General features: G+C 34.9%; 6 protein-coding genes across 7 annotated transcripts; 3 read left to right on the top strand and 3 right to left on the bottom strand.

The window, feature by feature from the left end:
- Positions 1-3351: 3351 nt before the first annotated feature.
- Positions 3352-12228, top strand: LOC138319194 (uncharacterized). The gene is made up of 2 exons (XM_069262169.1): positions 3352-4018; positions 11876-12228. The coding sequence occupies exons 1-2, from the start codon at positions 3427-3429 to the stop codon at positions 12064-12066; spliced, it is 783 nt and encodes a 260-aa protein (XP_069118270.1). The 5' UTR covers positions 3352-3426; the 3' UTR covers positions 12067-12228.
- Positions 12229-19341: 7113 nt separating this feature from the next.
- LOC138320098 (uncharacterized) lies at positions 19342-21275 on the bottom strand. The gene has a single exon (XM_069263172.1). The coding sequence runs from the start codon at positions 20839-20841 to the stop codon at positions 19342-19344; it is 1500 nt and encodes a 499-aa protein (XP_069119273.1). The 5' UTR covers positions 20842-21275.
- Positions 21276-31877: 10602 nt separating this feature from the next.
- On the bottom strand, positions 31878-35248 carry LOC138320097 (perlucin-like). Its single transcript, XM_069263171.1, has 5 exons — positions 35140-35248; positions 34945-35036; positions 34346-34442; positions 32986-33217; positions 31878-31975 (listed from the first exon to the last, which is right to left on the bottom strand). The coding sequence occupies exons 1-5, from the start codon at positions 35180-35182 to the stop codon at positions 31936-31938; spliced, it is 504 nt and encodes a 167-aa protein (XP_069119272.1). The 5' UTR covers positions 35183-35248; the 3' UTR covers positions 31878-31935.
- Positions 35249-37047: 1799 nt separating this feature from the next.
- On the top strand, positions 37048-43365 carry LOC138319193 (perlucin-like). The gene is made up of 5 exons (XM_069262168.1): positions 37048-37480; positions 38417-38505; positions 39477-39573; positions 41136-41364; positions 43251-43365. Exons 1-5 carry the CDS (start codon positions 37432-37434, stop codon positions 43288-43290), a joined length of 504 nt encoding a protein of 167 aa, XP_069118269.1. The 5' UTR covers positions 37048-37431; the 3' UTR covers positions 43291-43365.
- Positions 43366-43774: 409 nt separating this feature from the next.
- Positions 43775-57849, bottom strand: LOC138319190 (cytochrome P450 2J2-like). Its single transcript, XM_069262165.1, has 8 exons — positions 56573-57849; positions 55789-56014; positions 47934-48060; positions 46801-46957; positions 46372-46508; positions 46034-46127; positions 45502-45708; positions 43775-44415 (listed from the first exon to the last, which is right to left on the bottom strand). The coding sequence occupies exons 1-8, from the start codon at positions 56952-56954 to the stop codon at positions 44237-44239; spliced, it is 1509 nt and encodes a 502-aa protein (XP_069118266.1). The 5' UTR covers positions 56955-57849; the 3' UTR covers positions 43775-44236.
- Positions 57850-61627: 3778 nt separating this feature from the next.
- Positions 61628-76414, top strand: LOC138319191 (regucalcin-like). 2 transcript variants are annotated; one of them, XM_069262167.1, is made up of 6 exons: positions 61628-61869; positions 63867-64042; positions 64490-64639; positions 70569-70787; positions 71147-71287; positions 75653-76414. In XM_069262167.1, the coding sequence occupies exons 2-6, from the start codon at positions 63886-63888 to the stop codon at positions 75874-75876; spliced, it is 891 nt and encodes a 296-aa protein (XP_069118268.1). In that variant the 5' UTR covers positions 61628-61869; positions 63867-63885; the 3' UTR covers positions 75877-76414. The 2 variants fall into 2 exon arrangements, with proteins under 2 accessions (XP_069118268.1, XP_069118267.1); XM_069262166.1 differs by having other exon boundaries at positions 61634-61869; positions 64490-64672; positions 75653-76393.
- The last annotated feature ends 38192 nt before the right edge of the window (positions 76415-114606 follow it).

The following is a 114606-nucleotide window of genomic DNA, read 5'->3' as shown; positions in this document are numbered from 1 at the left end:
GCTTAACATGTAAATCCATCCTCAATAAATAAAGTTTATTATTATTATTATTATTATTATAGGACTAAACCGAAATCAAAATGAGCGATAACGATAACCGAAGTTATCCGACATTGTAACGTCGTTGCCGATAACGTAATGTGACTACCGTAACTACGTAACGTTTGTCCGAACTCTTCCGAGAACGGTTCATGAACTTTCCGACTTCCGTTCGGCAATAATCGTAACTTCTATGGCGAGTATTGACTTTCAACAACTGCTGTACCAAAGTTTTTTTCTTTAAAATTTACTTTTTTATTCAGGTTTTTAATCAATACATGTACAATATACAATGTATGAAAATGCTTGCACTCATCTTTCATACATTTGCAGCCACTTAAAGATATTCATTTTTTATATTCTTTCAAAAAGTATTTTACATGGTAATCAAATACATTACTAACACACATAAACACACATATATATATATCTACTATTTATTCCTCACAGGTTGCATATTGCGTTTAGTTTATATTAGCATATATTAGTTTAAAGTTATTGAAGATTATGTATTTTATTATGATTTCAAAGTGTGAAAACTATAATACATACAATTATTACAAATAATTTAAATAAAATACCAAATACAAGCATTTATAATTAAGTAAATTTGATGTTACCAATATAATGTATTGACTTTATGGAAAGAAAGAGGTTGGTAGAAAGAGAAAAGGAAGACAGAAAAAGAGAGAGAGAGCAGCTGGTAGAAGAGAGACAGTAGATTAGTTAAGTGTGTTTATTTGAAGTGCGATGGCAGAGCTATGAATACTTGCAAATATAAGTTTTTTTTCTAATAGTATTTCAAAATATATATGGCTTTGCGAAGGGCTATCAGCTGTATCACAGGATTTAAGGGAGATAATTCTTCTGGAAAATATAATCCAGGGTATCTCAAATGACACTAGATAAGTCAAATTTGTTTGCTCAACATGAGATTTTGCATGTCTACATACAATGTATGCATAAATTGCCAATGTAATTATAATAATGATGAAACACTTTTTTTTTAAAATTAACTATAGCTGAATCAGTTTGTCCCATTTCTTCCATTCAATTTCAAACTTCTTTATAGTATTTGCATCTCTACCATTAGGTATGTATTTCTGTATCTTGTAGTTATCTTTTATTATGTTAATTAGAGAGTAAATATTCAGTGAACTATGTAAACATCTCATTCTATAGATGTATTGTTTGATAATGATAATAATTTCATTATCAACTCTATTACTTGGCAAACTATTCTGATGAACGAATCCAAAAAGAAATGTTCTTTTATTAATCGAGAGTGGAATATACAGTGCCGTTAATAACGTTTCGAGACTGTCTAGAAGTTTTTGAGTTTCTTGACAATCCCAAAAAATGAGGGTTATAGTTTCTGGTTCAGAGTTACACAAAATGCATAAAGGGGAGGTAACTACTCCAATTTTGTATAAAAATGAGTTTGTAGTAAGAATATGATGAACCACTCTATACTGGAACCACTGAAATTTTGTGTTTTTTGTTACATGGAAAGGAATTTTATAAATGTTGCTCCAAGTTGTTTTATCGATAGTCTCAAAGATATCATTCCACTTTCTGGTACCTGATGGTGTCACATCTGATCTTATTACAATATTATAGAAGATTTTCGACCCTTTTTCATGTTTAAGAATAAAATGAAGATTTAGTGGTATATATGGGTAGGAAATCTTACAGACAGATGTATCATATGCTGAAATATAGTGTTTCACTGCAGATATAAGGCCTTGGTATTGTAAGAAATTAGTATTTACCTCATATTTATGAATAAAATCTTCAAAGGAATAGAATTCACATGCGCCTTCTTTTATTATATCATTCAAAATGCAAACATTTTTCTGGTAAAATGCCTTATAGAAAACAGCTTTTTCACCAATCTTTATTTTACTATTGTACCAAATTGGGACTTTAAGTATATTTTTTTTAATAAATTTATCGTGGTATTTAGCAATCAGATCATACCAAGAGTTAAAGACATCTATCCAGAATCTATTTGTACACTTATTGATGCATACTTTTATATATTCCAAACCACAATTGGCAAGACGGTCTTCATCTACATAAGTTTTTACTATATGTTGCCACTTCTCATTAGTTTTGAAAAAGCCTTCTTATCCATGTCAGCTTCAGAGAATTTATAAAGGCAGTAATATTAACCATTTTCAAACCACCATTACAGTAACTTTGAATAATTACCTCCCTTTTAATTTTGTCTGGTTTTCCGTTCCACAGAAAATCATATATCAAAGAGTTTAGTTTCTTAACAAATTTGTGGTCTGGGTTTGGAAGAGATATAAATAGATGATTAAATTGAGATATAAGTAACGATTTTATGATATGAATTTTACCAATAGGTGTTGAAGACCTCCTTTTCCAAATCTTAATTAGTGATTTGAGTTTTATTAGTTTTTTGTCATAATTAAGTCTAGGAATCTCATGAAGATTTACACTAAATTCTATTCCTAATAGTGTGAATTTCTCCTTCCCCACTGTAAATTTAGCTCCGGTAAATAATAGTCTTGACTTTACTTTTTGCTCTCAATCCAAACTACCTGAGTTTTTTCTACATTCATCTTTAATCCAGAAATTATTGCGAATTCTTTCAGTTCACGAACTGATTCCTTAAGTGACCTCTAATTTCCATCTAGTATAAGTGATGTATCATCAGCGTATTGTGATAATAAAATAGGACAGTTTTCAATATTCATACCCTTTATATTTTCATTATTTCTTAATTTTGTGGCTAGTACTTCTGCACAGAGAATAAATAGGTATGGTGCCAATGGGTCCCCATGTCTACAGCCCCTCTTAATGTCAAAAAATGAAGATAAGTTACCCCCTGATTTATTGTAGAGTGTACATTTTTGTGTAAAGTTTTAAACCAATGAATAATACTTTTGCTAAAACCAAAGAGAACAAGAGGTTTTTTTTCAATAAATAGCCAAGAAACTGAATCAAACGCTTTTTCAAAATCAATCATCAGTAGCATACCCGGTATATCATTTTCTTCAGAATATTGCATATCATATATCAATCTTGTATTCAGTTGCTGTACCAAAGTTATTAAGAAATCGTTATAAATATTGTTTGATATAACTTAATTTCAACTACATCTACAATATCGGGGTCGAGTCTAATCTGATTTTTTGTTGATAGATACGTATAGTGTGGCTTTAAATCTCAAAGCCTCTGTATTTTCTCAACCATGTTGCGTGCACGGCGAACAAATCTACCGTGACCTGCTAAGTAAAAGTGATGCAATATAATATGACGTCATAAACAATTAAACAATTGGTCAACATGTTACGTCATCATGGTTTCTAACGACGACACGGCAGTACAACCTCTCCCAATCGTCAGACCAGGAATATGGGTACAATAACTAGCAGTGAGCGACTCCCGATATCTCTATTCAACCCAAATCAATCGTCGTTTCCTTGCTTTGATAGGAAAGATCCGTCATTTAAACTATTAGGGGAGCAGACTGATAACGTAAAAAGCTCAGCAGATATCGGTGACACAGATGGCTTCCTCCGAAACCCGTGTGGAAAAGATGCTGACAGAGATTATTTAGCCCACCACATACACGATTCCACGGATGTCGCAACATTACCACCAAACCGCTTCCCCGTCCCAGCGGACGTGGAACTTCCCTCGGAGTACCCGTTCTGGCTGGCAAACTTTATAAACAGGAAAGAAGGGATGCGACTAAAGTTGGAAGTGTTGTCTATGTCCATGCCACAGGAATATATGTCTAAGATCGCTGAGGCCACTTATCTTTTGAAAACACTCCACTACCTCTCGTTTATTTACCTGCATGAAATGAACGCGCCACGCCCCCGATTTATCCTGTCTGAGGTCCACAAAGGAAAGCGGGAACGATGCGTCCGAGTCCATCGGCGGCGTCGCCTCTACCCCAGAATCGTCATTATGAAGAAGTCAGAATCATTCAATATCGTAGGTAAGTCTAACTTTAATTTTCCATATGTGAACTTGTATGGTCTATAACTTTCACTCGTTTTGTTATAGTGAAAACTGTTTAAAGTGTTATACACATTTTTCTCCGTCTGTATAAGGTTTAAACTTTTAATTATTTTATCATTTTTTTATAAAGTTGCAGCACTGGAAGTATTTTGAAATTAAGACTTCAAAAAAATTATCGTGTATATGAGAAAAATAAGTTCGAAAGATGCAGAATCATTTCGAACTCTTCCAAACATCTTCGCGACAATCTCGAAGTAACACGAGAGTTGTGAAACCAAGAACAAATGTCAACGGTAGAAAATGTGGTCGACCTCAGCAGACTGGATCAACAAAGAAGAAATGCTCGCACACTACAATATTTGATACACACAATATTTCAAATTCACACTCTGTGGGCATATACATGTACCAACACGATTTGCTCAAATTAACCAGAAGGAAAACGCAAAAAAAACGCATGTGCCTGTGTAGGTCGTTTCGACGGTAGTCACATGATATACGTTTCGGAATTCTGACAAAACTCGAAAGTAGTGAACATTGCGGTAATTGATGGCGCTTTATTCAAAACCAGCAATATATAATTTCTAGATTTCGGCTCCCTTATAGGCCGACATATACTTTTAGGGAGCTAAATCATCAAGTTACATGTCCATGTTCAAATATCAAATATTTAAACGACAACTTGTTATAGTGAGATTCGCATGAATTATAACTCTAAGGATTTAATGCGATAATTATTTGGTCAATATAGATATTACAATGAAAACGGAGGCGCATTATGATAAAAAATAAGACTAATTAACTTATAGAAAAAGACAAAAGGACAAAAAATACTTCCTGAAATTCACGAAAACTGATCGAAAATGTATATATTGATAATGAATTTAAAAATGCGTAACAGCCAGAGTTAGATTATGAGCCAATTTACATTGGTTAGTGCGGGAGTTGTCGCTCTTGGTACATTACTATAAAAGTACTTCGACATCTAACATCATGTGTCACCTAAAGGAGAAAAAAATAACATTAATTACTTTAAATGGACCTAACATTGACCAACCTCCTTTTTATGACGAAATATTTGACATCATAGACGACTTTGGAAATGACAAATATGTAATATGTGGAGACTTTAACATGATATTTGATCCTAAATTAGATTGTGATAACTATAAAAACATAAACAACCCAAATGCAAGAAAGAAAGTTTTGGAATATATAGACACTTTTGGACTAATAGACACATTTAGAGAAAAGAACCCTGAGACTAAAATATATACTTGGCGTAGAAAAAATCCACACAAACAGGCCAGATTAGATTATATACTGATTTCAGATGGTCTTTTACCAAGTTTGACTTCTTCAATAATTGAACCAGGTTACCATTCAGATCATTCTTTCTCAAAAATCAACTTGTCTTTTATTAACTTTAAACGTGGAAAAGGTTTATGAAAATTTGATAATTCTCTTTTATTCGATAATGAATTTTTAAACCTTATTAAATCTACAATAGAAGATATCAAATCTCAATATGCAGTACCCGTATATAATATTAATAATGTAAAAGCCATATCGTCAGATCTTATAGTTTTTACAATAAATGACCAACTCTTTTTAGAAACGCTAATGATGGAAATTCGGGGCAAAACTATATCCTACTTAAGTTATATAAAAAAACATCTATTGAAAGGGAAAAAATCTAATTAATGAAATTAGGGCTTTGAAAAAACAGGGCCAAATAATACATTAGTAAACAAGTTGGAAGATAAAAAGAAGGAATTAGAAGAAATAAGAAAGCAAAAAATAAATGGTAGCATAATAAGATCTAAAGCGAAATGGATAAGGGAAGGGGAAAAACCAACTAAATATTTCTGCAACTTAGAGTCTCGCAACTACACTAGTAAAATTATTCCTTACATAACTAAAGAAGATGGAACGGTAATCTCGGATCAAAAAGAAATTTTCGATGAATCTGAAATTACTATAATAACTTATATAAAGAAAATACCACACTAAGTAATGTCAATCTTGAACAACTTCTAGAATTTATACTGTTCCTAAATTATCAGAGCAAGAATCTTTAAATATTGAAGGACCCCTTACAATAAATGAATTAAACAACACACTGCTAAAAATGAAAAATGATAAAAGTCCTGGCTCTGACGGTTTTGCAGTGGAATTTTTGAAAATATTTTGGAAGCAATTGGGACCATTTGTTTTAAGATCACTTTATTATAGTTTTAGCACATCAGAACTTTCAATAACTCAAAAACAAGGGATAATTACATGCATTCCAAAAGGCAATAAACCCGCGATAAATTAAGTAATTGGAGGCCGATAACGCTTTTAAATAATATATATAAATTAGCATCAGGCGCAATAGCAGAACGATTCAAAAAGGTAAACAGTAAATTAATTAGCAATAACCAAACTAGATTTATCCCTGGAAGATATATTGGCGAAAACACACGGTTAATATATGATGTTATGCAATATACAGAGGAAAATAATATACCGGGGCTTTTACTTTTAATAGACTTTGAAAAAGCTTTCGACTCTGTATCCTGGAACTTTATTGGTAAAACTCTAAAATACTTTAATTTTGGTCCTACAATAATCAAGTGGATAAAACTCTTTAGAAATGATATACAGCCAGCAGTAAATATTGGGGGAAATCTGTCCAACTTTTTCCATATAGAGCGAGGCTGTCGTCAAGGTGACCCCGTCTCTTCATATATTTTTATTTCATAAGCAGAAATTTTATCCATACTACTAAGAAATAATGAAAATATTAAAGGCATACTATTACATGAAGATGGAATTCTATTATCTATGCTAATATATATGGTTTAAAAATGAATTTCTCCAAGACCCAGGTAATTTGGATTGGCAGAATGAAGTACAGTAATAATACATTTAATTCTAATCTTAACTTAAAATGGGGAACCACGCGCTTTATCTATTGGGTATTGAATATGATGTAGATCTAAGCAGAATAATCCAACTGAATTTCGACAAAAAAACTTGCAAAACTAAAATCACTAATTTCAATTTGGAACAAAAGAATTCTTACGCCAATTGGCAAAATAGCTGTAATGAAAACCTTACTAATATCCCAATTCAACCACTTATTTATATCGCTTCCAAATCCTGATAACTTGTATATAAAACAAATTAATTGTCTGTCTGTGCTATGATTTTTTTTATGGAATGGTAAACAGGATCAAATTAAAAGAAATGTAATTATTAAAAAATATGAGGAAGGGGGGCTTAAAATGATTCATCTAAAATCTTTTATAACTGCTCTAAAAGTATCTTGGATAAGAAGATTTTATTGTAAAGAAGGAAACTGGGATATTATTCTAAGATCTCTATTTGACAAACAAAAATTAGCGAATACTGGAATTGAACACTTAAAAAGCAATCTAAAAATTGCAAAAATTTATTTTGGAGAGATGTTCTAGAGGCTTGGTGTACGACTTTAAGTTCAAGTAATATTTACAAAACAGATATTTTAGAAAACCCTATTTGGTTTAATAGTGAAATCAGAATAAATCATAAAGTTATTTTTAAGAAGTTATGGTATGAAAAGGGTGTTCTATTTATCTATAACATTTTGAAAACAGACAAATCCATATATAGTCTAGAAGAATTTCGTGAAACGTATAATATTCAGACCAATTTTCTAGAATATCAGGGTATAAAAAATGCCATTAATCATGTCATCTGAAACATTTAAGTTGTAAAAAAGGTGTTCAAAATATATAATGTTTTAATTGAAAATGAAGTTATACCTACTGCTCAAAATAAATGGAATCAAAATTTTGAAATTGATCGGGATGGATGGGGAAATATTTATAAACAACCTTTTAATGATACTACTAGCTCTAAGCTTCAATGGTTACAATTCCGAATAAATCACAGAATACTAACTACAAAAACATTTCTTTTAAGGATTGGTAAATCAAACAACAATCTATGTACATTTTGTAAAACGCATCCAGAAACGATTACTCATATATTTTGGGACTGTGAGAATGTATCAAATTTGATTGAACAATTACGAATTTCTATAATTACTAATAATTTAAGTCTTAGATTTGAAAAAACAGGATTTTATCTTCGGCAAATAAGATAGTACAAATACTAATTTCCATATTGAAAATTTGATACTGCTCCTAGTAAAACAAAACATTTACAACTGCAAATGTCTAGAAAAAGAACTCAATTTAAACAGTCTAAAAAATCATATTAAATTTGTACTAAAAGCTCACAGGATTATAATATCCAATAGTAATTTAAAGCGGAAACCACAAGCACTTGCAGAATTACAAAATTGGTTAAATGTATAAACAGTAATATTTTAAAAATTATTGGTGTATATTTTTTTTTAGAAAAATGTGTCACCTAAATCGATACATACATGTAGCTGTACAAATAAGAAACACTGATTAACCATGCAAGTTCTTTTATTCCATATCGACGGATATTTCCAAATATTATGACGCACCCTGTGTGTGACACAGGGCGCTTTGCCTGGGGCACGTACTTAATACACTTGTATGTGCCGATACCATATATACAATCACAGGGACTTGTAACGTAAGTTGTGAGAAAGTCTGCTGTGTATACATGTGTACTATATACTATATAAAAGGACAAGGGAACCAACGGCTCGCTTGGAAGAGGTACACCTGCCTCTACAAAAATAGCCCGAATTCCGTCAAACATTGATAAATATGTACATATTTAATACCAATATATTCTTAAATAAATTTTCGACATGGAAAACACAACTTCAAACACGAAATAATATATTAACATACCTTTATTTCACTATATTTCCATTCTACTTTCAGTTTCCCGTTTGATCTATGTTAAACCAGATGGGCAATATCACGCTATGAACTCCAATCTGGTCAAGCGTATGAATAGTTAACGTTTCCGCCGCGTCACGGACAGTGTATACAATATATACTTACGCCTATACATAACGGTCAAATAATTTAAAACGTGGTTTTAAAGTTGTGTGGTCTATGAAATCTAATAGTATTATCATGTTTACAAAGTAGCATGTATTAAAAAATATCATTGCATAATTTTCATTTGTTCGCTTGTTTCAAACCGTTTTGTGTTGAACTATATTCAGAAGCTGATGATATGGCTGTTCCGTTTATTAAACTTGGTGACGTCAACACTAGCGCAAGCGGGAAAATTCAAAGGATATACATGTATAGTGTTGAATTTTAATAATCGTAATGGAAATATAAGTAATAAACTGTTACCAGATTGGACATACAGTTGATATGAAGCCCATCCGTCCGAAAGATAAATATTCATGGCGCCCTAACGGGCGCCATTCTATTTATCTTCCTTCCGGATGGGCTTCATATCAACTGTATGTCCAATCTGGTAACAGTTTATTGCTTAAATGAACGTGGAAAATGCAGTCAGATATCACCGATGTCGTTTTGCCTGTCCAGTAAAATCTAGATCAAAAGCACTCATATTCCCTTGTAACAGATTTTGTATGCATTCATTTCACTTTCTGGTGATATTTTTCCATTGCAAATACAAATAGGCTATCTCTGATTACTCTTTCATTAATCCAATCCAACAGCTAAGCGAGGAATCACACTTTTTTTATCCAGCACTCGACTCTTGTTCGTATAATCCGCCATATTGTAATTGATGATGGATACCTTTTTGGTGTACTCGCCCTTACCCGATACTACACTGAAATTCTGTACTCAGACTCTGTATAAATTAAGTTTCATGGTTTAGGTTCTTAGAAGAACCTTTATTTGCGATATATATATCATTAATTGAAGAATCTTACTTAAATGGAGACTCTAATGTTGTACTTGACCGTTACCACATTGATATTGTAGCGTTTAGTGTACAGACACCGGGTATATGGTGTTTCCAGTCCGGGTCCGGGTATGGGGTACATAATATCCACACAAACGTGTTTAACCTAGATTTCAGTGGACAGGCAAAACGACATCGGTGATATCTGACTGCATTTTCCACGTTCATAGTGAAATAAAGGTATGTTAATATATTATTTCGTGTTTGAAGTTGTGTTTTCCATGTCGAAAATTTATTTAAGAATATAATGGTATTAAATATGTACATATTTATCAATGTTTGACGGAATACGGGCGACTTTTGTAGAGGCAGGTGTACCTCTTTCAAGCGAGCCGTTGGTTCCCTTGTCCTTTTATATAGTATATAGTACACATGTATACACAGCAGACTTTCTCACAACCTACGTTACAAGTCCCTGTGTATACAATGTTGGTTCGAATAGATATGCAGGCTTCTAAAAGATGCTAATGGCTAGTTCGAGTCTGTTTGTTTAATTTAAAAAATGTCTGTTGTATCGCGCGCAGAATCGGTCAGCTGTCACGTGTCTAAGTGACCAGTGTGACGTCAAAGAGGCACAGATAAAGGGTGTTAGTAAATCGTATAATACATAACTAAAATACTATTATATATTCTTAATTAAAACTATGAATACAAGCATGTGACTATCCAGGACGTACACTCTGGAAATGAAATATATTATTATACAATGTATAAATACATTGTAACTATACTAAGATAAAGTTTATCCAATATTAATAAATATAATATTGACGTCATAAAAATGACTCTGCTACATGTACAACGGCTTGTTAATTTTTACTAGCAAACAACGTGCGTGCTTAGAACTATGAAACAAAACTTGCAGAGTTATCACGCGGTACAATCAATATTTATTGTGGATAATTTTAGAACCGCAATTCAACTTGTACTTTATATGTTACATGCATGATGCACAGGATGATGTCCTAATAAGGTGATAATAAGAGACATTGTGATAGCAATTGTAATTGTTATAGTCACAGCGTGGTCAGAGGGGCGACTAGCCAACTGTTTCTAAGACAGGTTAAACATCCATGTTATTCGAATCCAAGACACGCATACATCCAGCTGTCCTCCTACCAACTCTCGTTGCGTCTATTACAGGAAAAAATGCATTCATCTGTCTAAACCATCTGTCTTCCTACCAACTCTGTTTCTCTGTTACAGGAAAAGCATGCATGCATCTGTCTTACCAACTCTCTTTCTCTATTACAGGAAAAGCATGCATGCATCTGTTTTCCTACCAACTCTCTTTCTGTGTTACAGGAAAAGCATGCATTCATCTGTTTTCCTACCAACTCTCTTTCTGTGTTACAGGAAAAGCATGCATTCATCTGTCCTACCAACTCTCTTTCTGTGTTACAGGAATAGCATGCATGCATCTGTTTTCCTACCAACTCTCTTTCTCTATGACAGGAAAAGCATGCATGCATTTGTTTTCCTACCAACTCTCTTTCTCTATTACAGGAAAAGCATGCATGCATCTGTCTCACCCATCTGTCATACATACAACTCACTTTCTCTGTTATAGGAAAAGCATGCCTGCATCTGTTTTCCTACCAACTCTGTTTCTCTGTTACAGGAAAAGCATGCATGCATCTGTCTTACCAACTCTCTTTCTCTATTACAGGAAAAACATGCATGCATCTGTTTTCCTACCAACTCTCTTTCTGTGTTACAGGAAAAGCATGCATTCATCTGTCCTACCAACTCTCTTTCTGTGTTACAGGAATAGCATGCCTGCATCTGTTTTCCTACCAACTCTGTTTCTCTGTTACAGGAAAAGCATGCATGCATCTGTCTTACCAACTCTCTTTCTCTATTACAGGAAAAGCATGCATGCATCTGTTTTCCTACCAACTCTCTTTCTGAGTTACAGACAAAGCATGCATCCATCTGTCCCACCAACTTTCTTTCTCTGTTACAGGAAAAGGTTTCATGTTGAGGTTGCTTCCCGTACCGGAAATAGCAGACCTTGACCAATTCTGTGCTGACCAGAACAATGGGGAGTTACCGATATCTTTAGGGACATATACCCGTATGCTGGATAGCGAGCCTACTGTATCCATAGAATGGAGCGTGCGCCTTTGGGCGTGGGAGAATAACATCCAACCATAACCAAGTCACGAGTACATCACCTTTTCAACGAGTGCTTGACAAAGAAAATTTGGAATGACCTAGATTGATAGTGTGAACCAATCTGTCCACGGGAGCGGTGTTATTGAGTCACTATGCTAATAAAATATCCTCTTGTAGAAAACAAGAATGTGTATGTTACTACAGTTATATTTGGCAACCTTTTTTGTCCTGTGTTTATCGAACCAAAGACGCATCACATCTGCCCTTAGCAGAATGCATTAATTTTGTACGAAACTAGCGTAATCTGACCTGCATAGATCTGTGTACGGTGGTTAGGAAAATACCTTGTATCGATGATGGTAGAGCGAAGTAACGTGATATAAAATACATATCCGCATTAGGTTACCATGGTAGTAGAATCTCGTTTTTTGTTTTGACGATATGTATATAGTGTTATTGTTCTTTGATCCTACTGTTATCAGCAACAAGAGTGCGACCCAGACAACACTCACACAAAATGTAAATAAAACATGTGAAAGTTGGCGTTGAAGACACTACAGAAAGTAATGAGAAATCGACATGAACTATTAACTAAAAAAATAGACCAATCAGAATCCCAGATTTAGTAAGAAAACAAAGAAAAAATAATTATAGTGAATTAAGATCATGTGTTTCTGTTTGGTATCTGAAGTCTAGATCAAGGTGAACTACACAGATTATACATCATACATTTTGGAGCTGTGCACAAGCTATTTGTTTTTCTGTTATAAGTTTAGCTGCGAATGCTTCTATGTAGTATATAAAGCAGATTACCTCACTTGTTTAATTACCTCGGTCTAGTGAGCATCACTATTATTCCGCGCTGCATGTTTACGATAAAAAGAAGAAGAAAAAAACCCAAGACAATGATCGATTTGTGCACAGTTTCCAGACACTAGTATGAATTATTTTACGGTCTGCTGAGAGACGTGTTATTATGTGCCTCAGATCGATGTCTGCATCCAACAGTATAAAGAACTGCCATAATGTGCACCGTTGCTACCAGCAACCGGGTAATTATTGATCCGTCGACAAAAAGTACACATGGGCGAACTTCTAGCGTTCTTGTTTTAACAGACAAAAAGTACACATGGGGCGAACTTCTAACGTTCTTGTATCAACATGAACGCTAATATGTAATAAAGTTATATAACACTACAATACATTATAACACAATTAATTTTATTAAAGTGTCACATGTCAATTTACATAAAACAACAAAGTACTGTACAAAATATTCAAATTTAAAATTGACACCCAGCCTATAACATAAAGGCTTACGAGACACTGACAGACAGACAGACAGACAGACATTCTTTATTTCCTCCTTCTAGGAGATTCTGTGTCATTTTACATAATAATGGTAACATAATATAAGAGTGAGAAACTATAACATACAATATTATAATATACAATGTATTTTCCAAATGCATCTCATATTAAGCCTATCCATTATTTAACTAGAATAATTCACATAATTAAACAATATATGTTTATCATTGATAGAATACATATATAAATAATAATAATATACAAATACACGTTACTTCTTTGTTTACACAAATTACAACACTTGTATAAAGTATTATAATATAGTTTCCAAATGCATCTCATATTCAGCTAATTCATTATTTAACTATAATAATTCACTTATTTAAACAATAGTTGTTTAACATTGATAGACTATGTATATAAATAAAAATAAATACATGTTACTTGTTATTTTATACAAATTACAAGTAATACAATATAAACAATATGATAATTTTAAGATGTTAAATTTATAATTATTTATTAATAAGTAATTTCTCCATCTCGCATAGCATTTCTTAAGTATTACTCGCCACATTTATCATCGATCATAACCTCCCATTGTTCGTCTGGCAAGTATAAATTTGAACGATCACCAAGTAAAAATCTGCATTGATTTTCAATATTCATGTTTGAAAAGATTATGTAAAATGTTGTATCTATCGCATTCACAACACCATCCAGAAGTTTGTCACGACTCAAATATAGAGATGGACATTCTAGTATAAAATGTAATATAATATCACTACTTGTTTTACTACAAAGTTTACATTGTAACATATCATTCTCACATGATAGGGAGTACTTAAATAAATCTACTATATCCCACACTTGGTGTCGAGATATATGCTTTGTACTTAGTTGTAAAATAGGATTTGTACCTGGATTACTGTGAATAGCGGAGTACCTCTCAAGCTCTTCACGATTATTAAGATTTTCTTTCCATCTTATGTAATAAAAAGCATACAAAAATCTGTTTATGAAACGCTTCCAGCACATTGCTGGTGGCACAAAGACATTTAGAATATAGTCATTTATAAAGGATTGTATATTAAATTTAACCATTATATTGTATATATATGTATAAATCCTGTTTGAGTACAAATATTACATACATCGTCATACAAAAATGACATAGTCGAGTAATAAAAAGTGTTTTCCATATAGATTTAGCTTTACCTAAGCACGATTTATTCCAAAATAATAACTTCCGTCTTTCTACTTCGCCCCATATATCAAACGATCCTAAACTTTGGACTGTTACAGCTGATGAGGACGTTTTTGGGAGACCAATACAACGTCTACAGGCATACTTTTGTGTTCGTTCTAATTCAGCAACCGCACTTTTGGTATACAAATTCCAGAGTTCACAACCATACAACATACTGGAGTAAACAACACTTTTAACAATATTAAATCCTGAAATGGGGTTTAGCCCATTTGGATGAATACCAATTGTTAGAAGTGAATTTAAAATAGTCCTCCCTTTAACACATGCATCTGTAATATCGCTGCTTGATTGCAGATTACTGGTGAACAGTATCCCTGCTTATGTTTTTTGAGATGATACTGGAATCCTATCTGTGCCAATTTTACACTGTACATTATTAGTATCCGTCTTTCCACGTCGACGACTTGACTAAAATATTACCACAGAACTATTTTCAGAGTTATAGTTTAGTCGCCAACGGGTAGAATATGAAGAAGCCCTTTGAAAGCTGATAGTACTAACGTATCGTCAGCTAACAACACACATGGGATGTGTGATTCTGTTATAATAAGGCCAAGACCTCGATTATCTAAATCCTTTGCGAGTCCATCAATCATGACAAGGAAGCACCATGCTGAGAGGACTCGGCCTTGACCTACTCACTGCTCAACATTGTAGGGCATGCTTTTCTTGCCATCAAAGAGGACAGACGCCTTTACATCAGTAAACGAATCATAAACCCCAGTTTATATATTTTATACATTAATCCTTTAACCCATACTGTATTGAACGCCTTCTTATTATCAAGAAAAGTCACATAGACCTTTGATTTCTTTTCAATATAAAAAGCAATGGATTCTGTAACAATGAAAGCTGCTGTAATGCTTCCACAATGTTCTCTAAACCCTTGCTGTAATGGATGTGGGAAATCTATATAAGTACATTTTTTTGTTACTCTAGAGTATAAAATCTTTTTCTAAAATCTTCTGCAATACCGGTGTTAATGTAATATCCCGCCACCTTTAAATAATGTTATTAATACCATATTCAAAATGGTCTGGGTACTTCTCATGTTCCACTAAGTTGTTAAATATGTTAACAGTAATATCGATCATAGTAATACTAGCAAACTTTATATGTTCTAATACCAATCCGTCATGACCCCCTGCTTTTCCACAATTCATATTAGATATGGCACGTTTTACTTCCGGTTTAGATATCGGCTTATCACATATGTCATCATAATTGTTAAAGCTTTCTAAATACATGTCGAACACAGCCTTTTGAATATTATCTTTAAATTCGTCGTCAAAGTGGGGTTGATTTACTGGACATGCAAGCTTGCTAAAATGTCCACGCCATGCTTCTCTAAGCGCTTCCGGGTCACGCGTTATTGTACCGTTTACTAGCAGCTCATTAGGATGCAGATTTTTTCCTATGGACCTTTTCCGCCGAACGGCTTGATAGAAAGTACCGAAATCTATCTCTGTCAACGATTCCAACTCCGCAAACTGTTTGCGTTCATATTCTTCGCGCGCTTTATGTAATTCCCGCCTGAATTGTCTTTTTGCACTCTTGTAGTTTGAATAAGAATCAAACTGAGAGCCTCTAGGTCGACCTTCACTCAGCCATATCAGCCTTAATGACCTCATGTTTGTGTGAAAGGCTCGAACTTCACGAGAGTTCCAGTACGGTTTCAGGAAGTGAGGAGGAATGAGACTTCCAGGTCCACCAAGGCCTTATGGTAAGTTTTAGTTATTGTCTTAGTTTCATTAACCTGATTTTTTTATAGGCAGAGTTAATTTTGCTGCGGTATGAAATAACTTTGATATTTGTTCAATGTCATTTAATTTTATCGACGAACTTCTGATTAATTTATCCAGTGACTGTTTATAATTAGTAATGTGAATCTCGGTAACTTTTTTCCAATTCACAGAATAATCGTTTGTCGCCATTTGACCCTTAAATAGTCGTACGTAAACTGTTAGTTGTATAGGTCTATAATCAGACACGTTAAGAAAGTGGTCATCGCATATACGTCACATGTCAATAAGGTCGACTTTAGACGAATGTATCAAGACATGATCAATCATTGACATTCTTTCACCATTACCAGATAAATAAGTGTAGTTCGACCCCGAACACCAATCTTGCGAATTAGAAGATATAAGATACCGATCTTGCATAAATTGTTGAATAATTTTTCCTCTCTCATTGGCATCTGCAATATCCCCCCCCCCCCCCCCAAAAAAAAAAAAAAAAAAAAAAATTGTGCGTCAAAATCCTCAATTACAATTATATTTCGATTTTCTACATATTTGTCATACATATCACATAAACATTGTATGGTATCTCTATAATTACAAAGAGGTAAATTGGTGGATGGCATCAATACACCAATAACATAATAAGATAAATTACTAACTTTAACATGTAGACCAATAACTCTGTCATTACCATCCTGTAAAAGAAGAGTCACTTTCAGGTTTTTACGCCATAAAATGCTACTCCTCCAAAACCACGCCCCTTCCTATTTTCAGGTTCTGTATCCAACCTGTCATCACATCTACCAAAATATTTGAATTGTGTGTCAATACTATTAAAAACGAAAACATAATGAGACTGCAAGTGAATCATATCAGGCATGTAGCCAGTTTACTCTGCTTTGTAATCATAAAACTGATATCTGTGATTTTAAGTGAATCATATAAGTAAGGTGTGCCAAACATTACACCGCGAATATTCCAGCTTTGTAGCCTCATATAACGAAAACATAATGGGACTTTAAGTGAATCATATAAGTAAGGTGTGCCAAACATTACACCGCGAATATTCCAGCTTTGTAGCCTCATATAACGAAACCATAATGAGACTTTAAGTGAATCATATAAGTAAGGTGTGCCAAACATTACACCGCGAATATTCCAGCTTTGTAGCCTCATATAACGAAAACATAATGGGACTTTAAGTGAATCATATAAGTAAGGTGTGCCAAACATTACACCGCGAATATTCCAGCTTTGTAGCCTCATATAACGAAAACATAATGGGACTTTAAGTGAATCATATAAGTAAGGTGTGAACATGAACTGCAATATAAATAAGTAAGGTGTGCCAAACATTACACCGCGAATATTCCAGCTTTGTAGCCTCATATAACGAAAACATAATGGGACTTTAAGTGAATCATATAAGTAAGGTGTGCCAAACATTACACCGCGAATATTCCAGCTTTGTAGCCTCATATAACGAAAACATAATGGGACTTTAAGTGAATCATATAAGTAAGGTGTGCCAAACATTACACCGCGAATATTCCAGCTTTGTAGCCTCATATAACGAAAACATAATGGGACTTTAAGTGAATCATATAAGTAAGGTGTGCCAAACATTACACCGCGAATATCCCAGCTTTGTAGCCTCATATAACGAAAACATAATGGGACTTTAAGTGAATCATATAAGTAAGGTGTGCCAAACATTACACCGCGAATATCCCAGCTTTGTAGCCTCATATAACGAAAACATAATGGGACTTTAAGACTTATTAGATCAGTTTAGTATAGCCATGACGTGATTTATGAGGATCGCCAACCAATGTGCTGACGCTAGTTCTGTTTATCTACAATTATTTGGGGTAAATAAAAAGAATGATGATCATGATACTAGTAATCTACACTATCTGATTTTATTGAAATATTAATATAGATACATTTTAAGTTACATAATGGTAATACTGATTTAAAATACTATTAACACCAATTAAATTTGGCGTTTGCGACCTAAGCAAGTAATATTACTAAGGTGGTCTTAATTAAAGGAATGATTTTATACAGATATTTTAAATAACGCGCGTTGGCGCGTCATGTTGAAAATCTTCACACAAAAATGCAGTTTACACACCAGTAAACAACAAAAATATTAAAAATAATTCCTTATATTTACTTTTCGACCGACCATTTCATTTAAATTAATTGTTCAAATAAAATAAAGCTATGTTTTTTCAATGTTATACATGTACGATTGTTGAAACAGGCGACCGATTGATGGAATCCCGGAACAGATGGCTTTCATAAAGTATTGTTTACAATTTGGATTAATATCGTTGAAATAGCTATACGAACAAGCGGTGCAATATGTGCGCTGTACCCATACGGGAGTCAGATTTCCGTGAGGTATGCGAGAACAACAAAGAACCTCCTTTACAAAATAATGTTACTTTCTGATATAAGGTCATGTAATATGTTACATTATAGATATAGTGATCTGAGTAGTTCTATGATGAAGTGATTAACTTGTGTGAGTTCCTGGTTCGGGCTTCAAGACGTAGTTACTCATCAAATTACAAAGTAATTATTATCCTAATTGCACACGCACTGATCTCAGTAGGAGCGGACAGGTCACATTGAAACCAACTACTACAAGTGTCATTAGATCTATATTACTGTATAAATACAACTCCAATGTACTTTCAAAATGGCAAACTTTAAAGAGTGTACTAAAGTTTTGATATTCGATCAGTTTCGATATTTCGATATTTTTTGTATCGACCATATCAACAAAATGCCCAGTGTACTGTATACTTGGTATTCTTCATACATTGACTCACATCTCACTAACTGGTCACTGCTGGACGGTAACAAACAACATAGCTTGTGATATAGATCTACTTTGGTGTTAAGTCATAAATTCAATGTTTGTTATTTAAATATCCAAATAAAAAATCATTTTAATGCAGTTCTTAATTAACTTCCTCAATGCATAAACTCGAACCATTTACACGGGCTCCCGCCATGTCTACACGTGCCCTCCGCGTGGTTTATCTTGCCCTTGTAGTACCGACTAGAGCTATGGACTTCGAACTGGACATCTGTTCTCAGTTTGCAGCTGTCGAATGACACCATGCCGTCATTAGGATCTTTTAGGTTGCCGAAAAACTGTAAGCCCGATAATGCAAAGCTGTCGAAAACGGCATGTAGCTGTAAATGACCTTCACCGATACTGCTTGTTCCACAGAGCAATCCGGATATATACCTCCTTCCGATGGTTAGCATGTCCGTGAATCGAACTCCAGTAGGTGATACGTAATCTGTTAGAAGTGTTCTGTAGACTTCATATAGAGCGCTTTCTTTCGGTTTACAATACCCATTCCATCGTAAAATACCTCGAACTGGGTTGTTAGGAAGAATATCATTTCTGCAAATACGTGAAGCAGTATTAGTTGCAACGCTTCCTTTCCATGGCGTTTGCGAAGAGAACCAGCGACTTGTTGTCGGATCAAAAAAACACTTTTTACGATGCAGCGCGGCTGCGATTACAAGGCCGCCCATAGAATGTGAAAATAACACTGTGTTGCGTATAGTTCCATTGACAGCAGCAGCATCACACAGAAACTGCTGGACACTGTCCTCGTCCCAACCATAAGACTTACTGTTGTAATGGACAAATTTGTGAGACATACAATTGTAAGTATAGCTTTTAACTTTACCCCAATATCCTGGCAGGTCTTGAAGGACGGTATTCACAGAAGGAGTCTGGCCAGTCCCGTGTACAAAAACGCACGTTACCCGAGAGGAAGCGGGTTTCGGTGGTTCGTCATCCTTGCTGTAGTCAAGGTCGATTATGGCAACTTTTGAACACGGACCATTCATTTCATGGGTTTCTGCAATACTTATGCCATTCTTAAACGTTTTTGTCCAACTAGAAACTGTAGCATGGCTATTCTGGTACGAAACATACCGTATTTTGTCGTCAGAAGTACATATGTCAATGGTATCGTGGTTAAGTTCGGTGGACCACACTTCCCCAGGACAGTCATCCGACTCCGATCCAGCTAGCCAATGATCCTCTCTCACAATTACATAAAATACGCCATACCACTGCGATACAGTTATGGTTTCCAAACATTGGTTCAAAGAAGAAAAGTTGTTTACATTGAAAACACCAACAGTAGCTCTATCATCAGCAACAATAAATTCTTGTTGGAAATCGAGACCGAAACTTGGTGAAATAACATCTGTTTGCTTAAAATTAAGATGAGATGAGTCCGGATTCCATTCGACCTCCAGGTAGACCTTTTTAGTACCAAGATTTTGTTTTGCGACTGTTGCCGTTTCCAAAGATATACTGAATGGACTGCGAAATATTTGTTCGGGGCCTGTGTCAGTTTTTAGTCCAAAATAAAGTCCCAACACAAGCGCGAGAATACAAGCAACTATAGTCACGATTACACAACCTACGATTATTCTATTCATACTGTTAATACCGAGGTATTACAGCATAAATACCGAGGTATTACAGCATAAATACCGAGGTATTACAGCATAAATACCGAGTTCTGCAGGTTGGTCCCTCTGGAATGGAAACACGGTGTGAATTACATTGCGATTGGACGTTTTAAGGCTTAAATTAGTGATATTTTGGTTGCCTATATATATCACGTCTTAGCATGACAATGTCAAAAAGGAAGGATTCGATGTCTTTGCTTTTGTCGAATTCGGTCAAACAGTGGTTCCTTGTTTCTGCTGCAGACACTAGTAAACATATTGGGATGAATATTTGATGACAGAGATATGTTTCGAACCCTGTCCACTTAATTCCTGAAATGAACATTTTTCGCATATTTTGTCAAAATTGACTGACCACACAGCAATTTACGAGCGATATTAATAGGTAATGTTAGTCCTGTTGCATGAACACTTACAAAATGTAGTTATGTTCAAGTACACCTAAGAAGCGATATACAGACATGGGAAATACCACTAACTTTAACAGGGCCTAGTGACAGTAATACTAATATAAGGAGAACACAATATGCTAAGATAGACATTGGAAAGTGTTTTACCTGATTTGGGGACGAGGTAAAATATCCCTTTCTCTCATATCTTCCTGTGTTAGACTACAGAAAGGAATATTCCACACGGAACCACAAAAAGTTTTACAGTATTTTGTAATCCCGAGGGTAAAATAGTCATTACTTCATATTCGTATATGTATTTTTCTCTTATACTTAAACGTTTTTTTATTAAAATTCCACAATGATGATATCCCGCCTTTTTGAAATAAAAAAGAGTCCGGCGAGTACAAGCCAATTCTCTATACATGAAAAATGCGTGATATTTCCAACATAAATCCCATTATTTGCGTCCTTTGTAGTAACACAGCACAGTTTTTAGAAATAACGTTGAAATTTTACTGAGAAAATAGTAAGTTTGTTGACGAAGTGATGTCAAGAGGTTGTATTGCATGGGTAGCCATGCGATACGGCCACGGACAACACGAGTGTTATTGCATGGGTAGCCATGTGATACAGCCACGGACAACACGAGTGTTATTGCATGAGTAGCCATGTGATACAGCCCCAGACAACACGAGTGTTATTGCATGGGTAGCCATGTGATACAGCCCCAGACAACACGAGTGTTGTTGCATGAGTAGCCATGTGATACAGCCCCAGACAACACGAGTGTTATTGCATGAGTAGCCATGTGATACAGCCCCGGACAACACGAGTGTTATTGCATGGGTAGCCATGTGATACAGCCCCAGACAACACGAGTGTTGTTGCATGAGTATCCATGTGATACAGCCCCGGGCGACACGGGTGTTATTGCATGAGTAGCCATATGATACAGCCCCAGACAACACGAGTGTTATTGCATGAGTAGCCATGTGATACAGCCCCGGGCGACATGAGTGTTGTTGCATGGGTAGCCATGTGAGACAGCCCCAGACAACACGAGTGTTGTTGCATGGGTAGCCATGTGAGACAGCCCCGGACAACACGAGTGTTGTTGCATGGGTAGCCATGTGAGACAGCCCCTGGCGACACGGGTATTATTGCATGGGTAGCCATGTGATACAGCTCCGGACAACACGATTGTTGTTGCATGGGTAGCCATGTGATACAGCCCCGGGCGACACGAGTGTTATTGCATGGGTAGCCATGTGATACAGCCCCAGACAACACGAGTGTTATTGCATGAGTAGCCATGTGATACAGCCCCAGACAACACGAGTGTTATTGCATGAGTAGCCATGTGATACAGCCACGGACAACACGAGTGTTATTGCATGAGTAGCCATGCGATACAGCCCCAGACAACACGAGTGTTATTGCATGAGTAGCCATGTGATACAGCCCCGGACAACACGAGTGTTATTGCATGAGTAGCCATGTGATACAGCCCCAGACAACACGAGTGTTATTGCATGGGTAGCCATGTGATACAGCCCCAGACAACACGAGTGTTGTTGCATGAGTCCATGTGATACAGCCCCAGACAACACGAGTGTTATTGCATGAGTAGCCATGTGATACAGCCCCGGACAACACGAGTGTTATTGCATGGGTAGCCATGTGATACAGCCCCAGACAACACGAGTGTTTTTGCATGAGTATCCATGTGATACAGCCCCGGACAACACGAGTGTTATTGCATGAGTAGCCATTGATACAGCCCCAGACAACACGAGTGTTTTGCATGAGTACCATGTGATACAGCCCCGGACGACACGAGTGTTATTGCATGGTAGCCATATGATACAGCCCCAGACAACACGAGTGTTATTGCATGAGTAGCCATGTGATACAGCCCCGGACAACACGAGTGTTATTGAATGGGTAGCCATGTGAGACAGCCCCAGACAACACGAGTGTTGTTGCATGGGTAGCCATGTGATACAGCCCCGGGCGACACGAGTGTTATTGCATGGGTAGCCATGTGATACAGCCCCAGACAACACGAGTGTTGTTGCATGGGTAGCCATGTGATACAGCCCCGGGCGACACGAGTGTTATTGCATGGGTAGCCATGTGATACAGCCCCAGACAACACGAGTGTTGTTGCATGAGTAGCCATGTGATACAGCCCCAGACAACACGAGTGTTATTGCATGAGTAGCCATGTGATACAGCCCCGGACAACACGAGTGTTATTGCATGAGTAGCCATGTGATAAAGCCCCAGACAACACGAGTGTTATTGCATGGGTAGCCATGTGATACAGCCCCAGACAACACGAGTGTTGTTGCATGAGTATCCATGTGATACAGCCCCGGGCGACACGGGTATTATTGCATGAGTAGCCATATGATACAGCCCCAGACAACACGAGTGTTATTGCATGGGTAGCCATGTGATACAGCCCCGGGCGACATGAGTGTTATTGCATGGGTAGCCATGTGATATAGCCCCAGACAACACGAGTGTTATTGCATGGGAGGCCATATGATACAGCCCCAGACAACACGAGTGATATTACATGAGTATCCATATGATACAGCCCCGGACAACACGGGTGTTATTGCATGAGTATCCATGTGATACAGCCCCATACAACACGGGTGTTATTGCATGTGATACAGCCCCGGGCGACACGAGTGTTATTGCATGAGTAGCCATGTGATACAGCCCCAGACAACACGGGTGTTATTGCATGAGTAGCCATGTGATACAGCCCCGGACGACACGAGTGTTAATGCATGGGTAGCCATGTGATACAGCCCCAGACAACACGGGTGTTATTGCATGAGTAGCCATGTGATACAGCCCCGGGCGACATGAGTGTTGTTGCATGGGTAGCCATGTGAGACAGCCCCAGACAACACGAGTGTTGTTGCATGGGTAGCCATGTGAGACAGCCCCGGACAACACGAGTGTTGTTGCATGGGTAGCCATGTGATACAGCCCCGGGCGACACGAGTGTTATTGCATGGGTAGCTATGTGATACAGCCCCGGGCGACACGAGTGTTATTGCATGAGTAGCCATGTGATACAGCCCCAGACAACTCGGATGTTATTGCATGAGTAGCCATGTGATACAGCCATGGACTACACGAGTGTTGTTGCATGGGTAACCATGTGATACAGTCCCGGGCGACACGAGTGTTGTTGCATGGGTAGCCATGTGATACAGCCCCGGGCGACACGAGTGTTGTTGCATGGGTAGCCATGTGATACAGCCCCGGGCGACATGGGTGTTATTGCATGGGAACCACTATTATAACACCTACAGATATGGAAGAAAATGATAAGTTTAAATGTGCTTAATTATGTTTATGTTTAAAAGCTGGTAAAAACGGTATTTATATAATAAAATTGAAGTAGCTAAAATAAAAAGTTATAAAATTAATTTCCGGCAAATGATAATACAATAAACAAAAATAATGGATTCAATTTAGATAATTTCAATTCAGGAAATCTTACTCGATCACACAATGAGAGAATTATTAAGGTGCATCCAATCAGCTTTTCGTCTTTGATTCACGCTATTAAAATTAAGCATTTGTTGCCTGTTTCCGTGTAGCACCTTATGATAATGCCAATGTTGGGTAATGTATATATTCTAATGAAGCTTACCTCTCGGGGTAAAAGAGGAATCCTCTTGTATCACCTGTTTATCTGGTGCACTGACAAGACTAAATCAATGCTATATACTGGTATCGGAGCACTGGGGATACTTTCATAGTGAAAAATAGTGTGTTATTTTGTTTTATTTTTAACTATGATTGATTTCATTTGTTCAAATAGTTTTTAATTCAAACTTGTCTTATTACAATTATTGAAACTTTCAAAATTGAAATGAAACAAGTTTGAATTAAAAACTATTTGAACAAATGGAATCAATCATAGTTAAAAATAAAACAAAATAACACACTATTTTTCACTATGAAATATCAAACTGTATCCGAATATAACTCACAATCCGTATTGATACAACAGTGTAATGGTGGGCTCAGAATACTACTGTCGATCCGAGTAGACACCTCCATATATCGTGGTCTAATACAAATGCCCCACCTGATTATATGCCAGCGATATCCAATCAAATAAAGAGCTTTATTACATACTGCTGACTCATACACTCGTGTTACGGCTGAGAATGTTTTACATGGCTACCCATGCATGCAACCTGTCTGTTTTTCTTGGAAAACGATGTCCTTCGATTCTCGTAAAACATGTCCTTTGATTCCCGGGAAAACCACACAGGTTTAATAGTAATAAAGGCACACCGCAGGATTGGTTTTAAAATTAACCCATATTTATCATGAATTAACTTGCAGGCGCGCAATTTTTTATTTTGTTTTATTATTGCATAATTATCAAAATGCGGGATATGTTTATTGTAAAATAGTAATCAAAAATATATATAAATATGATAGAGATATTTACCCTCGGATCACAACATATTTCAAACCCCTCGGTAAGATTAAAGATACAAGGATTTTCATTTAGCGTCGCATATATGAACATAGAAAACATGTACCAGTTAAAATGTCTTATATATATATATATATATATATATATATATAATATATATATAATATATCTAACGATTTTTCGCGACTTCCATTAAATGTCAGAAAGATTAACACTGTTGTTTATGTTTTGACTAAAGGAGGCCTCTCATTGTGATTTTGTAATATGTAGCTTAACTTTTCAGGATAAGTTTGTTTTGAAAAAACGAAATCCGAATAATACGGCCCATCTCAGTAAAGAAATTTATAGAAAATAAACCACTTGATATAAAATAATTATGGGTGTTAAATAACTGACTCACGTACAATTATGAAGAGAAAGTATCCCTTTTTAGAATATAGCGAAAACCGTATAAAATTCATCAAGTGTATACGAAGTGAAAAACAGATGTTTTCTGCGGACACCCTATAACTTTCTTCACCTTTTCTTGGACATGTAACTTGATGATTTAGCTCCAAAAAAACCATATGTCAGTCTATAAAGAGCCGAAATCTAGAGATCACATATTCATGGTTTTGAATAAAACGCCTTCAATCTCCGCCATATTCAGTACCTTCGTGTTTTGTCGGAATTCCGAATCGTATCACGTGACTGACGTCCACACATTCTGTACGTGGTGATCCAGGTAACTAGCGTAAGCGCACATGTTTGTTTTTTTACGTTTTCCTTCTGGCTAATATGAGCAAATTGCGCTGGTTTATGTCCACAGAGCGAGTATTTGAAACATCTAATTCACACATTGCCGTAATTCAATATTGTGTGTATCAAAAATTGTAATGTGCGAGCATTAATTTCTTTGTAGATCCAGTCTGCTGAGGTCGACCACATGTTTTGTTCACGAAAAATTGTTGACATTTCTCTTGGTTTCACAACTCTCGTGTTACTTCGAGATTGTCGCGACGATGTTCGGAAGAGTTCGGAATGATTCGGCATCTTTAGAGCCTATTTTTTACTTGTACACGTTAAAAAGATTTTTTCACTTTTATAATTTAAATACTTTCAGTGCTGCAACTTAATAAAAAGTGGTAGAAGTAGAAAGATTAAACCTCGGACATACGGAAAAAATGTGTATAGCACCCATACAGTTTTTACTATGTTTGGTTTGTTTAGTTTTACGACCTATTAACAGCCAGGGTCATGTAAGGACGTGCCAGGTTTGTTGGTGGAGAAAAGCCGGAGTACCCGGAGAAAAACCACCGGCCAGCGGTCAGTACCTGGCAACTGCCCCACATGGGATTCGAACCCGCATCCCAGAGGTGGAGGGCTTGTGGTAATATGTCGGGACATCTTAACCACTCGGCCACCGCGGCCCCATTTTTACTATGACAAAAAGAGCGAAAGTAATAGATCATACAACTTTTTAGGTAAGTAATTCGTGCTGGTGATATCAATTCTAGCCATGGAATAAACTTCACCCACTGTTGAAAATCAACTAGTAAAATAATAAGTAATAACAAAATTTGTTAGAAATATTTATTCGGAATAGTACTATAATAAACGATATGGGGCTGAATTGACCATAAAAGATAGGAGAACAAAGGCAAAACAAAACATGTTAATGGTAAATCAGAACTTTATCTTCCAGTGTATTACTGATAAAACTACAAAGATAAGTGCCCCAGAGGTGCAACAGCCTGTGAAGCTCAAGATGTGATTCACATTTCCTGTAATGGTATGGATAGAGGGTGCAATAGCCTGTGAAGCTCAAGATGTGATTCACATTTCCTGTAATGGTATGGATAGAGGGTGCAACAGCCTGTGAAGCTCAAGATGTGATTCACATTTCCTGTAATGGTATGGGATAGAGGGTGCAACAGCCTGTGAAGCTCAAGATGTGATTCACATTTCCTGTAATGGTATGGGATAGAGGGTGCAACAGCCTGTGAAGCTCAAGATGTGATTCACATGTCCTGTAATGGTATGGGATAGAGGGTGCAACAGCCTGTGAAGCTCAAGATGTGATTCACATTTCCTGTAATGGTATGGGATAGAGGGTGCAACAGCCTGTGAAGCTCAAGATGTGATTCACATTTCCTGTAATGGTATGGGATAGAGGGTGCAACAGCCTGTGAAACTCAATATGTGATTCACATTTCCTGTAATGGTATGGGATAGAGGGTGCAACAGCCTGTGAAACTCAAGATGTGATTCACATTTCCTGTAATGGTATGGGATAGAGGGTGCAGGGTGTCCCATAATTGTACACTTTCAAACTGTTCTTACTTTTGACTTACATAAGCAACAAAAAAGCTCTGTTGGTATGTGAAGACATACAGTTAAAACATGTTCTAGGACTGATATTAATGTAAAATCTGATTCTTCTGAAAAGTGTTGACGTCATCATGACGTCATCGTCCACTTTTAAGATAGGCAATGTGAAATGTTCCATACTTTGTAAATCACAATGGTTTGGACCATATAATGTTCCAGTTCTCAACAAATCCAATCATTTTTGTGTATCATCAGAATTACAGACGGCAACCATCAACACCAAATAACGTCTCATTTATCAATGAAACATGAGAAAATAAAAATCAATCTTCAATGATAGTGTGCAGGGGTCGCTCAAATATCAAGGATAACTGTAGGAATTCTAAGTCTGTGTGTCTTTAAACTGGTGTGGTGTATTGTTGAGTAAAGTTGAGTTGCTGTAGAGTCAAACGCTGAATTGTGGTTTCAGTACTTTATTCCCCGTGACTACGTATGGCCCAGTGCTCACTGGGAGCTGGATCACTGGCGGACGTGACTGCTATGCTATTATTCCTATAGCTATAAGGCATATACACAATCCTATATCTGTTCTGTTAAATAACTGTCTGGTCAATGCGACCTGATGCCTAAGGCTACATGCATAACTTCGTGTGTATTCTTGAATATCCATTTTCTAAATTTGTACATAAAGTTAGGATCAATTTCTAAATTTTAACATTTCCATAATATGCTACATACGTGTTCATGTTATAAACCATAACAATTTAGTAATAAATTGGTATAATATATTATAAGATTTCTAAATTTGAACATATCTCTATGTTATTGTCATAATTAATCATGACCATCAAATCCTATATTAACGTAATTTAGAACCTACTGCATATGTTTGTAAATAACATACCATGACAATAAGATTCAACATGAGAATAAGAATATCTTTCCAAATCATTTCCAATATTTTGAAAATATATACATAATAAAACATAATGGATAATGATAACATTGTGAAAGGGAACTTCATATTAGCAACAAACATTATAGTATGTAAAACGCAGTAAACATATGGAATGTGAAAACACAGTACTCAAATATAAAAACAGCTTTAAAATGTCAAACGTAGATATAGAAATGTTTATCAATATGTTGTCACGTGATGAAAGTTAATGAATTTGAACCCGATGTAATAAGCATCTTGAATTCAACATGAATTCTCGCACAGAAAAGGCTGAAAAATATATATATAATGAATTTCAGAATTTCGTGTAAAAGATATTAAAATAAATATAGAATGCATTGTAGTGTCCCCTTCGGAAATGGAAATCTATCACATCTGTTTCCTTGGCATTGAACTGCATCAGGTATTCCGAAATCCATCAAAATGATGAATGTTGATGTGTTGAGATGCATCCTCGGATAAGGATATTTAAACAATTTTCGTGGCATTGAGCTGCATCGGTTCCTCCCTATCCGTTGAAACATGTGGTGTAGATGTTGAGGTGGTGAGTTGGATGTTTTATGTCTTCGAGTACAGAAATATAATATGAAATGTGCGTGAAATTTGCATAATATGGAAATGTTTAAATTTAGAAATTTTATAATATATTATGCTACATAACGTAATTTTGCAAAAATGTGTCTTTTTGCGATAAATCATTGCTAAGACTATCTATTTATTATATTTTTGTTAATTTGTTTTTATTCAAAATATGAAATTAGTTATGTTCTGTATTTAATTAAATATTGAACTTTGAAAATGCTACATTATTTATAGGCAACCTTTTCAATATCATTTGAACTAAACGGTGTCGGTTTTCAATTCCTTGGTTCAACTCTTCCCTCCTCTGTATATAGTGAAAAGTATTACATGTAATACGCTATGCAAGAAGCAAAGTGAAGTTATTCGTTATGCAGGAAGGGAAGTAACTCGTATAATTCTTCTACAAGGTTTCAAGGGTACGAATAATTTACGACACTTGTACAATATATTGGGAATATTTAAAGTTTTATAAACACCAAAGAAAGCTATTTGTATAGGTTCAGAAAGTCAGTGGTTTTATGAAAATATTGTATTCGGAACACTATACCATCAATTGATCTAATAGTTGGTAAAGGCATTCAAATAATGTTGTTTACGGTCGTCTCCCGATATTGATTTCTTATCGTTTTACCATTTATGGACCTTTAGTATTAATGTTAAACATGTATAATATGTTAATGAACCTTTAGGTAGATAATCTGTCTTAATAATCTGTAAAATGGATAAGTTAATAAACTTATTCATTTACTGAATATTATAAGTTTATCTTTATCGTGTTTACCATGTTTTAAATCACTTGCGATGCTAACCCGTTTAACATTAAACTACTTTCCCTTTTTTGTGATTTGAGAATAATGGTGCTTTTTTAACAGGTCATATTTTTTTGTTGTCTTGTTTGAAATTCCGCGTTACTACCACTGCACCTCGATTTGACCCGAATTGAACCTAAATTTGATCTAGATTTTCCTCGTTGTGAACTGAATATGTTCAACAGCACTTACTCTAATGGTGTCATTATCCATGTACTTTTTACATTGAGTTCAATTCTATCTTTATGCAATGATATTTAATGAGTATAGATTATAGTTTTTCTTTCTGTTATTGTAAATGTTAAAGGGATTTTAAATTTTCAGGGACTTCAGTACTGATATCATTACTAATTATACTTAAAAGGACAGAAAAGCTTGACAATACAAATCATTTTCATAGTGTAAATCACTGTATACCATCGAGAGCCCGAAGTTCATGAATAAAACAATAAAAAGAAGTATTTGGTGAATTATTACTTCGGATAATTGGAAATATCATACATATCAGATGAAGTCTTTCTTCTCTTCAAACCATTATTGAAACTGTGTTGACATATGTCTTTTTACTTCCAAAAGCAGAAAAAATGTTTACTACAAACCAAAATGGCGGCAACGACAGGGTCCCAAATTTTTAAAAATATGTATAACTTACCAAACCCATGATTGATTATGCATTGTATTTCTAGCATTGAACATAGATGCCTTTTATGACACATAAAGAAACACTGATTGGAGGAAATGAAAATACAAAAAGAGCATGAAAACTAACCTTATTAACAATTATAATTGCTGTAATTGACGTCAGTCTTACTCTCCCTTCTAGACGCTTAGATACTACGCATTCAAGGGTTTTGTGAAACGGTACATGCATGTTGTCAAATTATTACCAATTTAGAATGTCGCTGTTCTACTTTCAGTTCAGATTGTAAACAATACGTTGTCAAGACGGATTCGGAAACAATATGTGTGAGTCCATTAATTTGTTTTACACTATATAGAAGCAGACACGTTGAAAAGGCTATACATATAAACAAATAACCAATCAAAAGTTTTATCAGATTATATTTTTAGCCTCGCTGTGGCTTCACTAAATGATATGAAGAATTTGCCAGACTCTGTTTGGTGTCGAATACGTGTAGTCGACAAGCGTTTGGTTGAACAAGACTACGTCATTTCGATCCAGTGAACGAGTTCAACATTCACAACACATAAACACGGCTTTGTGAAAGACCAGAAACTGCTGTTTTATATTTCTACTTTAGATTTTCGGTAAACATTCGTTCCAGAAGGACGAAGCAGAAGTGCATTTAGATATTTCAAAAATTCATATTCACTGCTGTAAAATAATGTTGTCGTGTTTAATTGAGTTATCAGTAGGTATGTTGTTGGTAGTGCTTTCCCTCGAATATCAAAAACCATGAAGGTTAAGGTCATCTGGCCATAAACAAATGAGAACCAGAACGCTAATGTAAGATTTATTGTCAAAATCTTTATTTATTTATTGTTTATGTTCCCATCTGGGGGTATTTATTTGCCGATGATGAGACCTCCTTGATTGCTTTCCTCTCTAAAATGTAAAGGAAAACGCCATTAATACAAAATTAATCATAAATAATTAATATCTAGCTATTTTTGTAATGAGCTTATTATCTTTCCTGTTTATATAATCCTTTAACATGCCGATGACAAATGTGAAAGGTACTTTGTCGTATAGATAATCTGTGCAATGTAGTTTACGGCAAATTCCTTCCATTTATAAACTATAATGTGGTTACCAGGACACGCCATGGGGTTAGATTTAATCTAATTTTATTTGTAATATGATCGACCTTGATAAACTACGAAAGTTTCGCGTAATAAAGCCAAATGTTTCGCGTAATAACGCGATTTTTTCTTCTTCTACCAAAACGTAATAAACAGTATTTACCCCCAAATTAAAATGATAAGAACATCTGCTTTCATTCTTTATTGTCTTTGTCAAACTAAGGGGAATACACTAGCAAGTCTTAGTTCGGACTAATTTTAATGAGTGCATTTTCTTTCTTTCATATTCTAGAATTTAAGTCAATGGGTCATATATATTTATTGTTGAATGTACATATCTTACTGTACTTTAAACAAGGGTGTATTATAAAGTTTTGACATTTTATTCATTTAAAGATGGACTAGATTTTACTTATATGAACTACATTGTAAATTTTACCTTAAAGCTAGTTTCATCATTTTCACTAATATTTGTGGTCATATGTATATATTATCAATATTTTTTACGGGAGAAGACGGATTATAAGTTTGCAAATTGTGCAAAATTACAAAAGTGTTCAGAAACCTTTTATGAACGTTACATACTTATATGAACGACACATGACTCATAAGAACGGTGCGTGGTTTCTATATATGCTACATACTAAGAATGAACGGTGGTGCCTCCAATGAACAGTTTCTGCTTTCTATAAACGATACATACTTCATTTCTATGAATGGTCCATAATGTGAAATGAATGAATGGTGAAGCAACCGCAGAAATCTTACTTACTCAGTACTCAGACCATACTACTAATAGCATTAATTACTTACTCTATTTCACAAAGGAAGTTATGTTTTTCCTCGCAGTCATCGTCATTCCATTGGTAAGATTCATGATGCAGAAGATTCAAACAATCTTCTCCAACCTTTCCTAAACTGTTAGGCTCGCCAGGAAACCATTTAGTGAAATTCTGGGCACTGATGGGTGTCCCATCGTCCGCCCAAACCCAATCTCCTTCAACCAACAGGTCTGTCCCATCAAGCCACACGCCGTCCGACAACCCTACATATTTACATGTAGGTAAACTCATTGTTTTTGTTATAGTATCACATGATATCAAAATAATTTTGTTTAGATTTAAAATAACTGAATGAATGATATTAACTATACTTATTATGCTTAGTTACAGTTTATTTCTTTAAATTGATCTACGAGTATTTTTATAGAGAAAACATATGACTTCGAGCAAAAGTAATGTGATATCAGTAATGTATCTATAATTCGTACCATTAGTTGCTCTAGCCGACATTCAACATAGCCTCTGAAATGGTATATTCTGCTCCAGGCCTGTTTAGTGGCCATGTTATATGTTGTATGTTGTATGTCAATTGGAAGTATACTGTGAGCGGATTGAGTCTGATTGATGTAGCATTATTGTTCAGTAAGATAACAATATAGATAGACACCTGCTTCTTTATTACCAACCACGAACTTACTGTATATTCTAAAACACATATCACAGCGTACAGAGGTTTGCCCTAAAATGACTGTATATACAAAATGTGGTTGTTAAATAAGAATAAAACGGGGATTTTGAGATTCATTATGTCATAATCACAGGAAGGTGTGACTAATCGACCGTGAATTGTACCAATATCTCCCATGGCTCATGGCGGTCCCCATATTCACCTCTGTCAACGGCTCACGAACTGACCGTCTGTTGACCTCGGGTCACAGAATATTTCGTCTTGATGATTGTTTAATACATTGCGCCCCTTTTTATATGACGTCACAGTGATTGTTTTTGAAACGGCAGACGTCGTATGTAAATTGTGACAAGTAAATCTAGTGTATCCGCAAAAGAATCCATTATTGTTTGTTTTGATATGGAATGATCAAATTGTGTAATGTCTGAACTGACAGCCGTTTACAGGGAATGATATAGATGGACACATACGATATGTATTAAAGAGTTTAGTATGCGTCCTAAATACACTTTTCAAGAATCTTGAAATTTCACTGGGCCGTTTACAGAGGTAAAATCGTGGGAACCGCAATACACCCTGGGACAGATTGAAATTGTACTTTACCCACATCATTTTGGGATCTCAAAACTCCCGTATTATATCGATATTCACGTTATGAAGGTGTTTGATATTCCATTTTTGCAGTTTTAGATAAATACACTACCGCTTTTCCATTCTCTTCGGAGTAGGCCCTCGATAAAGGTCTGTTCCCTCGCTGTCTCGATTACTGTAAGCTTGCTCTCAAACAGTTGACAGTAAGTCTGGAAATTCCAATGAAAGGCAATAACATCATACAAAACACAAGTTGTACACATTTTGGGTGCTGATGTATGTCTATTTTAAAACGAAGATCACGTAAAAAGACAATATAATAGTGGCATATCGTTAGAAGAGAATCTTACATAAGTGGCTAAGTGATATATAATCTATAAAACGAGTTGAATAATTTGATATGCCACGAGTTCTATTTATCACATAACTTTTATTAATAAAAATATAAGTAAATCATTTAATTTCGTCTCTATATAAAACAGTAGAAATCCGCCTAGGATGTTATGTCTCCGTCTAGCTGAGGCAATCATGCGACGTTATTTATATAACTTGTGACGTCAAAACTACATGTGACGTCATAATAGTAAGATATATGTCTTACGATATTTATGACATGACCGTATGACATATATATATGAACGTTTATAGGTCTAATAAGACACTATGTCTAATGGTTTAACCAACAGTAGTATATATCGCTAGTGATATTACCAAAGCCTCTGCCCAGGTAGCCTGTACGCTGGAGAAGAACTTGTAGCAGGAACTGTCATGTCGGACATATCCATTGGGACATTCTGCATAAACTGTAAAGACATTGTATATTAAAACTATCGTGTGTGAACTTTCTATTAACATATTTCCATATGAGTGGAGACGGATATCAAATGCAACTGGTAAAGAACAAACCTGAAGCTAAGAAAATAAGCAACAATCCAGCGATGTTCGCCATTATGTCTGTGGAGTGACTGTATACTAATCACTGACATGTAGGCGGTGGTATGGAAGCCGTCTCGTGGAAGATACACGTGTCATCCACGTAACGTTATCTATCTTTGTTCGCTACTTAATGTTTCTGAAATTGTTTGAGTTGATATGTCAAATGAACATAATTATAACAGTTTTAACCACAAAAATGTAATTGTTTAAATTCGAAAACTAGAATTTACCTCGAACCAGCAGGTGGTTCAGCAATGTTGAATAGCAAATATATGGACGGTGTCATAAAATATCATCTGTATCTTATTTTGTAGAGAATACACGGTTAGTATCTTACAATACAAGGTTTATTTTGGTGCGAGACTTAGAAAAGCCGAGGTGAGGAGTACATTATCAATGTAATCCAAATGAAAATTACATTATCAATGTAATCGAGTTGAAACATAAAACATTTACAATAGATTAGAAGTGATTGCAAAAATGGTCCGCCGAAGATGCGGAAGGTTAATGTCTAGACTGTGATACGGTTGTCTCCCGCTTCGATTCAAAATGGAGTCACCGTAACGTGATGGGAGCGGAAAGGTTCTAGTGGTTTATGTAGCCTTTAGCCTTGATTCAAGTTAAACAACTGATTAAAGGTAAATCAACACTCATTGACTTTTCTATAGTATTTCTTATCGCCGTTTAGGCTTCATCATTTGTTTGTAACTGATACGTTCTAACGTAGATTCGACACACGTCACACAGAGACATGGCACATTTTATTTTTCTTCGGTAGGCAATGTTGCTGACTCGAACGATACACAAGAGTCAGTAAAACAAGAGTTCATAAAAATGGTTTTAAAATTGTAGAAATCTGTGCGTAATATTTACACTTAAAAAAACCCACCGCTACATGTACGCCTTCTTAGGCAAAAGTAGGTCTAGATATAATATTTTCTTGCTCGGAAACCGATGTTAAGATACACAAGTTCATACCCAAGGTCATGAGCAAATGAAACTGGATTTTTTAAGTAGTTTCATTGAGTCCAACTTCAGTGAAGATTGATATATATATATATATGTATCATTCATTTATTCGCTAAATACTTATTTTCACATTTGAGCTCTCTCGCGCAATACCAGGAAAATGTGAATATCGTGAAAAGAAAGTTTTTTTATTCAGTCAAAATCATGTTTAAACGATGTCAACAATGTTACAAATAGGGTTGTCCTAAACTCGTTAGCAGATTAATGGTACACAAGTGCTGAAACTACAAAAAACAGCCAAGGTATATGTAGAAGGTGTGTTCCGACAGTCACAGGATAAAACAGTCCATAGCTTTATAATGTTAATAGTCAACAACGCATAACATATCCAGTATTAATTAGGTCATAACAAATCTAAGAGATAAAAACTCATTCACAGAAAAGTCCACACAGAAATGGAACAAATACATGGTTCGAACAGGTGGTATTGTTGATAAGCTCAATAGAGTTTGTTTATGTATACCGTCCTCATTGACACCATGAGTACAAGATAAGCTAGAAAACTTAACCTGTTTTAAGGACATCAAACGTCATTTTGTGATGAACCAATAGACCTACAGCCTACAACTCAAAATACATAGATATGAACACGAATATCGATAGTATATTGACAGCTTATAGCCGTAATTAAAATTTAATATATTTTAAAATGTTTGGCTCCATTAAATCGAGTACGATTTTGTTTGCATATAAATCATGTTTTTGTGCAGTTGAACAGAACATACTGACTTAAAATTTCATATGCATTATAACTAAACATAAAACTTATTGTCGATGCGTAACTTCTTATTGATCAATATTTTGACAATGTATGCGATTTTTTTAGGTTTCAGGAAAAGATGCAGAAAGTTCAGATCAAATGTCTCTCACCAAATGACATGGTGTCTAAAGCAGACACTCGCACAATAACAATTGAATGCTGTTTGACCTTTGCAATGAACAAACATCAAGGACACGGATTCAGTCGGGAGGTAAATTGTTTGACCCATTGGTGAACGTGTCACACTGTATGTGATGAGAATAAGGTAGTGTGATGGACATATCTCCTACACCGTTATGTGATATAAGACTCGTCCCAGTTGTTAAAGAATAGACGTTTGTAAAGTGGTGTCTCTAGCTGGCGATTCGTGTGGTTTTATTAAGACAACGTTAGCACTTGTTCGTTACCGTAAATTGTTGTCGGATAAGAGATAAGAATATCGAGACAATGTCAGTTAAAAAGATATTCTAACAATGCACGTCTCGGGAGTGGCGGTATTCCTGGTACTTATTATCGGGCAAGGTAAGAACGATATTTATACAGTAAGTGTGGAAAATCCTGGAAAACTTTATGTTCATGAAATCAAAATGATTGGTATGAGATTTATATGACAACAATATGTTAACATAAGGGAAGTGATAAGCCATAATGGAAGCCATATATATGGACGCTAACATTAGCCGCATACTACTGTATAAGCTCTTTAAGTAATATCTTTTCATTGCATTTTTTCATAAACAATATTTTCATGAGAATGCTTAAATTGATGACTTCCATAAATCAACAAAATATCATCAAATGTTATATCAAATATGAAAATACCATGACCTTAGTTACTTAACTACTAAGGTAGATATACATTGTATAATTCAATAAAAGGAATGAAAACAGTCAATGTTTTCATATCAGTTCAACTTTAACTTTTTATACCTAAAACGACTATACGTACCCGGCCTACTATATTTTTCGGTCGGTCACGAAATCATCCCTATGTATGGTAGTGGAGCACTGCCGCAGTGAATCACTCGGGCAAAATATTCTGTGTAATTATAGCTTTCCAAATATTTCATACCTAAAGATGCATGCATATATAATTTCCCATAAAACCAAAATAATAATCATCAATGATATCTATATAACTGCTCGCAACAGGACGTCAACTTCACAATCTGTAGTATTGTGGTTCATTTGCCTAACCGCCATATATATGTGTAACGCAAATAATATCTACGGGTGACTTAGATCTTGTACGCGTTGTATAGTAGGTAATGGACGTTTTCAGAGATTTTACTTTGCTCCACTAGCAGTATTAGGCACCGATTGTAGCTCTAAAAACGACACCACTATCTGTCTTTTGACCTACACTATGGCAGCTACTGTATACCAGGCTATAACACTGATAACATTGACTATTTGATTTATTGTATTAACGTATTACAATTTCTCCTTCGGTTTCAGGGACAGCAGACTGTCCAGATGGTTTCGTCAAACATGACACATCGTGCTATCTTTTTTCTATCCTTCGGGTCTCATGGATTCAGGCTATGGTACAATATTTTAATTTCATATCTTACACTCATTTCTATTGGCTAGATCTTAAGGTTATTTTTTTACATGGACCGAAAGAATTATACATCACGTATTATGACGTCACAAATACAGAACATTTTCGTGGGGAATTTTATAAGCGGCACAGTCATTGGCCAAACTGAATTATCGGATAAGATATCAATGCGCCACAACTCAATTTGTATTATTGTAAAAGCAAGTAAAATTTCGGAAATGTGTTCTTTATGAGTACCTGAATTAAATTATAAGTATTATTCTCAATATCTTTTGGGGTTTGTCATAGACAAAAATCGGACGGACATTCTTTTTCATAGACGCGAAGAATGTTCTTCCGTTTTTTGTCTATGACTTCATAATCCCAAAAGATATTGAGAATAATGCTTAAATGTATCCCAATTCTTCTAATGTATCACACACAAAAAAAATTGCTCTGATATAAGAGAACTCCATACAAATTTCAATATTCATATTGAAATGGTTATGTGTACTGCTGGCCCCGATTTCTTGACACACAAAACACCAATGTAAGTCAAAACAATTAATTTATTTATAAAAACAACCTTTATTCAGGATTTTGACTGAAATCCGTTTTGAGAAATCAGGACATGTTTTCCTTTTAAAACAGTAGACCACAGGAGAACATCACATTGTAGGCGTTGTAGGTCATGGAGGAACAATAGGTCGTTTTTCTTCAATACACAACTTGCATTTGTCAATATCCGGGTATCGTGTCTAAATCACATGTCGAATCACTCAGAAAGGAACATTTTCTGAAATTTTGTTTTAAGTGGCGAAATTGATTATCATAACAACATTATCATTAACAAAGCTACGTATGTTAATCATGTAATAACATTTGATAATTAGAGATTTCGATTTAAGTCGAGACATTGATCATCATCAATATCAAAGCTACATTACAAAGTCTTGTAACACATATGGTTGCTAGAAACTTTGCTCGGTATACGGAGGAGAGCTGGCGACGATCGAATCTAGAGAGGAGGAGGCATTTCTGGAGACCTATCTACACCATACCTGGACTACTTGTGAGTATTTGGCGCCGCCGAGAAGTCATGTAAGGACTGTTAATTAAATGTATGAATATGTGACTGTCGAACAAGTGTTATGCTAGTTATCAGGTGGTAGTTAATGCTGATGTAGAGGTTTACTGTTACTTTCTATCACTGTTAAACGGTCCAGTTTACGATGTACATTTACATGGCATGTCACATTTTCCAAAATAGGTTATGAAAGTTATGATATCAGTTTTCCAAATGCCATATTGATAAGCCATTAGCTTTATTGGTCCGTACAGTTGGCAGCTTGGTGTTTTTTGGGTATGTTTTAGTCATCTCATTCTAATAATATTTTGATAAATGGCATCAATGACGAATACCAGAACGAAAGTAAAAGAGAAATAGTTTAGTTTATACATATATCCAACAATGTTTCCCGATCTGTATATTGTTCCAATGATCATAACTATACTCTTGACTGTTTGCTGCTTATTATTTAGTTTCGTATCATATCTCTATAAACTTCACACTTTACTTCTCTCTTCTATAAACTTCACACTTTACTTCTCTCTTCTATAAACTTTACATTTTACTTCTATTTTATATAAACTTCACATTTAACTTCTCTCTTCTATAAACTTCACACTTTACTTCTCTTTTCTGTAAAATTCACACTTTACTTCTCTCTTCTATAAAATTCACACTTTACTTCTCTCTTCTATAAAATTCACACTTTACTTCTCTCTTCTATAAACTTCACACTTTACTTATCTCTTCTGTAAACTTCACACTTTACTTCTCTTTTCTGTAAAATTCACACTTTACTTCTCTCTTCTATAAAATTCACACTTTACTTCTCTCTTCTATAAAATTCACACTTTACTTCCCTCTTCTATAAACTTCACACTTTACTTATCTCTTCTGTAAACTTCACATTTTACTTCTCTCTTCTATAAACTTCACAATTTACTTCTCTCTTTTGTAAATTTACACTTGACTTCTCTCTTCTATAAACTTCACACTTGACTTCTCTCTTCTATAAACTTCACACTTTACTTCTCTCTTCTGTAAACTTCACACTTTACTTCTCTCTTCTATAAACTTCACACTTTACTTCTCTCTTCTGTAAACTTCACACTTTACTTCTCTCTTCTGTAAACTTCACACTTTACTTCTCTCTTCTATAAACTTCACACTTTACTTCTCTCTTTTATAAACTTCACAATGTACTTCTCTTTTCTCTTTGAAAAACATTATTTAAAAGTATGTATTAGATGTATTAATATTTATTTGTACAGTTTCATCCACACTGAAAGTCTCCTATCCCTGATGATACCGGGGGATACATGAATATGAATACGATCACTTTGAAAAAAAAATAAAATAGAATACTTATATTACATAAGTTAAACCTTCAAATGAATCCTCTTTATCAACTATTTGTTAGCTTTTTAGTTGTGTTTACTATCTCTCAAGTTGTAGTGGATGCAGATCACACATTTGTTTAATTGAAACTTGTAGAACATATGTTTTTACAGGAAACAATTTGGCCAATATAACACTTGTCATGATAATGATATTGTTTCCCTTAGATAATCAGACGGATGGGATCTGGTTGGGCGGAACCGACCTGTTGGTGGAAAATGAATGGATATGGGCGGTATCTAAGGAACCAATCACAGAATATATACGATGGGCCCCTGGGGAACCCAACTCTATTAACAATCCAGGGGAGGACTGTCTCGATTTCCTTCCCCATAAGAATTTCCTTTGGAACGATGAGAACTGTGGAAAGCTTCTTAACTTCGTTTGCGAACGCAGGTAAAGTCGCCATTGATTAATACAACTTGTATACACTTGTACCGTCTCATCAATTATATCATGTGGGTATTCATGGAGTAATTCTAATCTGTTTATTTCGTATTAAATACATACGAAATACACATGTACGCCCCTTTTCTCTCTCTGGCTATTTTGATTCAGAGTGTCATTAAATGTTAATATTTACATTTTCACTTCGCTCCGCCTCAATGAAACTAGTAAACTCCGATCACTTCATTTCCCAATGAAGATGCTTGGTCACGCGCTGACCTCTGACCGGCGTGAGAATACATTTTGACATTGTTTACATTTTAACCTAGTTTTACGCCGCTTCAGTTTTGAATGAACTTTCTGGGATGTGGCCTATCGCTGTACATTTAGAAACACAGACAGAAATGTTTGATAAAGTGATATTAGAAATTGTTAGTAATATGATATTACAGATATTTTACACGTATTTTGAAGAAACGATGACTTAGGCTCAAGCCCCGGAAAATGCTGAACATAGGCTACTGAGCGCAGCGATGTTCATCACTCATCGAAGTAGGCATAATCGAACGCAAATAGTTAGGATAATATGTACAATATATAGATCTATATGTGAAACGGTGACATACATGTAAGCTTAGAAACGATAGATTCCATAAAAATACGCTCAAATACCAAACAGGCTGATTTCAGTGACATAAGCCTAACGAAACGATTCTGAGAGTGTCAAAACCCACGGCATTCGAGGGTCGTTGGAAACCACCAACATTTCAAATAAATGTTTCTCTACTTACTTTATACAGAATTTTAATCCTAAAACTCCAGTTGACAGAGAAGTTATCACATTTCAAGAATAACACACAAGTCTTCCAGTGATCTGCGACTAAATCCCACATTTTAACACGTTTTATTGAGCCCCTGAAGCATGGTTCTTGGACTGCATCGCATACCATAGACACAGGGGTTGGATTTCACAACAGGTTTAGTTAATAAACATTTAACTGCCAGCTACAAACAATTACCAGACGGAAATACAACATTCAGGTACTTCCACAACAATCGCAATTGATTTTTAAAAGATTTGATTATGTTTAGATACCAACTATTCAGCATTTTCACCACAAACGTCATTTTCTTCAAAACCGGACCCCTGCTAAATCGAGCAACCGGATTACACGTTGACTGCACTGCTAGTACTGCGCAGTATTTTTTTTATTTGAAGCTACATGATCATGTTTTTATGATACAATTTAAGCCATTAATTCTTGTACATAAAAACAATATTTCAAAATCGCCGTTTTTAATTGTAACAACGCGCAAAGAATGAAGTTATTTTCGGAACTACATTTTTTGTGTTGCCTTGGTGACGAAAAGAACTGACTGGCGGCTGTTCCGTAGCTGTACATACATGTACGATAACTGCTACAATGTTGCAAATTGTATAATAATCTTATACCGAATACATATAATTTGACTTTTTTCAAAAGCGGGATATTTAGATTGGTTAACGTAAATATAAGGATTGATTATCAATTTTGTTGCTTGCATTGACTGATGAAGAAAGTTAATCTCGTGCAAATGTTACATGAACTGCTTCGCAGTTCACTTCATTTGCACGAGATTAACTTTCTTCATCAGTCAATGCAAGCAACAAAATTGACAATCAATCCTTAAATATAAGCGTACATTATAAACTCGATTCTTTATTGTATGAGCTCAGAATTTAATTGTGAAAAAAAAAACGAACAGACAATCGATCAAGAAAATGTGTCACATACACAGATGTAACCCATTGAAACAAACATGTTAATTTGTCCTTTATTTCATTATTGCATATCTATAGAATTGTAAGTTTAGCGACCTTGTGATTGTAAGCTTTGTCCACATTTCTATTTCAGCTTGTTGGAAGGTTACGTCCCACCCAGCATATTGGGATAATTGCAGAACTAACCATACAACACTCATGGCTTCTGTATGAAAAAGTAAACTAATTACACATTGCTCACCCACAAAGTTCTCTCTGTTGTTTTGTTGACTTTGAAATGCTTACGTGCACGGGACGGCGTGCAATGATAAATCGGACACTCTCTGAATAGGCACAAATGGTACTAGAACGTAAGTCACATATATGCCACTCCATCTGTAGATACATGACCTTTCATCGCTCTTCTCATCTTTAAGTCATTAAGGACAAAATATCGACAACTTAAGATATTTAAAAAAGTTTGTATTAATATATTTTGTATAAGTTCTTTGGTTGTATAAATCTTGTTTACTTTTCAGATTTCAAATGTTATGTGAAGCAGACGTGCAAGTTACTGTAAAAATGCTTTAATATTGAATTTGTAATCAGCGATTAAACCATCTCTGCATAGAGACAACAAATTCTGAAATCAAGAACATATTCAAAAAAACCAACGCATTTTAAACAGTTCAGCATCGAATATGTATTTCTATTAGACATCCAATATCATTACAATTTAATATAGTCTTATATGTTTACAAAGACAATATTGGAAAAATAGAAAAACATTTTTTCCCTGTATCTCACCAATTCCGTATATAGAAATAAATAACAAAAGTATACCTACTACATATCTGTCAATCAAATCAAAACAAAAGTCGCATTAAATGTAATATTCAAAGTACTAAAATTACTTTGAGCGTCTAAATGAAACACCGTATTTAAACACAAATCTGAAATCACCCTGCTTACTACTTCTGATTTCACCTCCGTCGACGTAACACTTTTTAATATTCTTTGGGTGAAACTTTATTATTTTTAATTCTGTCATCAAGTAGAACTATACATTATCGGCTTGATGCTATCGTTTCACAACAATGTCACTATTCTCCATACTGTTGTATCGGGTAGTTTAGACTTCTAATCCAGAGGAACACAGACCAGCGTATACGGACGAGGACAGCGATACGCATCATCTTCCGCTTCAGTTGATGGTACTCTGTTCACTTCCGGATTTAGTTTAAATTTCCTCAGTATGCTGGTAAAGAATACGTATATCATTTTGTCCGCCTGTGACGTAAAAGGACAACTTCTGGTTCCTATAAAAGACGAATCAAAACATGTTACACTTTTATGTCAAGACCGATTTGAAATCATGCTTTTCCCTCCAAAAATATTCAATTTGGTTTGATAAATGTTGTCGCAATATTCCCGACGTATATTCGTATACCACATACAGTATAGTTGACCATTACTTTTTATTTTAAAGATGTGCTCCTACAAATTTGCTCTTTCAAAATTTTAGTTTTCCTGAAGCTTATATCATATAGTTTATATCTTTCAATGGTTGTATATTGTGTTGATATTGAATTTTGCAGTAGAAGTCATCAAAATATAAAAAAATCATTTTGTATCTGTTCGTGTTATAGAATTAAAATAATTAAGATATTATAGATATTCAAGTACCAATTCGCATAATCAATTTTTGCAGACTAATTGACATATTCAAATACGTTGATTCCGTTAAAGTATCATGGAATGTGTTTTTCCATATCAGTACGCAACGCCAATGTATTAATTGTGACGTCATACTAACGCTGGTTTTATCACGCCATTCTCGGATTGTTTTTAGAGGCATTAAAGAAAATAATCGTCCAATCGTTTAGTATTAAAACAAAGTCTCACACTACGCAGGAAAAATTCAAAAGATAAAATATTTAAGTTGGGAATGAAAATTTTGTGCAAATACGCGGTACTCGTCTTTGAAAACGTCGCATGATCACCAATTAAAAGCAATAACTAATACTATCGCTTCTCTATTCGTGTTTAACAAACTTGAAACGTGCTCCATCGAAATCGTAAAACTACATTTGAAAAATAACAACTAATTTAGTAAAACGCCATAGGTTTTCAACATTGCAAGTAACCCAACGATGGTAATACAAAACAATTCTTGTTAAAATGTGAAAATGATTGTCAGTATAAATATATAAAAAGTAATGTCGGAATTGTTTATGTCTGCGATATGAAATGAATAAGCTATTGTAATGTATAATCATATATATATATAAATCAATATCTTATGTTTGTGTGAATTTTATAAGGTACATGTAAAGGTACATGTACTTGTGTAGAACCAATTATTGAATTACACATGTAGACTGGAATACGCTATTCTATGTTACCTAGACCATAAGGAAAGAAAGTGTCATGATTTGTCAGCTGGCTATTAGAATCCAGGAAATGTTCCGGTCGGAATTCCGTGGGTCGTTTCCAATAGGACGTATCCATATGTGACGAATACAGATGGAATAGGACCATGTACCCACTCGGGATCTTGTACCCACCGAGTTCTACGTCATCATTTGTTGTGTGAGGCACACCCAGGGGTACTGCAAAACAACAATTATGAATGGCCTTAAGTAGAGCATCAGCATCATGTTAATTATGGAAAAATAAATGATACCAAATAAAAAAAACAATCAGAATATATTACATTACGAATAAATGTGTTGTTATCCGATATTATACTGTGTTGAGTATCATATTAAGTACAGCATTAATGTCCGAAATGTTGGTTACCAATCCAATGTACATATACTGTAATGAATGTGTTTTTTTGAACAAGTACTGAATTCACTAGATTTATCTGTATAGTGTTAGATTTCAGATGGACAGATAATGCCAAATCATTATTCTGTAACATGTATAACATACAGACGTTGCTGATTCGCTGGACCTCTCTGAGAGTGGCCATTACAAATGGAACCAGGTCACGATCCTCCCATGTCAAGTCACGTGTTTTAGAAACCTGGGTAAGAGGTACAGACGAGAGTAATCAAATATCCTCATTGTCATTACACACAAAGTAAAATGGCTTGCTTATCAGACACCTAAACACAAATCAAATATGCACAAAATTGTCCTTCTCGAATAAGCCTTTCTACTATAATTACATGTATTGGTGTTGTAAGTTACATTATTGGAATGTGTAAATGAAGCTCATAGCGCTACTATATAATTTCGAATATCTCATTATGAAACAGTCCGAATACCTTGTGAATATCATGCCTGCACATTGTCTGCACTTCCGGGTACCGCACCATGTACAGGAGTGACCATAGTAGAGTGTTGACTGTTGGTTCCAATCCTCCGACCATTACGTCCACCAGAGTCTGGATCAGGATGTCGTCTGTTCAACACAGTGCAACCACTATATACATTGACCATGTTAGATTCAATTACATATATACGTATTGATTTTTTCCAGTTTTTCCTTTTTTGCAGTGTATACATTCATTTCAATATAGCAGATAATGGATCGCACAGCCAATAAAAAAACTATCTTACAAACAGACAAGCAAACCTACATTTTGCCAATGACTGACAAGTAATTACCAAGAATTATACTTTATAACTAATGTCAAAATTAATTATCTCAGAACTTGATCTCAATACAGAAATTAGGAATGTTGTGTGTTTACCAGATAGGTCTGGATTTCCTTTCCTGTCAATGTTAGACTTCAGCCATAAGTCAACAAAGTGGCGAAGGTCAGTCGCCATGAAGGTGTCCTTCTCCTTGACCAGCGCTTTGGCCAGAAAATTCTTTAGTTGGTCAGTGGAGGACGACATAGTGTGCAACTGTTATGGGATTACAGAAACATGTTGTTAGCAGAAGGATGATAAATGTAATAAAATAGTTATTATTTGTTTAAATAATATCTAATTCAGCATTGGTTGTAATTTTTATATGCAGTGGTAAGTAACAAACATTGGGTGGTCAAAATGTTATTCCTATTAAAAACAGTAAAAGATGAAAAAAGATGGAAATAAGACGTATACATCTGCATAAAGAAAATGTCATTTGATAGAACAGCCAATAATTTGGCGGAAATTCAAATAGTTTTTGTTTGATGCCATGGGCGACCAACTAAACAGTAACATTAAAGCAAATAGTGTCACTGACAATCGGATATACATAGATAAATACAACTCCTTCACTACTTTCATAGCGATATACAGAGAATTCATGGTCAGTGTTCTAAACTACAAGCTGAATTTTGGCGAAGAAAGACAAAATTGGCGAGCCTTCTTTGACCGTGTATTCTTTTTTTACCATGCAATATTACAAAAATGCATAATATGATTTAAGCAGTGTTACATTTATTAACATATTCGTGTCACAATGTTCAACAAACATGTCCAACTTTCAAACAATAGATCAACCAATAGGAGGCCGATGGAATCGGCGCACGTGCTAAAATACAGCTATTTTCCGACAGTGCTGTATACAGCAAAAATATATGTGGTAGGTGTATTCCGACAATGTAAATGCTGGTTGTAGAATAAATTATCATATTGATGAAATTTAAGACAATATTATTTAAATATTACAATGCGTGAACCCTGTTGAACCCCGTGAAATCCGATGAAGGCATATGCCTAACTGCCAAATAAAATACTGGTATTGTCATTAATTGTAGTATAAAGGTAATATGTAAAAGTTCGTCTCTAACATGTCCTACATAAACCTTTTGATTTGGTATGCTTATAACGAAAATGGTACATCACATTCATCACAAAAAGAAAATGACGTTAATTTACATATTATACTCACGTTTGAAGATGATGTAAATAAGCCAGCCAATGGAATGTAATTGTGTGGTATCTTTAAAGGCGAAATGTTACACACTGGCTTCAAAGCGTTGAGTAACCCTCTTCCCTCTTCTTTATCAGGGTTGTACCTGAAACACACCAAAATACCCGCCATACTGTCCTTCTGTCTTCTTACTTATAAGGGTTATATAAAGTTATATACAAAACACATCAAAATACCCGCCATACTGTCCTTCTGTCTTCTTATTTATAAGGGTTATATAAAGTTATATACAAAACACATCAAAATACCCGCCTTACTGTCCTTCTGTCTTCTTACTTATAAGGGTTATATACAGTTATATACAAAACACATCAAAATACCCGCCTTACTGTCCTTCTGTCTTCTTACTTATAAGGGTTATATACAGTAATATACAAAACACATCAAAATATCCGCCTTACTGTCCCTCTGTCTTCTTACTTATAAGGGTTATATAAAGTTATATACAAAACACATCAAAATACCCGCCATACTGTCCTTCTGTCTTCTTACTTATTAAGGGTTATATAAAGTTATATACAAAACACATCAAAATACCCGCCATACTGTCCTTCTGTCTTCTTACTTATAAGGGTTATATAAGTTATATACAAAACACATCAAAATACCCGCCTACTGTCCTTCTGTCTTCTTACTTATAAGGGTTATATACAGTAATATACAAAACACATCAAAATACCCGCCATACTGTCCTTCTGTCTTCTTATTTATAAGGGTTATATACAGTAATATACAAAACACATCAAAATACCCGCCATACTGTCCTTCTGTCTTCTTACTTATAAGGGTTATATAAAGTTATATACAAAACACATCAAAATACCCGCCATACTGTCCTTCTGTCTTCTTACTTATAAGGGTTATATACAGTAATATACAAAACACATCAAAATACCCGCCTTACTGTCCTTCTGTCTTCTTACTTATAAGGGTTATATACAGTTAATATACAAAACACATCAAAATACCCGCCTTACTGTCCCTCTGTCTTCTTACTTATAAGGGTTATATAAAAGTTATATACAAAACACATCAAAATACCCGCCATACTGTCCTTCTGTCTTCTTATTTATAAGGGTTATATACAGTTATATACAAAACACATCAAAATACCCGCCATACTGTCCCTCTGTCTTCTTACTTATAAGGGTTATATAAAGTTATATACAAAACACACATCAAAATACCCGCCTTACTGTCCCTCTGTCTTCTTACTTATAAGGGTTATATACAGTAATATACAAAACACATCAAAATATCCGCCTTACTGTCCCTCTGTCTTCTTACTTATAAGGGTTATATACAGTAATATACAAAACACATCAAAATACCCGCCATACTGTCCTTCTGTCTTCTTACTTATAAGGGTTATATACAGTAATATACAAAACACATCAAAATACCCGCCATACTGTCCTTCTGTCTTCTTACTTATAAGGGTTATATAAAGTTATATATACAAAACACATCAAAATACCCGCCATACTGTCCTTCTGTCTTCTTACTTATAAGGGTTATATAAAGTTATATACAAAACACATCAAAATACCCGCCTTACTGTCCCTCTGTCTTCTTACTTATAAGGGTTATATAAAGTTATATACAAAACACATCAAAATACCCGCCTTACTGTCCCTCTGTCTTCTTACTTATAAGGGTTATATACAGTAATATACAAAACACATCAAAATACCCGCCATACTGTCCTTCTGTCTTCTTACTTATAAGGGTTATATACAGTAATATACAAAACACATCAAAATACCCGCCTTACTGTCCCTCTGTCTTCTTACTTATAAGGGTTATATACAGTAATATACAAAACACATCAAAATACCCGCCTTACTGTCCCTCTGTCTTCTTACTTATAAGGGTTATATAAAGTTATATACAAAACACATCAAAATACCCGCCTTACTGTCCCTCTGTCTTCTTACTTATAAGGGTTATATACAGTAATATACAAAACACATCAAAATACCCGCCTTACTACTGTCCTTCTGTCTTCTTATTTATAAGGGTTATATACAGTAATATACAAAACACATCAAAATATCCCGCCATACTGTCCCTCTGTCTTCTTACTTATAAGGGTTATATACAGTAATATACAAAACACATCAAAATACCCGCCTTACTGTCCCTCTGTCTTCTTACTTATAAGGGTTATATAAAGTTATATACAAAACACATCAAAATACCCGCCATACTGTCCTTCTGTCTTCTTACTTATAAGGGTTATATAAAGTTATATACAAAACACATCAAAATACCCGCCTTACTGTCCCTCTGTCTTCTTACTTATAAGGGTTATATACAAGTAATATACAAAACACATCAAAATACCCGCCATACTGTCCTTCTGTCTTCTTACTTATAAGGGTTATATACAGTAATATACAAAACACATCAAAATACCCGCCTTACTGTCCCTCTGTCTTCTTACTTATAAGGGTTATATACAGTAATATACAAAACACATCAAAATACCCGCCATACTGTCCTTCTGTCTTCTTACTTATAAGGGTTATATAAAGTTATATACAAAACACAATCAAAATACCCGCCATACTGTCCTTCTGTCTTCTTACTTATAAGGGTTATATACAGTAATATACAAAACACATCAAAATACCCGCCATACTGTCCCTTCTGTCTTCTTACTTATAAGGGTTATATAAAGTTATATACAAAACACATCAAAATACCCGCCTTACTGTCCCTCTGTCTTCTTACTTATAAGGGTTATATACAGTAATATACAAAACACATCAAAATACCCGCCATACTGTCCTTCTGTCTTCTTACTTATAAGGGTTATATAAAGTTATATACAAAACACATCAAAATACCCGCCTTACTGTCCCTCTGTCTTCTTACTTATAAGGGTTATATAAAGTTATATACAAAACACATCAAAATACCCGCCATACTGTCCTTCTGTCTTCTTACTTATAAGGGTTATATACAGTAATATACAAAACACATCAAAATACCCGCCTTACTGTCCCTCTGTCTTCTTACTTATAAGGGTTATATACAGTAATATACAAAACACATCAAAATACCCGCCATACTGTCCTTCTGTCTTCTTACTTATAAGGGTTATATACAGTAATATACAAAACACATCAAAATACCCGCCATACTGTCCTTCTGTCTTCTTACTTATAAGGGTTATATACAGTTATATACAAAACACATCAAAATACCCGCCATACTGTCCTTCTGTCTTCTTACTTATAAGGGTTATATAAAGTTATATACAAAACACATCAAAATACCCGCCATACTGTCCTTCTGTCTTCTTACTTATAAGGGTTATATACAGTTATATACAAAACACATCAAAATACCCGCCATACTGTCCTTCTGTCTTCTTACTTATAAGGGTTATATACAGTTATATACAAAACACATCAAAATACCCGCCATACTGTCCTTCTGTCTTCTTACTTATAAGGGTTATATAAAGTTATATACAAAACACATCAAAATACCCGCCATACTGTCCTTCTGTCTTCTTACTTATAAGGGTTATATAAAGTTATATACAAAACACATCAAAATACCCGCCATACTGTCCTTCTGTCTTCTTACTTATAAGGGTTATATACAGTAATATACAAAACACATCAAAATACCCGCCTTACTGTCCTTCTGTCTTCTTACTTATAAAGGGTTATATACAGTAATATACAAAACACATCAAAATACCCGCCATACTGTCCCTCTGTCTTCTTACTTATAAGGGTTATATAAAGTTATATACAAAACACATCAAAATACCCGCCATACTGTCCTTCTGTCTTCTTACTTATAAGGGTTATATAAAGTAATATACAAAACACATCAAAATACCCGCCATACTGTCCTTCTGTCTTCTTACTTATAAGGGTTATATACAGTAATATACAAAACACATCAAAATACCCGCCTTACTGTCCCTCTGTCTTCTTACTTATAAGGGTTATATACAGTAATATACAAAACACATCAAAATACCCGCCATACTGTCCTTCTGTCTTCTTACTTATAAGGGTTATATACAGTAATATACAAAACACATCAAAATACCCGCCTTACTGTCCTTCTGTCTTCTTACTTATAAGGGTTATATAAAGTTATATACAAAACACATCAAAATACCCGCCATACTGTCCTTCTGTCTTCTTACTTATAAGGGTTATATAAAGTTATATACAAAACACATCAAAATACCCGCCTTACTATCCCTCTGTCTTCTTACTTATAAAGGTTATAAACAGATAAATTAATTTCATATGTTACACTCATTTCTCTTGGTTAGATCTTTGAGGTTATTTTTCCATGGACCGAAAGAATTGAACGTCAAGTATCATGACGTCATACATACAGAACGGTTTCGCGGAGAATTTTAAAAGCGGCACAGTCATTGGCCAAACTGAATTATTGGAAAAGATATCAATGCGCATCAACTCCATTTGTTTTATTGTAAAAGTAAATAAAATCACGAAGATTTATGCGTAATTGGTACCTGATTGAGTTATCTGAATTAAATTATAAGCATTATTCTCAATATCTTTTGGAGATATGATGTCATAGACAAAAAACGGACGGACATTCTTAGCAGACTGGATCTACAAAGAAAATAATGCTCGCACATTACGCTATTTGATACACACAATATTTTACGGCAATGTGTGGATTGTATGTTTCAAATACTCATTCTGTGGATATAAACCAGCATGATTTGCCCATATAAACAGAAGGAAAACGTAAACAAACACATGTGCGCTTACGCTAGCTACCTGGCTCGCCACGTGCAGGTCGTGTCGAACGTTTGTCACGTGATACGATTCAGAATACGACAAAACCCGAAGTCACTGAACATGGCGGTGATTGAAGGTGCTTTATTCAAAACCAGGAATATATGATCCCTAGATTTCGGCTCTCTTATAGGCGACATATGTATTTGAGGAGCTAAATCATCAAGTTACATGTCAATGTTAAAATATCAAATGTTTAAGTGACATCTCGTTACAGTGAAATTAACATTTAATTCAACTTTAGATACAAAAATATTTATATCTACAAAATTCAAATCTTATGTTTATATATTATCTCTTATATTTTGGTAGTTCGATGTCATTGCTGACAAAAAATGCTGACAATGCAAGTTTAAAATGTGTCATTTTATTTGTTTAACTTAACACGAAAGGGGTTTTAAGCTGTATTGTCATCTTTAAGTGTACATAGTACGTGTATAAATTTTCTCATAGTCATTGCCTCAGGAATATCCGCCTTATCGTACGTCTCACGTGCACAATTACATACCGAGTTGTGTTATCATTTCCTTGTATACCAAAGTCAAATAGTGCATGTTATTAGTGAAGACAATGAGCAGAGACAGATAGACAGATACAATTAAGATAAGTGGAGCTTAGGAGTACACTGGTTGTTGTGTTACATACTGACAGTAATAGCACTCCGATATCCGAAATAGCATGCTGTATTGTAAGCTGGTTTCATCTAAACTATAATCTTACAGTCTCTAGTTTGATACGAAAACAAATGCTACAGTGAACTTTTTACACTTGAAACCATTTAGTAGCGTCAGAATATAACACGTATATTGAATTAAAAAGGAAGGTTTTGATATTTTTATGATCTACTTTTAATTTATTAATCATACACACAAACATAAAATGATTACATAACTTTTCAAACTTATAAAATTGTACATAAGATTGTGATTTTTATAGCATGATGATATTTCAATGTTTACGAACGAAAATTCCCAATCATACACCCGATTTGTACTACTTTTCCAACCAAGCTTCTTTTACATTCCGACAAGATATGTGCCATGTGTTTATCTGAGGAGCTTGGCTGTGTTGGTGTGTTGGCTATCTTTATCGCTTGTTCTTTTCCTGGCATGTGTCAACCTGTTTGCTTACAAAAGACTTTTTTATCTATGCATTCAGTTTATATACATACAAATCTGGTTTATCTCCGAATGGTTGGAGAAACTGTTAATCAATTAATGTAATACAATTATTCGCAGCAACTGGTATACATGTTTCGTTCATCTATTACCTTTGGGAACCCTAGAATCTGTCTATGACTCTGTCTTGTTGTCCGTCTGTCGTCCGTTAATAGCGTCCAGATCACTTCTCTGCTATATTTCAACGACCTTTTATTTCTAAAATGTAGTATGTCATTCTGTCGGTCACGAAACAAAGGTCTTGTAAAATGTCCAACAACTCAACAACTCCTGGATTACATGGCATTACTTACTATATGAAACACATATTTGCCTATAATACACATAAACACACATAGAATGCTATAAAGTGCAATAAAAATCATAGAAACTAATTGAGGCTTATCTGAACCCTTCAAAATAGAGAATGTTGCATCTTTCTAAATACATCTTGTGGCAGTTTATGCATGGGGTGCTTGTTGTCGATTTTAACCATGAATTCAAAAGTGGGTTTTGGTGGTTGAAATCAGTAATTGACAATTTTCTTCTGACGTTATTCCAAATAAAGCAGCACAACACTATGGTAACGATAAAGCGTTGTAAAGAGATTATTTTTATTTTTATTTGTATTGCTATTTTAGAATAAGAACATAATGTTATGTTTTTTCTGCAATATCGATGTTTTGATAATCCCATAGAGGATTGCTATTGAATTGTAAGTCTCAATTATGGTAAAAGGAATTGATACTTTTCATAATTTTCTACAATGCTTATTAATTAAAACATGATGAGTCAGGGATGATATTGTGGAGTAAACGAAAAATGATTACACATGACATTATACATGTATAAACATAACGGCATAACAGCATTGTCTAAGCATTTTTGTCGTTTTCTTAAAGATAGTATACAAATTACATGTAATTTACTTTGATTATTATTTCCTCATTTCTATCGCTTTTTTCATTAATAGGCAAAAAGTCTATTTTAAATATCACATTTTAATAAAGTTTGATATAGAAATCAAGAATCACTTTACAATTGTATCATATGCTTTTCAATTTTTGTGATTGAATAATATTTCATCAATATATTTATGCACGGGTCCAATATCATTCATAATATAAAGAACTGACTTTCAAAAATCAAGTATGTATTAAGTCAAAAATACCCCGACATTTGAAATAAGTATTTCTATATCTTTTTTGCATGAAAAATCTTTTTGCATAGTTGTTACTATGCCTTATTAATATTGATTGTACTTCTATATCACTATTTTGGTGTCGACATTTCACAGCACCGGTCGTTTGCCCCTGCTATTCGATTCGTATAAAATGGACAGATTTGGTAACGTTACAACCCAGGAAAGTACGCTTAAATTCAAATGACATTTATACTTCAGACATATACATTCAATTGATATAGAAATGGTTTTCAGCTTAAATTGGGTAGGTTAATTAGATAAACGTCATATAAACAGTCGGAGTTAAATAATGACGATCTGTAGCATATGCGGTGTGTTGTGAATTGTCGCGGAGACTACGGTATGTTCGAGTTGTGACACTTTGTAATAGCGAGACCCTAGCTCTATTGATAACGCAGTCACACTGAAGTATGCTGTCAGCTTTAACATATAAACATCACATATGTAAAGAGTTCCTTTTTTTATTTGCAACATGTAAACAATGGTACGGTCAAAACGGATTACATACAAGCACATTATTTATTACGAATCACTGGAATTCTTCACAAACCTTTGTTAATGAATGGTTTTCTATAAATACAGCTACATTTCTTATTACTGTAAGTATTTTTCCAAAATTGCTTGAACATCTCGTTGTACTTTACCTCTGACCCAAGAGAAAGCCACAGAGTACGTTGAGGACCGCTTTAGTGAGAACCTTCCTGGGGTCTAGAGGAATGCACTTCTCCGCGTATATATCATCAAACAGGGATTGAGCTTCATCATGGAGTGTATCCTCGAATCCGCCTCGTCCCAGCCACGGATGTCTTACCGACATGTCGATAAAGTTATGGACTTTGGTCCAATGGTCACCATCACTCCACAGTAATCCTAAACATAGTTGTCATAGAAAAACAGGAATAACGAAGGAAAAAATGTACGGCAATTATTTCACTATGTCATTTAGAAATAACATTATCGATATAAATATTACGAAGTTTTCAAAGTGATAAATGCGATGATTAATATCCGATTTTTTTTCTTATATCACATGATACATTTTCGATTAACTTTTTGTTAAGGTCAACGTTAGGAAGATCAGAGTTTGAAAGAACATAGCTTTTTTCACTTTTCAATAAATAAGTGTTTTTTTTTCATTACAAAAACACATCCTGTATTTTTAATATCATTCTTTATCATAATACTATATGAAAACATTAAGATGCCAAATAAATCTCTTACTAAATTGTGCTTTGTTGCATCAACGCGGTAATACATAATTGATGTTTATATCTTTGATTTTAAGGTAATACATTTTATAAAAGTCAGAAAAAGGGGTTCATTTAAGCTTGTCCAATGTTTGACCCGTTCGCTTTTTATTCAATAATCATTTGGATAATGTATTAATTTCCTAAATAATGTAATATTTGGGCTCCTGCGTTACCTTACCTTTGTGACTAGCACACCGCCGTATCCCTAATAACCAGTTAGGCCGAGTTGTGAATTTATCTCCCTTTTGTACAAGGGCCTCTTGGATCAGGTCGTGTCCCATAACAACTACAGCATTAGAGGTTCCGAACGATATACGGAAAATATTTCCATATTTTTTCCGAAGAAGGAACAACTTCCGATAAAGAAAGCTTCCGTTACCAATCATATGTAGATTTCCGAGAAAAGGGATCGGAAGTGGCCCTGGCGGTAGGTAGCGCCGTGATAGAATTAGATACACCAGGGAACCAACCAACAGCAAAATTACACCAATATTAAATGGTGTAAAAATCTCAGAAAAATCCGTACCGGCTACTGCATCTTTTAAAAACTTTCGAGGCATTGTTTACTAGTTTTCCAAAAAGTTCTTAGAGTGCCGTATCTAATTTTTGATGTTCATTTTTCTTTTCTCAGTATGCTTGCGAAAACGAAACAGCTCGCTGACCGAGGTGCAACAGGAAAGTGTTTCTGGTGCTGGGCTTCTAGAGGAACTGTTAACTGTTATTTCTAACAATGACGTAACGCTTGTCTATAACAGTATCCGGGAAACACATGCCAATGTTTCACAGACCAAAACGCCAGCTCATTAAACATCGGACACAGATCGCCATGTCTGCTGGTAGCCAAAAATACTAGCAGTGTATATAGAACCTTGATAATAAAATCGCCATGTGCTCTCTGTTGTATGTAACTTGTAAGGAATCGGTTACGAAGGCACGCTGGTTTGTTTACGTGATATTCGATAATGTTCTGTTCAATAAAACTGAGTGCAGATGGTAAACACTTGTATAAAATAAACAAAGCTCTTATTTGTGTCGTATTTCTGAATGACATAACCATATATTTACATTCTGAGTTTTTCGTCACTATATGAATCAACCAACTGACGAAAACAAATATTTGCCTATGAATACACTATGACATACACTATGAATAGAACGATTCTCGTGCATCGGTCAGCTGATTTCAAATATCACGCCAGTTTCATATCAATAAAAAATAGCCCCCAACAATATTTTAATGAATAATCTTTAATGCGTTGTTTCTTGATATAGAATCAACTAAAGTTTACTGTAATAAGCCAATCAAATCTTATTTTAACTATATTTATTGTTTATCGTTTGACATTTGCAAAAAAAGGTCGACTGGAAGGCGGAAGCTTGAAAACAAGACGTTGTGGAACGACTTTGTCATCCAGCTTTTCCATTAATCTCGTTTCTCGTCGTATATGGGTGTCATAATTTTAAATATAATATAATAACCTTTCAATAATTTTTATTTTCATAAATTATTCTAACGTAAATATATGGATTCTGCTATTCATAGCCGCTATGAAAATTAGAAAAATACATTCAATCCATATAGGAGTACATGTATATAATATTGACAGAAGAATGTCAATATTATCACTTTGTTGAGAAACAAATAAAATTTGACATTGGGATATGATTTAATCCTATTCAGTATCAAATATTTATTTTATCTATATTTATCAATATGTAAGTTAAAATTTAATATGGTTTTAGAAATATGAGTAGAATGACCTTTGTTTTCTTGAGGCGAATTCGGATTTATATCGCTTTGCCGTTTATATTACTTAATACACACCAAAATCTTTGTTAATATCTTGTTTATTTCATATTTGTGGAATTATTGCTAGTTTGGGAACAAAACTGAGACTAAAAACTGCGTATGAACAATTTAACTATTGTTTATTATTCTATTTTTCTTGATTTTACACTTATGACATATATCATTGTGACAGCCCGTGTCCGATGTCTCTTGTTGAAATACGAATTACCTCCCTTTTACCGTTCTGAACAATTCAGATACAGCGCTAGCAGCAGTCCTATAGTAAAGACATAAGCTTTATACATATCACAGTTTACCACATAAGCCGCCGTATAGCCAAAGACTTCGCTAATGTAATATGCATGCACATATCACTAGTTTAATATAACATGGCTACTTTTTCATTATTTGGAAATCCATTTTGATGTCATGGAATAACGCCAGGAAACAATGTTGCCGGTGATGTCAAGATTCGAGGAAATCGTGATAAAATTAATTCTCATTTTTGCAAGACATTTTAACGCTAGAATTCTTTGAAATGTATGTTGTTCCAGTTATGTGATAAGAAGTATCTCGTCTTGAAATTTTCAGTTTTACTGGCCAAGACCGCACAAAAAACAACTTTTTAGACTAGTTTCATAAAATCTCATGAAATTTATACTCATTTAAGATATATAAACTCGATGTTATCAGACTCCACCCAAAGATTTACTTGCATATGTGACATGCCAAGAATTTTTTTAGGAATGTATTGCAGAATGGTATCAGCTTTCCTTCATCGACACAAGCGATCTTGACACAATTTCCAGACACTTGTAAACACCACATCATAATAAGATATGTAAGCTATGAACTAAAATTATCATCATTATTACCTCCCATTCCTTTGTGGATTTCACTTAGGATTTGCATTAAATCTCTTTTGATTTTATTGTTATAAAACTCTTGAAATAAAGCATATATAGAATTAGCCATTACATCCACATGTTGGTGACTTCAATAAACTATAATACTTTAAATTTCATGAAAATGTGTAGACCTGTACAAATTCAGTCTTAAACTTAATCAATGTTCATCATCACTAGTTCTTTTGATGCTAGGGGTCCTAACGCTAGCAATGTCCTAGTTAGCAAGAGCAATGAACTGACCGAAATAAATCAGTTGGCAGACTGAACTTCAAGTGAGAGCAGAATGCACTATATACGACATACAATCGTGGTTAGGGGAGCGAAATAATTACGATTAGATATCACAAGACACAAATCAGCATTAAATGACATACCGAGTAAAGATAAAATTAATTTAAACGATTTTTACATCAACAAAAACATAAAACATCGATGTTTACGTTTTTATTGCTGATTAGAATGCATATGGTAGCTGTTTCCTGTCATCGAAAGCGCAGTCTCCATTTAAAAAACCGCAATTTTTTTTCTAATTAATTGGAGAAAACTTACCTATTACATCAAATCTCAGTAATTTGACTCCAGTACAAAATCAATTATAAACATATATTTACATTTTGCCACAGCGACTCTAATGATAATCGTTATCTGTATTATGAGCCAATAATATCTACATAAATGGACGTGAGTCTTGTTTACTGATACAATGTTAGTCCGCGCGGGAAAATTGACATTGTAGTTGAATGAACCAGTTTGGTTATGAAACTTATAAAAAAATCTTTAAAATGTCTGGATAATTGAAAGTTAACTGAATAGCTATTGAAAAAACATTGAAATTTTGTTATCTTTTCAATTTTTTATAGGGACTATATTTTATCACATTGAACTTGGCTGTTGAGGTTAAATGGCTGAAGCGAGAGATTCAAATTTTTACTTGCATTTAAATTATATTTTACTTTGAACTAGAAAGTAAAATGTAAATATAACAATTAAAGGATTATTAGATTGCATTTATTGGAGATATAAATGCAATCTGGTTGGCATATAAATTTTTAACGGGCGCTATTCTATTTATCTGCCACCGAGATTGCACTTATATCTCCAATAAATGCAATCTAACAATTCTTTAATTGTTAATTACAAAACGTGGGTGGTAGTAATTTTGACCAGGTTAAAGCTAGTATGTAACAGGGACATATAACACAAATGCATGATACAAATGATTTCACAGTGGGTTTCCCAGGAAGTTGTAACGTTATCATTTGTTTATAAGTTTTATCATTTTATGGTGAATGTTCGTGGTGATAGATATTTCAAAGATTTCAAGTAGTATAGACAAAGAAATAGATAACTGTCGAGTGAGAGAAAAACTGTGAGCATGGTAGAATACCCTATGCCTTTCTTACCACTTCATCAAAGGAAACTGCCAAAATTATCGTTACTTTATGTTGTCCACCAGTCATGTACATCCAGAGCCTGATGATGTTAACTCATCATTGGTAACCCACGTAACGTTACAAACTAAAGACAATACTGCTAAGTGGCCCTCATCAATATAAGGACTACTGTAAAATGCTGGCCTCGTCATTCAATAGTTCAATGCTTAAATATTATCGTCAGTTCTGAGCCTTACAACACGGCAACATCCCCTGTTGTATGAGTGGATTGTAAGTAAGTAGTCAATATTGATTACTTGTACTTCCTTATGACGAACATTCAGCTGACAGGGCAATAGTTATCGTCGTACTAATTACACAATTGATAAACGATAGATAAATATAGATTCAGCAAATATTTATGTATGAATTACTACGCGCCATAATACTGGTAGTGAGAACTATATCGTATATATTAACCGAGAGATTACTGTGTTACGTTTGTGAAGTGTTAGCTTATTGATGACAATATATAAAACAGCACATCGAACCCGGTCGCATAGTACTCACAACGGTTAAACCAGTCGTTCCACTCTATTAAGCCAATTAACTAGCGAGTATTAGAAATAGACGAAACATAAGACGCACACAAAATATTCGAAATGAGTGATATCACTTTGGGTCGTTTTACAGCCACTCATTTTGCATGCAAATATTTTAGGGTCACCTGAATATGCAGGTTGAATAATAGAATAGGGACTGGCATACACAAAATAAAATAAAATTGTGAAGAAAGGGATGTTTCTTTCATTTGTTTGTTTAAATGTTCGGCAAATTCAACGATGTGTGATCACAAATGTTTGTATAATTATATTTTCGATATCATTATTTACAAAATGTAGATTGGAATATGAGGTACAGTCATTTAGCTTATCATGTTTGTAATGTCTGACGAGCAACCACATTTATGTCGTGTAAATATCATACTAGTTGAAACAGTAGGACTGACAATGTAAACAATATGTACCCGGTGTCATGTTGAAATAGTAGGATTGACAATGTAAACAATATGTACCCGGTGTCATGTTGAAATAGTAGGACTGACAATGTAAACAATATGTACCCGATGTCATGTTGAAATAGTAGGACTGACAATGTAAACAATATGTACCCGGTGTCATGTTGAAATAGTAGGACTGACAATGTAAACAATATGTACCCGGTGTCATGTTTGTACACATTGCCGATAAGACTATATGATATATATATCAAATTCCAGTTTCTATTTTTGGATAACTTTACTAGGGGATGATTTATTCGAGCTTGTTGACATTTTGGGGACACGACCCAACACGATCTTATACCTTTCTATTTAGATAACTAAGGACAGGGTTACCAACCGGTGGTGAGTACATTTCTTTCCTTATTCTCCGTGACTGACAACGAAACAAATGTTCCTGTAATAACTTCATACAAGAGTAACAAAACCAGACTTACAAAATAGGCATCATGACAATATGACGTAAGCAGTTAATTGTCATATGTAGATGAATGTTTGACACTTTAACACTGACCTTGGTTGAAGGACTGCTAAAACTGCTAAACCTGCAGGGTTCATATGTCTCTGCATATAAAACACGTGAGTAGTGGGCATTTGGTGGCTTCAACACGGTCGGTAAGATCATGCATTATTATATCATTGTTATGACCTTATAGGATTAATCTTATCTACTTAGATAAAGTTTACTGGTTTAAGTAGTTCGATGATACATTAAACAAAAAAGATTATATACTTATATTCATCAATTTGAAAAAAAAGCAAACCTCTCGCTGTAACGTCCATCTATTTACGCTTGAATCAGATAGGGTGTTGACAAATTTCGTCAGTCTCGAATCTATCAACAGCCAGTTTCCACGTGTTTACATTTACATTACTGACTTTGACTGTATGTCATGACCTATATTCAGATGTTACTTTCCAATAGTCCCTGGTAGGTATGCGTCATGTTATCAGTGACCATGTAGTTTCACGTGTAACATTAAATGTTATTGTACAGTGCTTATTATACAAGAAAGTGTGTCAAATATAATCTGATTGTGGCAAGTTATATTGTTTAAGTACTCTACTCATTTAAGTGAACATTTTAAATGATATACAATATTGAATTAACTCGTTCATATGAGTTATATACGTGTATGTGTATTGTTAATGAGACAGACGTCTAAGGCAGAGCCCGAGTTTTTACCATGGTATAAAATATGTCTAATGCAGAAGTCGAGTTTTTACCATGGTATATTATATATGTAAGGCAGAAGCCCGAGTTTTTACCATGGTATAATATATATGTAAGGCAGAAGCCGAGTTTTTACCATGGTATAAATTATGTGTAAGGTATAAATTATGTGTAAGGCAGAAGCCCGAGGTTTTACCATGGTATAAAATATGTCTAATGCAGAAGCCGAGTTTTTACCATGGTATAATATATGTCTAAGGCAGAAGCCGAGTTTTTACCATGGTATAATATATGTCTAAGGCAGAAGCCTGAGTTTTTACCATGGTATAATATATGATGTAAGGCAGAAGCCGAGTTTTTACCATGGTATAATACATCGTTAAACTCATCTCGGCGCTCGCACGTCAATGTAGCCAATTTATGTACTCATTATATGTAATGATATATTAAAACGGCAGGCTGAAGTTGGTTTCGAGTTCCGAGTTCCGTTTTACTTAAACGGAACTCGGAACTCGGGAACCAACTTCAGCCTGCCTTTTCAACATACTTGAATATATACTTTGTATAAAGTCTGATCTTGTCAGGTGTATTGCATGGGTATAGGGAAACTAATTATCACAAAACTGGCCGGCCAGTCATGTCACACGGCAATATTTACAAATTTTCTGCAGTTCTACTCGATCACGAAAAACGGCTGTTCAAATGGCTGGTCCATCCTTGACGATAATGAATGATTAATTCATTATAGATGCAAAATCCCTTGGTACTATTATGACGTCATATGTAGTTTTGACGTCATGATCTATATATGCCGTTGCATGATTATCTCAGTAGACGGAAGCGTCACTTCCGAACTTGATTTTCTCTGTTTGATATAGAGACGAAATTAAAAGTTTGACTTATATTTCTATTAATACAAGTTATTTGATAAATAAAATCTTACACTTTTAAATACGTAATATGAAATTTATTAAACTCGTTAAACAATTTGATATACCACTCGCCTAAAGGCTCGTGGCATATCAAATTTTTGAACTTAATTGATAAATTTCATATTACATAGCCACTCATGTAAGAATCTCTATTTACATCTTATATGAACAAAAACTGCATTTTGTTGACAGGATTTGGCTGTCACTAGTGAGCGCATAAATATATTTTGTTTCAGGTGAAAGTGCAATCGTATAATGTCTGTAACTATAGAGATTCCTAATGTGACTCGCCAACTCGGGGAGGGGCCTCACTGGGAGGATAGCACGGGCACACTTGTGTTTATTGACAGCTTGGAGAAACAGTTGTTCAAATGGAACCCAGTCATCAATGATATTTCCTCTGTAAAACTCGGTAAGATCAGGGAGATGAAACAGTGTTAGATTGAACCATTCTACATTCGTAAACCACTTTATGAAAGTATTGGGAAGCGCCAGAGAAAAAAAACTACAAAGAATGATATAAAATAAATTACATGTAGGTGGACGATCATCAACACTCACATTGTCTGAAAACTTTTCCTTGTCTCATTATTTACTACTTAGGCGCACTGAACAACGACCATAAAATAGTATTTAATACTTAGACAGATAAAGAAACTTACCACTTGAATAAAAAACTTCTTCTTTAACTTGCATATCTTTTAAAATCATGTGCATCAGAAGACAATTGTGGCTAGATGTCAATTGGTTTTTAATGTTTCAGTTTAATGTGTTTTTAGGAATTATTTTCATTCGACATGTGGCACTATCTAAAATGAACACGCGGAGCTAATATATTGTTGAATGTGTTTCCATGCAGACGGGACGATTGGTTCAGTTGTTCCATGTCGTAATGGTGGTTACCTGGTCGGCTTGGGCCGCACCATTTCACACTTTGACTGGGAAACAGGAACAACAACAAAATTACATGAGGTGGATTCTAATGGATTTGACGACAGATTCAATGATGGTAAATGTGACCCAGCTGGCAGGTTCTGGACAGGTATATAGCGCACTGTATTAATAAACAGGTATATCGCATTGCATTAATAAACAGGTATAGCGTACGGTATACATAAATAGGTATATCGTTCTGTATTAATAAATAGGTTTAGTACATCGCATGATACTTACTAGGAATGCGATTGGATAACAGTCATGATTTATTTTGCGACAGTTCCCTGTCCTTCTCGACTACGGGAGACTATACCAAAGTATAGTCCCCCCGGGAAATGAGCACGCGACCAAATATATGACTCCATAATGAATGTCATGTGACGTTCTAAATCTATTGAGACCCTTCCTTCGGAACAGTTCTCCTATAGTGTTGTCTGGCGAGGTATAGTTCCCTCGTCTTTGACTCGGGGTCTATACCTCGCCAGACAACATTATAGGAGAACAGTTCCCTCTGTGGAAAGGGCCATAATAGAATAATAGCATACTGGTTAACAAACAGGTATAGCGTACTGTATTAAATAATAAACAGGTATAGCGTACTGTGTTAAATAATAAACAGGTATAGCGTACTGTATTAAATAATAAACAGGTATAGCGTACTGTGTTAAATAATAAACAGGTATAGCGTACTGTATTAAATGATAAACAGGTAAAGCGTACTGTATTAATAAACAGGTATAGCGTACTGTAGTAATAAACATGTATAGCGTATTAATAAACATATAGCGTACGGTATTGATAAACAGGTATAGCGTACTGTATTGATAAACAGGTATAGCGTACTGTATTAATAAACAGGTATAGCGTACTGTATTAATAAACAGGTATAACGTACTGTGTTAAATAATAAGCAGGTATAGCGTACTGTATTAAATAATAAGCAGGTATAGCGTACTGTATTAAATAATAAACAGGTATAGCGTACTGTATTAAATAATAAACAGGTATAAATAATAAACAGCGTACTGTATTAAATAATAAGCAGGTATAGCGTACTGTATTAAATAATAAACAGGTATATCGTACTGTTTTAATAAGCAGTTATATCTTACTGTATTAATAAGCAGGTATAGCGTACTGTACTAAATAATAAGCAGGTATAGCGTACTGTATTAAATAATAAACAGGTATAGCGTACTGTATTAAATAATAAGCAGGTATAGCGTACTGTATTAAATAATAAGCAGGTATAGCGTACTGTATTAAATAATAAACAGGTATAGCGTACTGTATTAAATAATAAACAGGTATAGCGTACTGTATTAATAAGCAGGTATAGCGTACTGTATTGATACACAGGTATAGCGTACTGTATTAAATAACAGGTATAGCGTACTGTATAATAAGCAGGTATAGCTACTGTATTAAATAATATAGCAGGTATAGCGTACTGTATTAAATAATAAACAGGTATAGCGTACTGTATTATAATAATAAACAGGTATAGCGTACTGTATTAAATAATAAAACAGGTATAGCGTACTGTTTAAATAATAAACAGGTATAGCGTACTGTATTAATAAGCAGGTATAGCGTACTGTAGTAATAAGCAGGTATAGCGTACTGTATTAATAAGCAGGTATAGCGTACTGTAGTAATAAGCAGGTATAGCGTACTGTATTAATAAGCAGGTATAGCGTACTGTAGTAATAAGCAGGTATAGCGTACTGTAGTAATAAGCAGGTATAGCGTACTGTATTAAATAATAAGCAGGTATAGCGTACTGTATTAATAAGCAGGTATAGCGTACTGTATTAATAAGCAGGTATAGCGTACTGTATTAATAAGCAGGTATAGCGTACTGTATTAATAAGCAGGTATAGCGTACTGTAGTAATAAGCAGGTATAGCGTACTGTATTAAATAATAAACAGGTATAGCGTACTGTGTTAAATAATAAACAGGTATAGCGTACTGTAAGCAGGTATAGCGTACTGTATTAAATAATAAACAGGTATAGCGTACTGTGTTAAATAATAAACAGGTATAGCGTACTGTATTAATAATAAACAGGTATAGCGTACTGTGTTAAATAATAAACAGGTATAGCGTACTGTATTAATAAGCAGGTATAGCGTACTGTATTAATAAGCAGGTATAGCATACTGTAAACAAACAGGTATAGCGTACTGTATTAATAAGCAGGTATAGCATACTGGTTAACAAACAGGTATAGCGTACTGTATTAATAAGCAGGTATAGCATACTGGTTAACAAACAGGTATAGCGTACTGTATTAATAAGCAGGTATAGCATACTGGTTAACAAACAGGTATAGCGTACTGTATTAAATAATAAACAGGTATAGCGTACTGTATTAAATAATAAACAGGTATAGCGTACTGTATTAAATAATAAACAGGTATAGCGTACTGTGTTAAATAATAAACAGGTATAGCGTACTGTATTAATAATACAGGTATAGCGTACTGTGTTAAATAATAAACAGGTATAGCGTACTGTATTAATAATACAGGTATAGCGTACTGTATTAATAAACAGGTATATCGTACTGTATTAATAAACAGGTATATCGTACTGTATTAATAAACAGGTATAGCGTACTGTATTGATAAACAGGTATAGCGTACTGTATTAATAAAACAGGTTATAGCGTACTGTATTAATAAACAGGTATAGCGTACTGTATTAATAAAACAGGTATAGCGTACTGTATTAAATAATAAGCAGGTATAGCGTACTGTACTAAATAATAAGCAGGTATAGCGTACTGTATTAAATAATAAAAACAGGTATAGCGTACTGTATTAAATAATAACAGGTATAGCGTACTGTATTAATAATAAAAAGGTATAGCGTACTGTATTAAATAATAAACAGGTATAGCGTACTGTATTTAAATAATAATAAACAGGTATAGCGTACTGTATTGATAAGCAGGTGTAGCGTACTGTATAATAAAGCAGGTATAGCGTACTGTTTATCAGGTATACGTACTGTAATAACAGGTATAGGTCTGTATTAATAAATAAGCAGGTATAGCGTACTGTACTAAATAATAAGCAGGTATAGCGTACTGTATTAATAATAAGCAGGTATAGCGTACTGTATTAAATAATAAACAGGTATAGCGTACTGTATTAAATAATAAACAGGTATAGCGTACTGTATTAAATATAAACAGGTATAGCGTAACTGTATTATAACAGGTATAGCGTACTGTATTAATAATAAACAGGTATAGCGTACTGTATTAATAAACAGGTATAGCGTACTGTATTAAATAATAAACAGGTATAGCGTACTGTATTAATAAGCAGGTATAGCGTACTGTATTAAATAATAAACAGTATAGCGTACTGTATTAAATAATAACAGGTATAGCGTACTGTATTAAATAATAACAGGTATAGCGTACTGTATTAAATAATAAACAGGTATAGCGTACTGTATTAGAAATAATAACAGGTATAGCGTACTGTATTAATTAATAAGCAGGTATAGCGTACTGTATTAATAAGCAGGTATAGCGTACTGTAGTAATAAGCAGGTATAGCGTACTGTATTAATAAGCAGGTATAGCGTACTGTATTAAATAATAAACAGGTATAGCGTACTGTATTAAATAATAAACAGGTATAGCGTACTGTGTTAAATAATAAACAGGTATAGCGTACTGTATTAATACACAGGTATAGCGTACTGTATTAAATAATAAACAGGTATAGCGTACTGTTTAAATAATAAACAGGTATAGCGTACTGTAAATAAACAGGTATAGCGTACTGTTTAAATAATAAACAGGTATAGCGTACTGTATTAATAAAACAGGTATAGCGTACTGTATTAATAATAACAGGTATAGCGTACGTTTAAATAATAAACAGGTATAGCGTACTGTATTAAATAATAAACAGGTATAGCGTACTGTATTAAATAATAAACAGGTATAGCGTACTGTATTAAATAATAAACAGGTAATTAAGCGTACTGTATAATAAACAGTATAGCGTACTGTTAAAAGTATAGCGTACTGTATTAAATAATAAACAGGTATAGCGTACTGTTATTAAATAATAAACAGGTATAGCGTACTGTATTAAATAATAAACAGGTATAGCGTACTGTATTAATAAACAGGTATATCGTACTGTATTAATAAACAGGTATAGCGTACTGTGTTAAATAATAAACAGGTATAGCGTACTGTATTAAATAATAAAAAGGTATAGCGTACTGTATTATTAATAATAAACAGGTATAGTTACTGTATTAATAAACAGTTTATATCGTACTGTATTAATAAACAGGTATAGGTACTGTATTAATAAAACAGGTATAGCGTACTGTATTAATAACAGTATAGCGTACTGTATTAATAATAAACAGGTATAGCGTACTGTAATTGTAAATAAAAAACAGGTATATCGTACTGTATTAATAAAACAGGTATAGCGTACTGTATAATAAACAGGTATACGTACTGTAATAATAAACAGGTATACGTACTGTAATAAACAGGTATAGTTACTGTATTAATAAACAGGTATAGCGTACTGTATTAATAAACAGATACTTATAAAAACAGGTATAGCGTACTGTATTAATAAACAGGATAGCGTACTGTATTAATAAACAGGATAGCGTACTGTATTAATAAACAGGATAGCGTACTGTATTAATAAACAGGATAGCGTACTGTATTAATAAACAGGATAGCGTACTGTATTAATAAACAGGATAGCGTACTGTATTAATAAACAGGATAGCGTACTGTATTAATAAACAGGATAGCGTACTGTATTAATAAACAGGATAGCGTACTGTATTAATAAACAGGATAGCGTACTGTATTAATAAACAGGTGTATAGCGTACTGTATTAATAAAAGCAGGTATAGCGTACTGTATAAAATAATAAACAGGTATAGCGTACTGTATTAATAAACAGGTATAGCGAACTGTATTAAATAATAAACAAGTATAGCGTACTATGTTAATAAACAGGTATAGCGTACTGTGTTAAATGATAATCAGGTATAGCGTACTGTGTTAAAAAATAAGCAGGTATATCGTACTGCATTAATTAAATAATAAACAGGTATAGCGTACTGTGATAAATAATAAACAGGTATAGCGTACTGTATTAAACAATAAACAGGTATATCGTACTGTAGTAATAAGCAGGTATAGCGTACTGTATTAATTAACAGGATAGCGTACTGTATTATTAAACAGGATAACGTACTGTATTAATAAACAGGTATAGCGTACTGTATTAATTAATAAACAGGTATATCGTACTGTAGTAATAAGCAGGTATAGCGTACTGTATTAATAAACAGGATAACGTACTGTATTAATAAACAGGTATAGCGTACTGTATTAATAAACAGGTATAGCGTACTGTAGTAATTAGCAGGTATAGCGTACTGTATTAATAAACAGGTATAGCGTTCGGTATTAATAAACAGGTGTAGCGTACTGTAGTAATAAACAGGATAGCGTACCGTGTTAAATAATAAGCAGGAATAGCGTACTATATTGATAAACATTATATATAGCGTACTGTATTGATAAACATTATAGCGTACTGTATTGATAAACAGGTATAGCGTACTGTATTAATAAACAGGTATAGCGTACTGTATTAATAAGCAGGTATAACGTACTGTAGTAGTAAACAGGTATAGCGCACTGTAGTAATAAGTTACTAAAGTATTAGTATAAGTTATTTTATCATTTTAAACAACCTGAAATTTATGTTTATTAATAAAAGAATATGGTGAGTATTGATCCTATATTTATTTTATTCTTAAAGGTTTTCTGTATCAGATATGTCCTGCTTATATTTAATATGTCGAAACATATGCTTATATGCCTGTTTAGTTTCTGTGGAATACGTTTACACTACTCATCGCACAATAAATGATACAACTGGCTGCGAGCGACATTAATGTTACATGTTGCCGTTAATTGTTAGGTACCATGGGAGGTCAGATAGACGATACACCTTCGTTTGAGCCTAACGTCGGCAGTCTATATAGCCTCGATACCAATGGGAAACTAGTAAAACATTACAACAATATATCGGTATCCAATGGACTGGCCTGGTCCTCCGACGAGCAAACCATGTTCTACATAGACACTGGAACAAGAAAAGTGCAGGCATTTACATATGACGTCACATCTGGAGAATTAAGTATGTGTCGGTAGCTATGCATATCACAATAATAACAGAATGTAATAAGCTAAGGGTAAACTAATATGATTAAATAAATAAAAAAGAAGATGTGGATTATCAAATTAGGTTTTTTTGTGTTTTTATATAAATTAATAGTGAAAATTATAAGTTTCATAAAAATCCAAATCGGTGATGACAGATGTTATATTATATATAAGACCGTAAAGCACTTCTTGTCTAGACATCTTTCAATCTGTTTTAAGGTTCGATTTTCATTCTTTATATTCTTAATCATTCAGCAGGAAGCAGGACCACCATGATATTGTCCAGAACCTGATGTTTAGCTTGTTTTGTACGTGGTTTTATTTTCCTGGAAGGTGAACGGAGAGATGTTGTAAATTTCCACGATCTGCCCGACGAGATTGGATGGCCAGATGGGATGACCATTGACACGGACGGACATCTCTGGGTAGCCTGCTTCTTCTCCGGAAAGGTCATATGTTTTGATCCCAACACAGGTAATATTACTTCAGTGGTTTGTTCCTCTTTCTCCCACTTTTTCGAGATCAAAGGAATTATACAAACACTGGAGAACAATGGCACACCAATTATAGTCAGTTCTGATAAAGTAGTTTCTTACAGGTAGATTTTTTTCCTGTAATTTTACAAATAGCCACAATTCTATTTAGCTGTGAGTATACCTATTCTGCATTTTATTTCCATTTCAAATGTTTTGTTATATTTTATCACACTATCTTAAAATATAACAAAACATTAGTTAATAAGAGATAATAATTTAAAATTAAAACATTTATATATATAACACCCGAAACTTTAAGCACTACACTTAAAAATTAATAAGAGATAACTCATTAAAATCAAAACATATATTTTTTACTTTAAACTTGAATTTAAACATATTTTGTTGTCATAAATGAACAAATGGATTGGGCACAAGTTATTTCAACTTAAGAAGCCTTCTCCAATCAACATGAAATATTTACAGGTGATGACATTCATACAATAGGTATAGATAATAATTGATTTCATCAAAGTATATAAAAACAAGATAAACTGTATATTATAAAATTATGTAATGTTCAAAATCTTCTGATGGACTTTATGAATGATTGCGCAAGTTCAAATACATGACAATTTACTTCAAAAGCCAAGTTTTCATTTCCGTAATGTAAGGTAAGGTTGGGTAAGGCGGCTGTCGATGGTTCGGAATCGTTTGGCTCTGGGTCTGGTTTGTCCTCCGGCTGCATGTTGGATGCGTGTAATCTCGTTGTTGGCCTGGATTTCCTGGAACAGACGGATGATGCTGTAGATATTTGTGTGGGAATGTTCAACCTTCTTCTTGAGTTTGTTGTGCAATCCTCGGCGTTACATAGGTCAATGAGGTTGCTGGATGTCGCAAAGGCTATGATGCGGGATTGGTCACCATCGTCAAGGAATTCCTTTCCAGTAGTCGTCTGTGTCCACTTTCCCTCGATATTGATGTCATGGATGGTCTTTGGTAGTTGAGGAGTGTGGGTGCGTCTGGCGTTGTAGAGTAATGTCTTGCTAGATTGAAATGTTGGTAGGTGTTGGACAGTGGAGAGTGTATCATTATTCCAGTCGTGAGTTCGCAGTTTGGTAACCTCTTCTTCGGAAATCCTGGGTATGGGACCTCCATGGTATTCAGCGGGTACAGATGTTCTCCATAATCTCAAGGGCCGTGATCTTGGCGTGGTCCTGAGGATGGTTGTGGGAGTGGCGGCCATTTCCTGTAGGGAGGTTGTTGCGGGTACTCAATATGGAGGGGCAGTCGGGTATGGTGCATCTTCAGAGATGCGTTCTCCTCCGTTGTTCTTCACACAGTGGATGTAGCCATTATAAGCAATGTTCTGTCTTCCAAATTTATTTCTAAGAAACTTCACCTGAATCGGTGCGTTTGCCGTTTTGTTGGTTGATGGGGAACTGTGATAGTCAAACCTCTCTTATGTCCTTATTTACTTATAACATACAGCTTGGATGCTGGTCTGAACACTTTTTTTCTTATTATCAAAATCTTAGATGTATTCACTTTTTATCCATTTTATGCCTTGATAATTAAAAAAGTCAGCTTATGTGGCCATTTACAAAGACCTACATATAATGTATGCTAATTATTTGATTACTGATTCTTCACTCAAAAAATTCAAAACTATTAGACATCTCCTTATATTTATCATAACTGTCTTTTATAGACTTAGCTGATGAAAATGGTATATGATATGTAAATGTTGTTTAAATAATGATGAAATTAGATAACTTTAAATATTGTGTAAAAACCAGGTAATGTGGAAGAACACGGGTATAATCCAGGTAATGTGGGAAAACACAGGTAAAATCCAGGTAAGGGATATGTGAAGCAGACTGTAACTGCTGTCACAACATAACTGCCCCTATGTTATTATAAAAAAGTGGGAGAAACAAGAACACACCACTTTCGTCTAGCAGTGTCAAGGAAAAGTCCTGGTGTACAACAAAAAATTAAATACAGATCCATGTAAGGATCAGGCAGGAGGTGATACATGATAGTCACCAAAATTTCTCATTTTTGCATTAAACATCTCACGTAGATAAATGAAAAACACATTAATTTTATAACCTATTTATATCACATACAGGTTGCATTTGAAATATGGACAAATACATATGACCAGGGGTGACGGCTGGCCTAATTGAATAATTAGGTTTACATCAAGAATATCATAAATCTGTGATAAAAGAAAACAAGTGTAAAGTATTAATTAATATTTTTATATAAAAAAGTAATAGAAAAGGCCAACTTATTTAAGTTATATTTGATTACAGATTTTTATTGTTGAAAAGCAAAAAAATTAAGTTTGTTGCCATGGCAACCATCAGTGAGAGTGAATATACAATGTCATGTACTTGAATATTATACTTTTATTTCCGTAAAAATCTCAAATCTTCATTCAGGTAGGAAATACTGTTTTTATAATTAATAAATACTAATACTAAATATATTTTAAGATAATAAACAGTTTTGATAATTTTGACCTGGACCTTAGAGTAGTCATGGAAACTTAAGACCATTTTACATAAAAAATAGCCTTAAAATATCATTTTTAACAAGATTCTTCAAGTTTAACTTTTCGTAATATACTTGATCGTCAAAAAATTACCAAATTTCGTCAAAGATAGATTTGATATCCTTATGGTGGTATTTCTTAATCAAAAATGCCGTATTTAATCCAGATTGAAGCAATTTATGGGGAATACCAGGGGATACCGTTGTTACGCTCTGTTGGTGGCACAGTCCACACGTGAGTAAACATCACACAGGTATGTTTGTCACCTGATAGATGTTGACAGACGACGCTAATGCATTGTAATCTTATTATCGTCTCTTTAATAAACGAATCTCTTTAAACATTAATTAAAATTCTACTTAAAATCTTCAAATCCCTTAAAAACTATTATCGGAGATTGATCATATGAAAACAGCTAGGAAGTTTACAATGGAAAGTCAATTACTTGGAAATGAGCAAGTATCAAGCGAACAAACAATTTTGCACGAGACCATACAATGCCTTCTAAACAGGTAAGAGGGAAGCGGATACTAGCACTCGATTAAGAGGCAACTGAGGGGTAATTTCTACTAAGTAATACTTCGCTCTTCTGTAATTTTTTTCTTTTGCGTACATGTGTGTGTTTCAAGTCGTCAGAATGGAGTATATATTTCTACTGAAGTATTGTGTATTTATTTTTGAAAGAAGAACCACTTTTATAAGGATGAACATTGTAAAACATTGAATAAATCTAAACATGTTCTGAATTTGCCCGTGTTATCGCTAAAATATTTAGCTTGTGGCATTGCATGTAAAATGATAAAGATAAGGTATCAAAAATAAATATGAACTTACCTTATCATTCATTACGCTAACCACACTTTGTGACAGCAAGTAACTAGACGGTAGACTGCAGTGCATTTCAAGTGCTTCCTCCAAATTGGTGCAGCATATGCCTTGAAATGCTTGTAAGATCAAGAAAAAAAGAGACAAGTGCAAATTAACTGTTCAGATCTTACTTTCTCCAAGCTTTGCTGGTGCTTACACTTTTATTGGTTGTACAACTGATGGATAAAGTCATTTAACAGGTTTTTGTTCCCACATCAAATAGCCAAATATTTTGCATATACTCAGTACAGCAATGGTATCAAAAGTTGTAGGAATATCTCTTAAGAAACATTGCATGCTTTAAAACTTTCCAGGGGAGTGAATTCTTCGTCCTGGTGGATAATTTATCTGCATTAGATGGGCGTATCCATCTTGTATAACAGCACCCTCTACAGGGATAAATTTGCAAAAAGGTCAAAGGGAGATAATTCATCCATAAGTTTTGAGATTTTCATCATTTTTACGCCTTTAACCTGGCCATCATTCTAAATTATCAAAACATTTTTATTTTTTAGTTTAAATCTTTGGGACTTTGTCTTTTAAATTATCTAATTTAGAAATTATGATGCAGTTTATAAAAACCCTCATACACAAGTGCTTTACTATAGATTGCTATGGGACATCCCTCTGTAAATCTTGGAATTAACACCGTTTCTTCATGATAAACATATTTTGGACTAAAAACAATTTTTGCCCCCTTTTTTAGTCATATTTCAGATTCTTCATATTGAAAATCCCTAAAAATCGGATTTGGTCGTATAGCATGTATCACCATTTACACACTAATTGCCTGATTCTTACATGTACTTAACAGTATTACTCTTATTTTTTTATAAAGTTATCTGTTCAATTTTTTTTCAGCTAGAGGATTTCAACAACAAAACAATGAAAACTGAGCTACTGTTGTAAATATATATCTTTATTGTTGATTAGGCAAGAAACTTAGAGAGATAACCTTCCCTTCACTACGAACGACGTCGTGTTGTTTTGGTGGAGAAAATTTGGACGAGTTATATGTGACCTCGGCAACAATGGGAGCTAAGGAAGAGGAACTAAAAGGTTATCCCTCAACTGGATCAGTCTTCAAGGTCACTGGACTTGGGGTCAAAGGGCGTCCCGCTAACGTTTACCTTGGTGCTACTACGAGTAAAATATAAACTTTTTTCGCAAACATTTTAAAAATATACAGTTATCGTTAGAATTATTTTATTCTTGTTCGCCAATCTGTTTTCTGAAATCTTAAGCAAACTACGATATCCGTAAGGTGATTTTAGTCATATATCAGTTGTAAATGTCTTAAAAAGACAAAATGCAATGCTGCTCTCTTTCAGCTTCAAGGTTTTTTAAGTTTAATGTATATATCAGTATTCAATAATTATGATTCTTATACTCTATTTATATTATATTTCATATGACGTAATCATTGTCTTACGATATATATTGTTAGTGATCTATCGAATGTATTAGGTTTCTTTTCATTTTTACTGAATTTGAATATGTGTTATCAACAATTACATTTTGGGAGTTCTAAGTAATTGATATATGTAGTCATTATGAAAACTGTACAATAATGAAAGCTTGGAGCAAGAAAATGTTTTGTATGAACATTGGTGTGTATTCACACAAAAGAGCTTAATAAAAACAATGAACGATGAATACCTGTTGTACCAGAATGTTAGTGAGTTAATAGGGAAGTCAGCGTCTTCAGCTTTGTAGTACCAAAAACAAATATAAACATATACATGAACACGCATCTACTAAATGCATTAAAATCCATTATTTCCCTTACTTGTTAATTAAAATATAATATATATATATATATATATATATATGTCTATGTACAGGTTAACGCACTGCCGGCTCGTTTTGGCAACATATTGATTTTCACAATTGGCTCCGTGTTTGAAAGGGTTATGTCAGAGGTTAGTTGATTTTATTTCCAATAATAGGTTTTCTACAGACGGAAATTTGTTTAAAGGTAACTTAAACAATGTAGGTTATTTCTATAAGAAAGAAAGCCAAAAGAGTTGATCAGTGTTGCTAAGAGCATATTGAGACATATTAAAACAATATGTGCCGTAATTTGCATACTTATGAATCAGGAAAAGTTTTTAATATGTTATTCACGACAAAATCTTTTGAGAATTACAATACTAAATGCATAGGTTATAATTTTACAAACTTAGATAAGAGCTCAAAATGAATTTTGCAAGTACTGCCAAAAAATATGATACTACGTCTATAGTGCAGTAAAATGAGTAGACGTGATCAAACTAAAAACTCAAGGTGTGGTTTACCGTTTCATTTTAAATTCTTCATTGATATCATTGATTTTAAAGTGACTTCTTCAGATATGTTTTATCTGAATATTATATAAATCATAAAAACATGAACTATTCAGGTGTATGACTTATATGGTGTAACTAATATAAACTCTAACTTTATCAAGCAGTACACATGTTTGTTCGTGCGTTTGAATGATTTTCACAGCTGACTTAATCAAAACTTATGTTAACATATCAAAAGTTTTGCCCAGTTATGACACATTTACCTTAAAGAGAACCCTAAGTGGTAATGCATTCAAAACGTGATACAGCATACATATCCATACACATATCTTAACGACCCAACGCACACTTACACTCTACTAACGAAAATGTGACATTGTGACATGCGGCCACGGAGATAGCAGGGGCTAGAAATATATAAGTAATTGTGTTTCATGTTCAACATACAAATTATGGTTATATTGCTTTCCACGCATTTTGTTTGGAAAAGGAGGACAACACTTTCCAACGTCATTTTCAATATGTACGCTTCGTTTTATTGCTACAGTATTATATCTGTTCTCCAATTATTATACAAAAACAAGATATGTGCGATTTTAAGCTCCTTCAAAAATAAGTCAACGTTAAAGCTGACGGTGACTTAAATGACCAGTATTATTGACTAAGCATAATGTATTGTTTATCATTTTTACAGTTTATGCCCTTCATGTTACGGTGACACGGGAGCCAAAAATGTTTAGAGACTGTTTAATGTGCATGTGACTATGTGACTGATTCCCATCCATGAAATAGCCAGTTTCATTGTGTTTTCTTGTATTTTGCTATCGATTACATCAGATTTTATATAGTAAAGACCAGTGGATTTAAACAATAGTTGGCTGTTGAAGCAGGAACAAGTAGCTTCCATCTTCAGAATTTTTCACTTGCTCGTCTTCTCTAGATGACCTTTGCAGTTCATATGCCGGGCATGGGTCATTGTTTAAAATGACCATGACTTATATTAGGACATAAAACGAGCGAATCCGCAAAATCCTCCAACGATATAAAGGGATAATTCATAAATAATATAAGCAATTACTCAGCGAAATGATAATAATTCCAGATAGAACACTGCCACGTGTATATGACATGTATCGGAAGTCGGTATTATTGGCAACTATATGAGTTATTGAATGTCTAATTAATAACGAAAGGACAATTTGGACAATTTAAGATGTGCGCTTTTAGGTTATTTTGTGGTTTAGCACAATAACCAATTCATACTGATATTTGACTAAGGTATTAATGCATCTTTTAATACAAAAATCCTCTTATTAGGAATCCAAATTATTGATTAAACCCTTTTAGAATCTCGGAATTTATATTACGGGAACTGTTAAACGTTGAATACCATGTTTAAATTCCTTGTGTTTATAATAAAGATGAACCAGAAAGATGAGCTAGTTAAATCTTGATGATGTTTTAATTGATTAATTTCATGACGATAAACACCCCATGCTGGGATGATAGCTCTCGGGGTCACAGTCCTGTTATAGGCTCATCAGCTATATTGGTATAGAAATTTGTTTCACTGTAAGATGTGAGGACTTTCTAAACTTTATTTTCTTTAATATTTTCCTCACTTTTGTTACAGAAGGAGCTTGTTAACGATTAAGAAATCCATTGGCCGCCTGCCATCACATAGTGTTTCCTCGCTATCCGTTCATGTCAGATTTCATGCATCTATCAGCCGAGTAAAGATAATTCAGTAACTCTCAACAGAGATGGCCATGTCCAGATGCAAATATCCAAACGATATAGTAACTCCTTCAAATTGTTCAATAAATGGAATGAAATCAATGCATTATTGATCTCCTTTCGTTTACAGAACACTAACTCTCACTTTTAATATTCATTTCATTGATAATCGTCCTGGCTTATACGCGTAATTACAGACATATTTTCCCTTAATGTTATCATTATGTGCATATTTACGTACATTTATTAATATATTGTTACTATACACTCCGAATAGTGACGACCAATATGCAATATGTAGAAAGTGTAAAGGATTGACACAGGTAACATAAAAACGGTAATGAGACAAAAAGGTTTTTTTTTCAAAGATGAATTTGCGATAGTTGATAAAAGCAAATTCATATTCATTTCAATTATACTGAAGAATATCCACCTCATAGTCGGCCAGAGATAGCTGGTTGATGGCAATTGTCATATGTGACAGTGTACTAACATGAAAATTATATCCCTGCCCAGAAATCCAATCAAACATATTATGTATTGACAAAATATGTCTTGTGATACAAGGATAATTAAAATTTTGTGTGAAGCACCATCGTAGACATGCGCTATTACCAATATAATCTATCGTCTTTGATGTGTACTGCAAGATTGTCTTCCCAAATTAGATTTATATCTACTAGATCAGACATTACTACTAAGGATAGCAGGTAGGATTAGGACCTTATATGTGTTTTGATGTGCCATTGGTTCGGTCTACCTTACTGGAGTGCAATGTGAAGTGTTACTGGAGAGGATAGTAATAAATCGTTGTAAATTGTCTCCTAGGAATAGCAATGTTGTTATGTACATGGTTATATGGGCTATCGGTGCCTAAAGATGCAAGTTATTTTACTTTAGATAGGCGCACAACAGCAGAGAGTGCACATACAACAGCGCATTATTGACCTTAATGAACTCAACTCCACATAAAATAGCACATTACTGACCTATATGTCCTCAATTCTTTGGCATAAGAAAACACCAAGAATCAAACACGGGCAACAAAAATACAATGATAACTTCTGTGAGATTCGGTTACAAAAATACAGGAGAAGTGGCATACCTTGATATACATGTTGTTAACCCAATATATTAGATATGCTCTGATTTTCAACTTTTTTCATTGGCTAAACATGGTCACGTGACGTTCAATATATATAGCATATTGACTCAGTGTTTCCATTTTAAGAAACATCGAGTCAGTATTTTTTGTGAGCTTCCCTGCACGAACGTTTGCCGTTTTTTGACCGATGTTTTTCTTATAATTAATATGCACATTAGATGTTGTTTTTGAATTTTTTGAAGAAACGACATTTCTAATATAAAATTATATACATTATATATTACGCCCTCGGTCATTATTTATTCTACTATATGGACCTGAACAAAGGTTGATATATATCTTAAATAAAAACACACAAAAAGAGCATTTGATGATCACCTCATAATGTTAAGAAGAACAGCTAATTTGTTACAACACCCCAGGCAGATAATCACTTGTGTATGACATTGTCTTACAGTTTTCCAATACGTTTTGATATATAATCTCCGGCTTTTGGAAGGGTAATCATCACATTGTAGATTATGTACAGGATATTTACTTCTATTTCAGGATCAGTTCTGATATTCGTGTTAGACGCTTTCAATATCAAATGAGAAATAATTATAACAAGTCACGGTGGTTGGTTGATTGTAAAGATCTATTGAAGCATGATGTTAATACTCAAATGTAGATCAGCAATTAACACACACTGAAGCACCTTAGTTGTTATATCTTTATATTCAAGGAATATCAATCTTATACTGCTTTGTCCAACATCGAAACTCAACGTATTTTATAGTTGATTATTATTATCTTTATTTCCCCAAAAATTGAAGATTACATAAAAAATGGCATTTAACAATGGCATGAAAACAATAAACAAAAGAAAGCAAATATATATTTACAAAATATGTACAAATTCAAGTCTAATAATTAGTAGTTAGTTGAGATTTAATAATATTTTATTGTTTTTGATAAGTAAGCAACCAAGCCTTATGGTCTTATTTTATTAAACAAGATGAGTGTTAAAGAATAGGTAGAAATGAGACCAGTATCCGTTTGAGTTATACAGTATATAAACATAATTTTGTACGCCATATCCATATTAGTTATAGCCTCCTGTTTACATTATTTGATATTGGTTTAAGAATTCCAATCAAACCACTAATGCATCCTGGTATTAACTTCATGTCAATCTTGTAATTCCTATTAAACATCTGGAGTATAGGATATCGGCAGTTGATGTTGACGTTATATCACACCCGGTGGCCAGGAAGTCGTTTTGGGTGTTTGAAGTGCCGGTTAATCTGTACATTTCTACACGAATATGAGGTATCGTTTTGACTAGAGGGTATGTTGATATTAAAACCGCTAGAGATGTTGTCAATAAAGTCTCTATGGACTGAGAGTGCTCTGATCCAGCGAGGAATATGTTCAAATCGGACGAAATTTTTTATCAGATTGTTTCTATTTGTGAAGTCAACCTAATATTATTTATATGAAGACATGTTGTTTTAGCAAACATACGGGATTCACATGGAGGAAAATGCGTGGTACGTACGCTAAGGGGCCCACTATTGGCCTATCTCTGCGTTTCCGTCCTTAAGAGTACTGATTATACCGCCCGGACTGGCACCATATCAGGACCTGTACCACATTATTCCATAGTTATTGTGTGTGTCGCATTTAGGGCGATATTGCCTACACCAGACTTCTTTTAGAATCAATTATATGAACAGATTGCCGCTGTGGACCATATACATCCATAATTGGGCACGATGCCTATACTTCTCAATATAGAAAGACTAAATCAATACATCCATTGGCCGAAATTCGTTTATTCTCATCAAAAAGAGGACGAACTTTTGGACTTCATGAAAGATTCTAAAGGAATGCTACTTCTAAGAGTACAGTCACCGTTATTTAATATTATAAGGCACTGGGAAGTTCACTGGGGGTTTTACAAAGCTTAGCGAATCACCATTATAAACGATAAAAGAATTTCAAGCATTATTTGAAATAAACAGATGCCTAAATTGTAGGACAAGAAATGCATATCTACTAAATCTCAGTCCTGATCTTGTATGCCAACTATGTTTGGTTATGAAGTTGGGTATAAATACAGTATCGGGAAAAATCGAGAATCATAGAATGATTTATATCTTTAGAGATTGTCGGTATTACCCAGAATCCACCTCTCATGAAATGAAAAGAAGTGTTTCCATCCATGTCCATTGAGTTTCCGGAACATTGAATACTATAATGCGAACTTCTATTCATGCTTGTTACTTTTATGTATATAATATTATCATATATTATTAAACGTTTGTTATTGCTTTGTAATGTGAATCATGTTATACCAACACCAGGGTCCTATTGTTCAAAAGGCGATTAGTCTAATCAAACTTTAACGACAATTTCCACATAACAGGATGATATGAACATTGAGAAGTCGAAAGTTAAGAAAAGTGGTTTAGAACTTCTGTCGTCTTTATCGGAGGGGTAGATTTTAGATTGTAAAAAAATAGTATATTACGAGTTGAAACTAACACCTTGAGGAGCATACTGGTTATAAAATAGCTCTCTCCCTCCCCCACCTCTCTCTTTCTCGTTCTTCTCTCACTCTCTCCCTCTCTCTCTGTCTCAAATACAACTTTATATATTATGTATACATTCTCTTGTAAATGCCATCTTGTCTGTAATTTGAATGTTTTATTATTTTTTGGAACGGGCTTTATATAAGTTGTATAACTTGTGCCCAATCCCATTGCACATTTTGCAATAAAATATGTTTAAATAAAAAAAATCAAATCAAATCACGATAAATATTTTTCTATCTTAGATAATTTATATGTTGCAATTGTATTTCATCCATTACCTATAATTGTTCATTTTCGAGACGAAATACTCACAGCAACTGAAAAAGGAAAATATCACTAATGATCAGTTTTAGCTAGTATAAACCTGTGCGGGCTCAGGGTCCCATAGTCATTTTTAGGTTTATATAATTTTTTATCAACATTATCAATGGGGACAATCTACGTCACCGGAAGTGATATCGGACACACAGAAACAATGAAAAAACGCCCGCTTCAAGATGAAAATCGGCTGAAATTATGACATAAAAGCAATGCATCTTCTAAACCTATCGTGCTTCAAAGACAGTGTATTGTTTTCTATGAAGCTATTAAATATCGTCAAACTAGCTCAGATAATGCAAACACCTCGACACAATATTTTTCGACAGCAGGGGTATCGGTCACATTTTATTCAATAAAACGTTAAAATTGTAAATATAAATATATAAAATATATATATATATAAAAATAGACTTTCCCCCATTGCTTGTCATCCGTCCGTCTTTTATTTCTGCTATTTCTCTGAAAGTACTAAAGGGGTTTCATATGTAGATCCAGTTATGTATAACATATTTCGGAATCAATCCGAAATCGATTAATTTCGATACCGCTACATGTATTTGCCAGATAGTATTAAGGATCTTTTTTTAAATTTCATGTTTAAAAAGTCTTCTTTCTTGATTCTAATAGATGGACGTGTTGCTATGGTTCAAATTCAACATGTGAGCTTAATACTTAATGAACCTGTCTGGAATTTTATAAGTACTACATGTATCTCTATATTTACTCTTGTCGTGCATAATGCACCAATGGGAAAACGCGGTAGTCGACAACTTGAAGTTCGTTACCATGTAGACATACAGTTATCAAATATTTTGTTCGATATAGATATTTTGATAATCATTTTAACATAGGAATGTATTTATTAATGCTCATTTTTGAGACAGATAAGATTACAAAATAATGAATATTTGGCTATCTTGAAATTATTTAACTACCACGGTGCTTTATAGCATTCATATACATATATTTACTTTTTCACTGCAACCCTAATATATATACTAACCAAGCGCATTTGACATTCAGGGATGCATGATCTGCTATCCGCTTATTTTTATGTGATGTCATAATTTTTGTGCCATCGATCACAGAAAATGGTTGTTTCGTCCTTGACGATATTGATTTTTTTCTTTATAGGTACAAATATCTTGGGATGTTATCATACAAGTGTTATCAAATGAAAATATATTCATTAAATTGCATTCAGTTGACAATTAGGGAAGTGTGAATGCCATCTGGACATCTGTTAATTCAAGATGAAGCGCTAAAGATATTGGACCAACATGTTAAATTGACCTATTTGTAAATCCAATGGTAAACGTCACGATATCTCTTGGCCCCCTTGCTATCAACTGATTTGCTTTTATCATTTGTTTGGATATGATCATTTGTGCTATTGTTGTTAAGATATATTCTAAGTACCTTTTCAATCGTTATTGTGTGTTAAATCTGTGGAGAAATGATTAGTTAACTGACATGTAGAACTGTACTAACACTATCAGCTAAAAACCCTCAGTGATCCTGTCTATCATGCATTCACGTATTTCTGTAGCTTATAGATCAGTTTCCTTTTGTTTACATCGGATGCCTTTACATCTTTAAGTTTTATGTATTTTCTTGTATATTGTCACTGCGAAGTTTTTAAATCATAATTACTTTAACACAGAAATGTACTTCAAAAAAGTATAATGGTACTCCATGGAGATGTAATTTGTCTGCTTGTTAAGGGTTGCCTCAGTTCTACTTTGCTTCAGCAGACATTCCACGCAAAGACAATGCAAGAACAAAGGGTGTGTACAAATACACATATAGACAAAAACGAAACAATATACAGTGTACAAATAACCAAAGTATTCAGCAAAAAATAGTTACGATAATAGATAGTGATGTATCATGTTTTTCGGTAGTATTTCCTCTTTACCTGAATGATTAGTTAGGGAAAACAACGCTGCAATATTTCAGCAATCTTTACGAAGCGACAAACCATTTCAAAAATCTTTGGATGTGACCGTTAACCTGTGAACGACATCCTTTTAAAACAACAAAACACCAACTAGGTTATACAGGTATGTCACTTTTGTAGCAGATAAAATGAGCAATAGCTACTACTTGAAATATAAGGTATTTTATATCAGTAAATAACAGTAAAGTTAAAAAAATTACACTTGACATATTTTCGTGCATATAAATTTGTGACCAATAGCCACGCTGTGGAAAAAAAACCCGGACGGATGACGAGCAATAGACGAAAAGCGATTTCAATAGCTCGTTAACCATTTGCTGATAGGGGGTTCAAAAATCGTCTTTCAACATCAGATAAATTCAATAAAAGTATGTTGTCGTCTTATCGACAGTTTTCGTAACTTTGAATGTGACCGTTACCCTAAAGTTCTAAGTGTGACCGATATCACTTTCATAATTTCTAATTAAGCACCGTATATGATTCTCCACTAGCAGATATAATGAATGAAATATTTTCTTCCAGCAGTCATATATTACATATTAGTAAACGGGACAATTTTGTGTCAGCAAAATTTATTTATTTGCAATTTATAACGTTTTAGTGAATAAAATGTGACCGCTATCCCTGCTGTCGAAAAATATTGTGTCGAGGTGTTTACATGATATGAGCTAGTTTGACGATATCTAATAATTTCACAGAGTCTCTAACAATACACTGTCTTTGACGCACGATAGGTTTAGACGACGCATTGCTTTTATGTCATAATTTCAGCCGATTTTCATCTTGAAGCGGGCGTTTTTTCATTGTTTTTGTGTGTCCGATATCACTTCCGGTGACGTAGGTTGTCCCCATTGATTATTAATAATATATGGAGGATCTTACATGAGCGGCTATGTAATATGAAATGTATCAAACGAGTTGAATAATTTGATATGCCACGAGCCTTTAGGCGAGTTGCATATCGAATTATTTAACGACTTTTATAAATTTCATATTACATAGTCACGAGTGTAAGATTTTATTTATCACAAAACTTTTATTAATCATTAATAGAAATATAAGTGAAACTTTTTAATCATTTGTCTATATAAAACAGTATACATCCGGCTCGGATGTGACTTTTCCGTCTACTGAAACAATCAAGCGACGTCGTATAAATATTATGACGTCAAAACTACATGTGACGTCATAATAGTGTTATTACACATGTGTCTTACGATATTTATGACATGGTCGTATGATCATTGCTAGACGGGCCAGTTATGTGATGAATGATATTTTGTGAGCGGTATCCATAATGGCCTGGCTCGTGAAAAGTATGTAATATTAACTAACCAACTAGCGACATATACAATAATATATAACTTTGAACACGATAAAATGCACAATAAATGCTATATAAATAATTGCTGTTTTGACTGGTATGTCTAAATTTGATACTAAAATCATAATTTGAAGCTGCTATTGAAAACAATGCCATAAAACTTACATAGTCCAGTGACATATAAATGCAGTTGTATAAGAAAGTTGGCATATAATCCTTTGTAAAAACACCAAATATATTATATATATGCACAAGCATTCGAGGGCGTATCTCAAACGATACTATCAAATCAAACATAGATCATATTAAGTCGATGTAGCTAAGATTAGAGTGTGGAAGGTGACAGGGGAACATAAAACATATCAACAAGCAGATATGGTGTATGGGTTTACGAGGATATAAATCATTCTCATCAGAGATGTAGGTGTCATTAAAACCATTACAGTGGTCTATATCCACCTGCACCTCCCTGATAGTAACAAATACAGCATGTAACTTGAATCTGACACAGGTCACCACAACCCAGTTACCACCATCCCTCAGCACTTTAGTACTACAAAAACAGCTTCTTTTTACGTTTTGTGCTATGTATATACACATGTTTGGAATTTAATTAAGTATTATAATATATATTTAAAACATAACAAGTATACGGGATAAACTTATCTGACCACTGACGTTCGGCTGTATAGATTTTTTCTCAATATATCCTACATTGTATGTTAAACTGTGTCAAGATCTATAACTCGGTCGGCCATAGAACTACCCAATTTCAGAAAAAGGTAAGATTATTAACAAACTGCATAAGATGTGACGATGGAAAAACTTTCAATCGACAGACAGAAAATCTATCTTTAATTTTAATTTGGTATATAACACAATTCAGCATTGCCTTATAAATGTCACTTGGTATCCTTAAACATTGGTAAATAGTCAGATTTCAACACCACAGGCACCGTGACGTTCTCCGATAAACACACTATGGCTCAATTGGGTAGCTCAAAAACCACTGCATTTCAACACTTCAGCTTTATATGAACGAAAGTTCGGTACAAAACAAGCTTACCGGTATGTTGGTTTATATCTAAATACTATCCAATTAATCAGCACAGGCCTTTTAAATCTCTGATTGAACAATTTTGTGTCTGTAGCCACCATGTTAGTATGTGTGTAATACATTTGTTATCTCGGCGTTCATTGGTCCATTAATTTCCGAGAGCCTGTTAACGCCTAGAAAACAAATATACTACACACATACTAATATGGCGGCTGCAGACACAAATTTTCCAAAATGAAATTGCAAAGGGCTGCGTTGACCAAATGGATGATATATAGATAAAAACTAGCATAATATTTTGTCGTCCAGTAAGGGTTCAGGTCCAGGTCTCAATAACCTTTCTTTCTTTGTTTCTTTCCAATATATTGGTGTGCTTTATCTACCAATGCCGAATACGTATATTTTGTTTTGCTATAGTCACCACATGGTCTTAAGCATAGCCAAGGCCTTGATTGAGCTGGCTAAGGGATCGTTATCGTGTGGGTCTATACTATTATTAATCAGAAATATTTCCTCCGGAAGGGAGTTCTTAATCGTCCCAAACACATGTCGGACTGGGATGTTATGGATTTAGTAGCCAGACGATTCTATCAACATTGTCCTTTGGTAAATAAGTAGTTTGGTGATATATTTAGATAACTTCCTGGCATTTAACTAAAATAAGGTCGCCGACAACTCAAATTACTGTTTTTAAATTCAGCAGTGAAACATAGCTGGAATGGCCAGAACACACTTTGAATATCCTTAAACTGTATATTAAGAAAGTGAACAGGTAGTCCGTGGAAATGGAATAATGAAAAAAAGTCCCTGGAATGCGTTGTATGTATAAACCCTTATTAAATGTGTAACAAAGTGTTTAAAAGTTATTTGCTAACATTTTCTTCTATATTTCTACATTTAGTAATTGTTTAACATGCTAATGCTACTACAGAAAGCAGAGATCCTCGTAAACATCTAGCGTGTAATGAACTCGATTAACACAGAAATGTAATGAAGCTGTTTTATGTTTCTATTTCTCCGATTTCTAATTATCAATCAAATACATGTCGAAATAAAAGAAAATTTGAATGCAATATGGGGGAAAATATCAAATACTAAATCGTTAGTATAAGTTAAATTATATTAAAAATAGAAGTACAATGTAATATAGAAATACCACCCACTACATTGTCACAAAAACAAACATATCAAATTCGTACACCTAGGAAATTTATGATATCTCTCTTTCTAGCTGCTTAAAATTCCTATTTTCCACCATGTTGGGTATTGCTTTAATGTAGCTAAATATGTTTTATTTATAAATGGTAAAAGCATTTACCGGGTACTGTTTGTGTTATGCCCGATAACGCCATTTGTAGATGTAAATGACATAAAATGGTGGTTTAGAAATCCGTATCAGATAATCTCATAAGAAATGTTGGCAAGTCTTCATAATCTCACTTTGACCTAGTTATGTCGCATGTTGCCATGAACTAAACTAAAATTTATGATTCTCATTTTGTATTTTCCTTTCCAAACCTTAAAACACAAATAACAATATGGTCATATTTCTGCAACTCACATCGTTGATTCCAAAAGCAGAGAAATATTATACGAATCTTTCATATGTGGACATGAAGGATAGGGATTCGCTCATCCTACACGTGTAATACTGGCTAATTATATAATCTAGGGCAATACTCTCAGGTCGCATGAGGCTGTCTTGCATGGCTACTCATGCAATACAGCATCATGACGTCGTAGCGTTAACAAAATAACTATTTTTTTTCGGTAAAATTTTAACTTTTTTTCCCTAAACTAGACTTGATTTGCTTTAAAAGGTACAACCAACGGGATTTGCGTTGAAAATATCACGCAATTTTTAAATATTGAGAATTGACTTGCAGTCGTGTTTTTTTCTATTTATTTCAAAATGTCGGAACATCATAATAGTAAAATTGCATAAAACGTCGAGGTATGAGAGAAAATTGCGGGTTCTACAACATTTTGTGACCCTTGGGTAGAATTATAAGACTCTTTCATACGTGGATATGAAGGATAGGTATATTCTACCCTCGGTATCACAAAATATTGTAAAACCTTCGGCAAGCCTCGGGTTTTACTACATATTATGACACTCGGATAGAATATCCCTATACTTCATATCCACATATGAAATAGTCTTTAAATTCTATCAAATGGTCACAAAATATTTAAAACCCGAGGCTTTTTCCGAGGGTATAATATTGCATGGGTAGCAATGTAATACAGTTTTGTCGGCGACATGAGTGTTACACCCGTGGATATGAAAGAATATAACATTGATCGTATTTTAACTTGGTCCTTACCGTTTTCAAGCCTAACGATTTTTCCATCACGATTTTACATTTCTGCGTGTTTCGTCACTGTATGAATCAACCAACTGACGAAAACAAAGATTTGCCTATGAAAACACTTTGAATGCAACGATTCTCGTGCATCGATCAGCTGATTTCAAACAATGCGCCAGTTTCATATCAATAAAAATAGCCCCCCACAATATTTTAATGTATAATATCTAATGTGCTGTTTCTTGATATAGAATCAACTAAGGTTTACTGTAATAAGTCAATCAAATCTTATCTTAACTATATTTCTTGTTTATTGTTTGTCATTTGCAAAAAAAAAAAAAAAAAAAAAAGTTCGACCGGAAGGAGGCGGAAGCTTGGAAACGCGACGTTGGTTGTGGAACAACTTTGTCATCCAGCTGTTCCATTAAATTCGTTTCTCGTTGTATATGGGTGTCATAATTTAAAATATAATATAAAAAACTTTCAATAGTTTTTATTTTCACAAATTATTTTAATGTAAATATATGGATTGAATGTATTTTTTTCTAATTTTCATAGCGGCTATGTAGATAGATCAGTTGGTTAATTACACTCGGAATGTAAATATAAATATATGATAGCGTTTGAACACGATATTTTTATTACTATTATTTTTAACCAGCCACCGAATGTTTGTAAAAGTTATTAGAAGCATTAGAATTTTGCATATTATAGAGTTATCTGTCCTTAGTAGTCGATTGTTACGTCATTTTGTGTGAGCAAAACTCATGTCGTTTTCCCTGAAATATATGCCGTAGTGTTCGCAGTAGATATATACATCACAACCACTACCTTCCCACAAGGAAAGATAATATGTTATTTTTAATAACATTCCAAATCACTATAAAATATCAAATTCTGAACAACAAATATGATGCTTGATGTTTATTTTTTCTCTAAGTACTCTAGCAAAGATTAATAAAATCTCGGGTTGACCGGCCAAAATCTTTCACTCGGGTTGAGATATCCCTGTTTACTTCACAGACCCATTTTTGATTCTTTTTCTCCGTACTTAGTAGAAAAAATGATGACATTCCACTTGGTTTCAAGCTTTTTCATCCCGCCATGATCGCAGGAACGTCGTTATGCGTCAAAATTAATGACGTCATCTACAATGCGCGACGCATGTATTGATGACATAACATAATTGTCTAGCGCGTGTGAGCTGTATTACACCCCCCTGTGTAAGATAGAGATATCTTTTCCCTAGCAACAACGGGATATCCCTGTGAAGTATGGGAGAAAAGAGTATTTCATCTCTATATATTTATTTGTGCTGTCCTTGATCTTAATTATAAGTTATACATGTAGTACGTATTTGATACGCGAACGAGGAATGCGAACGAGCGGTATTCGTGCTATCTCACTGTGCTTTAGCAGCATGTGCATTCCAATATTAAATGTCCCACTTAAACCAATGGTTTTCCTATCTCTATTTCAAAATTTATTGTGAAGTTTGCTTACATCAACCAGTGCATAGGAACCATTATCTCGAAGTTCGAAATAGATTGAAGAGAAAATCAGAGATAAAATCAGGAGCTAGAAACATTTGAATAACAGAAACACTGAGTTGGTAAGCAGGGATCCGCTATAACCGTTATGGAGTCTATATATTACATATTAACATAACTATAAACGTTATCTGAAGTAATAAAGGGCCTGCCAATTCACAAGAGCATCTCGACCTAGGTAGATATCCTGTTACAGAGGTAAAAGCTAATGTTGAGCCGAGGAACATAATTATGTTATTGGCATATTTACGTAAAGATAATTCAAAGCTGTTACGAGTTTGAGGTCCTTACTAAATATGGGTGGTTTATTTGTTCCCTTCCCTGCATGTCTCGTTTAATTAACTTTTAACAGATTTTTCAATAAAACCTAATTATGGTATATACATCTCCACGTCTACACAGAGGTGGTTGAATAGCGCATTGGCACCACTTTAACGTAGAAGGTTGATGTGACAAAATTATAAAGCCGATATCGAAAGTCAAAATCGATTAATCTTGAACAAAATATATTTTGTACCTATATTTTTAATCTGTACAAAGTATATCTGTACAGAAAGATGAAACGTTCTGTATATCACCTATAATGCAAAACAACATACATAGAACTCTAAAGATGTCTTATTTGAAACAAACAACATTGAATCACTGTGGTTTGGCTATAGATTTAAATACTGGTAAATGGTTTACCATCTTACCTCATATGATGACCCTTTATCCTTAATAAGCCTGAACTAGTACCTTAAAATCGGCAAGTTAAACTGAGTTAGTGAATCTCTAGGCAATTAGGTTATAGTGCAGCAAGTATATTTGTAAATCCATGCTTTAGATTATATTTGAGAAAGGATAATGTCATTTATAACACTTTAATAGAATCTTGTGTAAGAGACAAAATAGGAAACAAACTCGAACACGCGATACGGATTACGCATTAACCGGATGCTAACTTTTAAATTAAATTTACTTACTTGCAAATTTTTGAGTCATAGGACACGGCAGTATGAAAAATACTTTTCAATTTAAAGAGAGAAATAAAAATAAATGAGCTGAAATTCGGGCGGAATGTTTCAATTCAAATCAGGTGTGCCTTTTTATTTAATGTTAAAGACTAACACTGCAATCCACTAATGATGATGGACGAGATAACCAGATAATTATCAACTTTATGTGTGAAGTGTAAGGTGTGGAATTTTGTTCGATATATGTGCCATTGTAAATAGAATGTTTACAAACCAATGCTGCAAAGACGTAAACATGTAAACAGCCGTTCATGATCAGTTAACGGAGTCAGTAGTGAATGATACCTCCAAGTATGTTTCTTCAATACAACGTACTTAAACATTTCAAACTTTGTTCTCGCGTACTTGAATACAGGTTTTGGTAAGTGCTAAGTGCTTACTGGAACTGAATTTCATCTGCATACCGTACAGTGATTTGTCATCGTCTGTCAACAATGTTATTAATACCACTAATTAACACTCCATTTCTCACGGTTCAGACAGCAAATCTGGAACGCAGTTCTTCCGTGTACTCCACAGAACAAATTATACAGCCCTAAGGAATAATATAGAACAAAATACCGGGATAATGAACATTAAATGAACAAATACATTTCCAAGCTGTTATAAATTTTCAAATATGACTCATTATTTCCAATTCCCGACAATCACAACTCCTGCAAGTACTTATCTAACGTGTAGTAAACACGATGAGAAAAATTATATTGCCATCAAATATGACTCAAGTGAATACATTTGAGAAACACCCCAAACAGCTTTAAGTACCAGCTCCATTTACAATTTGCAAAAGTTTTGTTTTAATAATGTAATTCAAAGCTGTAAACTTCAATAATGAATAAAACACCATGAAAAAGAATAACAACAATTTATTTTTTAAATGAAGCTAATTTCAGTTTTTTTTATTAAAATGTTAAAAAGGAAATTGATAACGTGCATTGAGAAAACCAAACAATACAGTTCAGATCAAGATGACACAGGTGGGCTTGAGTTATCTTAATTGTGTAAATTTTACGTTCAGTAATTACCTAAAGGTGTGTGTCTAATCTGTAAATGTTGAGTAGCAAGGCTATCAAATCACGATACGTTTAGTAGTTCGTGCTAGTGGTATGACATTTCGTGGTATTTCAACGCTATTTTATAAGCACTTTAACAATTTCTTTAGAACATCGATTCCATACTTTATGTCCATCCATCCTATTTCTACCAGATGTTTTCAGATAAATGATTATCCTTCTGAGGTCAATGGACCAATGAACGCCGGAATCTATCGTATCAACCGGCATGTTTTCCTATATAACCTTTGATGTCTGCTCGCTTATTTTTTATCGTGCATGTGGAAACCTATTCGGATTAGAATTTCATATTATAAACATTTGTTTTATCATATAATTCTATATGTTTTAACATAAAGTGTTTTAGTAGTAAAAGGAGATTGAAGTACAGCACAATATCAAATAAGCCTTTTCAAAGCTAGAAACAAGGTTGCATTGCAAAACCAATTAAGAAAAAATACACCAATAAATGGTAAAATTAGTTTCATCTCTGACAATGTATGTGCAACAGCATAAAAGAAAAAAGTCTGGGAAGTTTTATCATTGAAAATTATATATTTCATGCTATTTTCTCTATACTTTAACGGTCCTCGCTATGATTATGACCGCTGATACTATTTGCTACTCAGTCATGTAAATATTCCACCTATTATTTATCATATAGTGTCTTATATAAGATCGTTTATAGGTCTTTATATTCATAATGTAAATAGTAATAATTCATCATATTTATCTATACCTCATACTATTACGAGTAAGAGCCGCTGCAAGATTAAACTACATCACATGTAAACAACGTAAACTAGGTCAGTGACTGACACTATGTTTCATGTCTATATTTACCGGTAATTTTATATACACGGTTCCAGGGTCGATTGTTTGTATTCCTGGCGATAATATAATGAACTTCGCATATTGTATTTGCGAAGATTATTGTATTTAACGTATATTTTTCATACATTATTCTCTGTGTGAAAGTCCGTGCGTGAACTTGGTTTGTCCCGCCATGATTTGGAACTATTCAGTGTATTGGAACTCTTTTGTTATATTTAGCGCTCGCGCTCGGCGCGAAGTTTAAAGTGCTCTTATTCCATGATACTAGTATAAAAGGGGGCGAGATCGTCTGCTCGGGGCCATAACTAGTTTAGCCATCAGGACAAGAACCCATGATCACCAGCTATCAGTACCACAAGTCTGACCATCCCTTATGATGGAATCAGCTATGGTAAGAGCAGGTGTTTAGTTGGGACGATTACATCCCTTATCATTCAGATAGCTATTTATTTACAATACTCAGATAACATTCGTTTTGGTAATATTTAATAGTAAACATAAATGATTTCTATATCAATATACTGAGCAGACGGTCTCTCTGTAAGTGACTTAGTGAGAGTGAATGAATATCAGTCTTTATCATCTATTGTAAATATATAATTTCATATGTAAATACTCATTAAATATATTGGAAATTATTAAATTCTTGGTTATTTGTGCAATATAAACTGTTGAAATAGTGGTACAGTGAGAATCCAAAATAATGTAACCGTCCAGTGGGCGAAACGTTACAATTGGTGTCAGAAGTGGAATTCTTGTATTCATTGTATCAAAATTAATAGTTTTTAATAGTATAAAATTAACATTGAGAACTTTTCAATCAACTGAAATATTTTTATTCAATATCAAAAGTGTTGAAAAATGGATGACATAAGCGTCACAGTTGGGCATCGCTCAGTAAGTGATCACTCCAGTTTGAACACACAGTCAGACGTTTGCTCAGATCTGAATGATTCTCCATCAAGTAAACAATCTCAAGTATCTGAAATAACAGTAAAATACATTCTGAATGAAATTTGTGAACAATTTTCAAAATTACGCCAACAAAATAAAAAGACTCTGCTTGATATGAAAATTGAGTTGAAAAATGACGTAAATTTCAATGGAATTCCTCATCAGAATTTTGGACAAAATCAAAAATCTATTTCAATAAAACCTCCAACTTATTATGGGAGTGATGATTTAGAAAATTATATTCACAATTTGAGACCATAGCTCAGATCAATAACTGGGATTATGGCTCAAAAGCTTTGTATTTGGCCAGTAGTTTAAAGGGTTCAGCGAGAACAATCCTTAGTGAACTAAATCTTACACAGAAACATGACTTTAACACTTTAGTAAAATCACTAAATGTAAGATTTGGATATGAAGAGAGATAAGAAATGTTCAGAGCTAGACTTCAATCTCGAACTATAGGCAAGAATGAATCTTTGTCAGAGCTAGCTCAGGAAATTCGTAAATTAACTAGACGTGCATATCCAACCGCGACAGACCAAGGGTTGATAGACACTTTAACTGTTGACTACTTTGTTGATGCCTTAGCAGACTATGATACTAGATTAAGGTTGCGAGAGTTAAGGCTCAAAAATATAAATGAGGCAGAAACACACGCAATTCGATTAGAAGTTCATAGATAGGCAGATAGACAAAAGGGTAAGTCTGTGCACATGGTAGAAACAGAAAGTACACAAAGCACGGACAGGTCTGTTAATCATACAACAACACAAAACACAAACTCTGATTATGGTGTAAATTTCAAGATCCTAAATGAATCAATAGATTCATTGGAAAAATCAACAAACAAGTTAGTTGAAACTTTGAAATATAACCATAAGAATCAAAACAAAAATAGAAAACATTCCAATAACTATCACAAGAACAGAAATTCTTACAATGGCGACAAAAGTCACCAATATAACGGGAACAAGAATTTCAAGAACCAGCAGGATACGTCAAATTAGGATCAAACCTCTAACTCCTGTCAAACCCAGAACAATTTCCAAAGGTATGAGAACCAGGGAAACCAATGAAAACTGACTTTAAGGGTCAAAAGCTTCCTAATGACCCCAATAGATCCAATGATATTGCTATTGGCTGTATAAATGACAAGGATATGGGACTATTTGTGTGTACAACGATACACAGTAATAATTTCCCACTTTTACTTGAAACAGGTGCAAGTGTGAGCATACAGTCACAACCTAGTTAAGAAATTAGATTCGTCTCAGATTATAATCCAGATTGAACCAGTAAACATAAACTTGGTTACAGAAACTGGAGAAAAGATACCTTTCTTGGGAAAATGTGAACTCGAGATCAAACTTGGTTTTAAAATAATAGTCCATGAATTCCTTATAGCAGACATTAGCCAAAATGGTATTATTGGTTTAGATTAAATGACAAAACATGTCACAAACTTAGATAAGGCAGGTCAAACTTTGACAATTTAGGGTGAGAAAGTTCAGTGTTTCAGATTTCGAACACGTGAAACTGAGTCACAACAATGCAGAGTAGTAGTCACAGAGGATGTAGTTATACCTCGAAATAGTGAGGTAATTGTACCTGGTAGATATCTAGACCCTATAGTAAATGAGACTTTTGCTTTACTGGAAGTTACACCCAAGTTTATGTCAAAACATGAGGTGCTGGTCGCCAAATGTATTGTAAACCCTAGCACGGGAATTGTTCCTTTGCGCATTCTCAATATTAGTGAAACTGACTGTAAACAACTAGGTGGAACGATAGTAGCAACCATTCAAGGGGTTGATGAATGTAGTGACTGTAATACTCCAGAAGGGGTTTTCAATGTTAGTGAGGTAAGGGTTGACGAGTCTAAACCTCAGAGTGATAACGAATTGCCTTAAGCGTTAAAGACCCCGTATGAAAGAAGTAGTGCTAATTTAAACTAGGCTAAAAAGAAGCTTTGAAACGTCTGCTCATCTTTTCTCATTCTTCAAATGACATAGGCCGTACGAGCTTAGTAAAGCATTGGATTGATACCGGTCAAGCTCGACCAGTCAAGCAACCCCCAAGACGAGTGCCACTCGCTTGCCGAGCATAGGTTGATAAAGAAATTGAAGATATGAAAGAAAAAGTTGTGATTCGCGAAAACAATTCGGCCTGGTGTTCACCAGCTCTACATATTCGTTAAAAAGATAATTCCTTGCGTTTTTGTTTAGATCATCGTCGTCTTAACGACGTAACCTTAAAGAATAGTCATTCTATCCCAAGAACAGATGCAACATTAGATGCATTGAGTGAGTCAAAACTGTTCTCTACTCTAGACTTAAAGAGTGGTTATTGGAAGTTAGAAATGGATCCTAAAGACAGACCCAAAACAACAGCATTCGCAGTACAAGGGAGTGGTCTATAGGAATTCAATACGATGCCTTTTGGTTTATGTAACGCTCCTGCTACTTTCGAGCGACTTATGGAAAAAGTCCTCGCAAAACTTACATGGAAAATTTGCATGGTGTATCTTGACGATATAATCTCGTATTCCCAAGATGTCGATCAACATCTGCTAAATCTGAGACAAGCGTTTGAAAGACACAGGGATGCAATCTTAAAATGATTCTTAAGAAATGTATTCTATTCCAAACACATGTGTCCTTTCTTGGACATATTGTTAGTGGCCAAGGCGTTAGTACAGACCCATCTATAATTGACTGTGTCAGAAATTGGCCCATCCCAAAAACTGTCAAAGAAGTCAGACAACTCAAAAGCAAGTTAGATGAGGAGGCGACGATAGTAAGACCAACGAGGCCGGACGTCCCCTTCAATGGCATTAAACACCGGAAGATTGTTCTCGAAACGCCCAAGGATAATATTGAAGAGGTCACGGACAAAAGAGACAATCAAGACTCTAAAAAGAGGAGACCTCGTTTGCCCAAGTCTACAAGTAATAAGATAGTTCCAGATCTAGAATTAAGAGTGAGTGTGTCCGAGTCAGATGTAGGTATAGTTAGATCACCAACAGTGTCGTCCAGTATAAATAAACTTAGTTGTGCTGAATCAGTAGAGAATTGTGCGGTATCAAAGACCAAGGATATGGAGCCTGCTGAGTGTTGATGTTTCTAGATCGTATGTATTACAGCTACAGCAACCTATATCTACTCAACCACAGTATATCCCAATTGACAAAACAAAATTAAAACTCATAGGCATGATGGAGACTCAAAAACAGAGAATTGTACTGAATATTGGGGGAACCAGATTCGAGACTAGCGTAACCACACTTCAACAAGACCCAGCCAGACTTTTGGCAAAAATGGTTATTAAGGATTAGCCTATGTCTTCGTACAAACTAGATGATCATCATTACAGTTACTTTATAGATAGAGATAGCAAGCATTTTCACTTCATATTAAATTATTTAAGAAATGTAGGACAAGTAGTCACCTCTAGGCTTTTGCCATCAGGAACTTTAAATTTAGAGGAATTATCAGTGGAAGCCAAATTTTATGAATTGAGAGGGTTAGAAAAGATGGTGGAGCAGAAATTGAGAGATATCATTTTTTAATGTATATATATGTAAATGGTATTGTGCCTTACATGCCTCAGGAACTCGTAGTGATATATTTATATATAGTATACATATCTAAGTAATCACAACAATTATTACTTACCAATGTCAATCCAGTTCCTTTGGAGTTCGAGGTCTGCCTAGTTGGTAACGCTGCGCAGATTGTTCATAATGCGCATGCGCGGATATTTAAATCCGTACTGTTGTGAAATTTTTACAATATTTTTTTTTTATTTTTTATTTATTTATTTTTTTTACAAATTTCAAATTATTTCAATAAGGATCGTTATGATATATGAATATAGGTGAATGTATAATCTAGATAATTCAGGACGAATTCTTACATAGTTGGGGGTAGTTTAACGGTCCTCGCTATGATTATGACCATTGATACTGTTTGCTACTCAGTCATGTAAATATTTCACCTATTTTTTATCATATAGTGTCTTATATAAGATCGTTTATAGGTCTTTATCATCATATTTATCTATACATCATACTATTACGAGTAAGAGCCGCTGCAATATTAAACTACAACACATGTAAACAACGTAAACTACGTAGGTCAGTGACTGACACTATGTTTCATGTCTATATTTACCTTTAATTTTATATACACGGTTCCAGGGTCGATTGTTTGTATTCCTTGCGATAATATGATTAATTTCGCATATTGTATTAGCGAAGATTATTGTATTTAACGTATATTTTTCACACATTATTCTCTGTGTGAAAGTCCGTGCGTGAGCTTGGTTTATCCCGCCAGGATTTGGAACTATTCAGTGTATTGGAACTCTTTTGTTTTATTACATAATTTGTTTACACCAATATATATATTAAGAAATATTATACAAATATTTCATGGCCTACTGTGCTCTAGTTCATAATATTTAACCCGAGGTGGTGGTAATCAACAAATGTTATATTGCACGAGGCCGAAGGCCGAGTGCAATATAATATTTGTTGATTACCATCACCGAGGGATAAATATTACGAACTAGAGCACAGTAACCCATGAAATATTTGTTTTATTACATAATCACAAGTTTTTCAGTTGAATATTATTATAAAATGAATACGACAATCACTTAACAAAATCATCAGCACCGTACCGTACGGAAAAGCTTCAAATCCTATTGAAGATTGACGTATATACCACGTACGTCACGTTGTAACTCCGGTTTGGATGTCTTATTGTCTTCTTTAACAATATTAGACCTGCATGCAGCCTTTTGATCTAATACATTCGCCGTGTCCGTCCTCTACTCGATAAACGTCTACATGACGTGCTTGTTTCGAGATCTATAAAGCTAGCGCGAAATTGAACGTGAACCTTTGTGACGTCATAATAACGTAACTCACTGTTACGCGCGATTCCTCGGAGGTTTTCTACAAAACTAGACAACAACAGCGAGGTGTTCCTAAAGCCGTGCAATATAACATCTCGAACCGTGCAATATAACGTTTCCATGGGAGCGTGCAATATAACTTCGAACCGTGCAATATAACAAGGTTTTATTGAACGGTCGGTGTAATAGTTGAAAATATTATATTTCTTCATATATAGATTGGTGTAAACAAAGTATGGAATAAAATCAACTATTACACCGACCGTTCAATAAAACCTTGTTATATTGCACGGTTCGAAGTTATATTGCACGCCTCCATGAAAACGTTATATTGCACGGTTCGAGATGTTATATTGCACGGCTTTAGGAACACCTCGCTGTTGTTGTCTAGTTTTGTAGAAAACTTCCAAGGAATTGCAAGTAACAGTGAATTACGTTATTATGACGTCACAAAGGTTCACGCTCAATTTCGCGCTGGATTTATAGATCTCGAATCAAGCACGTCATGTAGACGTTTACTGTACCGAGTAAAGAACTGACACGATGAATGTATTAGATCAAAAGGCTGCAAGCAGGTCTAATAATGTGAAAACAGACAATAAGACATCCAAACTGGAGTTACAAAGTGACGTACGTGTGCTATACATGTACGTCAATCTTCAATAGGATATTAAGTTTTTTTTCCGTACGGTACGGTGTTGATAATTTTGTTAAGTGATTGTCGTATTCGTTTAATAAAAAAATACTCAACTGAAAAACTGGTGATTATGTAATAAAACAAATATTCCATGGTTACTGTGCTCTAGTTCATAATATTTACCCCTCGGTGATGGTAATCAACAAATGTTATATTGCACGAGGCCTCGGTGATGGTAATCAACAAATGTTATATTGCACGAGGCCAAAGGCCTCGTGCAATATAACATTTGTTGATTACCATCACCTCGGGTTAAATATTATGAACTAGAGCACAGTAACCCATAAAATATTTGTATAATAGTTAACGCTCGCGCTCAGCGGGAAGTTTAAAGTGCTCTTATTCAATGATACTAGTATAAAAGAGGGCGAGATCGTCTGCTCGGGGCCGCGTGCTCCGAAACGTTATATATAGCGTGACGGCACGTAAAACTCTTCACTTCACTCTGCTCGGGGCCATAACTAGTTGAGCCATCAGGACAAGAACCCAGGAGCACCAGCTATCAGTAACACAAGCCTGGTCATTCCTTATGATGGAATCAGCTATGGTAAGAGCAGGTGTTTAGTTGGGACGATTACATCCCTTATCATTCAGATATCTATTTATTCATAATACTCAGATAACATTCTTTTTGGTAATATTTAAAGTTATATGTGCCGTATTTTTCATGCTCACGAATCAAGATAAGCTTTTAATATGTTATTCAACACCAAAAGTTACCAACATTTTGAGAATTACAATACTTTCAATCCACAGGTTTTAATTTACATGTACATTGTACAAATAAGAGCTGAAAATGATTTAAGATTTTTGAATATTAATGAGTGTCTAATTGCTTATGATGATATCACTACACCTTATTTGCATATGTCGACAAATAATGTTATCTTTTTTGGCCTTCTTGTAGATAATTGCATTGTGGTAGAAACAGGTCATAATGGTGGTTAGTGGATATAGAATTAATTTGATACTCGTAAGTTATTTTTTAAAAGTTACAAAAGATACTCGCTAAAGGTCGTGTCTTTTGTTATTTTTATAAGATATCTCACTCGTGTGAAATAAATCTAATATACAACAACCACTCGTTTTGTTACCTATATATATTGAACATACAAAATTACAACTCCGTCGATTATCCCACACATATATTGTAAACGCCTTTGACATCGTGTAGTATCAGTTTCAAAAGTTATGAAAATTATAAAATAAAAATGAAAGTGAATATGAAAAAGAGACATTATCAACATTGGTTTTCAAGCAAATGGAATCGGAAATATTGAAATCAGTACATGTACAGTTATCTGTCGTTTTGTGTCATCTAACATTTACTCCTGTTTCGACGTAAAGATATGGTAAGTATATTTATATCATTTTTTTTTTTAATTTTAGTAACTACTAGTTGTCAGGCTTCCTATACACATTTTTGTTTTTGCCGAAATACTTTGACTAATAACCTGGTGTAATTACAAATGTTATGTAAAAGATATAGATCAGGTTTTACTCTCAGTAGAAGACCAGTCTTTGTTATCTTTGTAAGACATGTCTATCCACATATGTGTTACATGTATATTGCTTCCCCCTCACGTGCTAATGCTCGTGATATCCGTGATATACTTACATTGTCTATGTTTTGAGTCAGGAGCGTGAATTAGTCACGCTTGTCTTCTACGGCAATTGTTCTGTATATAGCTGTAACATTAATCGTTTTCTGTAATGAAATACTTCTATGTCTACATAGTCTGTGGGTATCTGGGCGTCTATTAATCACAAACCTAGCCTTGATGTTAGGAGCATGTCTGTTGTAACAGAGGCTGTGTCAGGGGGAAAGGACCACGTCTGTTGTAACAAGGCTGTGTCAGGAGGACAGGGCCACGTCTGTTGTAACAGAGGCTGTGTCGGGAGGACAGGACCACGTCTGCAGTAACAGAGGTTGTGTCAAAAGGACAGGACCACGTCTGATGTAACAGAGGCTGTGTCAGGAGGACAGGACCGCGTCTGTTGTAACAGAGGCTATGTCAGGAGGACAGGGCCACGTCTGTTGTAAGAGAGGCTGTGTCAGGAGGACAGGACCATGTCTGTTTTAACATAGACTGTGTCAGGAGGACAGGACCACGTCTGTTGTAACAGAGGCTATGTCAGGAGGACAGGACCATGTCTGTTATAACAGAGGCTGTGTCAGGAGGACAGGACCACGTCTGTTGTAACAGAGGCTGTGTCAGGAGAACAGGATCACGTCTGTTGTAACAGAGGCTATGTCAGGAGGACAGGGCCACGTCTGTTGTAACAGAGGCTGTGTCAGGAGGACAGGACCGCGTCTGTTGTAACAGAGAGTGTGTCAGGTAACAGAGGCTGTGTCAGGAGGACAGGACCACGTCTGTTGTAACAGAGGCTATGTCAGGAGGACAGGGCCACGTCTGTTGTAAGAGAGGCTGTGTCAGGAGGACAGGACCACGTCTGTTGTAACAGAGGCTATGTCAGGGGGACAGGACCACGTCGTGTAACAGATAGTGTGTCATGAGAACAGGACCACGTCTGTTGTAACAGAGGCTGTGTCAGGAGGACAGGACCACGTCTGTTGTAACAGAGGCTGTGTCAGGAGGACAGGACCATGTCTGTTATAACAGAGGCTGTGTCAGGAGGACAAGACCACGTCTGCTGTAACAGAGGCTGTGTCAGGAGAACAAGACCACGTCTGCTGTAACAGAGGCTGTATCAGGAGGATATGACCACGTCTGTTGTAACAGAGACTATCTCAGGAGGACAAAGCCACATCTGTTGTAACAGAGGCTGTGTCAGGAGAACAGGACCACGTCTGTTGTAACAGAGACTATGTCAGGAGGAAAGGACCATTTCTGTTATAACATAGACTGAGTCAGGAGGACAGGACAACGTCTGTTATAACATAGACTGTGTCAGAAGGACTGGACCACGTCTGTTGTAACAGAGGCTGTGTCAGGAGGACAGGACCAGTCTGTTATAACAGAGGCTGTGTCAGAGGGACATGAGCACGACTGTTGTAACAGTGGCTGTGTCAGGAGGACAGGACCACGTCTGTTGTAACATAGACTGTGTCATGAGGACAGGGCCACGTCTGTTTTAACAGAGATTGTGTCAGGAGGATAGGATCATGTCTGCTATAACAAGGACTGTGTCAGGAGGACAGGACCACGTCTGTTATAACAGAGGCTTTGTCAGGGGGACAGGACCACGTCTGTTGTAACAGAGGCTGTGTCAGGAGGACAGGACCACCTCTGTTGTAACAGAGGCTTTGTCAGGGGGACAGGACCACGTCTGTTATAACAGCGGCTGTGTCAGGAGAACAAGACCACGTCTGTTGTAACATAGACTGTGTCAGGGGGACAGGACCATGTCTGTTGTAACATAGACTGTGTCAGGGGGACAGGACCATGTCTGTTATAACATAGATCGTGTCAGGAGGACAGGGCCACGTCTGTTGTAATAGAGGCTGTGTCAGGAGGACAGGACCACGTCTGTTGTAACAGAGGCTGTGTCAGGGGGACAGGACCACGTCTGTTGTAACAGATAGTGTGTCATGAGGACAAGACCACGTCTGCTGTAACAGAGGCTGTGTCAGGAGGACAGGACCATGTCTGCTGTAACAGAGGCTATTTTAGGAGGTCAGGGCCACGTGTGTGGTAACAGAGACTGTATCAGGAGGACAGGACCACGTCTGTTGTAACAGAGACTATCTCAGAAGGACAAAGCCAATTTTGTTGTAACAGAGGCTGTGTCAGGAGAACAAGACCACGTCTGTTGTAACAGAGACTATGTCAGGAGGATAGGACCACGTCTGTTATAACATAGACTGTGTCAGGAGGACAGGACCACGTCTGTTATCATAACATAGACTGTGTCGGAGATGGACACGTCTGTGTACCAGTCTGTTGTAACAGACTGCAGATGTCTGTAACAGAGGCTGTGTCAGGAGGATAGGACACGTCTGTTGTAACAGAGACTGAGTCAGGATGACAGGACCACGTCTGTTATAACAGAGGCAGAGTGTGTCAGGAGACAGGGTTGTAACAGGCTTGTCAGGTCAGACCATGTCTGTTAAACAGAGGCTGTGTCAGGAGAACAAGACCACGTCTGCTTAAAGCTGTAACAGAGGCTGTGTCAGGAGGATATGACCACGTCTGTTGTAACAGAGACTATCTCAGGAGGACAAAGCCACATCTGTTGTAACAGAGGCTGTGTCAGGAGAACAGGACCACGTCTGTTGTAACAGAGACTATGTCAGGAGGAAAGGACCATTTCTGTTATAACATAGACTGAGTCAGGAGGACAGGACCACGTCTGTTATAACATAGACTGTGTCAGAAGGACTGGACCACGTCTGTTGTAACAGAGGCTGTGTCAGGAGGACAGGACCAGTCTGTTATAACAGAGGCTGTGTCAGAGGGACATGAGCACGACTGTTGTAACAGTGGCTGTGTCAGGAGGACAGGACCATGTCTGTTGTAACATAGACTGTGTCATGAGGACAGGGCCACGTCTGTTTTAACAGAGATTGTGTCAGGAGGATAGGATCATGTCTGCTATAACAAGGACTGTGTCAGGAGGACAGGACCACGTCTGTTATAACAGAGGCTTTGTCAGGGGGACAGGACCACGTCTGTTGTAACAGCGGCTGTGTCAGGAGGACAGGACCACCTCTGTTGTAACAGAGGCTTTGTCAGGGGGACAGGACCACGTCTGTTATAACAGCGGCTGTGTCAGGAGAACAAGACCACGTCTGTTGTAACATAGACTGTGTCAGGGGGACAGGACCATGTCTGTTGTAACATAGACTGTGTCAGGGGGACAGGACCATGTCTGTTATAACATAGATCGTGTCAGGAGGACAGGGCCACGTCTGTTGTAATAGAGGCTGTGTCAGGAGGACAGGACCACGTCTGTTGTAACAGAGGCTGTGTCAGGGGGACAGGACCACGTCTGTTGTAACAGATAGTGTGTCATGAGGACAAGACCACGTCTGCTGTAACAGAGGCTGTGTCAGGAGGACAGGACCATGTCTGCTGTAACAGAGGCTATTTTAGGAGGTCAGGGCCACGTGTGTGGTAACAGAGACTGTATCAGGAGGACAGGACCACGTCTGTTGTAACAGAGACTATCTCAGAAGGACAAAGCCAATTTTGTTGTTACAGAGGCTGTGTCAGGAGAACAGGACCACGTCTGTTGTAACAGAGACTATGTCAGGAGGATAGGACCACGTCTGTTATAACATAGACTGTGTCAGGAGGACAGGACCACGTCTGTTATCATAACATAGACTGTGTCAGGAGGACTGGACCACGTCTGTTGTAACAGAGGCTGTGTCAGGAGGATAGGACCACGTCTGTTGTAACAGAGACTGAGTCAGGATGACAGGACCACGTCTGTTATAACAGAGGCTGTGGCAGGGGAACAGGACCACGTCTGCTGTAACAAAAGCTGTGTCAGGGGGACAGGACCACGTCTGCTGTAACAGAGGCTGTGTCAGGAGGACAGGACCACGTCTTTTGTAACATAGACTGTGTCAGGAGGACAGGACCACGTCTGTTGTAACATAGACTGTGTCAAGAGGGCAGGGCCACGTCTGTTGTAACATAGACTGTGTCATGAGGACAGGGCCACTTCTGTTGTAACAGAGACTGTGTCAAGGGGGATAGGATCACGTCTGTTGTAACATAGACTGTGTCAGGAGGACAGGGCCACGTCTGTTGTAACATAGACTGTGTCAGGAGGACAGAACCGCGTCTGTTATAACGTAGACTGTGTCAGGAGGACAGGGCCACGTCTGTTGTAACAGAGCTATGCCAGGGGGACATGAACACGTCTGTTGTAACAGAGGCTGTGTCAGGAGGACAGGACCACGTCTGTTGTAACATAGACTGTGTCAGGAGGACAGGGCCGCGTCTGTTGTAACAGAGACTGTGTCAGGAGGACAGGACCACCTCCGCTGTAACAGAGTCTGTGTCAGGAGGACAGGACGACGTCTGTTGTAACAGAGGCTGTATCAGGAGGACAGGGCCACGTCTGTTGTAACTGAGGCTGTGTCAGGAAGATTGGACCATGTCTGTTGTAAAAGAGACTTTGTCAGGAGGGCAGGACCACCTCTGCTGTAACAGAGTTTGTGTCAGGAGGACAGGACCATGTCTGTTGTAACAGAGGCTGTGTCAGGAGGACAGGACCACGTCTGTTGTAACTGAGGCTGTGTCAGAAGGACTGCACCACGTCTGACGTAACAGAGGCTGTGTCAGGATTACATGAACGGATGACAGATGACTCCTCGTTATGGTGTCCAAACTTTAGACGAGGGAATCGATTATCGGATCTCAGCTACAAGTCACACACTAACAAAAACTCAGTAAATCATGTTTGTGATATCTGTATCTGTTTATATTAATGTTATGTAATTTTCAAGAAAAAAACAACATAAAAATAATCCTGATTTTGAAGCGCATTCATCGCTTCTTTTGTCATTCATAGTCTACAATGATAAACCACTGATTTACGTGAGATTAAATTTGCTGCGTTATTTCGTGAGAGAGTTCAAACACGAGAGAGCACAAACGCGAAAGCTCAAACGCGTCAAACGCGAGAGAGCTCAAACGCGAGAGCTCAAACGCGTCAAACGTTATATAATGAAAATTGAGAAGAAAAAGAAATATATATATTGTATCAGACCGAAAGCTATTGAAACTGAAAAAAACACAAATCGTCTATTCCAGTTTTCAATAGATAAAATTGCAATTCGTCGACGGTTTAGCACCACTAATTCTTAATTGTGATAAAGACGTTGTAAATATTTTTTATGTAAATCTGTTTTTGTCTTTGTTTTTGACGATTTTGAGAAATCGGATCCTTATATAAGTTTTTGCGTCTAAAACATCTTTCATTAAATTCCAATGTGGTAACGCAAGAGTAAATTGATGAGGTTATGATAGAGAAAATACAGGTCTGATACAAGTGAGTAAAAAACCTGAATTTTCTGGAACGCCTCCCATTCTAAGTACGTCAAACTGCTTTGCGAATTTATGTATGCGCAACCACGATTAGGGAAGCTGACTAACTACTTTTTTTTAGATAATCTGCTAGAAGGTATATATATAAACTATCTGATTAAATACATATTCTCTCATTTTTGTACAAAAACTATCACAAACAGTACACAGTTTGACGATCATTAGACTTAGAAATGCAAACCCTTTAACTCTGCAAGAAATAACTACCTGTTTATTGTTTAAATGACCTGACATGAATTGAGTACAATGCTCTAGTAGGCTTAATTAAAGTACATGGTGTAGAAACCGAACTTAAAGATGTGATGGAACGAATGGGGCATTGATTTAGAAAACGTTTTACAAAGGTTTTTCCATGACAAATGTTTTTTTTTAATAAAGGCAAAGAATAATTTGAATTATTATGAGGTTATTGATGTTAAAATTATTCATGGATCATCTTTTGATATATAAAATAAAAGCTGTACATTCATTGGTTTAAACTTATAGGGCGTGGATTTGGACTTTCATTGGACGATCGTCTCTCTTGAAAGGAATTTAATTTTGTTATTTGTCTGTTTTGTCAGTTTCATCATGTGGTTGAGTCGAGCAGGCATCAAAACACAATCATCACGACGAAATATCCATAAATATACCAAAACTTAAATTTGCGGTTTCAAGTATAAAGCACACCACTCCTTGTCCATCAATAGTATTTACAATTGTAGTCGTTAACTACATAGTATACCTGTATCATCAGATGTCTAAGCTGGGCGAGACACAATCATTTCTTTTGAATAGAAGTTACAGACAATTTGGTAAATGCAGGTAAAGGGAAAGCGGAATACTAAAAGTATTTAAATGCAAATTGTATTTAGATTAGAAAAAGGTGATCGCAATCGCTATAACAGAAGGAGGGTACCGGGATGTTTTAAATATCAGAAATTAAACGCAAAATCATTTGTTTGTATCCATATGTGATGCATACAATTTTTATATATGTTCGGAAAATGTGGTATTAAAGATTGTCCATATTAGCAGTGCTAATACAATGTTTAATCTTTAGAATATTTTCAGACAAGTAAATGGTAATGTATAATCAATGTTAATCGTTGGTCGTATTTAACGCCTGGTACCACCAGTATATCATATACTTTACCTGATTAGCCTATGTACACTGACTTGATAACCTTGATGTTGAACTGATCAGACATAGATATACAACAATGATACCTGATGACAGACGAGTTCTGTTTCTGTTATCCGACATAACTAATATCTCCTCGGTAATGTATTTGCGGCAGGTGTCATCGCCAATATTGCTTATCTAGCTATATAAATATACCATTTTAAAAGGGGGCATTTCAAAAGCTACACTAAATACGCGGGTGTTTCATAAATTTCAATTGTCATATGAAACCTGCTGACCTTGTAGTATATTTTAACATTATTCTTTATTCCTATTGGCGCTCTTTTGTAGTATGTGGTTCTCTAAGCTTGTCTGATGTGGAAGCCGAAATTTAATTAATCGCTATGAACTTATACGTATAATCTAAAAAACAAAATGCAATATATTTAAATCATAATGAGGTAAAAACGGTATTAAGCTTGTATATCAATAATCCGAAATAAAAGGCCAAAAAAATCCAAAATAACACTAGCACAAAGTGATCGTCTACATGTTTGTTTACATCTCAAATATTTAAATGATTTTACTGAACATAATGAATGTGTTTTAGAACAAAACACATCAACAAGAACCAACCAAGTCGTAGCATAAAACACGATAAAAGCAAACCATATGTGTAATGTAGGATATTCTACTTGGAATTATCTTGAATCAGTAGTCAGTATTTATCTAACTATTGAATTTTTCATCTTAAATACTTTGAATACTAATAACAAGAAATTAGTTGTTAGATATAAGTGGAACAACCAATATCATAAGACAATAACGAAATTACGACAATAAAAGAATATCAAAAATTGTAATTAAGGATTATTAATAAAATAAGAGATCTCAGTACCAATAATTGCTGTCCCTTTTCCTGTAGTGTATCCTATTAAAATACATAAGAAGAAAAAAACTTCAAAAATTTCAAGTTAATTTGAACAATCCTCGTAAATTTTCAGCGCGTAGAATGAATGCCCTTGCTAACAGGAAACGGTCCCTAAAACACGTCAGAATTTATTATGTTTTCTTCTCCATCCGCCCGTTATTTTACTGGTATTCTTTGCGAACGAAAGTTTAAAATGCATTTGAAAATGTTATGGCGGCGAATGAGCGAGTAAGTAGTAAGAGACAAACTAAGACTCACGTCATGTAACCCAATTGAATTGTCTCTCTTAATCAACTTTTATCGTTATGTTTTACCAATGTCCGTTCTCCAAAGAGCACACGATCGTAAAAGGACATTTTCATTGTGACAAGAATGTGCTGTTGATCAAATGAAAGGCTATTAAACTGTACTCGAGATTAGATTTACTGTAGTAGTATGGGATGAAGACGGACGTTCATCACAAATAGGATTAAATAACATCAGTGGTCTCGTTTTTATTAAAATATTGTTATGACGAGTCTTAAGCTTGCTATGTCAATCAGCTCTAACCTCAATCTTTTATCAAAAAGTGGATTTGTAATTTGATATGAGTTCTGTTTTCACTTCCAGTAACATCCTAAACGAAATGCTGTACATTATATGGAGGGCAAATATCGGTGAGCAAATTGAATATTGAAGTGTTTCTTTATCTTTGGAACAATAATTCAAAGTAAAAATAAAACAGGCATGGTCTTAATGTTTAATGTTTTGAATTAAATGATTCTACGTTAGAACGTTAAGTAATCTTACTTTGGAAAATATGTAAATCGCCCTTACACATAGTTGATTGATGTAAATGAAAGATAAAACGTTTTCAGATAACAGTCAAAGAACGTTAAATTTACATATTGGAAAATAGTGAAGATGTCTGGTACACACATGTCCAACGTACTTCGTCTAAGACGACATTCTTCGTACACTACTACATATACTGATTCCCACCACACACCTACTACTTAAAATAACACTTTAATGTGAAATTGTGCAATATATATCGGTACGTCGTGTTGGCATTGAATGACTTATTCGGTGTTGTGAAGAATGTGAGGTCAGCTGCTTGTTGATACACCTTATACGTTGGTCTTCAATAACTTTTATATGAATTGTGTACCATTAATCGCAAATTATAATAAATCTGTTTATAAGACTCCGCTCTCACACCTTTGGTAATCCATCAAGATATTCGTTGTATATAATAAATTAGTGTTTTTTACACGGTGCACCCCATATCCCTCTAGATGCCGCATATACACAAACTCGACGATACACGGAGCTATAATGGGATACGAAAAAGTATAAGTCACCCTACAGCGGGTTTGAAGTGCGCTGTGAGAACCGTGTACTTTAGTACAATTATTGGTGTGAAAACCTAACATTAGATTCATGATTAGTAATTAATTCATACAAAACAAACAATATGTTTCCTAATGGCATTATCGACCGTTATCCGTATAACACGATATATACCATTAATTGGTAATGTGCCTTTCTGTGAAAGTTACATGTGGTACACACAGACAGATTGATATTCCGTGTATACGTACGTATAATCATGTAATAATAACTGAGAATTTCTGTTAGAAGCAAAATCGACGGTAATTACAATCAGTAGAAATGATCGCACTTTGCGTGCTTTATACATTAAAGTTTCAAGAAATTAAAGCTAGCAGGAAATATACAGAAAACACAGAGGTGTATTGGGTACCTAAAATCTAAAATAACGAAATGTCTATAACAGCAGCGTAAGATGCCAGGGTTAATATGGTTAAGCCAGGAACCTTAATGCAATCATGATGTCTTTCTGCTGACGGCCACGGTAACCAACAGCGCTATCAAATGTGATGTTATGTATTTGTGATATTTGTCGCTTTCTAATCGTTCTTTACCTTAGGTCTTGACCAAAAACCCAGTAACATGGGTCAGAAAAAGGGTCAGAAAAAGTCCGAGTTTTTTCTGTATGTTCATCAATTAAAATATAGCGTTTTGACTGTAATAATGCACGATATCCTAAATAAACGATCTTACCTTGACCTTAACGTACTATTTTCCAAAGCATTATAGACGTTTGGGGGAATCTAAGTTAATGAACTTTCTTGAACTTTTAAGTTAAGGAATTTCCTTGTGTTACAGAAAGTTCATGAAACTGGGCCCATACTTGCCCAAACAAACAAAAATGCTACATTTACGAAATCAATGATATAAGGAATGTGGTTTTTTCGTTTTAAGACAGAGGTTTTAAAATGATTTCTATATATAAATCATACAAACTTCAAGGTATTACCAACATAAGGTGTAGCGACAAATTCCATTTTCAAACTTGTTATCATGGCGTAAACAACAAATCGTCTTCACACCAGTTAATGAGTGATGTTTTAAGCATACTCAGATCCCCTGTAGTGTTATATTATTACATTAAGTAGTAGAATGAAGGCCGCCGTTATCTGGAAAAACCTGGTGTAGCCTATTTCGTAGTTAGTTTGATAACTTTTCTAAACAATTTACGCTTGTGAATAAATCTGTGACGTGATTGATTGTCTATCTATCCTTTCAGTTCTTTGTTTTGTAGTGAAACGGCAGCATCCATCAAATGGTTAATTTTACCACTGCCACAATACACCTGGTTGGCGACGAAAAAGGTGTATAAGGTATCTGACATTTAGTCACTATCCTAGACTGGCCCCCAGTCTCTAGAACAGTTAAGGTTCTGGTGGCCAGACCATCACTATTTCAATTTCAACAAAATTTTATTTCAAACAAACAAGTTGAAATAGGATCGAACAACAGGCTGTGCCTATGTAAGTTCTCTCCCTGGTAACAAAATGTATATATACAAATGACACGAAAGAGTATTTGAAAACATTTGAAAGTATATGTTTCATAAGTCATGACAATATATCATATATTATTAATGAGATTATAGATAGTAATTTTGTTTTTCAAAAAGTATAATAATAAAGAAATGATAATGCAGCAGCCATGAGGAAATTACCTTCACCCACCAGATACAGCCAGAAACAGACCCTTTACAATGAGATAGATACAGATTGATTGAAAGTGCCTGGCATTCCACCACTACACCGTATTTTTGGATGGTCAAACGGTGTGTGTGTTACATTCTTACTAGCCATCAACCTCAGGAGAGTATGTTAGTGATAAAGGCACTACAGGCACTACAACTTGGTATATGGAAAGTATCTCTAGCTCTGTGCCTTCGGAATGCGATGCGTTGGGGAAAGGTGGCATTTTGTTACAATCCTTTTATCCTTTTCACATGTAAGATGCAAAAATGAGTTCTATATAATACATATCTTTCAACAATAATGCATCTATTCTGCTATATCGACATAGTCCACTAGACATAAAATGATATCCCAATAAGGAATCATACAACGGTTATCAAAAACGTTCATCGAAGCATGAACATTTCTTAGTTGATGCTAACCACAACTAATGTTAAATCTTAAATTCGAATGATTTGTAAGATCGTTATCGCGTTAGTGTAGAGTAAACACCCCCATCTATCGAAATACTTAAGTAACTTATAATTAAAGGAAACTAATAAGAATCGTTATTAATGTAAGAGCGCACTTTACGGGTACCACAAAGTGCTGTACTGCTGCTAGAAGACCACATGCGTGGAGGGTAGCTATTACTTAAAGGATTTAAATAGGATGTATCTGAAAGCACTAGGTTTGCGTCGTCAACCTACTTTTTTCTCAGATGTTCTCCCTCATTATAGTGGTTACAGAACATTCCCGTGTGCACGAGTTTATTTTATTGTCGGAAACCCCCAATCAATACTCCTTAGAGCATTGTAAACAAAACAAGGATTGGGTGTTTTTTCTGTGACGAAGTCTCCGTGTACTATTACGAATCGCTCTGATAACGACTCACTGTGATCTTTGATGAAAGCAGACAAAACGTTCAAGGAATATTATATTCAAAATCAATGTATATTATTTGTTTTGTTTCGTGTTGAGAGGAAGACACGATCAGGCTTTGATTATTCTTCACTGTATTATTTGGATTGTTAAAGTTGCACATCAAGTATTAGCTTCCCAAAAAGCTTCTACATACCATCAAATTATAAGTTAAAAGATAAAGGAAATCATGCGATAGCTTGATGTACAGCAGCTTGTACAGTTCTTCTGGCGATTCCTTTTAAACTAACATTTATTTAAGTAAGGTCTCAGTCATGGATGTTATTTCATTTCCTGATGCTAACCAGTTTTCCTGTTATCATACTAGACAAGGTATTGTAACATTTCGCTTGTTTGGAGCTACTTACATCATATATACTACACGTCCCACATAAGGACAGTTTCAAGTGGCTAGTTGATTGCCTTAGTTTCTGTGCGTCAGATTTTCCCAATATTCCAAAAAAAATCCAAAAAAAACACGAAAATTCTAAAGTCACTATGCGAATGATCTCGGACTTTATAAACGAAAATTTCCAATATCCTCAATTGTACTTAAATAGTGGTGACGCCAAGGACAACAGATATCCAACCACTGCTTACACCAAGACTGGCTGTTATCCAATGGAAATTTATTCTTGGGAAATCCCTCATATATTAGGAGGTATCCCTCCTAATACCGGGATGGTAGCTATTAGGTACGTATTTCTGGGATGGTAGTTATTAGGTACGTATTTGAAGATAATGGCAGAACGAACATGAAGAGTGGTATACAAACCGTATATTTAGTGTTTACAACTAGCTAATGACGTATTATATTGTAATGAATAGAGTTGTGAAACGATAAGTTAGGAGAACAAAAAAATCTAGTTTAATGCAAAACATTATTGATATTAAAAGGTGCTCAGTCATGCCGCGAATATAATCACTTGTGTATTGAAATATTAAAGATTGTTACCCCTGTTGATTTTGCTCGCCATTACTTACCGAGCACATTTTAATATCAATAATGTTTTACATTAAACTAGATTTTTTTCATTTTTGAACAATGTTACACTAAGGTATATATTGTATGATTATTCATGCGTCTAATGGACATTTTTGCATGTACCTTCGACTCAATATGAACACTTTTCTCCATAGAATAATAATGAAATGGGGCAGTCT

The sequence above is a fragment of the Argopecten irradians genome, chromosome 3 (genome assembly GCF_041381155.1).
Source record: "Argopecten irradians isolate NY chromosome 3, Ai_NY, whole genome shotgun sequence".
Classification (NCBI taxonomy): Eukaryota; Metazoa; Mollusca; class Bivalvia; order Pectinida; family Pectinidae; genus Argopecten; species Argopecten irradians.
Note: the sequence above shows the minus strand (reverse complement) of the source record. Positions and strands in the feature narration are given on the sequence as shown.

Coding starts and splice junctions, on each gene's coding strand:
- LOC138319194 (XM_069262169.1), top strand. CDS start 3,427: ATGGGTACAATAACTAGCAGTGAGCGACTCCCGATATCTCTATTCAAC. Junction 4,019..11,875: donor AGAATCATTCAATATCGTAG/GTAAGTCTAACT, acceptor TCTCTGTTACAG/GAAAAGGTTTCATGTTGAGG.
- LOC138320098 (XM_069263172.1), bottom strand. CDS start 20,841: ATGAATAGAATAATCGTAGGTTGTGTAATCGTGACTATAGTTGCTTGT.
- LOC138320097 (XM_069263171.1), bottom strand. CDS start 35,182: ATGGCGAACATCGCTGGATTGTTGCTTATTTTCTTAGCTTCAG. Junction 34,443..34,944: donor CTACCTGGGCAGAGGCTTTG/GTAATATCACTA, acceptor TGGAATTTCCAG/ACTTACTGTCAACTGTTTGA. Junction 31,976..32,985: donor AACTTCCTTTGTGAAATAGA/GTAAGTAATTAA, acceptor TTTACATTTTAG/AGAGGAAAGCAATCAAGGAG.
- LOC138319193 (XM_069262168.1), top strand. CDS start 37,432: ATGCACGTCTCGGGAGTGGCGGTATTCCTGGTACTTATTATCGGGCAA. Junction 37,481..38,416: donor GGTACTTATTATCGGGCAAG/GTAAGAACGATA, acceptor CTTCGGTTTCAG/GGACAGCAGACTGTCCAGAT. Junction 39,574..41,135: donor ACACCATACCTGGACTACTT/GTGAGTATTTGG, acceptor TGTTTCCCTTAG/ATAATCAGACGGATGGGATC.
- LOC138319190 (XM_069262165.1), bottom strand. CDS start 56,954: ATGCCTCGAAAGTTTTTAAAAGATGCAGTAGCCGGTACGGATTTTTCT. Junction 46,128..46,371: donor GCAGGCATGATATTCACAAG/GTATTCGGACTG, acceptor CCTCTTACCCAG/GTTTCTAAAACACGTGACTT. Junction 45,709..46,033: donor CCAGCGAATCAGCAACGTCT/GTATGTTATACA, acceptor GTTGTTTTGCAG/TACCCCTGGGTGTGCCTCAC.
- LOC138319191 (XM_069262166.1), top strand. CDS start 63,886: ATGTCTGTAACTATAGAGATTCCTAATGTGACTCGCCAACTCGGGGAG. Junction 70,788..71,146: donor CGTCACATCTGGAGAATTAA/GTATGTGTCGGT, acceptor TTTTCCTGGAAG/GTGAACGGAGAGATGTTGTA. Junction 71,288..75,652: donor ATGTTTTGATCCCAACACAG/GTAATATTACTT, acceptor ATTGTTGATTAG/GCAAGAAACTTAGAGAGATA.